Source organism: Salmo salar, chromosome ssa12, assembly GCF_905237065.1.
Source record: "Salmo salar chromosome ssa12, Ssal_v3.1, whole genome shotgun sequence".
NCBI lineage: Eukaryota > Metazoa > Chordata > Actinopteri > Salmoniformes > Salmonidae > Salmo > Salmo salar.
The window spans coordinates 62,378,448-62,522,626 of record NC_059453.1 but is presented as its reverse complement, the minus strand read 5'-3'; the positions used below and the strand labels follow the sequence as shown (position 1 = coordinate 62,522,626).

Sequence of the window (144,179 nt, the reverse complement as noted above, 5' to 3'; positions counted from 1 at the left end):
ACACAATCTAAAACAGTTCATATTCACACGAGAGAGAAAGAGCTTAGCGCTCAGATACATCCTGCCAAATGGACTTTATGGTCATTCAAAACTGAAAAGACATAAGAGACCAAGAATGAAAACAGCTTCAGAAGGATACGATTTCCCAACAACATGGCCTCAAATCAACTGGACTACCCTTGACCTGGAAACACAGAGCTAAAAGGCCCTGACATGATGGTTTCTTTCAACTATTTGCAGAATGTACTTGGAAGTCCATTAAAACAAATAGAGGAAAAACAATGTGTTTGTCCCTATGGAGAGCAGAGTTCTCTGGAGATGGCCCCATTGAATTCCAAACCTTGGGGATTTCACCGGCTGCAAGCCCAAGTGTGAGCAATAATGGGAAAGCAAACAGCCCCAATGAAAGGCTGAGTCAGGCAGAGGGAGCGAGGTCAGGGAGTGAAGAGAAAGGGGGGGGAGTGTTGAGGGGATGTGTCCCCTTGGAAGCTCTGTCATGCCTTTGGAAGTCCTCTCTCCTGACCTCTGGCCTGACCTGAAGATGTTACACTGTGGATCTAACTGCCAAAACAAGAACAGCGTTAACTCCATGTGGCTACAGTGGCCTCCTTCCAGCCTCCTCACCCTCCATCCAGCAGACTCAATGTTTAGTCATGGAAGAGCGTGAAAAGGACCTTCCAGCCTCCTCACCCTCCATCCAGCAGACTCAATGTTTAGTCATGGAAGAGCGTGAAAAGGGGGAAAAGGTTGCAAAATAAGCCCTGGGGCTCCAGCTGTGCATCTTAAATATGGAGCTCTGAGTTTTGAAGGCCTGGAAAAATGCAAAACGTGCCCAAATCCACAAGAGAACAAACAGGAGGAAAACAGAAATTTCAGACAGACTCGGGGCTGTGGTAAAATGTTCATGAAATGCAGGCAGTTTCTGATTGATCTTTTAAAAGGACGGGGTGACTCTCTTTCTTGAAAGCAGGACATTTTGGATCTTTTAATGAGCTGAGCCTGCTTGATATCCCTGTAAATAAAGACCTTCATTAACATCACATCAAAGAGGATAGGGCACTGGTGTGTGTGTGCGCGTGCAGGAGTGGTTGGTTTCCGTGTTTTTATATTATGGTGTGTGTGTGTGTGTGTGTGTGTGTGTGTATGTATGTATGTATGTATGTATGTGTCCATAAGTGTACACAGTATAGTGCGCCGATGATGATGATGAAGCATAGGTTACTCACCGGTGATGGCTGATCGTTTGTGCCAATATCTCATAATAAGCTACTTTGAAAAAGTGTTGTTTGCTCAGAATCACTCAAAAAGTTGAGTCTTTTTATAAGCTTTACTGACAGATTAGTCTTCTCTTTTCAGCAGTAGGCATTTGCTTTCCAAAACGGTAGGTCTACATTTTTCTCGCCATTGTATTTTGACATTTGTGAAAGGCAAACTGACAGCTGCAACCAAGCATAAAAATATAATCCATAGATGGCAGTTCCCATTTGGGGTGGCAGGTAGCCTAGTTGTTAGAGCGTTGGGCCAGTAACTGAAATGTTGCTGGATCGAATCCCTGAGATGACAAGGTAAAAATCTGTCGTTCTGCCCCTGAACAAGAAAGTTAACCTACTGTTCCCCAGTAGACAGTCATTGTAAATAATAATTTGTTCTTAACGGACTTGACTACTTAAAAAAACAAAAAACAATTCAAGTCAGGACTGGCAGCCATTGCTAGTGTACGCATGAATTTAACAGTCAAAATGCCAGGGCTAGAGGTTCCAAAATCCTTCAATGGATTATATCTATGGCCACAACGCAACAAGCTGTTCTATATTTGGGGCGTGTGCTGCCCAAATTGTAGCCTTCCTGACAGTAAAAACTTTTTTTAGAAGCGATTGACCTGTGGCTAAATTATGCTCTCTGGTGTAGTGTTTTGAATTATTTTACTTATGTATGTTCAGAGAGGAGTAATTTCACTTTAGAGGATTTTTTTTATATAGCCTAATTTTGGCACCAAAAAAATATTTACAATCAGGGGGTGCTGCCCCAGCACCCTTACTTCCCGCAGCTATGGACCACCTCCCGCAGCTATGGACCCAGTACTGCTAAAAACGGAAGTCATTTTTGTTCAGTGTTATGCATTTTCAGTATCCCTACCCTAGACTGTTCTGTATGCCCTAAAAGCCCTCCTTCATAATTTAATGTTTGTCAGGCAAACAATTAGGAATTATCATCTGGAACTCATAACTGGAATTTAAGATAAGTATGTACAATGTGACAAACTTTATTTGTGATGGATTATAAGCCGTCTAAAAAGAAAAAAAAAAAACATGAGCTGGCGCACAACCTGAAAAATGGTTTGTGTGGAGGTGCTGACTAACGGCGATTAAACTATAAACTATCAAAATAAAGAAAGTCGCGCACTCCATGTATAAACTCCCAGCAATTGAATGGGTATTTACCAACGTTTCGGCATCACTGTGCCTTCCTCAGGGTGTGGTTAAGCCATCAATACCGAGGGACAACTAGGCCTGCGTGCCATTTCTCTTCATGAAGACTTTGCCCCATCCTTGTTCAGTTACTATATGGAAGACAAAGGTTCTGAGCCACCAACAGACCAGACGTTTAAATCGGACCCAAAATGCTTTTATTCCCGAAGGGAAACCTCCTATTATAGTCTGAAATTGTCTATTGAGGGCTGTTAAAATGGGGGCCCACTGGAAGAAAAGGCCTATATGAAAGAATTCCCCATCATTCTATGCTTTGTAAGCAGTGTCTGTGCAAAAAGAGTTCAATAATCTCTACAAACCTTAGGAAAGGAGTTTCTCATTGGCGAGTGAAAGATGAACAGTTTCTATAAAATAATTGTTTGAAAATCAATAAAAAAAGATTCCATCCAAAGCTCTTCCAAGAGTAGCCAAGACACACATTTTATTTGTCTTAAGTTGCTGGCTCTCTGACATACACAATATCTCATAGCGTTGCCTTCTACATTTGTATCCAGTCATAGCTGACAGACATTGAATATCTCAGGTCTTTGTCTCCTTTACTCCCTGTTCACTCTCCTGAAACTCTATGACGGTCAGGTTAGGTTGTTATCAATAAAACGTCACAATAAAGGTGCAGAGTTGCAAAGAAAAAGCCATCTCAGACTGGCCAATAAAAATAAAAAGATGGGCAAAAGAACAGATACTGGACAGAGGAACTCTGCCTAGAAGTCCAGCATCCCGGAGTCGCCTCTTCACTGTTAACGTTGAGACTGGTGTTTTGCGGATACTATTTAATGAAGCATCTGTTTCTCAAACTAGACATTCTAATGTACTTGTCCTCTTGCTCAGTTGTGCACCGGGGCATCCCACTCTTTCTATTCTGGTTAGAGCCAGTTTGCGCTGTTCTGTGAAGGGAGTAGGACACAGCGTTGTACGAGATCTTCAGTTTCTTGCCAATTTCCCGCATGGAATAACCTTCATTTCTCAGAACAAGAATAGACTGATGAATTTCAGAAGACAGTTTTGTTTCTGGCCATTTTTAGCCTGTCATCGAACCCACAAATGCTGATGCTCCAGATACTCAACTAGCCTAAAGGCCCGTTTTATTGCTTCTTTAAAATCAGAACAAGAGTTTTCAGCTGTGCTAACATAATTGCAAAAGGGTTTTCTAATGATCAATTAGCCTTTTAAAACGATACACTTGGATTTGCTAACACAATGTGCAATTGGAACACAGGAGTGATGGTTGCTGATAATGGGCCTCTGTATGCCTATGTAGATATTCCATTATTTGCTGTTTCCAGCTACAATAGTAATTTACAACATTAACAATGTATGTCTGATCAATTTGATGCTATTTTAAAATGGACCAAAAAAAGTGCTTTATTTAAAAAACAAGGACATTTAAGTGGCCCCAAACTTTTGAACGGTAGTATAGATCTGAAAATGTAGCTAGCTAAACTCTTTGCATATTTGCAATCAAAATCGGCAGAATTCTCTCCATATCATTAGCTATCACACTCTGCTTCCACCGGGCATTCCACTGATTTCAAAACTCGGTCCTACAGAAAATGGAGAGCATTAGCAACACTTTTGCAGTTCTTTGTGATATCTTTCAAAGAAAGCTGAGCTAGAAAAGGATTACCTACACATACGGAGTAGCTCATGTTAGACAGAAGCGTGCTACATGGCAGACCAATCCAAATTCATCTCTCGGCTAGCAGGAAGGTTCCTGACTTTTTCTGTGGCTAAACCAACTTGGCTCGTAATTTAACAATTTTATTCATATTTAAATATGAAATACAAGTTTGAGGCACATGAAAAGTCACGTCCTAGAAGGCATTTCTGCCCCCCAAAAAACACGAATTTTGATTAAAAGAAATATACATATTTATGTTCAAATGCCTCTCCTGTGAAGTAGTGACGCGTAACATATGCCTAGTTTCCTGAAACGAGTCATATTTTGAGTCTAACTTTGTCCTGTAGGGCCTCCCGAGTGGTGCAGTGGTCTATGGCACTGCAGTGCTAGCTGTACCACAAGAGAATCTGGGTTCGCAGACAATTGGCCCAGCATCGTCCGGGTTAGGGGAGGGTTTGGCCAGCAGGGATGTCCTTGTCCCATCGCGCACTAGCGACTCCTGTGGCAGGCCGGGCGCAGTGCACGCTGACACGGTCGCCAGGTTCTTTCCTCTGACGCATTGGTGCGGCTGGCTTCCGGGTTAAGTGGGCATTGTGTCATGAAGCATTATGGCTTGTTTGGGTTGTGTTTCGGAGGACGCACGGCTCTCAACCGTCGCCTCTTCCGAGTCTGTACGGGAGTTGCAGCGATGAGACAATTGGATACCATGAAATTGGGGAGCAAAAAAGGGGTAACATTTTTTAAATAAAAAAAATAGAAATCGTCTTGGTAAAGCTGTCTCTGACTACTGTCGGCAAAGCTGGCAAGCAAATAAAACAATATTCAGAGATGGCCAAATAGCTAAGCTAGACGTTAGCCAAATTAACGTGATCCGTCATTAGCTAGCTAGCCCATTTGATGTGGTCCATCAATCAATGTCTGTTTAAGTTGCTTTCCAGCAGCAATCGTGCTTAAACAATCTTAAAAATCAATGTTGAAGGGTGTATAATATTAGCTAGCTAAGGTATGTTGGTTGGGGGAAGAAAAGGAAAAAAAAACCTAACAACTTACCACAATGTTGAGGCAACTTTTAAGAAAATTCCACAATGGATGGAAAATGTACCTAAACCACACCAACACTACATGGCCAAAAGTATGTAGACCCTACAAATTAGTGGATTCGGCTATTTCAGTCACCCCCATTGCTGACCGGTGTATAAAATCGAGCACAGCCATGCAATCTCCATAGACAAACATTGGCAGTAGAATGGCCGTCCTGAAGAGCTCAGTGACTTTCAACATGGCACTGTCATAGGATGCCACCTTTCCAACAAGTCAGTTCGTCAAATTTCGGCCCTGCTAGAGCTGCCCCAGTGAACTGTAAGTGCTGTTATTGTGAAGTGAAAACATCTAGGAGCAACAACGGCTCAGCCGCGAAGTGGTAGGCCACACAAGCTCACAGAACGGGACCGCTGATGCGTGTAAAATTTGTCCTCGGTTGCAACACTCAATACCGAATTCCAAACTGCCTTTGGAAGCAACGTCAGCACTAGAACTGTTCATCTGGAGCTTCATGAAATGGGTGTCCATGGCCGAGCAGCCGCACACAAGCCTAAGATCACCATGCGCAATGCCACGCATCGGCCGGAGTGGTGTAAAACTTGCCGCCATTGGACTCTGGAGCAGTGGAAAGGAGTTCTCTGGAGTGATGAATCACGCTTTCTCCATCCGGCAGTCCGACGGACAAATCTGGGTTTGGCGGATGCCAGGAGAATGCTACCTGCCCCAATGCATAGTGCCAACTGTAAAGTTTGGTGGTCTGGGGCTGTTTTTCCATGGTTCTGGCTAGGCCCCTTAGTTCCAGTGAAGGAAAATCGTAACATTACAGCATACAATGACATTCTAGACGATTCTGTGCTTCCAACTTTGTGAAAACAGTTTGGGGAAGGCCCTTTCCTGTTTCAGCAGGACAATGCCCCCGTGCACAAAGCGAGGTCCATATAGAAATGTTTTGTCAAGATCCGTGTGGAAGAACTTCACTGGCCTGCACAGTGCCCTGACCTCAACCCCATCAAACACCGTTGGGATGAATTGGAATGCTGACTGCGAGCCAGGGCTAAATCGCCCAACATCAGTGCCGACCTCACTAATGCTCGTGGCTGAAGGGAAGCAAGTCCCCGCAGCAATGTTCCAACATCTAGTGGAAAGCGTTCCCAGAAAAGTGGAGGCTGTTATAGCAGCAAAGAGGGGGACCAACTCCATATTAATACCCATGATTTTGGAATGAGATGTTCAACGAGCAAGTGTCCACATACTTATCAGGTAAAGTATAGTTTTACATCACTCAAATATCCAATTAAATGGTGGCTAATATTGAGTGATAGAGGTGTACTCCAGCTGTGTTTTGTGCTGTAATGCATGGGAGTGGGCTGTGAGCTTGCCCCCCAGGTGGGAATGGAATGTTAGGAACATACAGTTGTATCATTGGGTACAACCTGACGATACTTCTCTTTCACAATCTCTTAAGGCTGCAATTGACCTTGACACAAATTAAAAATGTCATGCTGTTTTGTTCACTGTTTGTAATACAGCCCAAGTGCTGTCTCCTATGTCACTGATGTACTGTAGTGTACTGCCCTGGCCAATGGACTGTTAGAGTCCTGTCGACATCTCAAAGGGTGAAAAAAAAGTCCAGATTCATGGACATTTTCGGGGGATTTGTTCACTGCAGGTGTTGAATGGGGGAGTGATTGACATCACAAGCTTGTTGACATCTCTTGAGACAAAAGGTGTTTCCAAAGGGAAGGAGGGGAGATGAAAAGGTACAGTAGAGCTCCAAGAAAAGACAAATGTGTGTGGGTCATCTCCCCCCCCCCCCCCAAAACCTCTGCTCTGGATAGAGAAAGGTAATTCATCTGGGAAGTATATTGAGTGGTGGGGATGTGTGGGGTGGGGGGGAGAGGAATGGTACCCCTCACTCCAGATGGAATTCTCAGACCTTTTTTTGATGTTGTTCTGAACTGAAGTTCAAGATGAGGCAGCATGAAAGATTGACATAGACACATGAGGAGCCAAGGATGAACGGGTGAATGTCTTGTTGCGTAACGTCAAGAGACTTAACGTCAACTGCACTGGGTAAAAGGAGAGAGTTCAGCATCCACTCCCTAGTCCTGTCTCTCTGCTCCAATGCCCTCACAATGCACATGCTTCTGTCCACGGTGACCCTCAGCTTACATGGTGCTCCATTTATACAGCTGGCTGCTATTTACCTCAACCAGCCAGGTTAGGCAGTGTAGCTCAGGGCTTATACTGTAGTATGCCACCACCACCCGCTGTGGTGGACTGGAGTGAAATGGGCCTGAGGCTCAGGATATGTGGGACATTCACTTTATTGAATTCAATTGCATACATGTGGCACCACTTACAAGGGCTGGGCAATCTGAACAAGACAATATCGCCCCATAATGGATACAACGATCACGATAATGGTATAAAGCATATGAGCGCTCCTAGGGGCCGATTCAGACATAGGAAATGTATGCCTTTCCTACACACTTCTCAGTAGTTGGTATTAAGACTTACCTTATGCAGGTGTGTAAGGGGCTTTGCAGGCGTGCTTCCCTTGCGCAGGCTGAAGACATTTACTTCAACCGCTAAGTTTTCATTCAATAGTGTTTATAATACATTTCTCTTAAAAAGGGTAGGTAGCATAAACATAACCACATGTAACATGGATTTGCATTAGTACATGCATAAAAAGTCCCAACGCAAAGTTACATCTCACTTTTCTATTTATTACATAAAACCGATCAGAATGTTTTTCCTGGGGTGTGATGTAATAAGGAGGACCCGGCAAGCCATCTTATGCCCAATAATGTAAACTTCAACAGAAATAAATTAAATTTGCAAATACTTTGAATGTACATGATACAAATGGTAAAATAAAAAAAGCACGGGTATATTTAAAAAAAAATAAAACTAAAAAAAAAAACATTCTAAAGCGCATTCATCAACTCGGCAGGTTCGGCCCTACAGAAGAATATAGCTTGGGTGTCCAAATTTCTTCCACACAAATTACGAGGTCATACAATTAATAATAGCACAGCTATTTATAGCCTACTCCACTGCTGAAAAAGGGGCCACAATACATGTCATGTTTTCATTTCACCTTTATTTAACCAGGTAGGCCAGTTGAGAACAAGTTCTCATTTACAACTGCGACATGGCCAAGATATGCAACTTTTCAGTTTGCTTCCATATGACTGGTTTCACATGTCTCCAGGGATCATAAGGAAAAATCTAAAAACAAATGTGTGTATTTACAATCCCCTTCTCCAAACGAATGACTAATTTACCAAGCTCTTATCATCAATAGCTCTTATACATTTTTAATGCTGCCGGTCAAATGTCCGGTGCCACATTTTCCTAACAGAAACCCTGGCATGTGGGTTCACCTTCCAACAGGACAACGACCCTAAGTAAAGCCAAGACAACACAGGAGTGGCTTCGGGACAAGTCTCCGAATGTCCTTGAGTGGCCCAGCCAGAGCCCGGACTTGAACCCTATCAAACATCTCTGGAGAGACCTGAAAAATAGCTGTGCAGCAACACTCCCCATCCAACCTGACAGAGCGTGAGAGGCTCTGCAGAGAATAATGGAAGAAACTCCCCAAATACAGGTGTGCCAAGCTTGTAGCGTCATATCCAAGAAGACTCGAGGCTGTAATCGCTGCCAAAGGTGCTTCTACAAAGTACTGAGTAAAGGGTCTGAATACTTATGTAAAAGTGATACCTCCATTTTTATATACATTTGCAAACATTTCTAAAAAAACTGTTTTTGACTTGTCATTATGGGGTATTGTGTGTAGATTGTTGAGGCAAAACAACAATTTAAATCCTTTTAGGAATGTTGTAGTCCTCTCGATTGCTCCTTCAACCTCATGACTTGGTTTTTGCTCTGACCATGCACTAACACCTTTTATATATAGACAGGTGTGTGCGCCCCTTTCCAAATCATGTCCAATCAATTGAATTTACCACAGGTGGACTCCAATCAAGTTGTAGAAACTTCATGGATGATCAAAGGAAACAGGATGCTCAATTTTGAGTCTCATAATGGTTTGTTACATGCAGTATAGGCTTTGTGGAATTGAATGAACAGATGTTGCTCTCCGGTTTCGTGATGAAACGTGTGTGTAGTTGAATTTATTCCGCCAATGTGTGACAGTTGTCTTTTTGTTGTCACGGCCTTATTGTATATCACAGTGGCATATGAACAAACGGGTTCTAGAGCAAACAGGTTGTAATATGGCTGGGTTTTTTTACTGGCTTCACTTCCTCAGTGATATTACCCACGCACCGCTACACCTTCATTTCTTAGATCTCCACCTCAAACAAATAGCATGTGCTATTCTCATGCTGAAGTTCAAGGTCAGAATATGCGCACTTAACTCTGGTCTGAATTCCCCCATTGAATAGGTTGAGGGCAACTGACCTCTGGAGAATTCCAACAGTATACATACTACACACATCCATAGCACAAAGCCAATTCATGCACCGCATACTGGTCAGACCTACTACTCTTAATGTTGCAACTTAGGCCCTACATCACTACAACACTAATTCCAGGACAGGTCTTGAAGAGCCATCTCTCATTGAAAGCCAAGGCAATAGAGAGCTTGTGCAATTCAGGAGTGAAGGAGCCCATATGTTCAGTTCTGTTGCTTATCTGTCTGGGAGTGAGAGTAAGGGAGGAATAGATGGAGCAAGCCAAGGAGAAAGGGAGGGAGAATGTCAATGACTGAATTAAGATGAGTCAAATTAAGGATGAGTTGGGGAGAGAGCCCTACGCAAACAATATATATATTTTTTTTTTAACTCACATTGTAACTTGGCGGTTCCGAATTTGAGTTGTCTTGAAAGCACCATTGACTGGCCTAAATGGGTTTCTTCACTATAAATGTGGGGTTTCAACTACTGGTGAAGACGGACTTGGCCTATGAGGTATTCGTCACATATCATTGTCGGAGGCCTAAAATCAGTCTCATGGTTTAAGGCATTTCCCAGGTGCCACTGAGTCAGTGTGGTCTTGGGAAATGTCCCATTTAAGAGATTAGGTTCACCCTATCTTTAAAAGACGCCAGATTAGGTTGTGTGTTTGAGTTGGGGAGAGAGAGAGAGAGAGAGAGAGTGTGAGAAAGTGTATGACAGAAAGGAAGCTCCTTTAGGTAGAGGCTGTTATCACTGGGGCTGTGAAAGTTCACACGAGGGAAAGATGCAGAGAAAGAAAAATAGAGGGGTTGGAATGAATTGTAGAATTAAATTGGGGCATGTGTACAGTATATAAATTCAGCAAAAAAAGAAACGTCCCTTTTTCAGGACCCTGTCTTTCAAAGATAATTTGTAAAAATCAAAATAACTTCACAGAACTTCATTGTAAAGGGTTTAAACACCATTTACCAAGCTAGTTCAGTGAACCACAAAACAATTAATGAACATGCACCTGTGGAACGGTCATTAAGACATTAACAGCTTACAGACGGTAGGCAATTAAGGTCACAATTATGAAAATGTAGGACACCGAAGAGGCCTTTCTACTGACTCTGAAAAACACCAAAAGAAAGATGCCCAGGGTCCCTGCTCATCTGTGTGAACGTGCCTTAGGCATCTGCAAGGAGGCATGAGGACTGCAGATGTGGCCAGGGCAAAAAAATTGCAATGTCTGGTTTGTGAGATGGCGCTACAGTGAGACAGGATGGACAGCTGATCGTCCTCGCAGTGGCAGACCACGTGTAACAACACCTGCACAGGATCGGTACATTCGGACATCACACCTGTGGGACAGGATGGCAACAACTGCCCGAGTTACACCAGGAACGCACAATCTCTCCATCAGTGCTCAGGCTGTCTGCAATAGGCTGAGGGAGGCTGGACTGAGGGCTTGTAGGCCTGTTGTAAGGCAGGATCTCACCAGATATCACCGGCAACAACGTCGCCTAACCCACTGTCACTGGACCAGACTAGCTAAAAGTGCTCTTCATTGACGAGTCGCGGTTTTGTTTCACCAGGGGTGATGGTCGGATTGGCGTTTATCGTCGAAGGAATGAGCATTACACTGAGGCCTGTACTCTGGAGTGGGATTGATTTGGAGGTGGAGGGTCCGTCATGGTCTGGGGCGGTGTGTCACAGCATCATCGGACTGAGCTTGTTGTCATTGCAGGCAATCTCAACGCTGTGTGTTACAGGGAAGACATCCTCCTCCCTCATGTGGTACCCTTCCTGCAGGCTCATCCTGACATGACCCTCCAGCATGACAATGCCACCAGCCGTACTGCTCGTTATGTGCATGATTTCCTGCAAGACAGTCAGTGTTCTGCCATGGCCAGCGAAGAGCCCGGGTCTGAGTCCCATTGAGCACGTCTGGGACCTGTTGGATCGGAGGGTGAGGGCCATTCCCCCCAGAAATGTCCAGGAACTTGCAGGTGCCTTGGTGGAAGAGTGGGGTAACATCTCACAGCAAGAACTGGCAAATCTGGTGTAGTCCATGAGGAGGAGATGCACTGCAGTACTTAATGCAGCTGGTGGCCACACCAGATACTGACTGCTACTTTTGATTTTGACCCTCCCTTTGTTCAGGGACACATGAATCCATTTCTGTAAGTCATATGTCTGTGGAACTTGTTCAGTTTATGTCTCAGTTGTTGAATCTTATGTTCATACAAATATTTACACGTGTTAAGTTTGCTGAAAATAAAATGCAGTTGACAGTGAGAGGACGTTACTTTTTTTTTGCTGAGTTTACATTATGTAGCTTATCACATGTACAGCTTACAGATACAGAGCCTTGAGTGGAAAATCTGTCAGACAGAGTGAGAGCTGCTGCTACAGCATCCCAAACAGCAAAAGCATAGGCAACGGAAGGCAATCTATCAGCACACCACTTTGTAATGAGCTGGAGGCAGTATGCATTTTGAAAACATATACTTAATAGTTTCGAACCTGAACGTTTTACTACATATTGTCAGGATTGTCTTACATTGCGTCAAAGTATCCTAGTCATAAATCTGACCATATCCATGGAGGCAATTATTTTATATAAACATTTTCTGTTCATTATTCATTTGTTGGCTGAGGAAAAGTAAATGTGGCCAGCTAACATCTTCAAAGTGCACATCAGAATTCCATAAGGATCGCACATCGTTGCATCCTCCACTTGCATGTTGTTAATATGAACGACCATAATCTAAATGTGATTTCTGTCATTCTGAACACGCCCCAATTAGGTTACGCACCCAATGCATATGGGTCCGGTAAATTCAAAATGCTGCCGGTCAAATGTCCGGTGCCACATTTTCTTAAAGAAAACCCTGGTGTGTGTGACTCGTTGGCTGGGTGTCATGCAGGCATGATATCTCTCATTTCACATTCCCACCCCTCATGTCCTCCTAGAAGTTTCGATTTTAGCCCTGTAATTATGAGTCATTCACAGTCTCAAATATCTGTCTTGTACACAGCCAAGGGTTCAAAATGTTACCTTTGTGTATTAGCCTATGGGCAGTCATGGTTTTATTACTTTTTATTAAATTCCACTTAGGAGTAGGTCTTTAACTGTCCACCCCATAATCATTCTTAATACACTTACCTGCTTTGCGCTCCCTTCTCAAATCTCCAGAGTTATTCATTTAACTAGGCAAGTAAGTTAAGAACAAATTCACAATGATGGCCTACTACGACCAAACCCGGACGACGCTGGGCCAATTGTGTGTCGCCCAATCCCGGCCGGTTGTGATACAGCCTGGATTCAAACCAGGGTGTCTGTAGTGATGCCTCAAGCACTAAGATGCAGTGCCTTAGACCGATGCGCCACTCGGGAGCCCAGAGTAACATATTGTATCACAAAAGACACTGAGGATTTTTGCCATTTGGAAGCAATTTAGTCTTGAGAGGCTAATATTATTCTTTGTAATGTTGCAATTTTTCCATTTGTATTCCTAGGTTTACTGGCAGAATGATTTGGTATGAAGTAGTTGACAGAAATACTGGGTCAATTGTTGTTTGAAGACATGACTAAGTATTTATGTTCTAGTTCAAGTATGGGTGTCATCGTGTTTTCGTATAGCGATGTGGTGGTGCTAATCAAGCCTTCCCAGCACCGCCAACGCACAGAGGTTTTGGGAATACTGTTAAGGAAGTTTCCAGAGTTACTGGAAGAAGACCCTGGTTCTTTTTTCACTCCCGCGCTCAGCTGCCTCTCCTCCTCGTTATTCTCAACTTGAGATGGTTATCCTTGGCAACACCCTTTAATTGGTGCAATACAGATGTACCAGCGTGCCCAAGGCCATGCGTATAGCCTGGCACTTGAACTGTCTCTTGTCTACGCCCAAATGGCAGACTATTCCCTATGTAGTGCACTGGGCTCTGGTCAAAAGTAGTGCCCTATGTAGGGAGTAGGGTGCCATTTGGGATGCAACCTGTCTATCTCCAGTTTGATGCCTGAGGCTATCAAGTACAGACTCTTGAATCTTATCAGGTTTTACTATTGACTGACTACGTTCTGACAGGCCAATGCTTGCTGAACATAGGCCTTATACACTGCACTAGCACATTATTCTCCTGAAAACACATTTACATCTTCACCATCTTCAGGAATGTGGTTTTCCTTTTGAACTTCAGAGTCACAGACCACTGTTAGGGTGTCCATTAAAGCCCTTGGTGGCCTGACCCTTGCCCTGGGTGAGGTGGGTACATGTTTTGTTCTGGATATTTTATTGCCTCCGATTGTTGGTATGTGGAGGTCAATCAAACAGCCTGGGGCTTCCCGCCTGTTAGGCCCCATACCTGACCATTGACCATCCTCACAGGGCTGTGGACAAAGCCTGTGAAGCATTTAGAATCCTGCCTATGTTAACCACGGAATGATGTTAGCGTGCCATTAGTGCCTCTAAATCACCACTGTGTGTGAATGTAGCCTGGGGTAAGCATATTAAAACACCTTTAAGTGAGATTAGTGATGATGTTTTTTAAACCCCACTCCTCCAGTCAGTACATTCTGTGTGCCTCTAGTACACCATAGACAAGTCAATGCTGGGCATTTCCATCAAAAATGAACCATGAGCACCAACGTGAAGTTCATAGGAGCATATCAAACTGGGTGTCAAATGAAAGCTAAGAATCTATTTTTATGGAAATGAAGGCATATACATTTTTAAACCACTTTCCATTTTAAAAAAACATAAGCAAATGCTTTGATTTCTGGATAAACAAATGGAAAAGGGATTGTAGAAAACATCGACCAGGAAAAAAAAAAAAAAAAAAACTCTTAAAAGCAGTGGCAATTTTAGCATGTAAATTTTTTGGGGGTAAACTCAAACGAAAAAAATAAAATTGGGGATGCATGCCAGCAAAGCCACTACACAATAATTGCACTATATCGGTGGCAAACGAAGCCCACAAACTGTTAGTGCCTACATAAAGCTGTCCCAACAGCAGAGCTTTCTTTTCAGCACCATGGATTGAATCCTTTCCACCGCTACACCTGGCTATCAGCGGAGCATTGTCTGGAAGTGAAACAGTTCATTCAGCCTCATTTACTGCCTTTTTTAAAACATAAGGGAGCAATAAGCAGATAAGAGGCAATCTGTAATTTCGATAAAGACTAATGAGCGAGCTAGGACGAAAGCACTTAATAATTTTTTCAGCACTTTTGAAATGTACAGGACAGAATTCAGAAAATGGGCCGTTCTTACAGTGTTCTCCCTGTACACCAAGTCAGAACCGTAGAATAAATAAAGGGGGGCATTTAAGCAGACCATGAAAGCTCTTACAATATTCAATGATTACATTTCTCTAAAACAGGTTATAGGCTACATGTGCACCACCAAGTCAGAACAGTAGTTGAAATTAAGAGGGGAAAAATATACCAAATTATTAGGGTGAGGCACATGGGCTACTAAAAGATTACTACACAATATACACTCAGTATAACTTTCTTATCTACAGTATACATATCTCCCTGGCATCTTACATCATTTATGCAGCAGCATACAAAACATTTTTGGACTCACCTTGTTGTGCTGTACGCACTTGAACAGGAAGGTGACGTGGCAGTCTTTCGTGGGCAAATTTTGTCATCAAACTTTGTCAAAGTCTGGCATTCTCTGCATGTATGGTACGTTCAAGACAACACAGGAAGAAAAAAAACAAGGTCGAATCATGATGACGTCAGTGATCTGAAGGTTGTAGCTCTAGAAAGAGGCCCGAGGTTGGATGACTGTTCAAAGCATATTTTCTTAGTCAGAGCTTGTCTCCCCCCCAAGAGTTCCCAGTTGTCTTGAACTCACTGAAGTCAGATTTCCCAGTTCCGAGTTAACAGTTGTTTTGAGCGAGGCAAAAATCATGCTGGATTGACAGCATGGCCAATATTGAATGTTTAACATTTTAAACTTGGAAAAGAGACCCTTAAACCCAGACTTGGGAACACAAACCCACTTAACTGAATAGCAGGCTAGTGATTGCTTTGCAATGCTTGCAGTTAGCCACTGATTCTTTCCAAACCACTCATTGTTGAGTTTGCGATTTCCAACTTGTTGTGTAATGTTTATGTCCAATAGTTTCTATAATTTATGTTTATTATTTCTCTTCATATGACAAGGATTAAAAAGGATTTGCCAGTAGATTGTCGACTTGATTCATGATGACTGTTAGCTAAGATTTTGAAAGTATTTTACCTTTATTTAACTAGGCAAGTCAGTTAAGAACAAATTCTTATTTTCAATGACGGCCTAGGAACAGCTACTGTAGATATAACGTGATTTGACGTAATTTTATCTGTGGCCAATGATCTTGAGCCTTCTTGGATGGGCACTTTCACTCTGCCTCTCACTCTCCAGTTGATGTCACCTCTCCTGGATCTTACCGACACCTACCCATGAGCCCCCTCGCTTTCCATTTACTGTAACCAGCATCCTCACCCACTGAGCACCGGACACCCATGGACGTTGACATTTGGTAGTTGACATTAAGTCAGCCCACCCTGGCGTTGATGTTAACGTCCACAGACGGACCGGACCCAATCTGAACCAATTATAGACGTACTGTATGTTTCACAAGTTTGAATAGTACAGTGAGTAGGGCACAGTGCAATACAATAGTAAAGAAAAGTAGAGTACAGTATATTGCACTGCACTCTGCTGTACTCTATAAGGCACTGTACTCTACTGTGATGTCCAAACTTGTGAAACATGAGGAGAATGACATTCATATCCATAATGATGCAGTACAGCTCAGGGACCCATGATGTAATTCCGTTACCCTGTGTAAATCCACTTCACTTACTGTAGTTCAATAATCAAAAGAGATTTTTTTTTCAACCTCAAGGTGCCATGTCATTCTTTCTGCAGACATCTTTTAAACCGGAGCAGATATTTAACAGAGTTTTTGGAAAACGTTGTCGCATAAAAACCTGAGGGAGGTTTCACCGTTATTCCGTTGCCAAAGTTGGCATAGTCACAGTTCTCCAATAAATTCATTTTTGTAAATTTCAGTGGAAAGTAAAAATAGTTATTGTGCATAGTCTTGTATAGTTTGTTAAACTTTGAAATCAATTATTTTTGTTTGGTATACATTTTAAAGTGAAAAACAAAACCTGCAGTCAAAGTGTAATTCCGTTACCATGGAATTGTGCTGATTCCATTGTGAGGGGGAAAAAAATTGCTAGTGGTCAAAGGCTTTCATCACATCTGACTGGGCAGAAACAGAGACTGTCTTTACTATGATGTAACATCCTGGACAGGGACACACTGTCACATTGATGTCCTCCATCTTCACACCTCATTGACCAGGGACAGAGGGAGTGAAGTGTACTGAACTGGTGATGTTTGTGAACCAAAGGAGATCGACCCAGACACACTGGTTGATGATGTAACATCACTAAAAGCAGGCAAAATGTCACGTTTTTCATAGCAGATGGACTCGATAAACTACGGTTGTAATGTGTTTTCAATGAGCGAAGGCTGGTGCGTGCCAGGGGAGATGCAATAAACACATATTTCGTAAACTCTCAACTCTTTCTCACTGCAAATGATAACATACTGAAATGATCAAATGTTTTGCCCTTACTTCATCTCTAATGCTGTTACGTAGCCTAGCAGTTAAGAACATTGGACCAATAACTGAAAGGTCGCTGGTTCAAATCCCCAAACTGACAAGGTGGAAAAATCTGCTGTCCTGCCCTTGAGCAAGGCAGTTAACTGCCAAAAACTGTTCCCTGGGTGCTGATGATGTCATTGATTAAGGCAGCCCCCTGCACCTCCCTGATTCAGAGGGGTTGGGTAAATGCAGAATGCATTCAGGTTGTGCGACTGAATGCATGGTACATCAGACTTTATTAGACCTCCAGCCTACCAATTACATTTAGGGTAAATGACTTATCTTGTGGTGAGACAGTGGCTCCGATCCATGTCATTATGCTTTCGGTTGAGTTGTATTGTGCAACAGTTGCATGACCAGATTAGCTGGGACCACAGGTAAAAGTGATGGTTTTGGTTACGATGCCACAACTGCTATTGAATCATCATCCCTCAGGGTCTCTTACACACTACATTCATGGGTGTCTACAGTGGATGATGGACGAAAAGGGGAGAAAACGGTCTAAGGGATGGTAGGTAAGTCTAAGTGAGAACAAGGTTGTGCATCACACACTGCCTGCATGCTTGTGTTGGTCCCGTGAGAAGACACTAAAGGATTTCATTATAATCCCCTCTAAAATGTTTCCCTCGGCAGCAGCAATCTAAGTAGCTTTAACTGTCATGCCTGGCCTACTGCACTGTAGGTACAGACTGTACAGAACCACAGTCATGCGGTAAATGGAGGGCTCTTATTTGGGACATAATTATTACAGATTCCCTTATTGTTAACAGGGGATTGTGGTCACATCAAAGAAGCAATGGTCTGATGGTTCTTCCTCTTCCCACTTCTCTGTTGATGTTTAATGTGTAATCCTCATTTCAAAGTGATGAGGGGTTAAGTCTCCACCCACTGTGCACCACCACACCATCCAAACTGCACTTTAGGGGAATGAGACCAATCAAATGTGATCTTACCTCTCCATACCAGAGACATACACCGAGTATTCCAAACATTAGGAACACAGTCCTAATATTGACTTGCGCACCCCTCAGAACAGCCTCATTTAATTTGGGTAAAGACTCTACAATGTATCGAAGGCATTCCACAGGGATGCTGGCTCATGTTGACTCCAATGCTTCCCCGCAGTTGTGTCAAGTTGGCTGGATGTCCTTTGGGTGGTGGACCATTAATACACATGGGGAAACTGTTGAGCGTGAAAGACACAGCAGCATTGCAGTTCTGGCGGGTAGGAACGTTGGGCCAGTAACCAAAAGGTTGGTGGATGGAATCCCTGAGCTGACAAGGTAAAAATCTGTCATTCCTGAGCAAGGCGCCTGGCTCCTACTACCCAGGCTCCCGAGTGGTGCAGCGGCCTAAGGCACTGCGTCTCAGTGCTAGAGGCGTCACTGCAGACATCCTGGTTAGAATCCAGGCTGTATCACAACCGGCCGTGATTGGGAGTCCCATAGGGCGGCGCACAATAGGCCCAGCGTCGTCTGGGTTTGGCCGGTGTAGGCAGTCACTGTAAATAAGAATTTGTTCTTAAGTGACTTGCCTAGTTAAATAAATAAAGAAATACCATACCCGTTCAAAAGCACTGACGTGTTGAGTCTTGTCCATTCACCCTCTGAATTGCCCACATAAACAACCCATGTCTCAAGGCTTAAAAATCCTTCTTTAACCTGTCTCCTACCCCTTATCTACACTGATTGAAGTGGATTTAACAAGTGACATCAGTAAGGGATCATAGCTTTCACCTGGATTCACCTGGTCAGTCTGTCATGGAAAGAGAAGGTGTTCTTAATGTTTTGTACACAGTGTCTCTACTACTTACATTTGACCTGCAAATCTAAACGGTCTCAGGTCCGTTGTGCCCCACACACAGACACACACACACACTCCTCAAAAAAATAAAGGGAACACTTAAACAACACATCCTAGATCTGAATGAAAGAAATAATCTTATTAAATACTTTTTTCTTTACATAGTTGAATGTGCTAACAACAAAATCACACAAAAATAATCAATGGAAATCCAATTTATCAACCCATGGAGGTCTGGATTTGGAGTCACACTCAAAATTAAAGTGGAAAACCACACTACAGGCTGATCCAACTTTGATGTAATGTCCTTAAAACAAGTCAAAATGAGGCTCAGTAGTGTGTGTGGCCTCCACGTGCCTGTATGATCTCCCTACAACGCCTGGGCATGCTCCTGATGAGGTGGCGGATGGTCTCCTGAGGGATCTCCTCCCAGACCTGGACTAAAGCATCCTCCAACTCCTGGACAGTCTGTGGTGCAACGTGGCGTTGGTGGATGGAGCGAGACATGATGTCCCAGATGTACTCAATTGGATTCAGGTCTGGGGAACGGGCGGGCCAGTCCATAGCATCAATGCCTTCCTCTTGCAGGAACTGCTGACACACTCCAGCCACATGAGGTCTAGCATTGTCTTGCATTAGGAGGAACCCAGGGCCAACCGCACAAGCATATGGTCTCACAAGGGGTCTGAGGATCTCATCTCGGTACCTAATGGCAGTCAGGCTACCTCTGGCGAGCACATAGAGGGCTGTGCGGCCCCCCAAAGAAATGCCACCCCACACCATGACTGACCCACCACCAAACCGGTCATGCTGGAGGATGTTGCAGGCAGCAGAACGTTCTCCACGGCGTCTCCACGGCGTCTCCAGACTGTCACATCTGTCACGTGCTCAGTGTGAACCTGCTTTCATCTGTGAAGAGCACAGGGCGCCAGTGGCGAATTTGCCAATCTTGGTGTTCTCTGGCAAATGCCAAACGTCCTGCACGGTGTTGGGCTGTAAGCACAACCCCCACCTGTGGACGTCGGGCCCTCATACCACCCTCATGGAGTCTGTTTCTGACCGTTTGAGCAGACACATGCACATTTGTGGCCTGCTGGAGGTCATTTTGCAGGGCTCTGGCAGTGCTCCTCCTGCTCCTCCTTGCACAAAGGCGGAGGTAGCGGTCCTGCTGCTGGGTTGTTGCCCTCCTACGGCCTCCTCCACGTCTCCTGATGTACTGGCCAGTCTCCTGGTAGCGCCTCCATGCTCTGGACACTACGCTGACAGACACAGCAAACCTTCTTGCCACAGCTCGCATTGATGTGCCATCCTGGATGAGCTGCACTACCTGAGCCACTTGTGTGGGTTGTAGACTCCGTCTCATGCTACCACTAGAGTGAAAGCACCACCAGCATTCAAAAGTGACCAAAACATCAGCCAGGAAGCATAGGAACTGAGAAGTGGTCTGTGGTCCCCACCTGCAGAACCACTCCTTTATTGGGGGTGTCTTGCTAATTGCCTATAATTTCCACCTGTGAAAATTTGTCACCGGACAAGTGACTGGAAAGATTTTTATTGCTGACATTTGAGAAATGTACCGTTTATCATTGGGTACGTAACCCATTAGGGTGTCCACCCGCACAGCCAGCGCCATCAAACTATGGATATCGGCCAAATGAGACACATTTACATGTCCTTAAAAACAGCCTATAACAAATTACAAAAACACTATTCCTTGTTTTACAATGTGCATGTGTGCAAAAATGTATAGCGTATTTGTTTACTTTCCTAAATCAATAATTGTCCTCCTCACGGTTCAACTGTTAGGGATTTGAGCAATAAATGCATGATATTAATATGTTAAATCTTTTTTTTTTTTTTAAGAATAGAAGCTTAGGCCTAGCCCCAGGAGAGATCAAGATATGCCGGCGGCATTCTACGACACCAACATGCATTTATTTATCTTTGTCAGATAGGCTACTGAGCAGGGTTTCCCAAACTCTGTCCTCAGGACCCCAAGGGGTGCATGTTTTTGTCCTAGCACTACACAGATGATTCAAATTCTGAACTAATCATCAAGCTTTGATCATTTAAATCAGCTGTGTAGTGTTAGTGCAACAAACTAAAAAAAGTACGCCCCTTGGGGTCCAGAGGACAGAGTTTGGGAAAAGCTGGGCTACAGTGTCTGCTATACAGATATAAGCATACAGAAGGAGGCTAATTCGTAATTCTATCCAAATATTTTTTTTAATAAAAGATAAGCATTATATTGTCAGATTATAGGAGTAACTCTGGTAGGCCTAAAACATTGTTCCTCACCTCAAGTTCAACTGTAGGAGTTAATTGGAGCACTGGTGTGCACTACCTTCATATCATAAGCCTGCAGTAAAATAGGTTAATAGCTACACCTTTACAAAAGTTTTTCAACTTTTAGGGTAATATCAATAGTCAGTCAAGCCATTGATAAGGAAAATACAAGCAGGACATTATACATCGCTTCAAACACAACGTTACAATTGGAACTTAAATTTGGCCCCCCCAAAAAATGTCTCAAGAAAGGTTAGTGCCTACCGTACCCAAAGAATGGCAGCAATAGGCTAATTATATGCATTTAACAAAAGGCCCATGTATAACCTAACTAAATACAGAGAACACAATTGAAAAGACAGATTGAACTTCATTTAGCCAATGAAAATGTCTCAACAGAATGAAACAAAACACATTTTGCATATTTAAAGAACTGATTTAGATTAATACATAGGCCTACAATAATAAGGATATACAACAATAATAAAACAAATTAAATACAAAAAAACATACAAAATTGCATCCTACCTGAATAGCGAGTTGCACAGTAGCCTGCATATGGCCATTTTTGTGTTATTAGAAAATATTCTGCTTATGTCCTCTATTATGTAAATAATGTAGAATTGCATTAAATGCTTTTATAAAAGGCTATCCCCCCACCCCATGCAAAAATGTAGTCCCTGTGTGTGGAAATCCCAAACATGTGTCTGCTCAACTGCCTGCCAGTATGCAAAAACAAAAGCACCCCCGCCCCACAAACTCAAAACATATTTTAGCAGCTATGACTGGGACAAAAACTGCAACTGGCCAACTGAAGAATGTTTCTGAAAGTCTGACACCTTTTTTAAAAACGCCCTTTTCCTTTTCTACCAAAACGCTCAGAGGCGCGCACAGGTAATTGTTTCCAGATTTAGATTTCCAGAAGTTCCAGATTTAGTAATTTGGGGAATCTGGTTGAGGTTAGGAGCACCGAGCACGGTTGTGTAGCACCTTCCACATTCTGACTAGATGACATGTGAGAGCTAACACAAACCCACTAGAACTTAATAGCTATTAATTGATATGACATAAAAGTTATGTGCAGCACACAAGGCATGCGCAACACTTGAGCAGCCTAGATGGGCAGTTGCACAAACTCCTTCAGTTGACAGATCACTATTTTTTTTTATTCGTCTAGAAGGCCTAATCTTCCAGAAGGTCTCATGCTCAACCAAATGCATTGAGAGAGATTGAGATGCTTAAATTGTGCAAACACCAATTGCATGACATCTCACTCATCTTATTTAGTTAACATTACACCTTCATCAGCATGTTGCATTGAATAAAAAAAAGACAGGATGAGGAGTAGCTTGGAAGACAGAGGCTTTTAAACTGAACACTTTCTTTAGGAAAGCAGCGGCGTTGGTGGTTCTGGTGAAAAGAAACTGAGCAGGCTCATGAAATAATCAGGCCTTGCAGTTTGCAGAATTACACAAAATACATGGGCTACAAAGTACACTACAGTAGCCTTCATGAAATTGGGGAAAGTATTAGGCTACATGTCTTTCGTGCAATATAGCCGTTTTAATGACAATTAATGCAATACGTATTTGATTCAGTAATGTGCTGAAAGTAGATGCTTGAAGGGTCATTCCATTTGATTTCAAATCACTTTTTGACCACACACACACACCTTTTGACTTGAGTGCAACTTTCCATACATACATGCCCATGGTAGAGTTGGTCAGAAAGTGACATTTTGGGCCTGAATGCCAAAACAATCCGGAGTTAGAGGTGCTCAAAGTTGACCCATTTTGCACACCCCACTATAACATGAGACATTCATGGAAGTCTTCATCACTGGAAAATATGAATAGTTGAGTTTGATATGACTTAAAAGCTTATCAACAGTGTTGTCAAACTATTTTATAATTTCCTTTAAAAAATAAAGTTGAATAGCATTTTTTTAACCATTAAAAGGGCTACTGCGAGATTAAGATTTTGTATTTTTTTCTACTTACCCAGAGTCAGACAAACTCATGGGTACAATTTTTATGTCTCTGCGTGGAGTTTGGAGATTATTAAAGTTAACATATTAGCACAATTGCTGGAAGCTATGTGGTTGGTCATTTAGTCTTACAAAGCTATACATAGTAGTCAATATTTTATACATCTGTTAATGTTACTGAGTGACAATCATAAGAAACAAGATTCTAGCCACTTCCTCATTCTTTCCCAGAATTTGCATAGAGATCACAACATTGTATCTGTCCCATTATGGCGTCTGAGTTCACGGGCAGCGCCATTGAGTATCATGAAACGTTGCGATCTCTATGCGACAACAAGGAAAGAATGAAGAAGTGGATAGAATCTCGTTTCATATGATTATCAGTAACATTAACCAATGTATAAAATAGCGATTACTTTGTATTTATTTTTTTACATACAAGTCTAAATGCATGTGTTAATGAAATGATAAGTATTAGTATTTTTGTCTGTAAGGTATTTTCCGTTACGTGTCGGACCCCAGGAAGACTAGCTGTCGCCATTGGCGTCGGCTAATGGAGATCCTAATAATAATACAAATTATCATATGTATAGCTTTGTAAGACTATAAATGACCAAATAAAATAATGTTAATTCGTCACATACGCCAAATACAACAGGTGTAGACCTGAAATGCTTACTTACAAGCCCTTAACCAACAATGCAGTTCAAGAAATAGAGTTTAGAAAATATTTACTAAATAAACTAAAGTACAAATAAAATAAAAATAACACAATAACGAGGCTATATACAGGGGGTACCGGTACCGAGTCAATGTGTGGGGGTACAGGTTACTCGAGGTAATTTGCATATGTATGTAGGGGTAAATAGACTATGCATAGATAAACAGCGAGTAGCAGCAGTGTAAAAACAATGTAAATAGTCCAGGTGGCCATTTGATTAATTGATCAGCAGACTTATGGCTTGGGGTAGAGGCTGTTAAGGAGCCTTTTGGTCCTAGACTTTGCCTTCTGGTACCGCTTGTCGTGCGGTAGCAGAAAGAACAGTCTGACTTGGGTGACTGGAATCTTTGACAATTTTTGGGGCAAACCACCTAGCTTTAGTGTTGTTAGAAAGTCAATTTCTCTGCTTTTAAGAGGCGCTGGCTACTGTACCGGCAGACTTCCAGCAATTGCACTAACGATATGCTAACTTCAATCATCACTAAACTGCAAGCAGAGACATAAAAATGGTCTCCATGAGTTCGTCTGACTCTGGGTAAGTAGAAAAACTAAATCTCGAAATCTCGCAGTATCACTTTAACATCAATTATCTGAAAACGCATAAACGCCGATTTCTTTCTTTCTTCAATTTCCACTTATATTGTAGCTTAGATCCTAATTTATATCATCTGAGCTGTTTGTGTTGTGCCCAACATTGGTTGAGACAAAGCATACTCTTGAATACAGGGTGGATTTCATTTCAATTATAGAAATATAATTCATAGAATGGACCTATCCCTTCAAACCATTGCAATTTAACTGGCACACAATTTAAAATGTACATTTTTACTTCCAATTTACTTTCACAAAGATGGCCGCTGGTCCACCTACCTTCGAATGTCAACTTAATATGTGAATGTCTATCATCTATATTTCTATGATTTCAACAGGATTCTATCAAATATTGACAGTATAATTTCAAACAACTGATATTCCCATTCAAGTCAACCTGATGTGTGGACCTCCAACCATATTTGTGATACCATCTGAAAGTTGACATTTCAATTGTATTCCCATTTTAGTAAATGTATTAGTCAAAACATGACACCCACCCTGTATTCAGGAGTATGCCGTGTCAACTGATGGCGGGCACAACCCAAACATCTCAGATTATGTCAAAGAGTCTAAACTACAACATGTGATTTTTTTATTTTACAAATGTAAGTATACTAGTTTAGACAGGCTATTTTAAGTTAAAGAAAACAAAATAGTTTGACAACCCAGTTAGCTTTTAAATGATCAAACTCAACCGTTTGTTTTCCAATGATGAAGACTTGAATTTTCTCATGGTATGGTGGGGTATGCAAAATGGATAAAGTTTGAGCATCTCTATCTCCTGAATGTCTTGGCATTCAGGTCCAAAATGTCACTTTCTGGCCATTTCTTCCATCGGCAAATATGTATGGAAAGTTTCGTTCAAACCAAAAGGGGTGGGGTCAAAAAGTGATTGAAATCAAATGGAACGACCCTGAAGCCAGTTGCAACATTGTAGCCTAAACACTCATATTCCTATCGTATGTAAAAATGAATGGCTACATACTGACTGGTTACATTTTGTTGCCAAAGACCTCGCTACATGAATGTAGATGTGACAATGTATTGCATCGTTTTCTGTGAATTGCCTACCTATTCACCGAATATAACAGTCGCAACCTAATAACAAGACTAGCCTATTCAACGTAGATATGGCAATTGACAACAGATGTGAATTCCAATGGCTGGTACACAAATAAGCGACTGTTTTACTTGCTGCTCTGTGCTAAATCAAATAGCCTCATAGCCTAACAATCACTTGAGAGCTAATGTGTATTCCATGCAGCAGCGCACCGGGCAAACATAGGCAGAAATTATTCTTGCAAATAGCCCTAAACCGGGTCAACGGTATTTTTTCTGAATGGTTCAAGAAAAGGACAGTAAGGACGGCGCATAAAAGAGAATTAGCGAAGGTTATCAGTGCCGCTTACCGTCAATGGCTCTGGCTGGAACGATTACCTCCAAACTGTGCAAAAATCCCAAGAAAAACAACCCAACCGCCAGCGTGTTCGCTGTGGCGCGAAACATTGTTTCATAAAAGAGATAAAAACAAGATAAACGAAATCAAACTCATCCACCACCGCTTTTTGGTCCTGTCAAGCTTGAGTTCGCAGTCAGCCTGCGAAATGTTTCCGTTCCCGAGCGATGCTCTTCTGTCGATGCGCAACGGAGCTGCAAGGGCTTTGTGCTCGCAACGAGAATAAAAACGGTGTACTCTATCAGAGCTAAAGCCAAGGCTTCTCCAGCCCCGGGAATGCTACGGGTTCCTTTGATGCATGGATACCATGTAGCTGGAATTATCTGTTAGCTAGCCTTTCTGGGTTGCTGCACACGTATGCAGAGATGAAGAAACCGGAGAGACGGCGCCTATGATGTACCCAAACCATACAGGGGTGTCCTTTTCTTTGTTCTCCGTGACAGCCGGCGACACAGTTCTGACAACCACGGCAGAAAATAAAAAAAGTAATAGCAATTTCTCTCCCCAACCCCACCACCTCTGTTGCTGGTGGTAACGCAGATTGAGTCGGTATTGAGCCTCATCCCCTTAAATCAGCGGGCTGATGTGTGTGACGTCACCAACACCAATGGCTGGCCACATTTCTGTCCACCGAGCATCCAGCGCCAGGCGACGATTGGGCAAATTCTTTTCGGTGACAAGCTCCACGAATCAAACCAGAGCGCGAAGAGTGTATGTTGATAATAGTGCTACCCATTTTCAGTTGTCTCAGATGGACATGATTCTTTTTCTTTCAAATGCTAGTGGCGTAGTCATCTCCTCATCCAAAACCTGTTTCGAATGCCAAATTTGTCCACAGAATCTGCTGAAATATTGATATTTGCCCATGTGTCATACAGCTTGGGCTACCTAGAAAGGCCTACAGTGGCAGCCTAGATGTGTGAAACCAGACAAATAAATGTATGAAAAAACATTTAATAATTTTGTTATATTTATGTCTGGGTAAAGGTGCATACTTCAGAATTGTTAGCATAATCCTATATCTAGAGTGAGAATTTATTTGCAAAGTTTCAGGACAATTGTTTCCTGGGATGGGGGTGAAACATCCATAGTAAGTCAAAATGATGAGTAAAGGAAACGAAGTGTGGAAGGTGTTGAGCAGCTCACATGCTCATAACTGCATACCCTATCACTATGTTTATGTAGGGGAGACTGGGTTGATTGTATTTCTCAGCAGTATATTTTACAAGACCATTTTCATTATTAGGAGAAAGACCAAGGTCTTGGGTAGAAATGGGGACTCTTTTTATCCTAATATCTTATTCCAACGTGAAGATTAAACACACTCTGTCGACTTGTGACAACCAGCCCCATCACGGAGTTGGTTGTCACACAGTATGGGGTTGGTTGTCACAGTGTTTGCCATTTGTTTTTCAGCAAAAATTTAACCAATTTACAAAGTTTTTGAAAAAGTAAAGCCTTTATTTGGGGAAAAATAAATTCAACATAGATGATTCGACATTGTAGTTCTTACTCCACTCAAATCATCATGTTAATGCTTAATAAAACAAACAGTAACCATCTGATATTTGGATGAAAATAAAATATTTTGATAAAGTAAAAAAAGTAAAGTCAACACTTTTTTGTTGAAAACAAAGAGCGCTCTTTCAAATAGGAACAGGTATGTTTGTGTGTGCGTATGTCTGTCTGTGTGCGTGCATCTGTGTGTGTGTATGCGTGTGTGTCCGTTTTGACAAGCAGGTCGGACCGGACCAAATCTGAACGAATAGAAGTCCAAGTTTCACAAGTTTGTAAAACACAGCATACAGTACAGAAAAGAAAAGTATAGTATAGTTCAGTACAGTAGAGCAAAGTAGGATACAGTATAGTAAATTAGAGTATAGTTCAGTATAGTAGAGTAGAGTACAGCACAGTAGGGTAGAGTACAGTATAATGTACTGTATTGTATCCTACTATACTCTACTGAATTAAACTCAACTGTAGTCTATTGTACTCTAATGTGCTGTACACAACTGAATAAAACTGTACTCTGTTGAATTAAACTCTGTACTGTACTGTCCAAACTTGTGTTACATAGACGGGTCATTCCATCAGTTTGGTACCTTTCGAGAAGTCTAACTTGGTCATACATTTTTTTTGATTTAACCTCATTTTAACCCCCAAAAAATTACTAAGTGTCTATTAAGTGCCAAATAAAGTAACAGAGTTGACCATAACAGGGTTGACAATTTAACCTTAAATCAGCTATAAATAACCTTGTTGTGTGCAACAGTGAGTGGCAATTGAATGCAAGCTTCACAAAAATGTTTAAATTGTTTAAACATTTTTATCTATGTGTAACAGGGTTGACGTGTTATGGTCGACCGGCTCAGTTTTACACCCCAAAAAACCAAGGAAATGGCATAAAAGAATACAGCCAGCTCACCTGCTTTTACACCATGTTTTAATTAATTAGATGTTAAATGTTTTAGATTTTTTTTAATGGAATATTTTCACCATATTAAGACAAGAGTTCAGTTCACGTTACAGGGTTGACCTTAAAGTGAGGGACAGACGTAAATATATCACTAATCACATAAAATAAATACGAATCTTCCGAAATGACTTTTTCAAAGCAAAAAAAGAACTAAGGTTTTACAGTGATGGTGAAAACTTGAAGAAATATAGGGCTTAAGTGGGTTAAAATCTTCATAGAAGTCACAGAGGGTGCCGGAGGGACATATCAAGATTCCTATTAAAAATCAGATTGACTGAATTCTCCATGTGGTCTATATTAAATGGCACTTTAATATAGCAGGCTTTTAAAATACAATATTGGGGCACAATTTCAATTTGAAATATGAAAGGGATGCAAAAGGCACTCATTTCGTGTAATGACCTAGATGTCTTTTGAATACATTTATGTTATGACTGTACTGTGTTTTGTTTTTGTCTGACATTAGTGAATAATCACAAACATCCCACCTAGCATTTGACTTCAGGTGACTTCTTTTGGTATTTTATTGGTGCAGTCCGGACCGACCTGGATTTAGCCCAAAAATAGACGTCTCTAATTGGTTCAGATTTGGTCCGGACCAGCCTTGAGCACAGCAGAGTACAGCACACAGTACAGAAGTGTATAGTACAGTAAAATACAGTAGAGCACACTAGAGTACAGTAAAGTAAAGTGTTCTGTATTGTACCCTACTGTACTGAATTAAACTACTGTACTCTACTGTACTTAGCTTTAAGCACCAGCTGTCAGAGCAGCTCACAGATCACTGCACCTGTACATAGCCCATCTATCGTTTAGCCAAAACAACTACCTCTTCCCCTACTGTATTTATTTAGCTCCTTTGCACCCCATTATTTCTATTTCTACTTTGCACTTTCTTCCACTACAAATCTACCATTCCACTGTTTTACTTGCTATATTGTATTTACTTTGCCACCATGGCCTTTTTTGCCTTTACCTCCCTTATCTCACCTCATTTGCTCACATTGTATATAGACTTATTTTTCTACTGTATTATTGACTGTATGTGTGTTTTACTCCATGTGTAACTCTGTTGTTGTATGTGTCGAACTGCTTTGCTTTATCTTGGCCAGGTCGTAATTGTAAATGAGAACTTGTTCTCAACTTGCCTACCTGGTTAAATAAAGGTGAAATAAATATAATTTAAAAAAAATACTGAATAAATCACTACTGTCCTGTACCGTACTGTACTCTTGTGTTGTACTGTGATGTTCAAACTTGTGAAACATAGCCTAAACGTCTATGACTCGTTCAGATTTGGATCTGGTCCGCACCGGCCAAATTTGGACTTGTTTGGGGGCAGAGCTTATTAGAGTAATACCCAGCATGCTTTGAAAGTGTTTTGTTTTTACATTTAGGTCATTCAGCAGAAGCTCTTCTCCAGAGTGACTTACAGTCTGTGCATTCAACTAAGGTAGATAAACAACATATCACGGTCATAGCAAGAAAAAAAATCTGTAATCGTTACTCAGAATGTTATTGTAGTTTAAGTGTTGTGTCGGTTTATTCCATGTGTTTGACTGCTATGAACACCATAACTGCCAGTTGTAAAACTCTTGGAAAAGCGAACATAAATGCATGTGATAGATGGGAGTAACAATAAATATTTTGTTGCAATCTTCAGTCGGCTCCTCTTTCTAATTAAGAGGTGTGATTTCACGCCTGCTCGTCAAACATATGACTTGGCAGTTGGTACCTCTTTGCTGCTATAACATCCTCCACTCTTCTGGGAAGGCTTTCCCCTAGATGTTGGAACATTGCTGCGGGGACTTGCTTCCATTCAGCCACAAGAGCATTAATGAAGTCGGGTAGAGATAGGCGATTAGGCCTGGCTGTCCCTCTGCCCTAGTGGACTTCGGCTTGGGACGCACCAGACACCACTGGAGCCCCTCCTGCCCGCAAAAGGGACACACAATGTCTCCAGCGATGTCATGGAGAGGTGTTTGACCCCCCCAGAGAACAGAGACATGAACCACTCATAGGAACCCAACTCCTCTTCTCCCCTCTCTCAAACTGCCACAGCCCACTCCAACGCTCACCCAGTCAGCAGGGAAATGACCGGGGAAACCAAGGACCTCTCGGTGGTGGGGCCTCAAGTCTGATGAGCGACAGAGCGAGCACTGGAGTAGGAAGCCACGACATTTGGATGGAGTCCCGTCATATGTCTGTGAGATAGTTGGGCATCACTGACCTGGGCGGACTGCTGGGTAGGCTGGGGGACTGGTTCGCTGGGACGACTCCTGGTAGAAGGCCCTCCGCTATTTGCAAGTGAATCCTCTCGGGTGGTGGAAGACCTCATCCATAGTCGCACTCAGTTGCGCCAGCTGATCATGGTGTTGGCAGAGTAGGTGTCCCTGTTCACCAACCGTCTGGTACACAGCTTTCTCTACTGCTGCTTCCATATTTTGTGAGGTAGTATTCTGTAACATAGACGCAGGGAGTCAGGAAACAAGTGCAGTGTGAGTTTAATGCCCATGGACCAAATGCAAACCAAGAGTAGCATCAAAAAGGCAACCATAAACAATACTACCTAATGACTGACAGAACAGAGTGCTAGATAAATGGTAAGTAATCAAGGTAGTAATGAAGTCCAGGTGTAACTGATGATGGGTTGCAGGTGTGTGTAATGATTGTTGCCAGGTGTGCATAATGATGGGTTGCCAGGACCAGTGGTTTGTAAACCGGTGACATCACGTGCCGGAGCAGACGTGACATAGATAAAGCGCTTCATTGCCAAAATCACAAACTATCCCTTTAAGATGACTACACTAACTGTAAGTTACTCTGGATAAGTGTCTGCTAAATGACTAAAATGGAGAAGAAGAAAAAAAAATATATATTTAATCATGGTCTTTTGGCTCACTTTCCTACTGTGCAACCCCCTCTCTCTAGTCTCTACATATCTATTTTATCTCTGTCTCTTTGTGTGTATATGTCTTTCTCTCCCCTTCCTTCTGTCTCGCTTCCCCTCCTCTATCCACCAGGCTGTAACTATCTCTCTATCGCAGTAGATGCATAAAACCTGATAAGCATGCAAAGGCATCAATGCTGCAGTGAGAGAGAGGCCAATGTCTCTCTCAAGCTTTTAGTCTTCTGACACACACACAATATTAAATTGCCAGGGCAGCATGTCACTCTAATAGGTTAATTAAATGGACGTCTTGCTTGGCTCCTCTCGTCCTCCTCCGTCTGTCTGTTCTTCTCTCGCTCTTTTCCCTGGAGTGACAGTTCATTTTCTATGGGTAGAAGCAGCAAGCTTTTGCATAGGGTTTATGGGATTCTATGAAAGATGTCAGCTTTGCTCTTGAAAAATCTGCCAGTGCGGTTAAACTGTGGTTAACAGTGGTCTCCTTTGTCTAATCCCCAAGGCAAAAGTTGAGGTAATTAAATATATTTTTTGTTTATTTTATTGCAATTGTATAATGTACATTTTAACTTCCGAAACCGAGAGAGGTGATGTCAGAGAAATCTGTAGAACCCAAAGCTTAAACGCTTGCATTCCCAGTGACATATGGCACAAGTCTGACCCTTAGTGGATGTGATAAAACATGGCATATACCAACCAGCTGTAAAACATTGAGAGGATTCTATTTATGCCCTCGGCCTTCCCCAAGTGAATTGGGTTAGCATTGATTGCTTTCGTTTTGGAACTGTTTTGGAACCTGTATCTGAAAGGGGAAGGTCAGAGGGTAAAATAACATGGTCAATTAAAACCTACCTAAACACCTAGTCATGATTCCTGCATAACAGAGTACAAGTATTGGGTCTGTGTGGCTGGTTCTCCACCTTTTTTTTTTGTTGCTTCCATTTAGTACCTCCCCTAATTTGAAATTCAAACAGCCCATGGTTTAAACGCCATGGATATGCTATAGCACGTACCTCTTTCTGATCCTATCATAGTAAAACATCCCTGCTTAAATCCTGTCATATCATAATTTGAAGTTTAAAAAAATGATCTGTTTCAATAAAGGATCATAAAGCTACCCTCTCCTTGTGTTATTGCAGACATGTCCATTTCGTTACATCTTACCCAGACTTTAAGCTATTTTGCAGGTCCTTTGTGTTGAGAAATAGTCTTACAACAGGTTGGCTATTTACTGGAAATCTATCGGCACAGTAAATTATTCGTATTCATGAATATTGATGTATAAAGTATCCAATATTCTTGGTCAACACTCACACAACAGGGTTTTTTCCACAAAAAAAAAAGCACCTCAATATATGGCTGGCTGTTTTTTTTTTGTTTTCAAATGAGCAACAGAGCCAATCGGATGTCACAGTTCAATGAATGATTTACCTGCGTGACATGCCAGGATTCAGGAATGGGCGAGGGTAGGCTTTGCAGCGCTGTCATTCAGAGATGCAGATAGCCTAATACACTATTGTAACCCATAGATACAGGATTTTTATTCTGGGGTTGTTTCTCATTCTCCCAAAACGTTTTCAGACCCCAAATGAGTAATATGGACAAATCAAATGAACTACACTTCCTTGGTGAGGCCTTGGCTCTGTTCAAAACAGAAAAAGGGAGCTTATGGAAACTGCAATCAAACTGACCGGAGACAAACATCCTTGTCATCAATGGCTACCAGTGTTTTCTTCTCCTATGAGGAATTCGCTGGAGGAACACAAGGTCAACACCACGTCAATAGAATGTCATCTGTCCTCCCTTTCCTCACCACATATCGATCTGGCTCAGTTTCCTTGCGGCTCTGAGGCAAAAAGCGATGTTAATGAATCACCTCAGAAGACGTTTGGTGGTTCTGTTGTCCATACATGTGCAGCACAATGGGCCCAGGACCTGGAGACTCTAACTCTGGGGCAGTACCTGTGTTTATCATTGTGGTTGTTTATGTTAGGATACGGTTGCTATCTTACTGTAATGTAGCTGTCTGTTCCTGGCCTTAACCTGTTCCATTTGTGTTCTTGGCTCTTTCTCAATTCCTTTCCTTTGTTGCTAGCATCCTTTCTCCTCAAAATGCATTAGAGAAAAATATCTGAGAGGAGGGACCTTCTCCAATATGGTTGCGGAGGAGGCAAGGAGATGGGATGTGAGGAATTGCAGAAATACAGATTGCGATCAAGCCCCATGCAGACTAAGATCACCCTGACCTTCCCTTTACGGTCCGTGCTATAAGAGATCCTTGGGATGTCCCAACACATTTAAGTTGTAATTTTTTATATGGTTAACGGGGAAATATACATTTCTCAACTTCATATTCATCATCACCACTGCCCCAATATCAACATATGTGAAAATGGTGCATTTCTATGTTTTGTAGTCAAAAAGATAGAGGAAGGTAAGTGTTTTCAATGACATAATCAACCAATCGGTAGAAAACTACTCATAATTGGTTAAAATCACACATGATGCGCACCGACGTCATTGGAAACACTTATCATCTCCTCCTTTTTTCCCCACATATGCTGGGGTGGTGCTAGAGATCATGACTACTATAAAGTTAAACAATTGTCAAATTTCCCTTTAAGTTCAGGGCAGGAACATCCCAAGGATCCTGGAAAGCACTGACCTTCCCTTTACCCCTCAGGAGGATCACTTCTTCCCTCCGGCCTTTGATAGGCATCCTTGAGGCTCCGGTAGGCTCTTCCTGTCTCCCTCTGTGAAGGCTTCCTAGATTAAACCACTTCAAACACAGTCTTTGTTCAGAGTCCTTTCCACCCAGAATATCAAACTGTTTTCCTGCTGCCTCTGATACTTTGGTAGACGTAGCGAGTTGCTACATTAGACTGAGTGCTTTGTAAGGAACTGGTGGGCGTAATCTGGTGTTATTACTTGGTTTCCAAGAGTTGAGTGTCTCATAGCCCACATAGCAACAGCAACTGACTACATGCACTACTTAATCTATCAAATGTAGCAGTTTGGTCCAAGCAGTCTCCTTTATACTAAGAGACCAAGCTTCTAAAACTAAACCAAAACAAAGAGAAACAAATAGAGAGAGAATGAGAAAAATAAGGACTTACAATCAAAGATACTATGCATGCGCGCACACATACAAACGCACACACTTGCCCACACACCCCATATAAGGCTTCTTCCTGAACTCCTCTATCCAACAGTATAGTATTTTTAACTCAAGATGGCGCCATCTTCCTGGCATTTTTGCACACTCACTCCACAAACCAACAGAAAGTAATTGAAACAGGCCGTTCTCACCATTAAGAGAAACAATCAACAAATCAAGGGACAACATTTATTGCATAAATGTTTCAAATGTCCCCTTTTCTTCTCTTACAAGGCATCTTATAGATGCTTTTCCCCTCGTCTCCAGTTCTTTAAGTGCAGAGGACTCATTCCATTCCCTCATTCTCATGGGGGCTGTGAGCAACAACAAAAAGTCTGTCAGGTGTAGGGTGTATGGAACACACACACGCACACACTGGGGACAAGCGAGCATCTGGGGATGTTGCAGCTGGCAATTCTGTCATGTGAGGTGGTGCTGGTAACGGGTGAACGCACCCCCAACATTACCCTTGAAGACACAGGTGGTTTTATGGGAAGTCCAGGTGTCTGTTGGTCTGATTTTAAGTTTCAGAAGGGACCTTTATGGTAAGTGTTGAATGGATACAATGTATTACAGGGCAACGGGCCCCTATTATTAACATCAAAGGAAACGTTAGTTACAACTCCCAGACGATACAGGAAATGGAAAATCCCATCTCATCCTTCTGCCTGCGTAACACCTAATGCTAATGTCAGACAGTTGGAATGTTGGAGGCGAAGTTTGTTTAAACACATCCTGTAGAACTGCATCCCAGACCAGCACTTTGGCCTGCACTGAATATACTGCTAGTATTCACATGACAATGGGATCCTCGTGTTGTTACTGCAGCCATACTTTAGCCAACTACACTTTAGCCTTAACAAAGGACAAAGTAGTAGAAACACTCTGCCATGTTGTAGGTAATTAGGCTGTTTTCCGGTGTTGTATGGTTGTATCAGTGCTGTGTTTGTTGACACCGTATCCATGGGGACAAGGTTCAGCTGGTAATCTGGCGAGTGTCAGTGTGAATGGCGGAGACGCAGTCCTGGGACGTAGGGGCGTGTGGGTGGGGCCTGTATAGGACAGGCAGGGCCTGCTCTACTCTACAACACCACCCCTTATTCTCTATCCCACATTGTGTTTGACATGGCTAGTCCCATGGCATCAGTTGACGCAGCAGCCAATGAGTGATGGTGTCCCATGATGATGACATAGTTAAAGAGGCCATGTCCATTGGAGGTTAAAATGTCACTGCATTAAGATTCCCTCTAGAAGAATTCCATGTAAAAACAAAATGACATTAAAACATTTATGAGCAAACATCAACGAACACAATGGAAGAGTGTGTGTCGCTGTTTAGTATTGTAATGTTCCCGAGCTGTTGCAGTCAGTGACAGGTGCAGAGGCAGATGGGAGGCACATTTGGGATTTGTGTTAGGTCAGAGAGGCTGGGCACCCTCCAGACTGAGACCGGCACATCTGTAGACAATCCCACTGCAGACCAGGCTTAGCAGGACCAGCTGTGGCGTGCAGGGAGGTAAGGATGGGACTGGGGAGAGGAGCTGGACAGGGTTGAACACAACTTTTTAAGGACAAACCAGAATTGGATGATAGTTTGAGAATTAATTTGAATCAAATGCTCTTGTAAGAGGAAACATTACTTTAGGTGCTCTTGTTTGCCAGGCTGATTTATAACACTGGGATGATAAAAGTTAAATTCAATTACAGACTTTTCTGGGACTACAACACCAGACAAGTACGTCATCACACATTCACTCCAAAACTGTAGTAATTTCCTCTTCCACCTCTACAGAGCTGTAGCAGAGTTGCCTTCGACATAACAATTCTCTCATGCTTTCGCTCTCACTCGCTCTTTGATCAATTCAAAGGGGCCTTATTGGCATGGGAAACATGGGTTTACATTACCAAAGCAAGTGAAATACTCAAACAATGCCAAAAACCAACAAAGGGTATTAACAAAAAACAGAAATTAACAGGTATTAACAGTAAACATTACACAGAAAGTTTCAAGAGAATAACAATGTTTAAATGATTATATTAGGGATAAAAATATGTACTGTATAACATTTAACTTTTATATAAGTGTTGTGACAATGTGCAAATTCTAAAATGGTCCTTTTGTAGCTCATTTGGTAGAGCATGGCACTTGTAATGCCAGGGTAGTGGATTCAATTCCCAGGACCACCCATAATTAAAATGTATGCAGGCATGATTGTAAGTTGCTTTGGATAAAAGCATCTGCTAAATGGCTATTAATATAATAATGTACGAATGACGGGGGAAATAAATATAGGTTATATTTACATTAGTGTTTTTGACCCACTGGTTGACCTTTTCTTGTGGCAGCAGGTCACAGATTGTACTACCGTGATTGCACACTGCGGTATTTCACCTCAGAGCTTGTCAAAATGTTGATTTGTGTTCAAATTCTTTGTGGGTTTGTGTAATTTGAGGGAAATGCATGTCTCTTGTATGGTCGTATATTTGACCGAAGGTTAGCAACTGCAGCTCGGTTTCCACTTCATTTTGTGAGCAGTGGCCATATATATCCTGTCATCTCTTAAGAGCCATGTCTGTGTATGGTGACCTCTCTCAATAGCAAGGCTATGCTCACTGAGTCTGTACATTGTCGTGGAAATTCTACACAGGGACAGTCGAAGTCAATCTTAAATGAATCATTCTTTATTAACAGCAAGCTGGAGAGGTCATAGTCAAACTTAGATGCATAAAGTATCGGTCTGAAGTGAGCTCTGTCGGGGCAGTCCAGGTCTCTTATACTGCTTACACAAACAAGTTTTATTTGCATGATTTAGCTTATTCATAATTAATTCATCATTAATGTTTGGTTCATGCATGTGACCGACCAATACCTCACGAGGCTTCTCTCCAAGCTGAGACCTTGAAACGGAGATATCCCTTTCCTTCTCAAAATAAGGTTCTGGCCATACTGCCAAATTACAGATACTGATAGTGAGGATTCCTCCCAGGCACGATCAATCAGTCACTTGCATGAACACACAAATTGGTTATTAGAAAAGCACAAACATAAAATGTTCCATCACATTCCCTCCTCTTATCACTCACTCTGATTGTCATCACATTTTATTCATTTGGCTATTACTTAAACTATCAAAGGAGTAAGTGAACAAAATCAACGCATATAACCAGACACTCCTTTCAATCCCTTCATTATGGGTTTACAATCCAACTTGTAAAACCATGGCGTAAGACCTTTGCTTCATACAGTTACACATGCTTCATTGCCAGAATCCATAAATTAAATTGTGCAATGACATTTTCAGCTGGAGCTTGTGTAGTGAGTGGCATGTTAATGACAGATCGGTATCTCAATACATTTTGCCTTAATTACTATACATTTCACGGTGTGCAGACCTCCACAATCAACCTGATACCCCAAATAAACAATTTTGGACAAGCCTAAATCAATTACAGGCACGGTTGACCATTCCCTCCCTCTCGGCATTCCATTCTTCTGGTGTTTCTTCATTTCCTTCTTCAGATAGTGTTTCAGTTCGTCCTCCCAATGGCACATGTTCAAAGTGGATGGCCCTTGATAATGTCCCGATTTCATTATCAGAGGAATAATCTGATTCCCTCCAGCAGACGAAACTCTCACCTGAGCCGCCACCATCGTTTACGGTCCATTATGTCTTGTCTATTTTCCTACCAGTACACCAGCAGCATGAGAGAAGTTTGGACAGGATCTTTCTCCATGCTCTCTCCACGTGGGCACATGTCGCACTCATGAGAGAAGGCAGTTGATAGCTTCGACTGGATGCTGTGTACAGGTTGCTGGTATGGACTCAGGTTTCAGGTAGAAGTGGTGAAGGACCATCTTGAATGCCACTATCGCCATTACTTAAGCCTGTTAGAGGGGGTGAGGCTCACACTGTTCTTGGCCAAATTATCCCCTCTGTGCATCTAGATGCCATCTGTGGTCACCTTCAACATAACCTCAAGAGAGGACAGACCAGAACAACAGTTTAATTTAGGGATTTTCTGATTCAGGAAATCTAGACAAATGATTCACTGTATGACAAATTATAACTACTACCAATATTCTTAATACAAACGTCTAACACAAATTTCAAAGGGATTAACAAGACACTGGTGAATATTTCAAATTGGCTTATCATATCGGCGATCTCGCCGCAGAGTTACAGGGTCAGGGAGTTAGAGGGCTAATCCCGACCATCCAGCAGACCAAATCTGGTGAGATTTGTATTGAAGCAAGACAAAAACAAAACAACAACAATACACTTCTTCCCTTTAGACACATGACTCACAATGTGATTCATATGTAAAAAAAAAAAAAATACAAAATTTAAACTACAGGAGAGGGTTACATCAAAATAACAAATAAAATTTGAATTACAACTGTTGATAACTCCATAAGGAAAAAAATTGTATCCCATAAAATTGTCTAGAGACAGCTTTCCCTCATTCAGGGGCATCTCTCTTTCTCTCTCTCTCATGGTTCGAATCACACAGGACTGTTGATAAATTATAAATGTATTCCTAATTATCAGTGTTTACATATTGCAATTAAAAGTCATCCAATGTCTCTAGCCTTTCTAGTGAGGGTGATCAGGCTTCAACAGAAAGTCAGAACAGAGGTCATTCAACACATTAAGTAAGTGTTTCTTTCCCTCATAATTGAAAGATATTTTAAATATTTCAAACATTTTGTATACCATGTTTACATTGGGTTTTTCAGTATATTTCTTATCAGGAGAACTGACGTGTGTGCAACAAACTCTGTCATTTGTGTGCCCTTTTAAGGTGCATTCTTTCTAACCTGTGAAAAACCCAGTAAAACCAAAAATAAAAAGACCCCACACAATAAATCAGTATTAACACCACTAACAAATATTCAATAACAGGTGGGTTGTGTGTGGGTACTGGCGTGTGTGGTAAAATGTAGGGTAAAAACAAACATAATGGCCAGGCCTTACTTAATTTGGGAGCTCCCTTAACAGATGGATTCGGGTACCTTTTTATACGAACTTCTCCCAAGGCACCTTCCTCAGAAGGCATTTCAAAGGGAGGGTTACAGAATCATCGGTAAACTCATCAGAAAACTTGGTAGTGAACATTCCATAAGTCCTGGAAGAAAGAAAATGAACATGTACTTAGTTTGCATATCTTAATCAGTCCTAAAAATTCTTAATCGAGTTTACTGCATCTTGGGCGAGAAGTCTTGATAAATCCATGCGTATACAGAACTTCAGACACATCAGATGATACGGTGTCCTGTTAAGCTGAATGGGCACCTTCTAAAGTAAACAATCCCAAAGCTCCTCTCTTGTAATCCTATCATTTTGACCTGTTGCATTGACATATGATCTGAACTGACGATGACATCATCTAGTCAAAATATGAAACCTGTTATCTAACAAATCTGCTAGGACCTTCAAAAAGTTGGTGTTGGCTTATCAGCTCAATATTTGGTACTTGGATCAAATCAAATGTATTTATTAAGCCCTTCTTACATCGGCTGATATCTCAAAATGCTGTACAGAAACCCAGCCTAAAACCCCAAACAGCAAGCAATGCAGGTGTAGAAGCACGGTGGCTAGGAAAAACTCCCTAGAAAGGCCAGAACCTAGGAAGAAACCGAGAGGAACCAGGCTATGAGGGGTGGCCAGTCCTCTTCTGGCTGTGCTGGGTGGAGATTATAACAGAACATGGCCAAGATGTTCAAATGTTCATAGATGACCAGCAGGGTCAAATAAGGCTCAATCCCTCTGTTCGTCATGTGACCTTGAATTGAAACATTTACTTCTTCAAATTACTAAGACATTGCATTATTAGAGTGCTATGTGAAAGCCACTAATGTTACCATTCACTTTGTTACCTTCACTAGTCTGCATATGTTTCCTTCAACTAGGACTCCCTTCTTCCCAATAGGAAGACCTCCTCAATCACTATTGCTAATACACTTGGATCACTCTCAAACAATGTTCTGCTTTTTCCCCTATTTCAAGGTTTAAAAACAAAACAAACATAATAACTTTCTCGTTATTGGAAGGCATTGTTTTCATTTTAGTCTACCCTAACAATGTCACACTTAATATTTATTACCAATTTCTGTTGGATATTCACTTTCTGCTTCACACTTATTAAATGTATATTATTTAAAGATGAACATGTAATGCGCCTAATTTTATAGAATACATCGGGCAATTCAGAAGGGAAGAGAAACTTTCTGGGACTAAAACATGTATTAAAACTGGGCTAGCACTGTCTATCAGTCCCCTGTAGATGGCGTGCTCTGTCCAGTCTCCACCTAGCAAGTGAAACTCTAACTCATTATACATTCATACATTGTTACTTCATCAAATCTAATAACCCATTATACTATTAATTTCTCAAAATACTTTTTACACCACTTACATACGTCTACGTGTGGGTATGGAAGTTGTTTGTGTGCGTGTATATAATGACAGCAAAAAAAAATATCCTCACTGTCAACTGAATTTATTTTCAGCAAACTTAACATGTGTAAATATTTGATTGAACATAACAAGATTCAACATCTGAGACAAACTTCCACAGACATGTGGCTAACAGAAATTGAATAATCTGTCCCTGAACAAATGGGGGGTCAAAATCAAAAGTAACAGTCAGTATCTGGTGTGGCCACCAGCTGCATTAAGTACTGCAGTGGATCTCCTCCTCATGGACTGCACCAGATTTGTCAGTTCTTGCTGTGAGATGTTACCCCACTCTTCCACCAAGGCACCTGCAAGTTCCCGGACATTTCTGTGGGGAATGGTCCTAGCCCTCAGCCTCCAACAGGTCCCAGACATGTTCAATGGGCTTGAGATCTGTGCTCTTTGCTGGCCATGACAGAACACTGACATTCCTGTCTTGCAGGAAATCACTCACAGAACGAGCAGTACGGCTGGTGGCATTGTCATGCTGGAGGGTCATGTCCGGATGAGCCTGCAGGAAGGGTACCACATGAGGAAGGAGGATGTCTTCCCTGTAACACACAGCATTGAGATTGCCTGCAATGACAACAAGATCAGTCCGATGATGCTGTGACACACCATGACGGACCCTCCACCTCCAAATCAATCCCGCTCCAGAGTACAGGCCTCGGTGTAACGCTCATTCCTTCGACAGTAAACGTGAATCCGACCATCACCCCTGGTGAGACAAAACTGCGACTTGACAGTGAAGAGCACTTTTTGCCAGTCCTGTCTGGTCCAGTGACGGTGGGTTTGTGCCCATAGGCGACATTGTTGCTGGTGATGTCTGGTGAGGACCTGCCTTACAACAGGCCTACAAGCTCGCAGTCCAGCCTCTCTCAGCCTATTGCGGACAGTCTGAGCACTGATGGAGGTGCATTCCTGGTGTAACTCGGGCAGTTGTTGTTGCCATCCTGTACCTGTCCCGCAGGTGTGATCTTCAGATGTACCGATCCTGTGCAGGTGTTGTTACACGTGGTCTGCAACTGCGAGGATGATCAGCTGTCCGTCTTGTCTCCCTGTAGCAATGTCTTAGGCGTCTCACAGTTCAGACATTGCAATTTATTGCCCTGGTCACATCTGCATTCCTCATGCCTCCTTGCAGCATGCCTAAGGCATGTTCACGCAGATGAGCAGGGACTCTGGGCATCTTTCTTTTGGTGTATTTCAGAGTCAGTGGAAAGGCCTCTTTAGTGTCCTAAGTTTTCATAACTGTGATAAAATTGCCTACCGTCTATAAGATTTTAGTGTCTTAATGACCGTTCCACAGGTGCATGTTCATTCATTGTTTACGGTTCATTGAACAAGCATGGGAAACAGTGTTTAAACCCTTTACAATAAAGATTTGTGAAGTTATTTGGATTTATACAAATTATCTTTGAAAGACAGGGTCCTGAAAAAGGGACTTTTCTTTTTTTGGTTGTGTGTGTATAATCAAATCTCTAGTAACCGATTTATACAGGCATACAATTTAATTTCATATCTTCCCACACACACACACCCTAGTGTTCCATTCACACATATAATTTCCCTATATAACGTTATAAATCAACTTATGTATTCATATCCACACCACCAGCAACGATCACAACACAGCCAGCCCGAGAAGTACACATGTTCTCATGGAAATCTCAGTGTCTGGGGGTATCAATGAACAGCCCTTATCCATCTTGCCTGTTACCCTGTCAAACTTTTCAATGGCTTCTCCTGTCAGTACCTGTAGATCAACAGGTGGACTTGGACAGAAGCCCTTGATAACATTATAGATCACGCAGAACTGGTTGGGGTATTCATTCAGACACGCACCTCTTTCACATTCACAGTACTAATCCTTAGGCTTTCCATGATACCGTTACTTGCCCTCTCTCTATTCTTCTCACCAAAAGACCAGTGAATAGCCTTCTCACCATAAGACTATGTGTACCTTTTTATTGTTAAATAAAAAAAACCATTTTTTTCAGATTCATTTAAATTGACTTAGTGAAATGTAGTTGCCGTGTCCCTCAATTGTTCATGGATGATGCGTCTCCTCCTGGGCAGCTCACAGTAAGGGTCTGGGCGGGTCCTCGTTGTCTTTTGGTCAGATGGGAACTTCCCTCACGCTTCATAAAATGCACCACCGGTTTTCCTAGCAGACCCTCACTGGAAAGCTCCGCAGGCAGAATCAGTCATCCAGTTCGTGATGCTAAATTGTCATGGAAGTCAATCTTAAATGAATCATTGTTTATTAACAGCAAGCTGGAGAGGTCACAGTCAAACTTAGATGCATAAAGTATCAGTCTGAAGTGAGCTCCCTCAGAGCAGTCCCGTTAGATCTCTTATATATTGGTTACACAGACAAGTTATATTTGCATGATTTAGCTTATAGCCTCGTTATAGTGTTACTGTTCATTTTATTTTCTACTTTAGTTTATTTAGTAAATATTTTCTTAACTCTATTTCTTGAACTGCATTGTTGGTTAGGGGCTTGTAGGTAAGCATTTCACTGTAAGGTCTACACCTATTGTATTCGTTGCATGTGACTAATAAAATTTTATTTGATTTGAAACAGACGTTTGATTTCAGAGTCTAGTAGGGTGAGCCGGGTGCTGCGGACTGTTCTAGTGCCCTCACCAATTAATTTATATAAATGTTGAAGAGGGTGGGGCTCAAGCTGCATCCCTGTCTCACCCCGGCCCTGAGGGAGGAAATCTGTGTTTATTTGACCGCACATTTATTGTTTGTACATTGATTTTATAATATTATAGGTTTTCCTCCTTACACCGCTTTCGGTCAGTGTATACAGCAGGCCCTCATGCCAAATTCAGTCAAAAGCTTTTTTGAAGTCAACAAAGCATGTTGTATGGTAATTTGGTAAAAACCACCAGAGGAGCGGCAGGGAGACCAGAAAAGCCAATGATGAAACACAATAGTGACAAGTGGGCATTAGCCGGCCAATTGACTTGCGCAAAAATAAAGAGTTTCTCTCTGGCTTTTACTTACTTTTAATTTCTCCTCCACTCACTAAAAACCTCTGCATTCTAAAAGAGAAGTGATTGGGCCTGGTGTTCAATGAATGGTTTATTTCAGAATAACTGATCTCTATAGCTTTAGTCACACTGTTTTGTGTCACAATCGGGGTGTGGATCGTTTCCCCGTGTAACACTGTACGTACATGCATAATTGAGGCCAGCGACGACAGGAGCCTCCACCCAAGCATCTCATTCCTCTGGTGATGAAGCCCCACAGCAGATACTGCACATACAGACAAGGGGGAACATATCAGCATCTGCATGCTGTTTCACTGGGGACCTATCTCAGTGTAATGCTTCAAATGATATGCTGGTTTACTAATAATGGTTTCAGGCCAAAAGCGATTTCTGGTATTTCTGGCTGTTTAGTGTAGTTCTATGTCTGAGTTTATTCTCAGAATGAACTAATAGAAATACCTATTGGTTGTGGGTGCCAATTTGTAGTCAGCCTTAAATGACAAACTTGACTTTATGCTGATTTTGTTTCACCTTAACCATAAAGACTTGATAAAGCTGTAACACTTTTTGTAGTGCTCATCATTAACTCCGACATAAGGTAATGTCACCACTGAAACTTTATTGCTTCAAGATGAGGAGCGCTCACACAGGGCTCTCTTGTATATTGCCCTCTCCTGACGAGGCCCACAAAGGGGACGGACACACACACACACACACACACACACACACACACACCCGCCTATGGGTTGCATCATTATTTGAAACTATGATCATCCCCTCCGTAGTCTGTGCTCCCCCCTCCCATTCTTCCCTCTTTCCCTCCCTGCCTCCACTAGCCTCAGAGCCAGATGGATTATCTCATCAATCATGTCTCCCAGAGTGCTCTGCCTCCTTTGTGTATCCCACCAATACTGTACTATCCCCAGCCAGTCAAAAAACAGTCCAAAAAATTAAATGACCTCATCAGCCCCACTCTATTTATCTACACTTTGTGAAGCACTCAAACAGGAAACAGCTAATCTAGTCCAGGCACGAAAACCTCTTAAACAGTGCTTCACAGAAATGTATTGTATGAGGGTTTGGCAGAGGTTCGGGAAGCCTGATACATTGGAACTCTCTGTAATCCATCACATAGAGATAGCTAGAGCCCTCTTCTCACACACACACACACACACACACATACATATACATACACACACAGAGAGAGCATGCAGGGGCACTAGGCAGAGAAGTGTGTGTGTGTGGGGGGGGTACAGAAGAGAGGCAGAGATGGAGAGAGAATCCAGCGACAAGAAATAGGTCTTATCAGTGAGGGGCTGTCACAGAACTCAGGGATTCCTGGCAATCAGACAGCAGCTCCCAACACAACACTGTCATCTAGAGAGAAAGAAGAGCTTCCTCTACAAACCCAGCCAGAGATCTCTCTCATTACCAATACACTATTCATCTCTTATTACCAATACACTATTGATCTTTATCTCAGAGGGTTGCATGGTTAATACCCCAAAGGCCATGTTCCTCCTGTGTGTTCCTGCATGTAACTTATGGTGGCAATCTATATGATGCAATAACTATTGTAAAAATGTTAGAAGACGATCTGTGTTCGAATACTCATACTAACCATACTATCTGTGACGTAAATTGAGTATGTAGTATGCTTATTGGTCATAGTATGGCTATAGTTAGTATGCCAAAAGTTCCCAGATGTCGTAGCTAAATTCAGAGAGTTCCAAAATACGAACGATACAAGCAGTGGACACTATTTCTGTGCTTTTAGGGCCTGTCATGCCAAATAGTGTCCTCTTCTCGTCACAATGGGATTCAATGAGTTCTAGCTGCTGTTGCGAGGGTTCTTGCAGCAAATCGTCCGTTGCTATACTGGTTGCTTGGCTCTATTTTACCTCGCAGCGGTCGTGAAGTAAGGAGGACGCCGGCAATTCTAGTTCTATTTCACCGCAGAAGCCCTCGCTCAGTCTTAACTAGCTGTCTTTGCTGGACAGAGAGAGGCCCATACAGAAAGAGGGAGAGAAAGAAAGTGGCAGAGGGAGACAGAAGTGGGAAGAGCGTGAAAGACGGAGAGATGAAAACTGAGGTAAACAATGCAATTGTATATACAAGTATATCAAATGATTGCACATACTCCAGTCATTCAAATTTGAGATGACTTAATGTGTTATTGTTTGTCTATTGCTACTTTTGAATAACATACTTTCAGATCACTGAAATTCCACGTGATGTGGAAGTTGGTCGAACCAGATCAGAATGCCTTTGAGGACCACGTTCAGTCACGGGCTGAAAAGGATGTGTAGGTTTTTGAACAGGTAAAAATGATTGCTGTTAATTTATTTCTGGCCCCCCAAGAGATGTATTTGTAATAATATGCAATATATTTGCATTGATTTCTGTCATCAATCAAGGTGAGACGGAACATCAACAAGGCGCAGGATAAGCAGAAGGAGAGCTACCGGAGGAGAATCAAGAAGGGGACCAAGTGCTTCAACATCCGGGCGAATGACTTGGTTTGGAAGAAGGACGAAAGGAAGGCGAGACCCGGGAAAACTCGTTGCTCTTTCGCGCCTAGCTGGGGTCATCATCTGTTAAGATGAATGTGCGTGAATTTGTCTGTCCATCGTGACTGTCATTTGTTTTGTCTGATGTTTTCCCCACCCTTGTTTTCACTGCTTGGCTGGCTCCCCACCTCAAGACGGTAGATATTTTGCTACATTGTATCTTGTTGTAAATTGTATGTTATTGTAAATAAATAAACTTAATAACCTGGTGTAGTATATTGTTTTAAATTTGTATAAAAATTTGTTTTCTTGCAGACATTGGCTGTGAAGTTGGTTGGTAAGTATATAGGTAGTATATGTATTCCAAGTAACGTTTACAAGCATGTAAATATTTTTACATTTGTTTGCTGGTAAATATTTGAAACTTGTTAGAATTGATTGTAAATGTTATATTTGCATATTAAATGTATTCATTGCAAGTAACATTTTCAATTGACTGAAATTGACTGTTCAGTTGCACAGTTCCTTATTGGTCCTCAACCCCTTCTTCCTAGCCATTCATCTTTTGTGCCCATTTCCAAATCAAATTTGAGGCCAGGGTTGGTATGGAATTGGACATTGGTTTTCTACTTAGTGTTTGCATATCTGGAGGTTCTAGATTAGTTTCCATAATATGGCAGAAGTGTCCCGGAGTCCATTACACAGCAGGGTTGAGTCATCACCATATTGCTACAACTATCCACGCTCCATCAGGTCAAACACTACAAAGATAGAGTAGGGGTGTTAAAGGCCTTAATTCAACTGGGTAAAAAATAAATAAATAAAATATCTCGGCCTGTACCTTGATGTGGTGAGAGGGCTTCCAACTAAACCAGGCCCGTGTTATTGAACCCCTAACTGAGACTGGCTGCCTGTCGAGGACAAGTGGCAGGTGATGCAGCTAGTTTTTCCTGTCTCTTGATTCTGCCTCTCTCCTCATCCTTGGACTCTTTCTTTTCTCTCCCTCAGATCAAATTCTGCATCTATTGATGTCTGATTGCCCACTCATCCCATCCATCTCATTACATAATCTAAAGATACTGTTATTGTCATGTTGCCATTAACTGCTAGTAATGTTTGCTAGCCGTATCATACTGGGCACATAATATGTGAGATACACAGATGAACTAAAAACACTAGCACTGCAAACACTCAGAACAAGCGGAGCAGCAGTGCCTGGACTTCGCAGTCTCCCCCTTCTGAGACTGAACAAGTGACAGGCAGAACCTCCCAACCACACAGCACCCAACTCTCTATTCCACATACCAGAATTAAGTGTTTCAGTCTGATTGCCCAATGAGTGCACAAAAAAATGATCTGTGAAAATAAATGAAGGACACGCCTGTATCACAAAAATATTAAAGTTGATGTATCAAAATCTTAAATTGCTAGGTTGGTCTTCACAGCTGTTTCACAAGGTGTAAAGTTGTAAGGTATCCTTTGTTATTTATTTGTTCCACATTATTAATTGTTGTATCCTAGGACCTGCAATAGATACATATATTGAACCACAAGGGTGTACTAATGAGCTATGCAAGAGATATATATTTTTAAATCAAAGTAGAGAACTACTGAAATTATATTATTTCAGTGTAGATAAGGGAAGGGCAGGTTAAAATAACATGACAGCCAGACAAACCAGTGTATGATTAAAAAGGATTTGCATATGAATGGAGTGGAAATTAGCTGACTTCATAATCTGGAAGAAAGTAACTTTAACGTGTCATGCAGATTACACGTTTTCTTTGACATTTCCGAAATGTAGCAACGTTTAAGATATGGTTTTCATGTTGCAATGTTAACAACGTACCCAAAGTAGTTAGAATGAATGTTTTCATTTTATTATCTAAACAAAACTTGTTTAAACAGTGAAATTGTTGTGGAAATCAGCCTTGTTTGCATAACGACAATGAAAAGTAAGTCATTTAGGCTGTAATGATCTCCAAAATTCGAATTATTAGGTAATCACACCGTTGATATAGCAACGAACGCTAATAGTTTATCGAATCCCATTGTAACGTAGAGGGGGACGTTATTTGGCCCAGAATGTAATTCTTCAGAAAATGGGTGTGGCTTGACCACATTTTCAGATTTGAAGGAAATGGCGGAAAATATGCAGCTGAAATCTGACGAGCAAATACAAATTCCTTGCTTTAACTAATTGTGACAAATGTTAAGAAAATGTTGAGCAAAGTAATGACTTTTCAAATATGTTACATTACATGTTATGTTGGCTGACAATTTGTTAGCTATGCTATCCCTACGAACCGCATAGCATTACAGCAGTATGTACCGGTATGTTAGCTAGTTACCTAACGTTAGTTGGCTACTAAAACCTCAAACTTGCCAGCTAGTATATTAACTATAATCTAACTAACTACCCAACGTTTATTGACTTGATTAACTTGATTATTCCCAAGTGGTATAGTCGTTGTGCATTCTCAATGGACATTTCAGAGCACTCTCGTCTGAGTGTGCCAGAGCGCAGAATAACTAATGAATTTACGAACACTTAACACCTGTTGAATATATGGGCTCCCGAGTGACGCAGGTGTCTAAGGCACTGCATCTCAGTGCTAGAGGCGTCACTACAGACCATGGTTAGATTCCAGGCTGTATCACGGCGCACAATTGGGTTAGGGTTTGGCTGGGGTAGGCCTTCATTGTAAATATGAATTTGTTTTTTAACTGACTTGCCTAGTTAAATAAAGGTTCAATACAAAATACGTCGGCAACAAAAAAGTGTCATTAAATTGTTGCCAGCAGAACAGTTACAGTCACCAACACTCTGGATAACATGAAAACAGCCTAACCAGCTCTGCTAGGACGAGTAAAAGGTCAGAGTGAGGTGTTCTCTCATTTGTGTCTAGAAATAGCAAGATAGCCAACGTTAGCCAGTTAGCTTGGGTGATTGACTGCCGTTGTGAGGTCAGAATGCTCGGATCAACCCTACTCCTCGGCCAGAGCGTCCAGTGACGCGCTCTGAGAGCGAAATGCTCTGAATGTACGAACGGAAAATCTGACAATGCTCTGGATTTACAAGCACACACTAGCACTCCAGATTGAATTCACGAACACACCCAAAATTGTAAAATGTCTAGCTAGTCATTTGTTATGCTAACAAGCTAGCAAGAGTTTGCATATCAACAGCATCAACTTCCGGTAGATAGGCGAAGCACTAGTATGCTCCACTGAAATGATGCTGTTCGTTTACAGTATACAAATATGAACTATTAGTATATAGTATGTTGTATATATTCATTAAGTATGTACTATACAGTATGTTAGTATGGGTATTCAAACACAGCTTCGGTGTAAGGATTCCATTTGTTGAAGGCAACCATGTTGCAGAAGTGCTAATTAATACATGATGCAGAGAGAAATATAGCATTAAGGAAGATGCAATACTGTAAAGGGTAAGTGCCACACCCTCGTCTATACCGGTTCGTGTTATAAATGATGGCGAGACAGCTCTTTGAGATGATGACCCTATTGGCCTTCAGAGTGTTAGGGTTCGTTTCTTTCGTATCATCATTGGCTCATGGGTGAAATTAGCATTATGACAATATATTTAATTAAATCATTCAAAACCCTTTATTAATGCAATTGCAGATAGAAGTTGACAATCAGGAACATAGCACACATGTTTCCGAGTAAGTTCTGCATCAAACAAAAGGTCTCAAGTTGTTTTATTAAACTGAAGTCCCGCCTTAGTGATGTCACTGACTACGTCATTACCTTTTTACTCCCGAGACCAAAACCCTGCATCCATAGCTATACAAACATAGAGTGTCAGTGTTTATCTAAAAGCTAGGCAATAAATGTCCCCTCCCCAAAGTTGATTTATTGTGGAATGTCTAACTAGTCTCTTATCTCCCACACTCCCCTGCAGAGTTCTGTCTCAGTCACACATTATGAGAGAGAGAGAGCGAGAGAGAGAGAACAACTGTGGAACAATTCTAAAACTATATAATGAATATATATATATTGTTAATCTATAGTCTAGGACCCTATACATGTAAGGAGTCTTATAACCCTTCCCCTTCTATTAATATAACATAAGCATAATCAATTATTCTAATACATCAAACATCTGTACAGCCCCAAATCATGACCGCTAGGTGAATCCTGACAAGAGCCTAATGAGTTATGGGTCACGATGGGTCACGATAAATAGTATCACCAACCTCGATTTGCATACTTTTATCTGACCGTTTGACTTTGACCTTGGCGGGTCAGGGCTTCCCTGTCAGGGGTTGGCAATGATATGGACAGCATAATCAGCCTAGAATACCAAGGGAACAGCGTTTACAAGACACTGTGGGATTGCCGTGGATACCGTCACAAACCTTAGATGGATTGTTTTTTGCCCTTTTTCTCCCCAATTTCGTGATATCCAATTGGTAGTTACAGTCTTGTCCCATCGTTGTGACTCCCGTACGGACTCGGGAGAGGCGAAGGTCGAGAGCCATGCGTCCTCCAAAACACGACCCTGCCGCCTTAACCCGGAAGCCAGCCTCACCAATGTGTCGGAGGAAACACCGTCCAACTAGCGACCGTGTCAGCGTGCATGCACCTGGCCCGCCACAGAAGTTGCTAGAGCGCGATGGGACAAGGACATCCCGGCCGGCCGAACCCTCCCCTAACCCGGACGACGCTGGGCCAATTGTGCGCCGAACCATGGGTCTCCTGGTCACGGCCGGCTGCGACAGAGCCCGGGATCGAACCCGGATGCAGTGCCTTAGACTGCAGTACCACTTGGGAGGCGAGATGGATTAATTGACAGGAAGACAGAGTAAAGAGAGGTTTTTACTTTCAATCTGGTCAACATTCACATTTTAATAAGGCAAAGTGACAGTCTTTTTTTACAAATCTGTGCCCATTGTTTGTTGTAATCAACTTAATTCCGAGTTCCAATTTAAAAGTGTTGTTATTGTGTGTTAACATGCAATGGAAGGAGCTAGCTACAGCATTACAATTATTTACTAAAGTTTGTCTTTGTTTTCTCCCTCCTAAACCTAACAAACAACAAAAAGTAGCCATTTTATGTAAAATATCTGTGGCTTTTAACCAACAAACTCTCACTCTGCCAAAGTAGAGTTAGTGATAGCATTAGCATGTAGCAGAGTTTGTTTGTATTCCTCTCTTCTTCAGGGACAGATTGAGAGCTGGCTATGCTGATAACACCTAAGGAATGCCAGGAATGCACAAACAGCCCTTCCTCCATCCGCTCTACTGCATATCCATCCATCCCTCCCGCCCTCCTCTATCCTCCCTTCCCTCAGCCCTCATCCCCATGCCCCCCTCTCCCTTTCCCTCACTTTCTCCCTCTCTCTCTCCATCTCCTCAGTCTCAGAAATCTGTTCCACAAATTACTTCCATCTGGAGAGTAGAGTAAATACTCAGCTCTGGTGATTCTGGGGTCTAGTAAAGAAAAAAGAGAAAGAAAACAGAAAGTCGTAAAAGTCTACAACACTGCTTACAGTGAAGCGCACCCAAATGCTGGCAGATTTTATCCCTTGGACCCGTTAGGAAAAACCCTCTGCTGTCTGGAAGTTGTTTGGCGAGTAGGAGTGTAGACAATCTGAGTTAGATACTGGAACCCTAGAATCACTAGGCTCGACTCTTATCGACAAACACACAGTTTCACTGTGAGAAACCGAAACTAACACCAAGTCCTCAAATACGACTGTCCTTCGAATGCAGAGAGTGAATGTTTAACCAGGCACAAACAATGTAGTGCGCCAGGCCAGTCAATACCCTGACTGTCTTAATCAAATGAGTACAGTGTGTGTCCAGAATTTTCACACAATGACATATCTAACTACTTAGTTGAAGGATGAACAAACAAATTAACTCTGGAATAGCTGGAGCACGGAGCACTAGTTGGGTAACACTTACTTGACGTGGCTTTTTATGAAGTGTTGTAGTGCCTTAACAACTATGTTTGACACATTACAGATACAGTCATAATGCATCAACAAATTGTATAACAATTCACTAAGGCATTATCAGCTGTAATGTTATACATTCACAACATATAATGGCCCCTCTCGCCTCTCTCACTTTATAAGAAGCTTCTTTGTTATGAAGTGAGTCTGTTTGTTAAATAGTAACTGTTATGAAAAAAATATGTTTTCATCAAAAAACATGTTTTAGGCTTAGTTATAGTGAAACACATCAATTCCGGTCTTCATTTTGACCGTATGTTGCAAAAGTGATATTTTGGCAGTGGAGTATATTCATGGATGCCAAGGGAAGCCAGGCTTCCCCAAAAAATGTACCAAGAAAGAACAACAACATATAAAGTAATGTATCTTTCGTCTCTCTGTATTTTCATAATATTCCTTCAATTCGCAAGAGGCTGAATGTATCTCAACGGAGAAAGCATTCTAGCAAGCAAAACAGCGCCCCTCTATCTTTGCATGTGTAGGTCATCTATCTGATGCTGTATGGTCATAAAGAGTATGACATTGTTGCTTCCAATAGCATTAAATGCAAGGGAAGCCAGTGAGCATTTGGTCTCCCTTGATTAAAAAAAGTGTAAAATAATAGCCAATCAGTGTTGAGCTAAACTGGGGCTGGTCCTGGCACACCAAAAAAAAAGTGTCAATGGAAGCCAGTTTGGATTTGGCTTCATTCCTATCACAACACATCAAGACAAATAGCCTATGTTATTGACAGAAACAACTTGAAATGTTGCATCTCATTGTGTTGTTGTCCTCAGGTGGCTAGTTTGCTAGCTAAAATTGTCCCTTTCCTAAATTAGCAATGGATGGAGATAGGGATTTGGACTTGTGGTTTTACTTAATTCTCCTTAGCCTACTGGCCAATGATTATAACAGCGACTGATCCAACCATAAATTCAAACATTGTGCCCCTGGACTGAGAGGATGGAAGAAAAAAAAAAATGTAAGAGTATACTGTATGACCGAATCATAGACCGTTTCGTCAACATGAAAGAGAGGAGGATGGTATTGTCGTTTACACAAGTAGGGTGAGTCAACACGCTTTTTCTACTTGCACGAATGCGCACACACATAAGAACCATGGACTGCCACATCATATTTAGCTTACATTGATTGGACTAAATCGTTTTTGGTATCTTTTAGGTGTCACTGTATTATACTAAGCATAGCTGTTTTTGATCATTTTGAAATTGAAATGCTGCTGGAATACTGGAGGCAGCTCCTGTTTTCTTTACAACTTGCTGTAACTCTGTGGTTCTAAATCAATAGTTGTTTAGTAGTCTGAAAATGTTGGAAACATATTGCATGTAACTGTTACATGCAACATGCTTCGTGGACTTCACCAGACAGATGTTGCTCTCCGGTACTGTGATGAAACAAACGTGTGGTTGAATTTATTCTGCCATAGTGTCTTTTTATTGTCTCGGCCTTAGACCTATATATCTTGGATGCAAGGCATATGAACAATCAGGTTTTAATGCAAACAACGCAATTGTCACAACACATAGTTTGTAGTATGGCTTTTTTATGGCTTCCCCAGTGATTTTACCCACGAACCGCTACTGTATTTTGGTCTTTTATGAGTAAATCTAGCTCATCGTTCCTGTAGCGATTGAAGTCTTCCATTGAAATTGTGATGTAGATGCCCCCTTGATAAGGTGCCCTTAAGTCATCTCAAGGAAGGGGTTCGGTATGAAATATACTCCCTTCTACACTGAAAAACATATAAACACAACATGCAACAATTTAAAATATTTTATTGAGTTACAGTTCATATAAGGAAATCTTTCAATTGAAATAAATTCATTTGGTGCTAATCTATGTATTTCACATGACTGGGGTGATGGCGACGGATGACTGCCACGACAGTGGGACTCAGGATCTCTTCACGGTATCTCTGTCCATTCAAATTGCCATTGATAAAATGTAATTATGTTCGTTGTCCATAGCTTATGCCTGCCAATACCATAACTCCACCGCCACCATGGGGCAGTCTCTTCACAATGTTGACATCAGCAAACCGCTTGCCCACAGGACTCCATACGGCTGGTCTGCCATCTGCCCGGTACAGTTGATATCAGGATTCATTCATGAAGAGCACACTTCTCTAGCTTGCCAGTGACCATTGAAGGTGGGCATTTGCCCACTAAAGTTGGTTACGACACCGAACTGCAGTTAGGTCAAGACCCTGGTGAGGACGACAAGCATGCAGATGTGCTTCCCTGAGGCGGTTTCTGATAGTTTGTGCAGACATTCTTTGGTTGTGCAAACTCAGTTTCATCAGCTGTCCGGTGCCTGGTCTCAGATGATCCTGCAGGTGAAGAAGCCGGATGTGGAGGTCCTGGGCTGGCGTGGTCACACGTGGTCTGCGGTTGTGAGGCCGGTGGGACGTACTGCAAAATTCTGTAAAACAACATTGGAGGCGGCTTATAGTAGAGAAATTAACATTCCATTCTCTGGCAATAGCTCTGGTGGACATTCCTGCCGTCAGCATGCCAATTGCATATTCCCTCAAAAGTTGAGACATCTGTGGCATTGTGTTGTGTGACAAAACTGCCCATTTAAGAGTGGCCTTTTATTGTCCCCAGCACAAGGTGCACCTGTGTAATGATCATGCGGTTTAATCAGCTTCTAGATATGCCACACCTGTCAGGTGGATGGATTATCTTGGCAAAGTAGAAATGCTCACTAAAAGGGATGTAAAAAAAAATTGTACAAAATTTGAGAGAAATAAGCTTTTTGTGCATATTGGCAAATTTTGGGAATCTTTTATTTCAGCTCATGAAACATGGGACCAACCCTTTACATGTTGTGTTTATATTTTTACTATAAAAGCCGCTGACCGCGCACTTTATTTAGCAATGGTCTTGTTAAGTGGAGTGTGCCAATATATTTAGCATGATGCTTCCTTGACTAGACTACTGGCATTACAGAAAATTCAAAAGCAAGTAAGGCACATTTCCGCAAATGATCAAATTCAACATTTTTGCATACCACTTCATACACAAGTGTTTTTACAAAGAAAAAAACCATGTAGGCTATGAGAATTATACGTTTTATATTCATAGCTACATCCATCGTAACAAAAAAATTGATGATAATGGTGGTCAGGTCAACTCATTCATTTTTTCCTAACTGCAAAGATTGATTCGTGGCTCAGTCTGCTAAGAGTGTGGGTTCATAGTTCAATGGTTGTATGTTTTAATCTCACATGGGGCAGATAAGTTTTTTTGTTGATTTACAATATTGTCACGTCCTGACCAGCAGAGGGAGCAATTGTATTAGTTTTGGTCAGGACGTGGCAGGGTTTTTGTGTGTTAAGTGTTGTGTCGGTGATTGGACTCCCAATTGAAGGCAGGTGTGTTTAGTTGCCTTTGTTTGGGAGTCCTATATAGTAGTGTGTGTTTTTCTTTGGGGTTGTGGGTAGTTGTTTTTGCACTGCGTTTGTTAGCCTGCAAAACTGTTCCTGTTGTCGTGAGTACTGTTTATTGTTTTCCCTGTGGATGCTTTGTGTGTTTTCATTAAAAGAATATGAGTATCCACATACCCGCTGCGCCTTGGTCTTCTCTCCACTACGACACGTGACAAATATTCATCCCGTGTCCACACACTTCTAATTCTGAAAAGTGAAAGCCTCCCTATGAGAGGGGTCACCCTGGTAGTAGTTGTAGGTTTTTATGCAGTACCCAAGACCAATCTGAGTTAATTTGACCATTGTAATAAAGCTACTCCTTAAATACTGTAATGCGGGTTTGAATTGAACATCTAATCTTCATTTTCAAGGTGATGATTGGACTTTTCATCCCAACACAATACCGCAAAAAATGCGAGTCCTCATTTCAAATATATTTTTTTGCATCCCAAGAACTCGACACCTTACTGTAAGCTAACTGTCCTGAGCCTTATTTGCTTGTGATGCACATCATTTTATTATCCGAGCGTGCCAGTTGACTTCTGGTAAGTATGCTTTCGTGAGAAAGTGTTGGGATCAGGCACAACTATGTTTCCCCACCGCCAAAATTGATATTTATGTGCAATTCCCCCCACCCAGAACTTCTCACCTGAATGCATTTTTTAAAAGGGTTTGGCAAAGGCTGATATTGGGGTTGAGAGTTACCCTTTAATAACAGTTGGTGGGTAATCTCTAATATGAAGGGAGTCTCGAGGATCTGCTCGCCTGAGTTGGAATACCTCATGATGATCTGTAGATTATACTATTTACCAAAAGTTTTCATCTATATTCTTTGAAGCTGTCTATTAACCACCACAAACCGATGCTGGAACTAAGAACATACTCAACAAGCTGTATAGGGCTACAAACAAACAAGAAAATACTCATCCAGAGGCGGTGCTCCTAGTAGCCAGTGATTTTAATGCAGGAAAACTGAAATCCATTTTACCTAATTTCTACCAGCATGTCACCTGTGCAACTAGAGGCAAAAATACTCTAGATCACCTTTACTCCACAAACAAAAAAGCATACGAAGCTCTCCCTTGCCCTCCATTTGGCAAATCTATCCATAACTCTATCCGCCTGATTCCTGCTTACAAGCAAAAACTCAAACAAGAAGTACCAGTGATGCGCTCAAATACTGCATTTGTAAATGATGTCGGAGTGCTGGAGTGTGCCCCTGGCTGATCCTACTACACCGGCTCTGACGCTCGTTGTGGCAGGGCTTGCAAACTATCATGTATTACAAGGGGAAACCCAGCTGCGTGCTTCCCAGTGGTGCGAGCCTACCAGAAGAGCTAAATGTCTTCTATGCTTGCTTTGAGGCAAGCAACACTGAACCATGCATGAGAGCACCAGCTGGACGACAGTGTGATCACGCTCTCCGTAGCAAATGTGAGTAAGACGTTAAACAGGTTAACCTCTTACATCTATACGTTCCGCTAGCGGAACACCTGCTCCAATATCCAATGATAGGCGTGGCGCGAATTACAAAAACTTCAATTTTGCAAACATATGACTATTTCACAGCATTTTAAAGACAAGACTCTCCTTTATCTAACCACACTGTCCGATTTCAAAAAGGCTTTACAGCGAAAGCAAAACATTAGATTATGTCAGCAGAGTACCAAGCCAGAAATAATCAGACACCCATTTTTCAAGCTAGCATATAATGTCACAAAAACCCAGAAGACAGCTAAATGCAGCACTAACCTTTGATGATCTTCATCAGATGACACACCTAGGACATTATGTTATACAATACATGCATGTTTTGTTCAATCAAGTTCATATTTATATCAAAAAACAGCTTTTTACATTAGCATGTGACGTTCAGAACTAGCATACCCCCCGCAAACTTCCGGGGAATTTGCTAACAATTTACTAAATTACTCACGATAAACGTTCACAAAAAGCATAACAATTATTTTAAGAATTATAGATACAGAACTCCTCTATGCACTCGATATGCCCGATTTTAAAATAGCTTTTCGGTGAAAGCACATTTTGCAATATTCTAAGTACATAGCCCAGCCATCACGGGCTAGCTATTTAGACACCCGGCAAGTTTAGCCTTCACCAAAATCAGATTTACTATTATAAAAGTTTGATTACCTTTTGTTGTCTTCGTCAGAATGCACTCCCAAGACTGCTACTTCAATAACAAATGTTGGTTTGGTCCAAAATAATCCATCGTTATATCCGAATAGCAGCGTTTTGTTCGTGCGTCCCAGACACTATCCGAAATGGTAAATCAGGGTCGTGCGCATGGCGCAATTTGTGACAAAAAAATTCTAAATATTCCATTACCGTACTTCGAAGCATGTCAACCGCTGTTTAAAATCAATTTTTATGCAATTTATCTCGTAAAAAAGCGATAATATTCCGACCGGGAATCTCCTTTTCGGCAAACAAAGGAAAAATCACAAAGACGGGGGCGGCCAGGGCACGCGCCTAAGCCCACAGTCCCTTGATCGGCCACTTGAGAAAGGCGATAACGTGTTTCAGCCTGGGGCTGGAATGACGACATTCAGGTTTTTCCCGGGCTCTGAGAGCCTATTGGAGCCGTGGGAAGTGTCACGCTACAGCAGAGATCCTTTGTAATTGAATGAGATGTCAAAGAAAGACAATAAATGGTCAGACAGGCCACTTCCTGTAAAGGAATCTCTCAGGTTTTGACCTGCCATTTGAGTTTTGTTATACTCACAGACACCATTCAAACAGTTTTAGAAACTTTGGAGTGTTTTCTATCCAAAGCCAATAATTATATGCATATTCTAGTAACTGGGCAGGAGTAGTAACCAGATTAAATCGGTACGTTTTTTATCCAGCCGTGAAAATACTGCCCCCTAGCCATAACAGGTTAACATTCCGACAGATTATCAAATCAAATCAAATGTATTTGTCACATACACATGGTTAGCAGGTGTTAATGCAAGTGTAGCAAAATGCTTGTGCTTCTAGTTCCGACCATGCAGTAATATCTAACAAGTAATCTACCAATTCCACAACAACTACCTTGTACACACAAGTGTAAAGGAATGAATACGAATATGTACATAAAAATATATAAATGAGTGATGGCCGAACGGCATAGGCAAGATGTAATAGATGGTATGGAGTACAGTATATACATATGAGATGAGTATTGTAGGGTATGAAAACATATAAAGCAGCATTGTTTAAGGTGGCGAGTGATACGTTACATCAGGATGGCAAGATGCAGTAGATGGGATAGAGTACAGTATATACATATGAGATGAGTAATGTAGGTTATGAAAACATTATCTAATAAAAATAATATAAAGTGGCTTTGTTTAAAGTGGCAAGTGATACATCTAATTACATCAAGATGGCAAGATGCAGTAGATGGTATGGCGTACAGTATATACATATGAGATGAATAATGTAGGTTATGTAAACATTATCTAATATAAATAATATAAAGTGGCAAGTGATAAATTGATTACATCAATTTTCCCATTATTAAAGTGGCTTGAGTTGAGTCAGTATGTTGGTAGCTGCCACTCAATGTTAGTGATGGCTGTTTAACAGTCTGATGGCCTTGAGATAGAAGCTGTTTTTCAGTCTCTCGGTTCCAGCTTTGATGCACCTGTACTGACCTCGCCTTCTGGATGTTAGCGGGGTGGACAGGCAGTGGCTCAGGTGGTTGCTGTCCTTGATGATCTTTTTGGCCTTCCTGTGACATCGAGTGGTGTAGGTGTCCTGGAGGGCAGGTAGTTTGCACCCGGTGATGCGTTGTGCAGACCTCACTACCCTCTGGAGAGCCTTCCGGTTATGGGCGGAGCAGCTGCCGTACCAGGCGGTGATACAGCCTGACAGGATGCTCTCGATTGTGCATCTGTAAAAGTTTGTGAGTGTTTTTGGTGACAAGCCAAATTTCTTCAGCCTCCTGAGGTTGACGAGGCGCTGCTGCGTCTTCTTCACCACTCTGTCTGTGTGGGTGGACCATTTCAGTTTGTCCGTGATGTGTACGCCGTGGAACTTAAAACTCTCCACCCTCTCCACTACTGTCCCGTCAATGTAGATAGGGGGCTGCTCCCTCTGCTGTTTCCTGAAGTCCACAATCATCTCTTTTGTTTTGTTGACATTGAGTGTGAGGTTATTTTCCTGACACCACACTCTGAGGGCCCTCACCTCCTCCCTGTAGGCCGTCTCGTCGTTGTTGGTAATCAAGCCTACCACTGTAGTGTCATCTGCAAACTTGATGATTGAGTTGGATGCGCGCATGGCCACGCAGTTGTGGGTGAACAGGGAGTACAGAAGAGGGCTGAGAACGCACCCTTGTGGGGACCCAGTGTTGAGGATCAGCGGGGTGGAGATGTTGTTACCTACCCTCACCACCTGGGGGCGGCCCGTCAGGAAGTCCAGGACCCAGTTGCACAGGGCGAGGTCGAGACCCAGGGTCTCGAGCTTAATGACGAGTTTGGAGGGTACTATGGTGTTAAATGCTGAGCTGTAATCGATGAACTGCATTCTTACATAGGTATTCCTCTTGTCCAGATGGGTTAGGGCAGTGTGCAGTGTGATGGCGATTGCGTCGTCTGTGGACCTATTGGGTCGGTAAGCAAATTGGAGTGGGTCTAGGGTGTCAGGTAGGGTGGAGGTGATATGGTCCTTGACTAGTCTCTCAAAGCACTTCATGATGACGGAAGTGAGTGCTACAGGGCGGTAGTCATTTAGCTCAGTTACCTTAGCTTTCTTGGGAACAGGAACAATGGTGGCCCTCTTGAAGCATGTGGGGACAGCAGACTGGGATAAGGATTGATTGAATATGTCCGTAAACACAAAAGCCAGCTGGTCTGTGCATGCTCTGAGGACGCGGCCGGGGATGCCATCTGGGCCTGCAGCCTTGTGAGGGTTAACACGTTTAAATGTTTTACTCACATTTAAGTCATTTAGCAGACGCTCTTATCCAGAGCGACTTACAAATTGGTGCATTCACCTTATAATATCCAGTGGAACAACCACTTTACAATAGTGCATCTAAATCTTTTAAGGGGGGGGGTTAGAAGGATTACTTTATCCTATCCCAGGTATTCCTTAAAGAGGTGGGGTTTCAGGTGTCTCCGGAAGGTGGTGATTGACTCCGCTGTCCTGGCGTTCTACGGAGAGCGTGATCACACTGTCGTCCAGCTGGTGCTCTCATGCATGGTTCAGTGTTGCTTGCCTCAAAGCGAGCATAGAAGACATTTAGCTCTTCTGGTAGGCTCGCACCACTGGGAAGCACGCAGCTGGGTTTCCCCTTGTAATACATGATAGTTTGCAAGCCCTGCCACAACGAGCGTCAGAGCCGGTGTAGTAGGATCAGCCAGGGGCACACTCCAGCACTCCGACATCATTTACAAATGCAGTATTTGAGCGCATCACTGGTACTTCCTGTTTGAGTTTTTGCTTGTAAGCAGGAATCAGGCGGATAGAGTTATGGATAGATTTGCCAAATGGAGGGCAAGGGAGAGCTTCGTATGCTTTTTTGTTTGTGGAGTAAAGGTGATCTAGAGTATTTTTGCCTCTGAGGGAGCTGCAGTGAGGGAGCTGCGGGAGGGAGCGTCGTGAGGGAGCTGCAGTGAAAGAGAGCCCGCAGGTTTTGGTAGCGGGCTGTGTTAGCGGCACTGTATTGTCCTCAAAGCGAGCAAAAAACTTGTTTAGTCTGTCTGGGAGCAAGGCATCGTGATCTGCGACGGGGCTGGTTTTTCTTTTGTAGTCCGTGATTGACTGTAGACCCTGCCACATACCTCTCGTGTCTGAGCCGTTGAATTGCGACTCCACTTTGTCTCTGTACTGACGCTTAGCTTGTTTGATTGCCTTGCGGAGGGAATAGCTACACTGTTTATATTCGATCATGTTTCCAGTCACTTTGCCCTGATTAAAAGCAGTGGTTCGCGTGTTCAGTTTTGTGCGAATGCTTCCATCAATCCACGGTTTCTGGTTGGGGAATGTTTTAATAGACGCTGTTGGTACGACATCACCGATGCACTTGTTAATGAACTCGCACACCGAGTCAGCGTATTCGTCAATGTTGTTGTTTGCAGCAATGCGGAACATATCCCAGTCCACGTGATCGAAGCAATCTTGAAGCGTGGAATACGATTGGTCGGACCAGCGTTGAACAGACCTGAGGGCGGGAGCTTCCTGTTTTAGTTTCTGTCTATAGGCTTGTCTATAGCTTTTCCAAAGCTGACCAGCTGGCAAGTGTCTTCACTGATATTTTCAACCTCTCCCTGACCCAGTCTGTAATACCTATATGTTTCAAGCAGACCACCATAGTCCCTGTGCCCAAGAACGCCAAGGTAACCTGTCTAAATGACTATCGCCCCATATCATTCATATCAGTAGCATTGAAATGCTTCGAAAGCCTGGTCATGGCTCACATTAACACCATCATCCCAAACACCCTTGACCCACTCCAATTCGCATACTGCCCCAAGAGCTCCACAGATGACACAATCTCTACACTTCCTTTTCCCACTTGGACAAAAGGAACACATATGTGAGAATGCTGTTCATTGATTACAGATCAGCTTTCAACACCATAGTGCCATTCAAGCTCATCACTAAGCTAAGGACCCTGGGACTGAACACCTCCCTCTGCAACTGGATCCTGGACTTCCTGATGGGACTCCCCCAGGTGGAGAGGGTAGGCAACAACACATCTGCAAGGCTGACCCTCAACACGGGGCCCCTCAGGGGTGCCTGCATAGTCCCTTCCAGTACTCCCTGTTCACTCAGAACTGCTTGGCTGCGCATGACTTCAACACCATCATTAAGTTTGCAGACGACACGATGGTGGTAGGCCTGATCACTGACGATGATTAGACAGCCTATAGGGAGGAGGTCAGAGACCTGGCAGTGTGGTGCCAGGACAACAACCTCTCACTCAACCTCAGCAAGAAAAAGGAGCTGATCGTGGACTATAGGACACAGAGGGCCGAGCACACCCCCATTCACATTGATGATGCCGTGGTGGAGCAGGTTGAGAGCTTCAAGTTTCTTGGTGTCCACATCACTAAGGGTCTATCATGGTCCACACATACCAACATAGTCGTGAAGTGGGCAAGACAACGCCTCTTCCCCCTCAGGAGGCTAAAAAGATTTGGCATGGGCCCTCATATCCTCAAAGTTCTACAGCTGCACCATTGAGAGCATATTGACTGGCTGCATTACTGCTTGATATGGCAACTGCTTGGAATCCAACTGCAAGGTGCTACAGAGGGTAGTGCGTACGGCCCAGTACATCACTGGCATCCAAGACCTCTATACCAGACAGTGTCAGAGGAAGGCCCTAAAAACGGTCAAAGGCTCCAGCCATCTAAGTCATAGACTGTTCTCTCTGCTACCGCATGGCAAGCGGTACCAATCCACCAAGTCTGAAACCAACAGCAGCCTCTAGGTACTAGCGATGGCTATTTAACAGTCTGACGGCCTTGAGATAGAAGCTGTTTTTCAGTCTCTCGGTCTCAACTTTGATGCACCTGTACCGACCTCGCCTTCTGGATGATAGCGGGGTAAACAGGCAGTGGCTCGGGTGGTTGTTGTCCTTGATGATCTTTTTGGCCTTCCTGTGACATCGGGTGCTGTAGGTGTCCTGGAGGGCAGGTAGTTTGCCCTCGGTGATACGTTTGGCAGACTGCACCACCCTCTGGAGAGCCCTGCGGTTGCGGTCGGTGCAGTTGCAGTACCAAGTGGTGATTCAGCCCGAAAGGATGCTTTCAATTGTGCATATGTAAAGGTTTGTGAGGGTTTTAGCTACCAAGCAAAATTTCTTCAGCCTCCTGAGGTTGAAGAGGCGTTGTTGACTATGAACCCTTTATAAATGATATGTTAATGTAAAGTGGTACTGAAATATATTATCTGAATGCTATTGTGTCTGGCCGTTTCAAAAACAAATACACCTGCTCAGATGAAAACAACAACATTCCCACTGAGCACAAAAGAGGAGGGTTGGTTAGCTGTATTCACAAAATGTCAGAACAGGCTGCTAGGGGGAATCCAGAGAAGAGAAAGTTACCATTGTGCAGACTGCGACTTTTTGCTATCACACCCTCACTCTTTGCTTACACGTTCCCTTCTTTCATTTTCATTAGCATTTGCAAGACATGAAGAGTGCATTTAGAACACATGAATAGTACATTATTAATCCATGAAGATGAACCATATATAACTGAACAGCTACAGGAACAGTTAATGTCCACAAAGCATTTTAAAAGCTGTAAAACACTACTTGTGTAACGTCCGCTTCCAACTCACCCTCTCAAACACGTAGATCCCCTGAACGCAGCTAACACTACAGATCCCAATCACCTGAATTCTGATCACCTGTTCACACACCTGTATGTCATTATCACACACTATTTAGTTCAGTTCTTTGCACCCCATCTTTGTGAGGTATTGTTTTGTGACACACTTCTATTCGGAGCTCTGTTTTTCCCGTAATCTAATCCTCCTGCCTCACTTAACGACGCCTTTTGCCTATTCCCTGCCTATACGGATTTCCTGTTATCAACCTATTGCGTGATCTCCCGGACAAAGTTACTAGCCTTTTCCCTGCCTGTACTGTTGCCTTTTTGGACCCCCTGTGTATGACCTTCTGCTTGCCCCTGGACCCAGCTACCTGCCTCCTCCTGTGGTCCTTTACCAATAAACACCTGCTGCACCCTTGTAACGGCTGTCTTCGTCGTCAGACGAAACAGAGAAGTCATCGTCTGAGAAAGTGGACCAATGTGCAGCGGAGTTAGTGTTCATCATGATTTTAATTTAATAAAGAACATTACACAAAACAAAACAAGAAAACCGACAGCCAAACAGTCCTGTCAGGTGCAAAACACTAAACAGAAACAATTACCCACAAAACCCAAAGGAAAAACATGCTCCTTATGTGTGACTCCCAATCAGCAACAACGAACTTCAGCTGTGCCTGATTGGGAGCCACACACGGCCCAAAACAAAGAAATACAAAAACATAGAAAAAGGAACATAGAACGCCCACCCAATGTAACACCCTGGCCTAACCAAAATAAAGAACAAAAAACCCCTCTCTATGGCCAGGGCGTTACAACCCTGCGCTTGAAACCAGCTCTCTGTCTCCTATTGTGTTCATTACAACTTCTGGAAGACTATGGTGTAGATATGTCATCTCTGTTTTCATTCGTCATATAAATCACTATCATGTATTCTGAGAACAACCAGTCCTTTATGTTGCTCTAAAACATACCATTGGTGCATTAGCCTAAACAAGCAACAAATTACTGTTCTGTTATTCAGACACTACACACAAACTCAAGTCCCACACACATACACACACAAACACATGCAAACATGCATATAATCAACAATGTCCATATGCACCCACACACACAATGGACATGTTGTTTTTCTTCTGTTGACGACAGATGGGGGCTTGTGCACCAACTACACACCTCCCCTTTAAACCTCTACAAAGCCCTAGACCTCCCCTTTCACACACTATGAAACCCATTCCAGCTCTCAGGAACAGCACTGACTCACTGATGCTGTCTGTGTGTGGTCTCTTTTGGAGACGTTCACTTTGATCTGGAGGATGGAGTCACCAATACACACATTGTCTCAGTCTATGGAATTCTTTCTATGCATCTGCTCGTCTGTGTACAGTATGTGTGTGGTCTAACTTTACTATGCTTTTGGGTTCCAAAAGTCCTCCCAAGGAGAGTAAAACAAGGAAAATTTGACAAGTGGAGACATTTTGCCAGTCCCCAAAAGGAAAAATGCTATTTTGGCTTAGGGTTTACATTTTTAGGTTTAGAATTAAGGTTAGGACTTGGGGTTAGGTTTAAGGTTAGAGTATCCTCATTTTAAATGATAATTCATTTTTGGGTCATCACTTGCACAGTAAAACCAACGTATGTCTGTTTATCTAGATGCCATTGTTGCTTAATTAAAATGTGCTCTCTCTCTCCCCCTCTCCAAGGCACCTGTGTTCTGACTGCTTCTCTGCTCTTTCTCCTCCTGCTCTGTGCACATTCTGACCTTGAACCCTACACTGACAGTCTTCAATGACTCAACCCCCTCACTAATTTCCTCACACAGACACGAATGAACCCCCTGAACTATTTACTACTGCCATTCACATCAATGGGACACACACCATCCCTCCCCTTCGTCCCACTTCCACCCCACTTTGATGTTGGTGCACTGTTTATTCCCACAAAAGTGTTGCTTTGAGCTGGGTGTGTAGATGTATGGGGGATAGGGGGTTCTCCCCATGCAAGGAGGTGGAGAATTGATCAAGTGTCTTCAGAATGAATAAATAACTACCTATTGTAAGTAGGCTGTTGTTGGAGCATCAGATATGGTATTGATTGGATATGTTACTGGTTTGACCCTGTTCAAGACTTAGAAACAACTTCAATGTCCCTGTCCTGACTGGTGAGACCCAGAAGAGTGCTGAGGCTAAACAGTGTTTAGGGGGAGTCACAAAACAGAAAGGATTACTGCTACATACACACACACAAATGACACACGTTTCTCTCTCATGTGTGCACACACTTTCATACGCATATACTATACAAACACACACATGCAATACTTGGGCACCATAGAGGTAATCAGTGGGGATTTAAAAGTCAGAACACACAGGATGGAAGGGGCTTGGGTTGCTTAGCGACGGGCCTGTTGATGTCCAAACAATGTTAGCGTCATCAGAGCGGGGTTCTGCTGAGTGCAACAATGTCACTTGTGTTATCTGTCCCCCGTCTGCAGCTAGTCAGTGGAATGCTCCAACTCAACAGCCGTCGGGCAGACAGACATGACTTAGCCTACATCTCTGAGACACATTAACAGTGACACACTCTCTCTACAACACACACTATAGGCTAGGTGTGCACTCAAACAAACACATGCAAGCTCATGCACATCCAGTTGCAGCACACAAGCAATCTCACAGATGATTGTAAAGTATTCAACTAGTTGACAATGTTGTATATACACACAGACAGACACACAGACAGACAGATATCCACCACACACACACACCACTTAATTCTGGAATAGTTTGAGGATGATCTCTCATAACTGTCTCTCACCTAACACATTTGTGCAAAACTTCATGAAGAGAAACAACATTTCCATGAAGGAAAATGAGGAATCGGATCATGTCCACAAAGCACTGTGCTGCTCCATCGGGGCAAGATGCATTCTCCAGGGGAAGGGGATTGGGTTGATGCTGGAGGATTATGAAAACTCTTGAAGGAATAATTGCTTTTCAGATTAATGAAAAACAAGGTGAAATGTATATTTTGTTTTCTAATGGTAGCTTCTTTGAATATCAATTCCATAATAGGTTACATATCAAAGAGAGATTTAGTGAGACTTAAAAAAAATAATATTGTAATTGCAACACATTGATATTTTAAGTGGATTTCTGCCAGATTTAGGCCTTAATAAACAAGGACATAATTTGGATCAAATCTCACAAGTATCCATATTTCTGTGGTGCACAATTTCAGTGAAGGATCAAATACTTTGCGCCCTGGGACATTGTTGATTCGTTCCAGGTTTAGATACGATTTTACATAGCAGAACTTTGACAACCTATTGCCAATACAGTCTTTATGTTTGGCCATCAGAAACCGTTCCATCGGCACGGTTGGTTTTGGCGCGCTAGGACCCAGACGCGTGAAAGCGCAGCGCTTGGCCGCGGGCAGCAGCACTGGCGGCAGCGGGACTCGGATCGCTTCCCCTGATTCCAAGCTTAACTTCCCGAGCTGCTGACGTCACTTGGCAGCCTGGGCTGTACTCGCCGCTCCATACATAGCGCCGAGAAAAATGCTGCTCTCCGTACCGCCAAGGACAGGAATCAATCCATACAACGGCTATAACAGCAGAAACGGCAAAAAGGTAAAACCTTTTCTGTTTTTTTGTGCGCTCCCGGTCGACCAGTGGGGCAACACGCTCGTGTCAGTGGCGACAGAAATCTGTGTAGTGCGTGACAGCAATCTGCAGTGTCCTTGAAAAGCGAATCGTATAAAACCAACTTCGTTCTCTGTGGAGAAAATTGCTGCTCACTATTCTGCACCCCCACTGTGGTATGTGTAAAAACTGCTATTCGATGGTCCGGGCATCTATGCAGCCTACATATTTCGTTTTTTTCTCTCCCCGATTTGGGAATTCAACCGTAGAGAGCAATACACGAACCATATACTTCTGTTCAGTCATTAGAAAAAGTCAGTAATGGATACAAACTTTTATGGGCAGCTGTACGGTATTGGGTCAGTGTACGTCTGTGCGTAAATGTGAATCCGAATAGGTGGGGGTGGGGTGCAGGAGAGGGAGACAGGGAATGTGTTATTCAATGTAGCCTTAATTGATTTCAGTCTCCTTTTCGGGATGGTGAACAATGAACAGTGATATCAAGTGTCAAATCAAGTATCCATTGTCTACGCAGCCGCGTAAGTTTGGCAAAGTTTTTTTTTTTTTTAAGGCAAAGATGCCCCACCCCTTGAAAGAGCCCACCATTGTGACGATACCTACTTTCACCAAATTATGAATAACAAAATAACAGTTACATTCATAATACTGTAATGTTGTAGCCAGCAACAATCAATCTGCAACTGAAACGTTACATTTAACGTCGGGGATTGGACATTATGAAACATTGTAATATAACACATCTACAATGTAGCCTACCACTTATGTAACAGTGACAATACATGTTTTTGTGGTTTAAATTGTTTTTATGGCCTTACTATTAACGAGATATTACAATGTTATTACAACATATATTTTGTTATTATATTGATTAAGAGTATTCGATTTTCTATTGCATAAATGTTGAGTTCAAAAGAAACTCAATACAAGATCAAAGCCAAAGCTATTGGTATCTATTAATGCAACACCTGATATATTTGACCTGTTATGCTGTAGCCATAATAGTTTTGCCACAAAGAGAAATGCAATCGTGTTTTAATAGTTGTTCTGATGAAGTGAGGTTACCATAATTAACAGCGTTTCAGTCTCTCTCTGGAATATGAACGTTGCCTAGAACTTGATATTTTAATTAAGGTGTTTTACTTAACTGTGATCAACTAAATGACTATATACTAAATGAAGATATATCTCATCAGCCTTTCAAATTTGGCACATTTCAGGGTTGGTTAGGTGGCTCTTGGATGCATTTACACAACAGGAAAAACTCACATTGTTGAAATAATGCTTTTATATGAACATATTTGCAATGTGAAATGTGACCTGTCTTTTATTATTATGTTGCTTGCTTGCCAAAGAGGCCTTTGAATAGTGTTTGGTATCCCTTCAAAGCCTCTGTCCTGTAGTGCAGGCCTGCCCGTGGCTGCTTGTGTTTACTTTTCCTCTACAAGAGCCTGATGCCATTTGTATTGCTTGAAGGAGGAGGAGGGTGTGGTCCTTTTCTCTGTTGCATCAGAGAGGGAGAGATAGACAGAGAGGGAGAGATAGACAGAGGGGGAGAAAGAGAGAGCGAGAAAGAGAGCGAGAGATGCAGGATAAAAGGAATACCACAGACCTACACCAATCTGTGATGATGCTAATTTTAGAAGTGCATTGTCTTGTTGTGACATATTACTATATCTATCACGTCGAGACAATCATGTCTGCTACATCACTGAATTGCAACTGAAACAACTGACATCTTCAGTTATCATACAATTGGCCTAATGTTATTACTGTATTACTGGGGTAAGATTATTGTGATTTAGGGATTGGGGGAAACTAGGGCAATCAGGTTCCAGGAGTAAAATCATTAGCCGGTTAGAGTTGTAGGATTTTTTTCTATAGGTGATTTCCCAAAGTGACTTTTCTTTCTCAAATTCCTCTTCTTCCAATGGGTGATATCAGTGTACTCTATTTCCTCTGTTTTTCCTTGATGAGATATGTTACAAAATGTATAATGTGACTGGTTGAATCAAAGTAAGAGGATGTGTTCCTGTTTCACAAGCTTTGGCCTGATTTCCCCTGTATTCTTGACTTTACTGCCATCATTCTGGCATGGTGCCACTCCATGAAACTCAACTGAATCCTTAGGGATAAACATTGAGAATGCTCCATAGAAATGTGCACTTATCCTGAAATGCTCCTAAGAAGAGGACCATTAACCTACACTGAGTGTGCAAAAAATTAAGAACACCTTCCTAATACTATCATACCCTGTTCAAAGGCATTTTAATATTTTATCTTGCCCGTTCACCCTCTGAATGGCACGCGCATTCCATGTCTCAATTGTGTCAACGCTTGAAATTCATTCTTTAAAACGGTCTCCTCCCCTTCATCTGCACTGATTTTGAAGTGGATTTAACAAGTGACATCAATAAGGGATCATAGCTTTCACCTTTATCCACCTGATCAGTCTATGTCATGGAAAGACCAGGTGTTCTTAATGTTTTATACACTCAGTGTATATGCTATAGTGTTCTAAGTAGCCTGTGCTATACTGTAGGGCTTATGAAGGACATAACAGTCACAGTCCATATGAAACAGTGTATATCAAATATATTATGATTCATTTATTGAGAGCTGAAATGCAATGACGACAACAAGCATAATATTTCTTCAGTGACAGTTTGAGTTCTGGTTCATAAGGTTAAGGTTTGATGATTGAGTAGCTTAAGCTACCGCTGTGAACTAATGTTTATTGATGTCGAGAGAGAGAGAGGACGAAAAGGTTTCTTTCCTAAGGATAGACTTTTTGAGTTATCATTTTACATATTCTCAGCACAGACAGATTTAAACAAGTTGCTGTTCCCTCTGTATTTCATTAATACAAAGATTTCTACATTAAAGGGAAGGGAGATAGCCAGCATGTTGGTGCATTGCAGGCAACGGTCAAATATCTACGCTAATCCTGTTTTTGATTATGTTTAGAAATTGGTCTGTGTGGTGGACCTGGAGTCCACTAAGATGTCATATGCACTAAGATGTGTGGAGAGATTCCTCGAATATCTCTCTCCCCCTCTCTGTTTCTCTGTCTTTCCCCATCAACTTGTCTCTCTCTCCCACCCTCTCTCTCCCACCCTCCCTCTCCCACCCTCTCTGTCTCTCTTGCTCGCTCCCTCTTTCTCCCACCCTCTCTGTCTCTCTCCCTCCCTCTCCCTCTCTCTCTCCCTCCCTCTCCCTCTCCCTCTCTCTCTCCGTCTCCTCCTGTCTAGCGTTCCCGTATACCTGAGCGGCTGGCAGGAGTAAATAAGACAGAACACAGAATGTACAGCGTGCTGAGCTGAGGGCTGAAAAAAGAGCCCTTTGTGTGTGGGAGGTGATTAGCAACCAGATGGCACCAGGGGTTTGGTTACTGTGGTGCCTCCAGAGTCACCTGCTCCTCCTCCTCTGCCTGCCCCACTATCTCAGTTTCTCTCCTTTCCTGAATTTCCTGCTAGAAAATATAAAACGAGGGGGCAGGTTAATCCAAACCAAAGACTGAATGTCTCTATACAGTATTGTGCTCTTTTGTATGCGCGCATTTGTGTTTTTTGCACTCAAATTTAGTAATCAATGAATGTGAATGAATGATGATTGAATGGCAGATGTCATTTGCAAGGTTTATCATAGTTTTATTGAGTGTTAATATATGCTGGTGTTTAGTGCTAAAACCCATGATAACATAAATGATACAAAAGGCATGGTGCCTTGTCTTTGTAAGAGGATACCCTTCAATTTATAAAGATGGAAAAAATCTTAATGTTATTGAATAGCAGCCTTTCGTTACGGTCTCTCTCTTTAATACTTATGACCAAGTATTAAAATAAACTTAAGCGACCACAACAAGTACCTGTTTATGAGGGAAAGATCTGTGAGTGTTCCACAAAACGGCCATTCACTGTAAGATCCCCTGAGGAGGCCTGGTGGAAGTGAGGCCCTGCATGCCTTTCCTTTGAGTGAAACCATTTCATACTTTCACTTTCAACCCCCAAAAACCTTTGAAATATCACCAACATTATAGGATGCTAGCCATAATGCAAACCAGGGCGCTTACTTTCAGCACTCTTTTGGCTTTCATGTTCCTTTCTTTGGTGCTGAGAGATCTGAGTTGGGTAGATGACAGCTATGGCATTTTTGGAATCGAAAAAAATATGCTCCACACAACAATGGGTGTTTGTTTGTATGTCTGAAATGCTCAGAAGATGTTTGAAATGCTCACCGCGTTGTGTATCTTGTCATGACCAGGCTTGTCTTCATCCATACATTTATTTTGTTTTACTGCATGCACATAGGATTTTATCAAATGTAGCCGCCTAACCAACTTAAGAAAATATATTTAAGCTTAGTAAATTCAATTTCTCATGAATAGCAGTATGCAGTATGTCGTTTTTAGAAAACGTATGAAATTCACATCGAGAAATAACATAACATTTAATGTCTTCTCCATGAAATCGGTCGTCACTTGTTAATACAGCCACAAAGTCATAATTATGTTTTAACCTCGACCATTTCTAAAATGTATCTTAAAATCAGATTTTAAACCTAACCCTAACATTTACCCTAACCTTAACCACAATTCTAACCTAATGCCTAATTCTAACCTTAAATGAATGCCAAAAAAACATTTATTTTTGTCAATTTTGACTTTGTGGCTGTGTTATCTACTGGAAACCCACCTAGAGTCGATTGACGCGCCGGTGCGTCAATCTAAGTAACATAATAACATAATCTACATCAAAATCTGTCAGTCTAAGATAGAGATACCTGTGTTTCTGCTTTGGATGCATCTCAATCCACCATATCTGCCAATGTCGCACTTCCGCATCTGCGGTGAAAGGTGACAGAGCTAGAGTGGTATTTGTCAGACCATGAGACATCCCGAACATTGGTCTTCTAACGAAATGTCTGTAGTGTCCGAATGGTTTAACCTATTATGACCACTCTATGGAATGGGGAGATTCTCACGAACACGATGCTGTTCTCTGTTTTGCTCTACGACGCCCAGAAGTGTCACGGGACTCGTCTGAAGATAATCAGTACCGGTTAAAAAAATAAAATAATTATGAAGGTAGTTTTATGCCCCCCAAAATGTGTTGAATATGTGTAAAAAAAACCCTGAGCTTTCATATCCTAGATATAGGACAGACACTTCAAAACCTTGTTTCTTATTATGTACTTTTTAAAATGTTTTTGCCATTTCTGAATGTGTTATTCAATGCATTTCTCTGGGCTATAGTAGTAAAGGCCAAATTCAATATTTTATAAATATATAGAGATTTTTTTTATACCTAAAGGGGTCCTAAAATTCAAAATCAAATAGCTAAAAGATCCATAGTATGACCATCTTAAAACAATTCCATATTTCAGCGTAGATCCCCCCCCCCCCAAAACGGCTTAGACTGACAGGGGTTTAATCAAATACTTTTTATTTAAACATGCAGAGATTTAACTTAGGCGGTATTATACTTTTCTGACACATTATCCTTAAGAAAGAAACATTTTCATTCTGTTTTATCATCTCTCTTTCTCTCTCTCATTTACAGTTGAAGTCAGAAGTTCACATACACCTTAGCCAAATACATTTAATCTCAGTTTTTCACAATTCCTGACCTTTAATCCTAGTAAAAATTACCTGTTTTAGGTCAGTTAGGACCTCCCTTTATTTTAAGAAAGTGAAATGTCAGAATAATAGTAGAGAGAATGATTTATTTCAGCTTTTATTTCTTTCATCACATTCCCAGTGGGTCAGAAGTTTACATACACTCAATTAGTATTTGGTAACATTGCCTTTAAATTGTTTAACTTGGGTCAAATGTTTCGGGTAGCCTTTCACAAGCTTCCCACAATAAGTTGTGTGAATTTTGGCCCATTCCTCCTGACAGAGCTGGTGTAAGCGAGTCAGGTTTGAAGGCCTCCTTGATCACACACGCTTTTTAAGTTCTGTCCACAAATTGTCTATAGAATTGACGACAGGGCTTTGTGATGGCCACTCCCATACCTTGACTTTGCTGTCATTAGGCCATTTTGCCATAACTTTGGAAGTATGCATGGGGTCATTGTCCATTTGGAAGACCCATTTGCTACCAAGCTTTAACTTCCTGACTGATGTCTTGAGATGTTGCTTCAATATATCCACATAATTTTCTTCCCTCATGATGCCATCTATTTTGTGAAGTGCACCAGTCCCTCCTGCAGCAAAGCACCCCCACAACATGATGCTGCCTCCCCCGTGTGTCACGGTTGGGATGGTGTTCTTCGGCTTGCAAGCCTCCCCCTTTTCCCTCCAAACATAACGATGGTCATTATGGCCAAACAGTTCTATTTTTGTTTCATCAGACCAGAGGACATTTCTCCTAAAAGTACGATCTTTGTCCCCATGTGCAGTTGCAAACTGGAGTCTGGCTTTTTTTATGGCGGTTTTTGAGCAGTGGCTTCTTCCTTGCTGAGCTGCATTTCAGGTTATGTCAATATAGGACTTGTTTTACTGTGGATATAGATACATTTGTACCTGTTTCCTCCAGCATCTTCACAAGGTACTTTGCTGTTCTTCGAGGATTGATTTTCACTTTTCGCACCAAAGTACGTTCATCTCTAGGAGACAGAATGCGTCTCCTTCTTGAGCGGTATGACGGCTGCGTGGTCCCATGGTGTTTATACTTGCGTACTATTGTTTGTACAGATGAAAATGGTACCTTCTGGCGTTTGGAAATTGCTCCCAAGGATGAACCAGACATGTGGAGGTCTACATACATCCACCGGTACACCTCCAATTGACTCAAAAGATGTCAGTTAGCCTATCAGAAGCTGCTAAAGACATTACATACTTTTCTGGAGTTTTCCAAGCTGTTTAAAGACACAGTCAACTTAGTGTATGTACACTTCTGACCCACTGGAATTGTGATACAGTGAATTATAAGTGAAATAATCTGTCTGTAAACAATTGTTGGAAAAATTACTTGTGTCATGCACAAATAGATGTCCTAACCGACTTGCCAAAACTATAGTTTGTTAACAAGAAATTTGCGGAGTGGTTGAAAAACGAGTTTTAATTACTCCAACCTAAGTGTATGTAAACTTCCGACTTCAACTGTATATTTAGTATCTCTACCAGTAAGAATTCTGTTGGGTGTCTGTGCTTTGTTACAGACTTGGTATATCTGGCCGTTGTTGTATTGTCTCCTTTGTAGACTATGTCATGGATAATACTCTGTATAAGAGCCAGTTAAAATAAGTCTGGGTATTTTAAGATGCCATATAGAAACATGCACAAACCTTTTGTCCCCCGGGGGAATATCAAAGAGGCCTTCTCAAACATGAACACATTGTTGTTTTCAGCAACATCAACTACCAGGGTGATGTATTATCAAACACTACACATTTATGCATTTTAAACTGGGCTGGTGTAGTGGCTTCATTCCAGACTGACTGCATTGCAGACGCCTGCCCGATGTAACAATGCCTGGATAGGTGTTTATCATATCAGCTAACCGTATCATATGACATACCAATCTGATGCCCAACTGGGCAGTCGATGGGAAGGTACATGTGTTAGTTGATGCAAAGCAACAACTGCAATGTAGTTGGCCTGGAACGCGACCTCTGGTGTGGTGGATGGGTGGGATAGGTTCAGTATGTTCTACTGGTGTAGTGGAGGGTTGGGATTGGTGCAGTCAGTGAGTAAGGTTTACTGATGTAGTGGCTTGACACTGGATCAACTTGGCCAGTGAAGTCACCTTTGTCCCGCTGGCCCCGCTCCAGCTGTATGTTTATCTAACTATCTGTCATTGTTTAATGCGTCAGACGTTTGAAAGTGGTCTCTCCCTCCATTGCCAACCACATGAGTAGTACAAGGTGAGCAGGTATACAGAGCGAGAAACAGGGGGAGAGAGAGAAACAGAGGGAGGGAGAGTCCTTGGAAAAAGCACAGCTGTCTGAAATATGATGCCAAGCACTGCAGTGATGCCAGGTACTGACATGAACATTACGCCTGAATGTGAGCAAGAAAGACAAAGAAAAGGATGAAAGAGTTAGAGAGAGAAAAGGGCATGGAAGAGGGATGCAAGAGAGAGAGAAAGAGGAAGGCAAGAACAGTAGCAGAGAGTGAGATAGCGAGAGAGGGTACTAGGGGGAGAAGCAGGGGGGGGGGGCAGAAGAGAGAACGACTGGAGCCTGTTGTCCTTTGTCACCTAGTAGGAATGCAGAGCGGCTGTCTTGCTGGCTGATGAAAATGACTGATCAGGAGCAAAAATAAAGGGATGTCCTGTCTGCCTTTGTGTGCTCTATCAACCTGCCAACTATAACCCACAGCACCGGAACGTTCAGCCTATGTTCAGAGTAACGTTTGCCAGTCACCTGAGGCTAAAATAGGGCCAGGCCAACAATAATGACTTCCTTTTACTGTAAGCAACCAAGCCTGTTGCTTTGTGGTTGTACCGTGTTGGCTGGAGAACAGGATAAGGAAAAGTAAGTCTTTGGTGGATCTGAGAGCACAGTAGTGGAATAGATGGATTTCGTTATCAGATACGTTATACATAGATTCAAATGTAGTTTTAATATCAAATTGACTCATTGGGTTTAACATTGCAAAAACTTTAAGCATTTTACGACAAGTCTTTAGTCTAAATGTACTCAAATGTGTGCTATTTTATTGGCTCTGAAAGAGTATTTCTAGTTTATCAAATATTTTCTCAGCTAACAGAATTACGTATCATAAAGACCATGTAATATGGACCAACTGGAGGCTGCTTCTCAGACAGTTCCCAAATGTGTGTCACCATCCTCTCCTTTTGGAGGTGGGAACAAATGTTCCAGCTATAGGATACAGGAAACCAGCTATAAACAGACATGCCCAACAGGAAGAAAGAGATAGAAACAGAGAGCAAGACCGACAGAGTTATATCTAAGGGAGAATGGGTTTGTGCGCTCAGATTTCCTGAAACTATTAAACAACAGAGTGGCCTATAAAATGGTCAGTGAACAGCAGTGTCTTCTATCCCAGGCCATACGTCTGCCCATCATGGAGGAAGTGGGGAATATATTCAAGTTTGTCTGATATATGGACAGTGAAACTGGAAGCATTTCAGTTTAATGCAGATTGGGTAGCCTAGTCTGAGTGGAAATTGTCAGGTTGGTAGCAGAGGGACTGCTGAAGGAAATCGAGTTGAGGTTTTAGTGTTGTCGTGTGTGTGTGTGCGAGCGTGCGTACGTGCATGCGTGTGTGTGTGCGTGTGCCCTGGAAACGAGAGTGGTCACAGGATAAGGTAACTATTATGAGTTAGTCTGAGGTGGCTGCATGGTCAGAGAGACAGGTTGGAAACTCAGACCCACTTCCCTAAAGACAAAGATAGCCAAGCTAGACTGTGTGAATGTAACAAGTACCTTTGTGAATTAGTTCATTACAAGCAGAAAGCTACAGGCTATTTAGCCACTAGGTTTGGTATGATGGAATTACAGACTCTGTAGCCACTAGGTTTGGTATGATGGAATTACAGACTCTGTAGCCACTAGGGTTGGTGTGACGGAAGCAGCTCCAGTCTACTCAACATCCCACATACTTCGTGTGGTCATAATCCCTCATTTTGGGAAATGGAGAGCAATTAGATTGCTTTGATCTTCCACAGCAACTGTGTGTGTAGCCCTAGTTAAAGGTTACTGTAGAAATCATGTTCCTATAAAGATGTGGGCACACCATTCCTGCAGTTTTTCTATTCTACATAGGACACACACAAATGCACCAACATTCATTTCTAGAGTTACGAATATATAATGATCAGTATTCATGTGTTCATTACAAAAAAAGAGTGATAAAAGTATTTGCTGGAAAATGATTGCACACCGTTAACACCAAGTGGGTGCACTGGTGTGTGTGGTGTAGTGTACAATGTTCCCTCTAAGCTGCATGCGTGCTGGGGTGCGCAGCTACCCGGGACTGCTGCACAGAAGAAATATCAGCTTGCGTAGAGAGGCACGAGATTGAACTTCACTCAACTTTCTAGTTTTCCCCTTTCGTTTTCCCCTTTAGTTTCCCTCAACGGTGAGAATTGTGATCGAATCAACGCAATATACTGATTGCAACATATCGAAACAAAACAAACTATGCAAGAGATTTTCTGGTAGGCAGTGTGCATTGGAGTAGGATTCTATTACATTGACAGGCAGGACACATACTCTACCAGACTGGTGTGCCATAACCAATCAGAGCTGCAGTATCCCTATATGCAAATAGACCATTGCCATATATGGATCTGTGCCATTCACTTTGAACTGGACTGTGTTTACAGTATGAGTGGTCGTGAGCAGTGCCTGTTTTGAGATCAAAGCGAGAGCTGCATGTAGCCAGTGTGCACATTTGTTCATATTCTTTGCTATTAAGTGAGTTATTAGCCCAGTTATAGCTAATTTCTAGTCAGCAATGGGGGAGTGGTTTCTACCTCCAAGAGCACAAAACATATGCATTTCTAGCCATCTTTGAAAAACGAGTCAGGTAATGAGCTTTTTTAAGTCTTAAAGGTAAGCTAAGTAGCCATTAGGCAGAGGTTAGCACAATTTGTCTGATTCTCGGTAATAATGTTATGGGAATAATAATGAATTTTATTTTGTAAAGTGGTTTCTTGCATCAAACAACACAACATTTTCGGTCACCTCCTTATCTGAAGGACAAGTGGATAAACAGGTTAATGTCAAGCCATGCATGTTTTTTATTTTCAAAAGTCTCATGAAATGTAGGCCTATGTTGAACACTGCACATTGGCTGCTACTGTAGGCTGAATGATAGAATCGCTATTTCCATGTTAAAATGTTATGGGATGTATTTTCTCACATTGTTTTTGATGTTAGTCCACTCTGATAGGTTTACATTATGATCAAATAGCCACAGTAGCCTACTTGGCCACTGTTATAACTGTAATTTAAAGTGGGTACAGCCTCAATGATCACAGTAAACGCGCACCAAAAGTTGCACAGAATTTTCAAATTTGCTCTGTGGTTGTATAGTATGTGTGTGTTTATATATGTGTGTGTGTGTGTGTGTGTGTGTGTGTGTGTGTGTGTGTGTGTGTGTGTGTGTGTGTGTGTGTGTGTGTGTGTGTGTGAGAGGGAAAGAGAGAGGGAAAGAGAAAGAGAGAGGGGGAGAGAGGAAGAAAGGGAGAGAGTGAAGGGGAGATTAAAACTCCCTCGTCATTTTGTGTTTTAATTTGACCAGGGCATGCCCTCATGTCATCTAACATGAGCAAATACAGAGAATCTTTTCAGGCTGAATCAGCATTGGAGGCCCTGGAGGAATGAGCCTGAGCCTGGGCTTCAGGAGGGCCCATATGGGGGGGATATCTCCTTTTTATTGTTCAGGGGACACAAAGGGGGACACTGTGTCCCTGTGGATGGGGTGTAATTAGCGAGATTCGGCCCCTGCTCTTGACTCGCCCCTCTGTGTCTCGACCCCCCCCACTGAGGTATTCCTAAACACGGGGAGTCTGATCTGTAAACAAATTGACCCATTGTCCCCCTGGTGCAGTTCGTCCACTGAGCCTGGCCTAATTAGAACCCCTTCAGGCGACAAGCAGGGAACAGGAGAGGACCTCTATAGGAGAGCTATACTATAGGCAGAATTCTACAAAACACCTTGGAATAGGCTACTGGAGAAGGGCTGGCAGGGATGAAGAATATTTTTCATTTTTCATTAGTCAAACGACACGTGGCTGTTCGATTGGGAAGGTGAATGGAATGCTTCAGTTGTCATAAGAAATGGCATTAAACACCGCAACAGAACTCAAGGAACTACACTGGACTTTGTGCAAACTGGAAACCGCATATCCTGACTCCACATTTATTGTAGCTGGGGACTTTAACAAAGCAAATCTGAGAAAAACGCTATTGAAGTTTTATCAACACATCGCCTGTGCTACTCGCTCATCAAGAATTCTTGACCATTGCTACTCCCCCTTCCGGGATGGCTACAATGCCCTCCCCCGCCCTCCCTTCAGCAAATCAGATCATTCCTCCATTCTGGTCCTCCCTTCCTATAGGCAGAAACTTAAACAGGAAGTACCTGTGGTAAATACTGTTCAACTTTGGTCTGACCAATCGGAATCTATGCTTCAAGATTGTTTTGATCATGCGTCTTGGGATATGTTGCAGGTTGCCCCTGAGAATAACATTGACGTATACACTGGCTCTGTGATTGAGTTCATCAGGAAGTGCATAATGGACGTTGTTCCCACTGTGACGATTAGAACTTATCCGAGGAAAACACAGTGACCACCGCCGCTCACGAGGACTGTGAGCTCCCGTTCTCCGTGGCCGTGGCCAACGTGAGTAAGACATTTAAGCGTGTTAACCTTTGCAAGGCTGCCAGCCCAAACGGAATCCCTAGCCACGTCCTCAGAGTATGTGCCAACCAGCTGGCTGGAGTGTTTACGTACATATTTAATCTCTCTCTATCCAGTCTATTTTCCCCACTTGCTTCAAGATGTCCACCATTGTTCCTGTTCCCAAGAAAGCAAGTTAACTGAACTAAATGACTATCGCCCTATAGCACTCACTTCTGTCATCATGAAGTGCTTTGAGTGGCTAGTTAAGGATCATCACCTCCACCTTACCCGACACCCTAGACCCACTATAGTTTGCATATCGCCCCAACAGATCCACGGATGACACAATCACATTCGCCATTGCACTGCACACAGCCCTATCCCATCTGGACAAGAGGAATACATATGTAAGAATGCTGTTCATTGACTACAGCTCAGCCTTCAACACCATAGTGCCCTCCAAGCTCATCACTAAGCTCGGGATCCTGGGTCTGAACTAGAGGTCGACCGATTAATCGGCATGGCCGATTAATTAAGGCCGATTTCAAGTTTTCATAACAATTGGTAATCTGCATTTTTGGACGACGATTATGGCCGATTACATTGCACTCCACGAGGAAACTGCGTGGCAGGCAGACCACCTGTTACGCGAGTGCAGCAAGAAGCCAAGGTAAGTTGCTAGCTAGCATTAAACTTATCTTATAAAAAACAATCAATCTTCACATAATCACTAGTTAACCTGTTGGGGGTAGGGGGCAGTATTTGCACGGCCGGATAAAAAACGTACCCGATTTAATCTGGTTATTACTACTGCCCAGAAACTAGAAAATGCATATAATTATTGGCTTTGGATAGAAAACACCCTAAAGTTTCTAAAACTGTTTGAATGGTGTCTGTGAGTATAACAGAACTCATATGGCAGGCAAAAACCTGAGAAGATTCCTTACAGGAAGTGACCTGTCTGACAAGTTCTTGTTCTTCTTGGCTCTGTTTATTGAAAACTGAGGATCTTTGCTGTAACGTGACACTTCCTACGGCTCCCATAGGCTCTCAGAAGGTGGGAAAAAGCTGAATGATGTAATTCCAGCCACTGGCTGAAAAACGCGCGCTTTTGTGCTAATTAGTGCTCTATCAGAGGACAATGGGACGGAGGCGCGTGCACGAGTCGACCCCATGTTTTTATTTTCTCTCTCTTTGAACGTAAACACGCTTTCCCGGTCGGAATATTATCGCTTTTTTACGAGAAAAATGGCATAAAAATTGATTTTAAACAGCGGTTGACATGCTTCGAAGTACGGTAATGGAATATTTAGAATTTTTTTGTCACGAAATGCGTCGTGCGCGTCACCCTTCTTTACCATTCGGATAGTGTCTTGAACGCACGAACAAAACAGAGGATATTTGAACATAACTATGGATTATTTTGAACCAAACCAACATTTGTTATTGAAGTAGAAGTCCTGGGAGTGCATTCTGACGAAGGACAGCAAAGGTAATAACATTTTTCTTATAGTAAATCTGACTTTGGTCAGGGCTAAACTTGGTGGGTGTCTAAATAGCTAGCCCTGTGATGCCGGGCTATCTACTTAGAATATTGCAAAATGTGCTTTCACCGAAAAGCTATTTTAAAATCGGACATAGCGAGTGCATAGAGGAGTTCTGTATCTATAATTCTTAAAATAATTGTTATGTTTTTTGTGAACGTTTATCGTGAGTAATTTAGTAAATTCACCGGAAGTTTGCTAGTATGCTAGTTCTGAACGTCACATGCTAATGTAAAAAGCTGTTTTTTGATATAAATATGAACTTGATTGAACAAAACATGCATGTATTTGTATAACATAATGTCCTAGGGTTGTCATCTGATGAAGATCATCAAAGGTTAGTGCTGCATTTAGCTGTGGTTTGGGTTTATGTGACATTATATGCTAGCTTGAAAAATGGGTGTCTGATTATTTCTGGCTGGGTACTCTGCTGACATAATCTAATGTTTTGCTTTCGTTGTAAAGCCTTTTTGAAATCGGACAGTGTGGTTAGATTAACGAGAGTCTTGTCTTTAAAATGGTGTAAAATAGTCATATGTTTGAGAAATTGAAGTAATAGCATTTCTAAGGTATTTGAATAACGCGCCACGGGATTCAACTGGCTGTTGAGTAGGTGGGACGATTTCGTCCCGCCGACCCTAGAGAGGTTAACTACACATGGTTGATGATATTACTAGGTTAACTAGCTTGTCCTGCATTGCATATAATCAATGCGGTGCCTGTTAATTTATCATCGAATCACAGCCTACTTCATCAAACGGGGGATGATTTAGCAAATGCGCATTCGCGAAAAAAGCGCAATCGTTGCACGAATGTACCTAACCATAAACATCAATGCCTTTCTTAAAATCAACACACAGATGTATATTTTTTTAAACCTGCATATTTAGTTAAAATAAATTCATGTTAGCAGGCAATATTAACAAGGGAAATTGTGTCACTTCTCTTGCGTTCATTGCACGCAGTCAGGGTATATACAACAGTTTGGGCCGCCTGGCTCATTGTGAGCTAATTTGCCAGAATTGTACATAATTATGACATAACATTGAAGGTTGTGCAATGTAACAGCAATATTTAGACTTAGGGTTGCCACCCGATCGATAAAATACGGAATGGTTCCATATTTCACTGAAAGAATAAACGTTTTGTTTTCGAAATGATCGTTTCCGGATTTGACCATATTAATGACCAAAGGCTCGTATTTCTGTGTTTATTATATTATAATTAAGTCTATGATTTGATATTTGATAGAGCAGTCTGACTGAGCGATGGTAGGCGGCAGCAGGCTCGTAAGCATTCATTCAAACTTTACTGCGTTTGCCAGCAGCTCTTAGCAATGCTTGATTCACAGGTCTGTTTATGACTTCAAGACTATCAACTCCTGAGATTAGGCTGGCAATACTAAAGTGCCTATTAGAACATCCAATAGTCAAAGGTATATTAAATACAAATGGTATAGAGAGAAATAGTCAACGTGTCATAATTCCTATAATAACTACCACCTAAAACTTCTTAACTGGGAATATAACTGGGAATATTGAACCACTAGCTTTCATATGTTCTCATGTTCTGAGCAAGGAACTTAAACGTTAGCTTTTTTACATGGCACATATTGCACTTTTACTTTCTACTCCAACACTGTGTTTTTGCATTATTTAAACCAAATTGAGCATGTTTCATTTTATTTATGTATTATATTAAGTTAAAATAAAAGTGGTCATTCAGTATTGTTGTAATTGTCATTATTACAAAAATATATATAAAAATTGGCCAATTAAATCGGTATCCGGGTTTTTGGGCCTCCAATAATCGGTATCCGTATCGGCATTGAAAAAAATCATAATCGGTCGACCTCTAGTCTGAACCCTGTCCTGTGCAACTGGGTCCTGGACTTCCTGATGGGCCTACCCCAGGTGGTGAAGGTAGGCAAAAACACCTCCACTGTTCACCCATGACTGCATGGCCACACCTCTCCAACTCAATCATCAAGTTAGCAGACGACACAACAGTGGTAGCCCTGATTACCAACAACGACGACACGGCCTACAGGGTGGAGGTGAGGACCCTGGCGGAGTGGTGCCAGGAAAATAACCTTTCCCTCAACGTCAACAAAATGAAGGAGCTGATCATGGACTTCAGGAAATAGCAGAGGGAGCACTCCTCCATCCGCATCAATAGGGTCGCTGTGGACAGGGTAAAAAGCTTCAAGTTCCTCGGCGTGCACATCACTAACAACCTGAATTGGTCCATCTACACAGACAGTGTGGTGACGTAGGCACAACAGCGCCTCTTCAACCTCAGGAGGCTGAAGGAATTTGGCTTGGCCCCTAAGACCCTCATGAACTTCTACAAATGCCGGAAGGCTCTCCAGCGAGTAGTGAGGTCTGCACAACGCATCACCGGGTGCAAACTACCTGCCCTCCAGGACACCCACACCACCCGATGTCACAGGAAGGCCAAAAAGATCATCAAGGACAGCAACCACCCGAGCCACTGCCTGTTCACCCCGCTAACATCCAGAAGGCGAGGTCAGTACAGGTGCATCAAAGCTGGAACCGAGAGACTGAAAAACAGCTTCTATCTCAAGGCCATCAGACTGTTAAACAGCCATCACTAACATTGAGTGGCTGCTGCCAACATACTGACTCAACTCAAGCCACTTTAATAATGGGAAAATTGATGTAATCAATTTATCACTTGCCACTTTATATTATTTATATTAGATAATGTTTACATAACCTACATTATTCACCTCATATGTATATACTGTACGCCATACCATCTACTGCATCTTGCCATCTTGATGTAATTAGATGTATGACTAGCCACTTTAAACAATGGCACTTTATATAATGTTTTCATAACCTACATTATTCATCTCATATGTATATACTGTACTCTATACCATCTACTGCATCTTGCCATCCTGATGTAATGTATCACTAGCCACTTTAAACAATGCTGCTTTATGTTTTCATACCCTACAATACTCATCTCATATGTATATACTGCACTCCATACCATCTATTACATCTTGCTTATGCCGTTCGGCCATCACTCATTTATATATTTTTATGTACATATTCGTATTCATTCCTTTACACTTGTGTGTACAAGGTAGTTGTTGTGGAATTGGTAGATTACTTGTTAGATATTACTGCATGGTCAGAACTAGAAGCACAAGCATTTCGCTACACTTGCATTAACACCTGCTAACCATGTGTATGTGACAAATACATTTGATTTGATTTGATTTGAAATGCACCATTGAGAGCATCCTGTCAGACTGTATCACCACCTGGTATGGCAACTGTACAGTCCACAACTGCAGGGCTCTCCAGAGGAAGGTGCGGTGAGCCCAACGCATCCCTGGGGACACGCTGCCTGCCCCCCAGGACATCTACTGCAAAAGGTGTCACAGGAACGCCAAGAAGATGTTTAAGGACCTCGGGCACCGGAGCCACATCCTGTTCAACCTGATACCATGTAGAAGGCAGAGACAGTACAGGTGCACCAAAGCTAGGACCGAGAGTCTGAAAAACAGCTTCTATCTCCAGGCCATCAGAGTTAAATTGTCACCACTAGCCAGCCTCCGCCCAGTACCCTGCCTTGAACTTTAGTCTCTGGTAGTCTATCCTGCACCTTAGAGTCTGCTTCCCTATGTACATAGTCATTGAACACTGGTCACTTTAATAGTGTTTACATACTGTTTTACCCACTTCATACAGTTCCTTCAGGTGGGGAAAAGGCTGCCTAAGTATGATTCCCAATCAGAGACAACGAATGACAGCTGCCTCTGATTGGAAACCATACTCGGCTAATAAAGAAAAAACAACATAGACATACAACACATAGAATGCCCACCCCATGTCACACCCTGACCTAACCAAACAGAGAAAAACAACTCTCCCAGGTCAGAGCGTGACAGTACCCCCCCCCCCCAAAGGTGCGGACTCCCGGCCGCAAACCTGAACCTATAGGGGAGGGTCCGGGTGGGCATCTACTCATGGTGTTGGCTCTGGTTCGGGACGTAGCCCCCACACCGCCCGCTGATCCCCCCGCTTCTGTGTCGCCGGAGGAACCAGACCTTGGATCAGTGCCGGAGGCTCTGAACTGCCGACCGGCGCTGAAGACTCTGGGCTGCGGGCCGTCACTGAAGACTCTGGGCTGCGGGCCGTCGCTGAAGACTCCGGGCTGCGGGGCGTCGCTGAAGGCTCCGGGCTGGGGAGCGTCGCTGGAGGCTCCGGGCTGGGGAGCGTCGCTGGAGGCTCCGGGCTGGGGAGCGTCGCTGGAGGCTCCGGGCTGGGGAGCTTCGCTGGAGGCTCCGGGCTGGAAAGCGTCGCTGGAGGCTCCGGACTGGAGAGCGTCACTGGAGGCTCCGGACTGGAGAGCGTCGCTGGAGGCTTTGTGCCATGGATCATCACTGCAGGCTCCGTGCCATGGATCATCACTGGAGGCTTTGTGCCATGGATCATCACTGCAGGCTCCGTGCCATGGATCATCACTGGAGGCTTTGTGCCATGGATCATCACTGGAGGCTTCGTGCCATGGATTATCACTGGAGGCTTCGTGCCATGGATCATCCCTACAGGCTCCGGGCCATGGATCATCACTGGAGGCTTCGTGCCATGGATCATCCCTACAGGCTCCGGGCCATGGATCATCACTGGAGGCTTCGTGCCATAGATTATCACTGGAGGCTTCGGACCATTGATCATCACTGGAGGCTTCCTACGGGGAGCTGGAACCGGTCTCACCAGACTGGGGAGACGCACAGGAGACTGGGTGCGCAGAGCAGGCACAGGGCACACTGGGCCGTGGAGGCGCACCGGAGGTCTGGAGCTCAGGGCTGGCACACCCTGTCCTGGCTGGATGGTCACTGTAGCCCAGCAAGGGCGGGGCGTTGGTACAGGATGAACAGGTTTGTGCTGATGAATGGGGGGTACCGTGCGTAGAGCTGACGCAGGATAACCTGGGCCGAAGAGACGCACTGGAGACCAGGAATGCTGAGCCAGCACACTTCTTCCTGGCTCACGGCCAACTCTAGCACGGCAACTGTGAGGAGCTTGCACAGAGCGCACCGGGCTGTGAGTGCGCACTGGCGACACAGTGCGCATCACCCCATAATACGGTGCTTGCTCGGTCACTTGCTCCCCACTGTAAGCACGGGGAGTTGGCTCAGGTCTCAACCCCGACTTTGCCAATCTCCCCGTGTGCCCCCCCCAAAATGTTTTTGCTGCTGCCTCTTGGGCTTCTGTTGTTGATTCTCCCTGCTCCAGCTCGTCTTCCCAGTCAGCGCACGCTGCTTGGCCTACTTGTGGTGGGTTATTCTGTCACGCTCTCTATCTTCAAATTCCCTGTCATATATGAGCCAAGGCGCAGCGTGCCGGTAATTCCACATCTTTATTGAAGAAAACCGAACCAAAACAATAAACAGATAAACAGCAAGAAACGTAACGCAACTGTGGCGTACACACACAGAAATAATAATAACCCAAAAACACAGGTGGAGAAAAGGCTGCCAAGGTATGATTACCAATCAGAGACAACGATTGACAGCTGCCTCTGATTGGAAACCATACTTGTCCAATAAAGAAAAAAACAACATAGACATACAACTCATAGAATGCCCACCCCATGTCACACCCTGACCTAACCAAACAGAGAAAAACGACTCTCCCATCAGGGCGTGACAAAGCTCTGTCAAATTGGTTGTTGATCATTGCTAAACAACGATTTTTAGGTCTTGCCATATATTTTCTAGTAGATTTAAGTCAAAACTGTAACTCAGGCTCTCAGGAACATTCACTATCTTCTTGGTAAGCAACTCCAGTGTAGATTTGGCCATGTATTTTAGGTTATTTATCTGCTGAAAGGTGAATTAATCTCCCAGTGTCTGGTAAAAAGCATATTGAATCAGGTTTTCCTCTAGGATTTTGCCTGTGCATAGCTCCATTCCATAAATTTTTTATCCTGAAAAACTCCCCAGTCCTTGACGATTACAAACATACCCATAACAAGATGCAGCCACCACTATGCTTGAAAATATGGAGAGTGGTACGCAGTAATGTGTTTTATTGGCTTTGCCTTAAACATAACACTTTGTATTCAGGACAAAAAGTGAATTACTTTGCCACATTTTTTGCATAATTACTTTAGTGCCTTGTTGCAAACAGGATGCATGTTTTAGAATATTTGTATTCTGTACAAGCTTCCTTCTTTTCTCTCTGTCAGTTAGGTTAGTATTGTGGAGTAACTACAATGTTGTTGATCCATCCTTAGTTTTCTCCTATCACAGCCATTACTGTTTTAAAGTCACCATTGGCCTCATGATGAAATCCCTGAGTGGTTTCCTTCCTTTCCGGCAACTGGAAGGATGCCTGTATCTTTGTATTGATACACCACCCAAAGTGTAATTAATAACTTAACCATGCTAAAAGAGATATTCTATATCTGCAAATTCAAATTCACTGCACGACTGAGGGACCTTAAAGATGCTGTGGGGGTACAGAGATGAAGAAGTTCATCAAAAATCATGTTAAACACTAGTATTATTAAGTCCATGCAACTTATTATGTGACTTGTAAAGCAACATTTTACTCCTGAACTTATTAGGCTTGCCATAAAAAAAAAGGGTTGAATACTTATTGACTCAAAATATTTCAGATTTTCATTTTTTATGAATTAGCAAAAATTTCTAAAAACATAATTCCACTTTGACATTATGGGGTCTTTTGTGTAGGCCAGTGACAGAAAAAAAATCTAAATTTGATCAATTTTAAATGCAGGCTGAATACTTTCTGAAAGCACTGTATGTACAGTATATACTGTATTCTAGTCAAGTCTCATCCTATATAACTACTGCTGTACCCACATTTTGTATTCATATACTGTGATTATACACTACCGGTCAAAAGTTTTAAAACACCTACTCATTCAAGGGTTTGTCTTTATTTTTACTATTTTCTACATTGTAGAATAATAGTGAAGACATCAAAACTATGAAATAACACATATGGAATCATGTAGTAACTAAAAAAGTGTTAAACAAATAAAAGTATATTTTACATTTGAGATTCTTCAAATAGCCACAATTTGCCTTGATGACAGCTTTGCACCCTCTTGGCATTCTCTCAACCAGCTTCATGAGGGAGTCACTTGGAATGCATTTCAAATAACAGGTGTGCCTTCTTAAAAGCTGATTTGTGGAATTTCTTTCCTTCTTAACACGTTTGAGCCAATCAGTTGTATCGTGACAAGGTAGCGGGGGTAGACAGAAGATAGCCCTATTTGGTGAAAGACCAAGTCCATATTATGGCAAGAACAGCTCAAATGTGCTAAGAGAAACGACAGTCCATCATTACTTTAAGACATGAAGGTCAGTCAATACAGAACATTTTAAGAACTTTGAATGTTTCTTCAAGTGTAGTCGCAAAAACCATCAGGCACTATAATGAAACTGGCTCTCATGAGGACCGCCACAGGAAAGGAAGACTCAGAGTTACCTCTGCTGCAGAGGATAAGTTCATTAGAGTTACCAGCCTTAGAAATTGCAGCCCCATTACATGCTTCACAGAGTTCAAGTAACAGACACATCTCAACATCAACTGTTCAGAGGAGACTTTGTGAATCAGGCCTTCATGGTCGAATTGCTGCAAAGAAACCACTACTAAAGGACACCAATAATAAGAAGAGACTTGCTTAGGCCAAGAAATACAAGCAATGGACATTAGACCGGCGGAATTTTGTCCTTTGACCTGGAGTCCAAATTGGAGATTCTTGGTTCCAACTGCATGGAGGAGGAGGTGTTATGGTGTGGGGGTGCTTTGCTGTGACACTGTCTGTGATTTATTTATAATTCAAGGCACACTTAACCAGCATGACTACCACAGCATTCAACTGCGATACACCATCCCATCTTGTTTGGGCTTTGTTTTTCAACAGGACAATGACCCAACACTCCTACAGGCTGGGCTATTTTACTAAGAAGGAGAGTGATGGAGTGCTGCATCAGATGACCTGGCCTCCACAATCCCCCAACCTCAACCCAATTGAGATGGTTTGGGATGAGTCGGACCGCAGAGTGAAGGAAAAGCAGCCAACAAGTGCTCAGCATATGTGGGAACTCCTTCAAGACTGTTGGAAAAGCATTCCAGGTGAAGCTGGTTGAGAGAATGCCAAGAGTGTGCAAAGCTGTCATCAAGGCAAAGGGTGGCTTTTTGAAGTATCTTGTTTAACACTTTTTTGGTTACTTCATGATTCCCTATGTGTTATTTCATAGTTTTGATGTCTTCACTATTATTCTACAATGTAGAAAATAGTAAAAATAAAGAAAAACCCTTGAATGAGTAGGTGTTCTAAGACTTTTGACCGGTAGTGTATAGGAGACTAATGTCTATAGACACACCATCATGTACATACATATTTACTGACATTGCTCGTTGTAATATTTCAATAATTCTTAATTATTTTATTATTTGGAATTTGTGTGAATTGTTTTGTATTTTTAGGTAGTTGGAGCTAGGGACATATGCATTTTGCTACACCCATGATAATAACATCTGCAAAATATGTGTATGTGACCAATAAAATTAGATTTTTAAAACATGAGTTGATACATACACATACACAAATGTACACACACACACACACACACACACACCACTCATTCATTAAATCTTTCACAATAACAAACGGTCACAGCCTCTAGCCACTGGTGTTTATGTACTGTTGAAGGAATGTTTATTTGAAATTGTTAAAAGCATCGTGTAACGTTGTTGTGCTAAAATGGTGTTATTGCGTCAATATACTTGTTTTGGAAACGGCTCTCTTTCCTAGGAAGCAACTTCAATAAATCTCCAACTTATTGAAAGAACACAACGGTACTCAAACCATTATTACTGCCATAAGAAAACGATTTCACTTAACCGTTGTGAAATAAAAAAATAGTGGATTCAAGTGAAGCTAAAACGTTTACTCTTGAAGCCAACTATTCCAGACTCATTCATGGGGAACAGTGATGTTTTGCCCATTGGACAAGCGCTCTTCAAATCAAATCAAATTGTATTTGTCACATACACATGTTTAGCAGATGTTATTGTGGGTGTAGCTCCAACATTTGTGTGTAGTGACTCAGTGTGTTAAATAACTGATCCTCCACATAGGCTATTTTAGCAGCACTCTGTATGCTGCTAAAGTGCTGTAGGGAGAGTTGTTAATAGGCTGAAATAGAGCCGCTATGAATGCATTAAGCAGCTTGTTATAAACAGTTATAGCAGGTCAGAGCGCCAGGCTCAGCTGACGGAGAACTCTTCCCAAAAGAGTGTTTTGTTAATCATTGCTGGGAGCTCTCCTGTCTCCTCGTTTCCCCTCTGCTGTGACATATGTAACCACAGTGCTCATGAATGTACGGACCTTGGACCTATTTTGGACTGAGCTGACCTCACAGTTTTAATTGTTTACTATTTTGGCACCTTTTTAGGGAGTCGAGCAAAGGTTAGCTATGCTGTATTGTTGAGGACACAATTGACTTAGGGGGAGAGGGAAATGTCTAAACAACTGAGTTGAACCTGTGGGTGTTGTGGAGTTGTGGAATAGGCCCGACCGGATGTTTGTGTTGTGTTTTGAAGCATTCCCTTTATACACAGAGTGTGGTATGGGAGAAAAGACAGCTCATGTCTTCTCACAAAGAACAAAAGGGGAAAAAGTGTTTACACACGCCAGAGAATTCAGCGCCATCAAACTAACCAAATATTGGTGTATGTTGTTCTTTGAATCATTGGGTTTCGCTATGCAAAGCCGAGGAATTTTCCGCGGTTTAGAAATTGATAGAGAAAAAAGGAGCAGTTGCCCAATATGGAGTAAGCAGAAAGAGGCCTGTTTTTCCCAATATGCCCTAGGCAGCGAAGAGGCCCCACGTTCACTTCAGAATGCAGTATTGGTGAATTTTGACATGAAGGCTGTGTGCTATCGTTTTACGCTGCTCTCACACAATTGCCTTTCACTTGACCCACCATTTGTCTTTGCTAAAAATCGGGGTTTGAGTTTTAGTTCTTTTGAACGGTAACAGCTATAACAATTAAAAGCATGCTATGAATAATTTATGAAAATGTAAAGTAGCTGAACTGGTCTCCCGTGTGGCGCGGTGGTCTAAGGCACTGCATCGCAGTGCTAGCTGTGCCACTAGAGATTCTGGGTTCGAATCCAGGCTCTGTCACAGCCGTCCGCAACCCGGGAGACCCATGGGGCGGCGTACAATTGGCCCAGCTTCGTCCGGTTTAGTGGAGGGTTTGGCCAGCGGGGATGTCCTTGTCCCATCGTGCACTAGCGTCTCCTGTGGTGGGCCGGACGCAGTGCACGCTGACACGGTCGCCATGGTGCACTGTGCTTCCTCCAACCTTTGGTGCTGCTGGCTTCCGGGTTAAGTGGGTGTTGTGACAAGAAGCAGTGCGGCTTGGTTGGGTTGTGTTTCGAAGGACGCACGGCTCTCGAAGTTCCCCTCTCCCGAGTCAGTACGGGAGTTGCAGCGATGAGACAAGACTGTAACTACCAATTGGATACCATGAAATTGGGGAGGAAAAGGGGTAAAAGTAACCTAAAATTAAATAAAAAGGTACCTGAACTGAATACACACCCACACATATTCCTAACCACCTAGAAAGAGGGGAACCTTCAACTCCCGCTCCGACCCTTTTATTAGATTCTCCAATTCCAAAATCATAACTTTAAATCGTTTATCATCTTTGTGGTCCAGCAGAAGACCTGAGGAGCGTTAGTGCCTTCATGAAATAGATATATGATATATAACAAGCATATTCAAATCAGGACCTCAAAGCCAGTTCCATTGGTGATTTTCATTCTTCCCCTCTAATTAAGGAATGATTTAGACCTGGGACACCAGGTGGGTGCAAGTATCAGGTAGAACAGAAAACCAGTAGTACGTCTGACCTCCAGGCTCGGATTTGAATACCCCTGACTTGTAACTGTCTCTCTCTCCCTCTCCCTCTCTCTTATGTTTTCAGCATACGTATGTGTCCTATATAACCGTCTCTCTCTCCCTCTCTCTCTCTCCATCTCTCTCTCTCTCCGTGTTCTCAGCATGCGTATGTGTCCTATGTAATTGTCTCTCTGTTTCCAGCAGGCCTATGTGTCCTCCGGCCACCAGATGGCACCCCCCAGTCCTAACACCAACAGCAACAACAGTGGCGGGGGAGGGGAACAACTGAGTAAAACTAACCTGTACATCCGCGGTCTTCACCCCGGGACCACAGACCAGGACCTGGTCAAGCTATGCCAGCCGTAAGTCTTCTTCTCCTCCTCATTGTCTGCCTTCGTTTACACGGGTAGGGTGAAGTTTCCCCTAGACCACATTTGTCAGACCCATTCCACAGAGGGCTGAGTGTCTGCGGGGTTTCACGCCTTCCTTGCACGTGATGGATGAATTAAGGTCACTTATTAGTAAGGAACTCCTCTCACCTGGTTGTCTAGGTCTTAATTGAAAGGAAAAACCAAAAACCAGCAGGCACCAGGCCCTCCATATAATTAGTTTGACACCCCTGCCCTAGACGCTGATGTAGAAGAAGAGTACTTTATTAATCCTTACAAAATGGAAAAAGTGTCTTCTGCTGTACCTAACCCCCTGATATACACACACACAAACACACATTTAGGTTAGGAGTATGGTGAAATAGCCCCTTAGACACATTATCTAAGATAATTTTTGTATTTTCATCCTGGTGGTTAGGGTTAGGATGGGAGCAGGAAGCTGATCCTAGATCTGTGTCCACGGGTGACTTCTACCTGGAGCTTTTCAACAGGTGCTGCTTTGCCACAAAGTGGCTACAGTTATTACCATATTCAGTAAGCCTACCCTCAGCTCAGAACTCGTTGACTTTGCTGCATTATGGTTGGCAATACAACCTACACGTGGTGCGACAAGGATTGTGGCTGGATATTGCTTACTCTCAGGGCTGCCATGTCACATTTGGTGAAAGTTGCCCCTGACACATGCACTGACCAAGGCCGTCAATTGTTTCAGGTACAATGCACATTACAGACTCACAATATAAGTGCTGAAAGTAAAAGGCTAGTGTCAGCAGCAGTGCTACAGTTTGGGTGGTGCTGTTCAGCCTTGGGCAGAGTTGGAAGGGCATGGATGTTAACTTCATAACAAGCTATTCTTTATAATCACGTCATTTACATGTATACACTATGAACGTCGAACGTAATCAAGTGGGAGTTTCATAGAATTGATACCTAGGTTACTTTCTAAATGTAATCAGTTACTAGTTACCTATGAAATTGTAATCAGTAACGTAACTTTTGGATTACCCAAACTCAGTAACGTAGTCTGATTACAGTTACTTTGGGATTACTTTCCCCTTAAGCGGCATTAAAAGAAGACAAAAAGGATCCATCAAATGCATTTTTGTGTAATCGTAGTAGTCTCTGACTTGTGGTCAGACTCACCTAGGTGGAACAAACTTAAACTTGTGCCTTTTTTCAATGATTTGTTGAATGTCATTGAGAAAACAGAAAGGTGTCAATGTACATCCTTTCTGAATTTAAAAGTAATTCAAGAAGTAATTATATAGTTTTTTCAAAAGTATCAAATCTGATTACAATATATTTGCTGGTAACGTAACTGATTAGTTAGTTTTTTTGTAATCAGATTACTTCATTGATTACATGTAATCAGTTTCTCCCCAACCCTGCCCCCGGGAAACAACTGTATTCACTCCAGTCCAAATGAAGAATTTGAATCAGTTTTTAGCAAGTATGTATCTGTCCATTTGAAATGTGTGTGAAGAAAAAAACAGGGGATTAAACACAGATAGAAACAGAGAAGAAAATAAATAGAGGTTGGAGGGAGGGAGGGAAGAGGAAAATCAAAACCCACACCCAACAAGTCAACGCCTACAAACAACACACACTTATAATTCTCTCTCTCTCTCTCTCTCTCACTCAAACATATACTTAAGCTCCTGTGGAGTGGGAGCGAGGTTAGAGGAGGACTCTATGATCATCTTGGCCATCAAAATACCTAGGATGTGTCCCAAATGACATCATATTTGCTATATCAGGCCTTTAATTTCCCAGCAGCATGTACTACCTTGACCGTCACTGCCCCCTGGCCGTAATGCCCCCTAAAAAGATCCATGCCTTGCGGCCAAAGTGTCCGTTGTGCCCTTCGGCTGATTATAATAATTAAAATTCTCTCTCACTCACATGGCTCTCTCAGATACCTCAATTCTTATTAGCCAATGCCCGTTACGTAATTGGGTCATTCTCACGGGCATCGCAGCCCTGAAGTAGGCTACTAGTGAAAACAGACCCATCGGGGATGCAATGGCGTGCGTCCTTCTTATCGAATTCCAAGGCGCATTTTGAAGATGTTAGAATAACTGTCCACGTTTACTTTTCGTCAGCCAACAAGACGAGTAACAAACAGCAAAGGGAGCTAGCTTTAGTCAATCTACTATCCCCCATAGTACAAATGTTGACCTAATCTATTGGTCAGCTTGTCATTCTGTCCGAGGAATAAATATTCCAAACAGACTCTGGGACAATAGATCCCAAATTAATACATCCACAGTACATAAAAAAAACCGTTTAAAATCAATGAGACTGATGTAACAGATCAGAACGTTTAGCTTAAAATGTTGATAAAGTATTAGGCTATTTCTTCACTTTATACGTGCAGCAATACGCACATGGCAGTATGCCGTAAATTTGTCTAGCTTTGTCCAGTCCAGGTGGTGCTTGTACAGGCAGACCATCTATGGGAGGAAGGATGTCAGCGTTGCGCAGCAGCTGAAACCTGGTCCCAACTGAGTCCGAAGGCTACTTGGCGACAACAATACCAGGCTCCAGAGAATCGAAGCTGTAAAACAGGAAATAACACAAAAAAATTACAACCTTGCATAACATCAATTATCCTCCCAAGTTTATATAAGAAGAATAACCTCATACAATGCAATGAAAATTATGTTCACCTGAAGTGCTGATACTGCTTGATCTGTGGCAGTGGCCTGAAGTACGTAGTCAGGTATTGTTGGCAGCCATAGCTTTCCACCAGCACCGTACCATCCTCCAGTCCAACCAGCTGTGGGATGTTGACCCCTGTCACAGTGCTGTCCTTCACAACATCAGAAATCTCAGACAAAGTGTTCACTCTGGTCTTTCTGAAGTGCTGCTTGATGAGGCCGAAGCACCAGTCGGGGGCAAACTTGATGTGGCCTGTGATCAGGAAGTGAAGGTCCAGACTGTGGTGGAGCAGCACAATCTTGTTCTGGTCACTGCAGTTATCACAATTCAGGTCAACACGTGTTTCCCAAACTCCGTAGTTGGTGAAGAAATGGTGCATGTAGTTGATGACTGCGCTGCTGCCTTTGCTGGATGACATGCCTTCATCAATCAAGCAGTTGATTTGTTGTGGTATTCCTTCACAGCAGACACCAAACAAGCTACACCTGCAATGAGTTAAAAACTAGATGGGACCTGGCTGCATAGGGTCAGAAGGGTAGTGCATCTGCAAACAACAAAAGAACATTAAGATAAATTAACATTTGTGCTTGAGATGTGGAGCAGCAATTTTCTCCACAGATTCCTGAAGGAAGACAGCACAACTACACGTACCTTCGAAAAATAAATAAATAATGTGAGATCAATAAAAGTAGTGCCAATCATGTTGGAGGTCAATTGAATAATCAAAACGTGTTGTTTATGCTTTACATACCAAGTGGTGTCATCGATTCCTTGTAGAGATTCCACATTGCTGCTTTTGTCACATGAGATGGCAGCAGCTTTCCACCAAAGTTTTTGTGTCCTTCGTGGCGTCCTGGTAATACTATTGCAATATCCTCTGCGTAGTTTTGATGAAGTTCACAACTCGCTGCAAGTCCTCATGCTTCAGGTGTAACCTGTGCTTGCTTGGGCCAGCTCTCTTTTTGATGGGAGGCATTAGACCATTCTCCATGTATGACTGGTGGAGAAGAGTCAGGCGTGTCCTACTGATGCTGAAAGACAAATTCCAGATACAAATATTTTTGCATTTTTATACAATAGATAGCTGTAATCACCGTCAGACGCACCTGGCTAACTTGATGTGTCATGTAATAATCTAGCGAAGTGGAGTCTTTGTTGAGCTATATAACTAAAGATTAACCATAATCCTAATCCATAGAGTTCTAGCAATACAAACCGATTGTTATAGCTAGCTAAAGTTAACCAAAATTGGTTCAATGTTAGCTAGCTTTAGCTTGTAATGAAAACAACTTTCTGCTAAAATTAGTAAAGTATTATATCTGAAACTCTAGCTAGACTCTTATCCGTATACATGGATGAACGCTTCACGGCCTATTGCAACCCCTTTCATTAAATAAGACGTCCTGTGTCTTTTCCATTTTGTTTGTACAGCTTGCTTGGCCTGTTGTGTCAAGTCACTCTGGTTCATACTGATCGTGTGCAATGCCATAAGAATCCGATCTTTCTACCCTCTCGTCACAGATGCCACCGTTGCCCGAAAAAAAAAATGCAGTAGAAAGGATTATCTACACATAACGAGCAGCTCATTTTATAGACAGAAGATGCTACACGGCAGACCAATCTGAAACTCATCTCTCGGCATGTCCAATCTATTCATTATCTCAGCCAATCATGGCTAGTAGGAAGGTTCCTGTCTTTTTTTGTGGCTAAACCAACTAGGCTTGTAATTTAACAACTTTATTGGTATTTACAGTTGGCGTACAAGTTTCTTATTAAGGCACATGAAAGTTCAAATGTTCCAAAAGGCATTTCTGCCAAACAAACGTTTTTTTTTTAAATAAAAAAATGCCTCTCCTGTGAAGTTGTGACTTGCGACATATGCCTAGTTTCCTGAAACTAGTCACATATATGTATGTGTGTGTAATTAAAAGTCGCATTAAAGTTTGGCTACATTTTCTGGTGCCTCCCTCCCGTCAGCATTGGTCTGGATAAGACAGATTGTAGCCAATCATAGACTTTGACATGTAGGCTAATTATTTATCCACATTTACATAGACTTGTGTTTTTCTTAACAGAATAGCTAGTGTTTTTCATTTTTTCAAATCAATTTAATTGGCTGTTTTGGTTAATGGCCTTGGTGCCCTAGCAGGTGGCCTTGGCAGATTGGGCACCTCTTGAAGGCCAAATGGCCTTGCCCCTAAAATCACGTAATGCCAGGCCTGCCCTATATAGTGCTATAAGGGCACAAGGCGAGACCCAAATGCAGACACAGGAGGCAGATGGTTGAGCTCCGATATTTATTACACCAAAAGGGGTCGGCAAAAGGCAGGTCGGGGACAGGCGAGAGTTCATAAACCAGGTCAGAGTCCAAACAGTACCAGGCGATAGGCAGGCTTGAGGTCAGGACAGGCAGGGGTTCAGTGATCAGTTCCGAGTCCAAACAGTACAAGTGGATAGGCAGGCTCGAGGTCAGATCAGGCAGAGTGGTCAGGCAGGCGGATTCGGCATCAGGACAGGCAAGGGTCAAAACCAGAAGGGCTAGGAAAAAACAGAGACTGGGAAAAAATAGCACACTAGCGACTCCTGTGGCGGGCCAGGTGCAGTGCACGCTGACACGGTCACCAGGTGCATGGTGTTTCCTCCGACGCATTGGTGCTGCTGGCTTCCGGGTTATAAGTGGGTATTGTGACAAGAAGCAGTGCGGCTTGGTTGGGTTGTGTTTTGGAGGACGCGCGGCTCTCGATCTTCTCCTCTCCCGAGTCTGTACGGGAGTTGCAGCGATGAAACAAGACTGTAACTACCAATTGGGGGGGAAAAATTATCGTTTTTTTTTTAAAGATTGTTACCATTCAGCAAGCCTGGAGATGAATGTGTTGTAGTGTTGAATGAACAATCAGGAAAGATGGATACATTAGGAACCATGGCCAGAAGCATCAAGGGCATGCATAATGGGCACACACACCATAACATCCAGCCCAGGCACCAGCAAACCACTCCATTCTACTATTACCCCATACCTTCTGAGGAAGTAGTGGGGGCTAATGGACTGGGGTTTACAGGAGGTAGGGGGTCAGGCACGGGAGACTGGGACACAGAATCAACAATGTGGACACACACTGGGTGCATCCCAATTATTTATATTTCATCTTAAAAGCGTTGTATTGGTGGAGGCATGGGCTAGTGAGAGTTTCCACCATATTTCCTTTCAAATTATTGAAGGGAAGTATACAAGTGCACACTTTGGAAAGAAGAGATCATTTGGACGCAGACACATCCTCTGTTAGTAGGGACCAGTGTGGATGCATCCTGATCTCGTTGTTTGGATGAGTGACCTAGAAATGATGAATACTTTTTTACGGCTATTTAAAACAGAACCAGGGACTTAACAGGGAAAAGACTGGAGTTTGACATCAAGTTGGAGAGGGATGGGTGAATTTGTGTAATATGGGTTGGAGAAGGGGATGTTGGTGGGGGGGGGGGGATTGACTGAGAAGAAGGCCAACCAGTGAGGGGAAACTTAATTGACTTGGAAAAGAATATCATGGCATGCTGGGAAAAGAATGCCACAGGCTTGTAAGTGGGTCAGAGTTGACGGCTAAGACTTTCTTCCCCCCTATCGTCCCCTCCCTACCAACTACTCACACCCTTTACAACAACTGTTGATGAAGTAGAGGTAGGAGGAAGGTCAGAGAGTTACCACCTCACAACCTTTCAACTGTTCGACAGAATGCCTGACTTTGTCAACAACAACACAAGCCATTTCTCTCTCTCTCTCTCACACACACACAGTCTCTTTATGTAACACTCTTGTAATGCTCTAATTCAAATGACAGTTATGTTTGTTTTACAGTTTGATACGTGGTTATTGCAGCAGTGTATGGGATGAGGCACTCCAAGTCCATTCATGTAATATGAGGATATCAAAGGAGGAATGGAAATCTGGCTTTATGTGGATTAATGTATCCCAAAAATCAGAGCCTTTAACCATGCAATATAATTAATAGTAATATGATTTTCTTTACTTGCAGTATTGGCTATGTGTGAGTGTGCATCATTTACTATCTGTTTGATTAACATATAGCTTTCCTATCAACAGCTGAGCCATGCTGCCTGTCACGTACAGTATACAGTAGGGTTTAAAAAGATAAATATATATAATATTTATTTAACCTTTATTTAACTAGGCAAGTCTTATTTTACAATGACGGCCTACCCCGGCCAAATTCTCCCCTAACCCAGAAGACGCTGGGCCAATTGAGTGCCGCCCTATGGGAATAGGATCTGGAAATAATAGCATATTGCACACCTTGAACAGTCTTCCACTGGCTTATCCACACTCATATGGCGAAGAGCATACAGATGTAGGATCTTAATTTAATCACCCTGTTGCAGGTTAACTTTCCTGCAATGCAGGACATTTAAAACTTGTAGTGTACTTGATTTTTCCTTACAAAAAATATATCAACCCCTACAAACATGTCCATTGCTGCTGCAGGATTGCTGTAACAAACTGGCTCAAATTAAGATCCTACAGCTGTCTGTTCACCAATAAGTCGGTATTGAGTGTTTTTGTATGGTTGTGGACATATGGCTAAAGGTAAAAATGTCTCCCTATTCACAGATCTAGGATCAGATTACCCCAACTCCTAATCCTTACCATAATTTTATCCTGTTAGGGCTAGGGGGCAGTATTGACACGGCTGGATAAAAAACGTACCCGATTTAATCTGGTTACTACTCCTGCCCAGTAACTAGAATATGCATATCATTATTGGCTTTGGATAGAAAACACCCTAAAGTTTCTAAAACTGTTTGAATGGTGTCTGTGAGTATAACAGAACTCATATGGCAGTCAAAACGCTGAGACAAATCCTGACAGGAAACTGAAATCTGATGTGTGGATATCACTTCAAACATTTGCCATTGAAACACACAGTGGCTTGCGATTCATTTAGCACTTCCTAAAGCTTCCACTAGATGTCCCCAGTCTTTACAAAGTGTTTTGAGTCTCCCACCATCAAAATTGACTGAAAGAGAGGATGTTTACCTTGGTCACAGGAAATGGGCCATTACCATTGTGACGTCGGCGCCCATGGGTACTCTCCCTTTTCGAAACGTTTTGAAAGACAATGCAACCATCCCAATGGAATATTATTGAAGCCCTGGTTGAAAAAGCCCCTAAAGATTTATGTTATACAACGTTTGACATGTTTGAACGAACTTAAATATATTTCTTTTGCTCATTCCTGACGACAAGTCAGACGCAGACAGTACATTTTCACTAGCCTTCGGAGCGCGCTAACGCTATTGGGACATAAATTATTAACTTTTTTGAACAAAACTACATTTGTTATGCCTTCTGATAAAGATAATCAAAGGTAAGGGATTATTTACAATAGTATTTTTGATGGTTGATCGTTCCAAGATGGCTCAAAACATGTATAGCCTAGACTATTTTTCTGGGCATACCACGTCGTTTATTGCAAAGTGTGATTTCCCAGTAAAGTTATTTTTAAATCTGGCAAAGAGATGGCATTCAAGACATGATAATCTATAAGTCTTTGAATGACAATATTACATTTTGACAATGTTTTCGAATAGTAATTTTGTAAATTGGAGCGCTAATAAACCGGAAGCATTTGAGGCAAAAGATTTTCTGAACGATATGCGCCGATGTAAAATGCTGTTTTTATATATAAATATGAACTTTATCGAACAAAAAATGCATGTGTTGTGTAACATGATGTCCTAGGAGTGTCATCTGATGAAGGTTGTCAAAGGTTAGTGCTGCATTTAGCTGTGTTTTGGGTATTTGTGATGCATGCTAGTTGCTTTGAAAATGGCTGTGTGATTATTTCTGGCTGGGTACTCTGCTGACATAATCTAATGTTTTGCTTTTGCTGTAAAGCCTTTTTGAAATCGGACAACGTGGTTCGATTCAAGAGAGGTGTATCTATAAAACGGTGTAAAATAGTCATATGTTTGAGAAATTGAAGTTATAGCATTCATGAGATTTTGCATTTAGCGTGACGCGATTCCACTGGCTGTTGATTAGGGTGGGACGCAAGCGTCCCACTGGCCCAGAGAGGTTAACCAACAGAGGAATGAAAGCAAATCTGCCTCTGTGTCAGTGCTTAGGGCTAACAATCTTACTCCATGTGGGGATGTTAATGCTAACAGCCAGGCTTTAGTGGAGCAGGGGAGAGTGAGAAGAGAGAAGCGAGAGAGAGAGAGAGAGAGAGAGAGAGAGAGAGAGAGAGAGAGAGAGAGAGAGAGAGAGAGAGAGAGAGAGAGAGAGAGAGAGAGAGAGATCAGGTTACAGTGTACACTCAGCCCCGGTGCTCTGTCAGGGTCAGCCAATAGAACACCAGCCCCCCTTGTTGACTGCATTACACAGAGACAGTGGCGGGCAGGACCTCTCTCTCTCCCTAGCAGAAGTCAGGATGGCCGAGCAGTCTAAGGCACTGCGTTCAGGTCGCAGTCTCCCCTGGAGGCGTGGGTTCCAATCCCACTTCTGACATTCATTTTATTTCTTATACCGTGTATACCATTGTGCTTTAAAGTTACTCCGCATACTACAACTCTACTAAGCAGTACTTTAACTTTCCTATTCTAGACTAGATTGCTCAACACTGTTTTGTATGTTATTATGTGAGCTTTATTAATATTATTTTGTTCCAGTAGACATTTATGTTCTAATTTAAACTGTTTTACTAAACATCAAATGTTGGCTTTAATTTTGGCTGCATGGTACATATATATCATGTTAATTTTCTCATGAAACCACACAAATTATTAGTTTTAGACAACAATATACTTTTGCTCATTGGTGTGGGAAAGTGTGCCCCTTTCTCGACAATATTTCTGTCCATTTCGGGGACCCTTCCTGGCACAAGAGCACCACCAGAAACAAAGGTTTTGTTATAGCCTATTTAACAGTTGTAAGAATCTATACTATCAGATGGCTATACAGGACAGATGGTGTGTAATTATATATATATATTTTTCCATTTTGCAGACACTTTCATCCAAAGTGACTTACAGTCATGCATGCATGCATTTTTACATATAGGTGGTCCTGGGAATCGAACCCACTATCCTGGCATTACAAGCCCCATATGCTACCTACTGTGCTAAGGAGAACCATGCATTCAGGCCTCTAAATTGCTAAAATGTAAGTTGCGTAAGCCTATGCTTGTTAATATTTAGTAGCCCCAGTGCACTTAGAAAAATATTCACCCAGATAATACATTGAATGGTCAAATTCTAGTTGTTCCTATGGGTTTGGTAGCAAAGTTGCTACATTTGTATCTTTGTTTCGTGTCCGTGGCAAAGTCTTTGTGTCATTTCACCTCACTTGTGAAATTGAAGAGAAAATTCAGCAACTCTTGGAGAACAGTGGAAGTTGATAAATGTTGGGGATCTTATCCCGGTATTGGGATTTATTGTCAAGAGACCATGGCGGGAAATTCAAAACTGCAAGAATCTAATAATTTCAATTTCTCAAACAATCAACTATTTTTCACCATTTGAAAGATAAACATCTCCTAAATCCAACCACATTGTACGATTTCAAAGAGGCTTTACAGCCGAAAGCATAAAGTTAGGTTATGTTAGGAGAGTACATTGAAAATAGCTGTGTGTAATGTTTTGTCAATTCAAAGACCGGCGTCACCAAAAGCAGATAACCAGCTAAAGCTAAAATTATGCACTAACCTTTGACAATCTTCCTCAGATGACACTCCTAGGACATTATGTTATACAATACATGCATTTTTTGTTCCATCAAGTTCATATTTATATCCAAAAATAGCATTTTACAGTAGCGGTGAAATTCAGAATTTTTTTCCCCTCAAATGCTTCCGATGAATCAACGTTACAATTTACAAAATTACTATTCGAAAACATTGGTAAATTATAATATTGTCATTCAAAGAATTATAGTTTAACATTTCGTAAATGCTACTGCATTGCCAGATTTCAAAATAACTTTACTGGGAAATCACACTTTGCAATAAACGGGGTGCTGTGCTAAGAACAATAGGCTAGGATATACAGGTTAGCACCATCTTGTAACCATCTAATATCAATAATACTATTGTCAATAATCCCTTACCTTTGATTATCTTCATCCATTGGCACTTCCAGGAATCCCAGGTCCACAACAAATGTGGTTTCTTTCGACAAAGTTCATAATTTATGTCCAAATAACTAAATAACTCCAAGTTGTTCCATGTTAGCGCTTCGGTAGGCTACTCAAAAGTAGGGCGGGGGGGGGAGTCACGACGAAAAGTAAAAAAAAAATCTATTTACGTTCGTTCAAACATGTCAAACGTTGTTTAGCATCAATCTTTAGTGCCATTTTTAACGTGAAACATCAGTAATGTTTCAACCCGACCTCTCCTGTGTCTTGAAAAACTTTTTGGAAAAATGTCTCGCCTCACATGAACTCACATGAACGCGCAGGTGCGTGCAATAATGAAGTGACGACATCCCAGGGACGTCAACTTCTCTTCCTTGTCATCCGGTCTCTGTTCATCATAGACGCTTCAAACAACTTTATAAAGATCGTTGACATCTAGTGGAACCCGTAGGAAGTGCGAAATGAATCCTTTGTCACTGTGTGATCTATTAGCAATGACTCAAAAATAGTACAGCCACAAAATTCTAATTTCCTGGTTGTATTTTTCTCAGGTTTTTGCCTGCCATATGAGTTTTGTTATACTTACAGACACCATTCAAACAGTTTTAGAAAATTCAGAGTGTTTTCTATCTGTTAATAATATGCATATCCTAGCTTCTGAGTTGGTGTAGGAGGCAGTTAAAAATGGGCACATATTTCTTTCAAAATTCTCAATACTGCCCCCTAGCCCCAACAGGTTAAAGGTAAAACCAATTTGTTAATCTTCATCTGGATTTTACAAATGAAAAATGACCGAAGCTTTTATACATTTTAAAATGACATACAGCTTGGCTATTAGTCAGATTTTTTGCAAGTCATTTACCAATTAAACCATGTTTTGACTTGTATTTCCATTCTGATTGGTTCCTGAACAAATCAAATCAAATTTTATTTGTCACATTCTCCTCCGAAAACACGAGGTGTAGACCTTACCGTGAAATGCTTACTTGCAAACCCTTAACCAACAATGCAGTTTTAAGAAAATAGTGTTAAGAAAATATTTACTAAATAAACAAAGGTAAAAAAAAAAGAACAAAAAGTAACATCATAAAATAACAATAATGAGGCTACCGGTACCAAGTCAATGTGCGGGGGTACAGGTTAGTTGAGGTAATTTGTACATGTAGGTAGGGATAAAGTGACTATGCATAGATAATAAACAGCGAATAGCAGCAGTGTAAAAACAAAGAGTCCGAGTGGCCATTTGATGAATTGTTCAGCAGTCTTATGGCTTCAGGGTAGAAGCTGTTAAGGATGGGGGCATTTTGAAATATATAAAAGCCTTTTTCATTTTGCTGTCTGCAATTTTAAAACCAGATGAAGCATGGGCTAGTTTTTATTTTTTAACAATAGGCTAAAGAACCCCATTTATCAGCTTCCACTACCCTCCAAGAGTTTCTGAATTTCCTCTTCACTTCAGTTTGCTCCTCAATTCATGCACCTTATTGCTCATAGCAGAGCGAGGTAGCGCCAGTGTCCACTTCCCTTTGCACCTCACATGTGAGAACCATGAACACACCGTCTGATAAGGCTGGTTAACTACTCAAAATAAAAGTCCTGCACATGCTCCATATGTGAACAAAAAAATGTAGAACTTCTAGGGTTCATTTATTTTGACATGAGGTAAGCAGAAAGGAAGTGTGTCTGTTTAATTAATAATACGATCCTTTAGATATTCTGTCTCGAATTCCCCGTCACTCCTTGACAAGAGTCACTAGAGACTCAAAGACAGAAGAGGGTAGAACACATGTCATACTTTGCTTGTTAGGCGGTGTAATAAAGGTTAAAAAAGAAATTCAATATATATAAGGACCAACCGTCCTGCCCAGCTCCACAGTAAATTGAAATGGAATTGTACTTAACTTCTGGCTTCCCACTGACTGTTTTTGTGCAACCCAATACACTTGAAAGCAACTGCTTTGCTAAAAGCACCTGTGTGTGTGTATTTTGAGGAATCAGAGCGAACAGGCAGGGATAAAGACAAGCCCAGAACAAATTGTTTTTGGCCCTGGGGCTCTTTCTCCTGCCAGCTGAAAACAACACCAGGGAACACAGTTACTGTACACCCCCTCCATCACCACTCCACCTCTCAACCCCACAGACAAAGAGGAGGAGGGGTGAGAGAACAGACAAGTGTGTTTCTGCACCAGTAGAGATCACACTAAAAAAGCACAATTGAGTCGAAGAGCGTGTATGGTTCATGTTTACACCTTAACCACAGCCTTGGGAATAGGTGTGTGCATGGGTGCGTGTGTGTGTGTGTGTGTGTGTGTGTGTGTGTGTGTGTGTGTGTGTGTGTGTGTGTGTGTGTGTGTGTGTGTGTGTGTGTGTGTGTGTGTGTGTGTGTGTGTGTGTGTAATTACTCAGCTGAAGGAAGTGTTTGTGTCTAAATGTAAGAGAGCTTCCAGGTAATGTCCGATAGTCACCTCCTCCGCACATGGTCTGATGTCATGTTTTTGTGTTTTGGTTTTGAAGATATGGGAAGATTGTGTCCACGAAGGCAATCCTGGACAAAACCACCAACAAGTGCAAAGGTGAGAGTTCAGAGTTCAACAAGTTGTTTGGTTCGTGACACAGATGCCACTGACATTTAACCTGGAAAGATCATAGTGTTGTGTTGTCTCCTTAAACAAGATCATGGACCTATGGACTTCAAAACTTGATCACAGCTGCATTGTACAATATTAGACTGTATTAGTCTATATGAAATCATTTTTATAGTGTTAGTCTGGTTACAGGTCTATTGCTACACTGTATTCATGAAGTTCATGAAGCCACATCCACAGAGTGGCATTGGTTAAACATGCTGTGGAAGCACACGGTCGGTAGGACAAAAAACAACAGCCGTAGAAGGCCATAAATATGTCGTACCGGGACTGGTGGGCTTTTGTGGCATGCACTAAGCTCTTGTAATTTCACGGAATGTCTTTAGACTTCAAGCACCTGTAATTTCTCTAACAACCGTTTTGAATGCCAAATTCACTCATCAATCATGAAAACGATGTACACATTCATGACTGTAAGGAAATGTGTGTGTATATGTGTTGTGTAGGCTATGGCTTCGTGGACTTCGACAGTCCGGCAGCGGCCCAGAAAGCGGTGAGCGCCCTGAAGTCCAGTGGGGTCCAGGCTCAGATGGCCAAGGTAAGACACTCCTTTAAATCAACTCCACACACTCTTCATATTCACAGTAACACATTATCTATTATTATATTATTTTGTATTATGAGTTCAATCACATCTACTTGAATGTGACTCTTTACAATTCTGCTAGACTCCTTCCTGCCTCACTTTCTTTATTTTATTGCCAAGATTGGATGATGGATCTCCTTCGATTTGATGGTGAATTGACAGCTAGTCCTGCCAAGTTGGTGTCTATATTGAACCACAAATAGCATAGACATTCCTATAACGCAGTGTACGTGCAAACACACTCCCTCCCACATTCTCAGTGGTATCAAATGTGAGCTATTTTACTGTATGTTGTTATGGCCTGATTGGCAGTAAGTGCCCTCTTGGCACTGTCTCAAGACAAACTGCCATAGGCTATGGAGAGGTGTGTTTACCTTCGTTAGCTGGCAGCTGACTGGCAGGCAGAGAGGGAGGGTGAAGAGGTCACAGGATTAGACCGGCAGTCAGTCAGATGACATGGGACTGGTCGTCTCTCCTCCTCTTCCCTCTCTTCCTCTTCTCTCCAATTCACCTCTATTCTCCCATCTCCCTCTGCCCCTTTTCATCTCCCATACCCTTCCTCTCCCCTCCCTCTCTCTCACCTATCCTTCCCCTCCTTCTCTCTCCCCTTCCTTCTTTTAGTATCTCAACCTCCTTTTCCTCAACCTCTTCACTACCCCGCCCATCTATCCCTCCCTCCCTACTCCTCTCTCTTCCTCCTTTACCTGCCCCACCCACCCATCCCTTTCTCTCCCTCCTCCTCTGTCTGGCTGGCTGTATGTGTGTCCTGCTAAGCGGCCCCTGCTGTGGGCCTTGTTATGAGCTCTTTGTGTGGGTGTCTGCAGTCAAAGGGGCTGTTGTGGGCCCATTAAGCTGATCCCTCTGTGCCTCTCAGGCCCCCCATTGAGAGGGCCCTGGGGAGTGTGCCACCGCACCCGCCGTCAATGGGCCGGGGACAATGAGCTGCCCTGTGCCTGCATGGGTTAGTGTCTGGGCACGGGGCATTCGCTATATGGCTTCATTCACTCTGCTCCAGCCCTGCTCTCAGTCCACACCCAAACAACAGGGCCCAAGTCACCTCACTACTACAGATGGAATGAATTCACTCACTTCAGAATTAAGACAGACGAGCCATTGCAACTGAACATCAGGGTCCACCAAATCACTCCTGCTACCCAGATATTGTATCCAAATACTCATTGTATTAGAACACAAGGGCCTAACTTACCCAAACAGTATAACTGAGGAGTTGGTAGTGGACAAAACAGAGGAGAGTGCCCTGTTAAAAGACAATTTGGACCTGTGAGCTATGGTGAGCTTTTCTGCATCATGGCCAGGCCTTCTGATCTGGGCTTAGGTCATCAGGTTATCCAGGTATAACTCTCTGGCACTGGCGACAACAGGATTTGTGCATTCCTGATTTAAAACTGTGTTTTTTAAATCAGAAACTGAAATCAAATACTATGGCATTAGGTTAGGTTATTTCCTTCTCCTTCCACTGAATGTGGGTCATGTTGTCATGTTTCCATTGTGTTGGTTCTTTAAAAGTGTGGGCCATGCTGAGCGTTATCATAACTCCCAGCCAGTCAGTCGTCTCTACAGAGGAGTGTCTATGGCTATAGGCTGGCTGGCTACGGACAGGGAAACAATGGAAAGTGATAGAAATAGACTGCTCTTTACTTCCGTCAGCCTCACGCACCACCTGCCTGGTACATAGACACACTCGCGCACACACACGCACACACAAGAACAACAGCTCGGCAGACTGGCTTGACCAGGACATGCACTGTAAAACATTTATTGTAAAATGTACAGTAACTTACTGGTAGTAATTTGCCAGTAAGTTACTGTAATTTATTTTACAGTACAGATACTCTAATCCTTTTTGCAGTTCCAAAAATGTTACCGTAATCTAAATACCAGTATCAAGTCAGTTAGTGTAATCTAACGTACAGTACCAATTACAATTACAGCATATTACTGTAATTACCCAGTGACATATTACCCAGTGTTCTTTGCAAGTTTTTATTTTTACATTTTACATTTTGGTCATTTAGCTGGCTCTCTTGTCCTTAGCAACTTACAGTCAGTGCATTCAACCAAGGTTGATAAAAAAAAACACATCACAGTCATAGCAGGTTAAAAGCTTCTGTAACCGTTGCTGAAAATGTTGTTGTAGTTATGGTCTTACATTTTTTTTTATTAGAACAAAATATCTTATGATATATCTCTGACTATCTCTGGGTAGTGCCAATACATTACTGAGATATTCAAGGGTTGTGGGTTACCAGGGGAGAGAGCGAAAGAGAGAGCATGAGGGGGAAAGGGGGAGAAATAGAGAGAGAGCAATGAAGAGATTCAATTTAATTTGTGGTTGGGTGTGGTCCCAACATCATTTGAGTATCTGCGTCAGAGGAGCCTTTTAAGAAATGTTGGCCCCGCATGCAGAACAGGATTAGATGGACAAATTGAGTTATAAACAAAGGGTCAAACGAAGCCTTGTTCTGTTCTGATCCTTTATCACAGAAGGTTGCCTCAATCAGTCATATCTATATGACTGCTCACAGTGCCACTAAGTTGCATAACAAGGAAGTATCTCCTTAACCACCCATGTGGTTTAAATCCCAGAAATGGGCCTTTCCCTCTTGACACGTTGAATCCTGGTTAAGGAGCTAAATCACGTGGGAGGCCAGGCTAATCAGAGTGGCAATGAGACATGTTTCAGGCTGCTGTGTGTTCCCAGACGAAGGGAAAAAAACTACATTCCAATATGTTTAACATCACGTAAAAAGTTTTTAAAATACATGTACATACATTTACATCTTTCCTCAAAAGCATGTAATGCCTTAAAATGTGTACGGACTGTCAAAATTCTGAATTTTGCCACTTTAGCAAGCCTATGTGTAAAAACAGATTTATTGAAAATTAGATTTATTGAATTATCCATGTGTTCTATATTAAAGGATACATCATTTAAAATGTTTTATTTAACCTTTATTTAACCAGGTAAGCTAGTTGAGAACAAGTTCTCATTTACAACCGCGACCTGGCCAAGATAAAGCAAAGCAGTGCGACACAAACAACAACACGGAGTTACACATGGAATAAACAAGCGTACAGTCAATAACACAATAGAAAAAAAGAAAGTCTATATACAGTGTGTGCAAATGGTGTGAGGAGGTAGACAATAAATAGGCCATAGTAGCGAAGTAATTACAATTTAGCAGATTAACACTGGAGTGATAAATGAGCAGATGATGATGTGGAAGTAGAGATACTGGTGTGCAAAAGAGCAGAAAAATAAATAAAAACAATATGGGGATGAGGTAGGTAGATTGGGTGGGCAATTTACAGATGGACTATGTACAGCTGCAGCGATCGGTTAGCTGCTCTTGAGTTTCTTCAAAGTAGCCAACCTTTGCCTTGATGACAGCTTTGCACTCGCTTGGCATTCTCTCAACCAGCTTCATGAGGTAGTCATCTGGAATGCATTTCAATTAACAGGCGTTCCTTGTTTTCTTTCCTTAATGCGTCTGAGCCAATCAGTTGTGTTGTGACAAGGTAGGGGTGGTATACAGAAGACAGCCCTATTTGGTAAATGACCAATTCCATATTATGTCAAGAACAGCTCAAATAAGCAAAGAGAAACGACAGTCCATCATTACTTTAAGACATGAAGGCCAGTCAATATTGAACATTTCAAGAACTTTGAAAGTTTCTTCAAGTGCAGTCGCAAAAACCATCAAGCGCTATGATGAAACTGGCTCTCATGAGGACCGCCACAGGAAAGGAAGACTCAGAGTTACCTCTGCTGCAGAGGATAAGTTCATTAGAGTTACCAGCCTTAGAAATTGCAGCCCAAACAAATGCTTCACAGAGTTCAAGTAACAGACACGTCTCAACATCAACTGTTCAGAGGAGACTTTGTGAATCAGGCCTTCATGGTCGAATTGCTGCAAAGAAACCACTACTAAAGGACACCAATAATAAGAAGAGACTTGGTTAGGCCAAGAAACACAAGCAATGGACATTAGACCGGCGGAATTTTGTCCTTTGACCTGGAGTCCAAATTGGAGATTCTTGGTTCCAACTGCATAGAGGAGGAAATAAATGCTTCACAGAGTTCAAGAAACAGACACATCTCAACATCAACTGTTCAGAGGAGACAGCGTGAATCAAGCTTTCATGGTCAAATTGCTGCAACAACAAAAAACACTACTAAAGGACGCCAATAATAAGAAGAGACTTGCTTGGGCAAGAAATACAAGCAATGGACATTAGACCGGTCGAAATCTGTCTTTTGGTCTGGATCTCTTTTGCCTTTTGGTAGGCCAATTTCTTTTGCCTTTTTCCTTTTGGTAGGCCGTCATTGTAAATAAGAATTTGTTCTTAACTGACTTGCCTAGTTAAATAAAGGTTCATTTATTTTTTTTTTTAATATATCAAAAATATTTTGATTTGTTTAACACTTTTGGCTACTACATGATTCCATATGTGTTCTTTCATAATTTTGATGTCTTCACTATTATTCTACAATGAAGAAAATAGTACAAATAAGGGAAATCCCTTGAATGAGTAGGTGTGTCCAAACTTTTGACTGGTACTGTATTTAAAATGTACATTTTCCCCGTATGGCTTGACACGGTTCAGTGCCATAAATCCACCCAGGAATTCCTTATTGTCAGATCAACAGTGTGACATCGTCACCTAGCTCAACTCCTGCTCAACCCCCTGTGCAAACTGAGTGTTCGTCCCAAATAGCACCCTATTCCCTATATAGTGCCAGGGCCCTGGTCAAAAGTAGTGCACTATATTGGGAATAGGGTACCATTTGGGACGCAAATTGAAGCTCCAGTAGGCAGCTACCTGTGTCCTACCACTCTCTGTCTGACTTGGTATCAAGCTGACTCGTTGCTTATGGTTCAACAGAGATAAGTGTGGAATTACAGGTCTGTTGCTTGAACCTGTATATTTGGAATGAGATGGAGTGAACAGTGGGATGTAGTGTAGTCATATAGTTAGGTGTCACTGGTGTGGGTGGTGTTTTTGACTGGTGATGACGATGTGTGCGTGAAACTGGAATTTAGACTTGACTTGACTGAAATGCTAGCTTTGAACACTATATCTAAAAATAAGCCCATATCCTTTCTATTACTCCCTGCCTGGGGCATGGACCTGGTAACTTGTTGTTCTTCCCTTGTGGTCTCTCAAACGTTGCATCAAAACGATTTGTGATAGAGAAAGAGACTGTGGGATAGACTGTATCAGGAGAGAGAGAGACTAGTGAATGAGATGGAGAAAAAAGGGAGGACTCCCATGGGAGGGAGTTCAACCCGTGATGGAAGCACAAGTCCTATGAACAAACACACTTCTCTTCCCCATCATCCACTCCTCCCCCTTCGTCTTTCCTTCCTCCTGAGTGCTCCTTCCCTTTCTCCTCTCCCCTATGTTTGTTGAAGCTCCCTCTTCCACCCCCTCCTCCCTCTGTTTGGCCCAGCCCGTACTTGCCTGGTTGCCAAGCTCCTGTTGCTGTGCGAACTCTTAACTTCACGCCTGGTTTCCTGCCTGTTTCTACACAGTCACACAAGGTTTCACTTTTGAGCCCTGGAATCAGAATTGTCTCGCATTCCTCTTCCTTTTATTCATTCTTCTGCTTTGGGCTGTTTTTCAGTCATTCCACATTTCCACATACTTTTCCTCCATTATAACGCATACATTTTCCAGCAGTTGGATGTGTTTTTAAGAGGTGAAAAGCACTCACAACCCACATTCAGTCAAAAAACCATTGGCAATGCATACTGTATGAACTTGTTATATCTTTCATAACCATTACATCACAAAAATGTCAACTGGATTATAAACAGTGAACGTAAACCCTCTTTGTTTGTGATTACACGAGTCTGATTTCTGTGTGTTTCTCTTATGCAGCAACAGGAGCAGGACCCCACCAACCTGTACATCTCCAACCTGCCTGTGTCCATGGATGAGCAGGAGCTGGAGAGCATGCTCAAGTCCTTTGGCCAAGTCATCTCCACACGCATCCTCCGCGACGCCATGGGGACCAGCCGTGGCGTGGGTTTCGCCAGGTACTTTATAGCAATAGCATGCTACACACTACTGGCCCTATTCCCATTTAGGAAATGATGCTTTTTTTTTTTACTCACGCCTTTCCTATGCACTTCTCAGTAGTTGGTATTCAGACTTCCCTTATGAAGGTGCGTAACGGGCTTTGCAGGCGTGGTTCTCTTGCGCACGCTGAATAAATGTAATTCAACTGCTGAAAACTCTACAACTTGATGGCCAACACATTTTCTTGTGAAGTTTTCATTGAGTAGGGTTTTCAGTACATTTATCTTATATTCTATCAACCTTTTCTCTTGATAGAATATATCAAGAGAAAAGGGTCATAATATTAGGGATTAATGAAAGAAAGCCTTATAAATATATGCATATTCGACTTCGTTTCAGATCCCTTTGGTAGATAATAAAATCTTGTAGATTATGTAGGGTTAGGAAAGTATTTATGAATCATGAAAAACCAGTTGGAGAGCCTTTACGCACGAAAGAACATTGGTTTGATTCATTCTGAAAATTACCACATTCAGTTCTTTAACCCCATGGTAATGTTGGAAGATCAGTGTATATAGAATTATAATAGGGAGAAAAGTGTACAATAGCACAATAGTAGGCTATTCCCTAATCTATTTCCTGCACTAACCATTGAACTGTGTGACACAGTCAAGTATTGCGCCATGCGTCGGGTTCAAACTGTTATGGCTTGGTCTGCGCTCTGCTCCATAACGATTGAATTAGCCTACATGTCTTTTTTTATATTATCAACTGTTACTAATGATCATCCGCAACTAGGGCTTTGGCGGTCACGAAATATCGTCATCTGGTGATTGTCAAGCAAATAACTGTCGATCTCACTGTAATTCACCGTTAATTAACATAAACAGATTTAGCATCTCCTTGCTTCCACCCATGCAGACCTTTGGAACATCTACGTTTTAAAAGTCTAATAAATCCATGTAATATAGCCTACACCATCACAATAAATCCATGATTTACTTTAGACAGGTCTAAAGAAACATGATATGAAGAAAACTTTGTTTATTTCAGAAGAACAGAATAGCATACTCTGAGTTGTCCTTATGTTAGGTCCTATTTTATATTATTTTATAGTATGAAGAATACAATTGAACTAACTTGCTGACCAGACCTCATGCGTCCGCGTGCGCCATCGTGCACATGTTGATTTTGTCCCCTCACACCAGACACGATCAGGACACACAGGTTGAAATATCAAAACAAACTCTTAACCAACTATATTAATTTGGGACAGGTTGAAAAGCATTAAACATTTATGGCAATTTAGCTAGCTGTTGCTAGCTAATTTGTCCTGGGATATAAACATTGGGTTGTTATTTTACCTGAAATGCACAAGATCCTCTACTCTGACAATTAATCCACAGATAAAAGGGTAAAAGTTTGTTTTCTAGTAATCTCTCCTCCTTCAGGCTTCTTCTTCTTCTTTGGACTTTATATGGGGGTTGGCAACCAACTTTAAGGTGCATTACCACTACCAACTGGACTGGAGTGTGGACCTCAGTTAATCTTTCAATCACCCACGTGGGTATATGCTCCTAAAAACAAATGAGGAGATGAACCAAGTTCTATTTTAGCGCCTGACTACGCAGATGCTCGTTGATGTGCTCGATTTTGCAACGCTCGCGCACACGACCCGAGCGGTATAGTCAGCATGTAAGCTGAGTAAAATAGAAAGGATATTTTCTCCAAAAGAATTTGAGGGAGTGTGCACATGCGGTTATTCTATGTTGAGCAGTTAACAAAGAAATAGGTATTCCTATATGCTTAATTTAGTTATTAATGTAACTTTAGTTATTCTACAAACGTTGAGCTGTATGTTTTGATTTTTAATATATTGTAAGGCTGCATGATGTGACTCTAATGATGATTTGAAAAAAGTCACTTGAAAGGCACGAGCTCCGCTTAGTTTTTTTTCACAGGCTGTACACACTACATCAGTCACTCATTCACAATTTGACAAGCACTTGATAATTTCACGGCAGCATTCCCTTTTTTGTGGCCGTAATGCACCCTAAAAATAATCCATGCCTTTTGCGGCCAGTGGCCGTTGCTCGCTTCTCCCTGTGTGCTGCGTGCTCCATCACGTGATCAGGTCTTTTACACAGGATACAAGTAAAGACAGACACATCTGGTACGCAACTGTGCGCGTCCTTATCCAATTCCAAGGTGCATATTGAAGATATTGGAAGTACTTTTCGTCAGCCAACAATATGAGTAGGCTTAACGAACAGCAAAAGCACTAGCCTATGTCAGTCTACTATCCCCCATAGTACAAAGGTCAACCTACTCTATTCTGTGTGAGAAATAAATATTCCAAACACAGTCTGGGACAGTTGTGGGATGCGATAGATCCCAAATGAATACAACCACTAGCATCAAAAAAACTTTTTTGCGCAATGAGCCTGATGCAACAGATCAGAACATTTAGCTTAAAATGTTGATCAACTAGTAGGCTATTTCTTCACATTATAAGCGCAGCAATGTACACATGGTAGTAGGCTATAAGTGCAAATGTTCTATCAGCGGAAAACACCATTATCAAAAGTGACCGCAAATGCAATTATGCATGTAATGTTTTTATTATAAAGGTGCATTGTTATGGTAAAAATGATCTTCCTCAAACTTGAAACTCAAGAGCTGCTTTTATATGCCAGTTAGGCTCCACAACCCTTGTAAAGCAGATTCATGTGCTTCATTTTAAGAAGTTATTTGGCCACTTAAGTTGTGATACAAACCGTATTAAAACATATAGGCCTATGGGCTATGCTACATGAGGTGTGAGACTATAATTTGAAAAAGTCGTAAAAAAAGGCATTGTTTCTTATGGTGGGCATCATTCACAAGTGATAATATATAACTCACAAGTTATAGGCTAATATTGTCACCCATCAGACTATTCTTGATTTAATCTTGTCTTTACGTATACTATTTAATATATGTATGAAATTTGTTTTGATTTAGAATTGACCATTATCATGCACCTGTCTCGAAACAGGGGCTGGGGAAAAAATACATGTCATCTATGCACTTTAATAGCGAATGGAGGACGTATTGTCCTGTGGTTCATTTACATGCCAGCCAGGTAGGCTATACTCCCGTTGTAAAGAGAAGCAATGTGCTTACTATCAGGAAAGTTGTGAAATAAATATAGTATGCCTAGCCTATAGAAAGCTGATGGGATCCTCTTTTTAATAGAGGCCATCACCCTCTTTTCTCCACAATTCCATAGCCTATTGAAATGTTGCGCAACATGAGCTCATGGGCTCTCATTAAGTGTTTGATTAGATTTTCGATTACATTTGCATTGATGTCAGAAGTGATTAGAGGGACAATAGAGAGCTGAGTACCAGGCAGTTAGCAAGTTTGGTAGACTACTGACAGCAGCATCAGAGCTTGGAGAAGCCTAATTACCGTGACTAAACGGTAACGTGGAATTTGACTGCCTTCATGACGCATGACCGCCAGTACTGCAACAGCCCTATCCGCAACAACCACATGGCCGTGACTGCGTTTACAGAGCAAGCAAAGGAAGGTAAACCAAACAATGGAATTCAATTGAATGATAATCTAGGCTATACCAACTGAAGGGAACTAGCAGTAAATTGGCAGTTGAATATGTGTTGTTATTAGGCCTACTGACGGTACTGATAGTGGCTAATATTTAACATGATAGAAATAGGAAACAGAGGGACGCGGGGAGCCTTTAATAATAAGACCTTTGAGACTGCCCATCCCTGCAATTAAAACGCTATACAATTTCAATTCTGCATAATCACAAAGCATTTCATATAGTTTACCTTGCGAAAGTTGATCTGTTTATATGCTTCAGTTTAGAGGGCTGCGGGTCATGACATATCATTGCGGAGCGTTCTTCATTTTTCATGCTGCAGGTGGGAGCGGGTGGTTGACAGATGACTTTGGGATGCTTTGCTGTCCCCCAGATTATTTGAAAACGGTAGTCTTTCTGTTTTGTATGCGTTAGCCTAGGCCTACCTATTGTATTAAAAGCACAACTTTGTCGCATTATTCACATTCCGAATTCGCTGCTTCAACTTCAGTAGCTTTCCTCTCCTGGTTGGGGCGTGTGAGATCAAGTGCGCCTAGTATACAGTATTTGTGGTCTCATTGAAATAGAGTAAGTTGCCTATGCATGGGCGGAGAATCACTGGCAGTTATCTTTCCAAGAAAATGTACATCCTAAATATAATTAGGCTAGAGTTTACTACATTGCCCAGAAATAAATATTGATCATCGTTATTTGTCTCTGTCTGAAAAGCATCCCACTCCTTAAAGGTAGGTTATAAAAATATCTCAAGAGAAAGTGCAAGTTTCCAACTCTGCTCTCTTCAAACTACACCTAGCATATTGGTTGATATAGTCCAGTAATACCGATAGCTTAATATAATGAGCCATGTGAGAATCTCTGGTAATTTACCCTAAGCTATTTGGGCGGGTGTGGTATGAAAAGCAGCTGGAGCGGGGTGAAGAAATCTGTCCCGTGCAGACATATCCATGGTTTCCTGGCACGTAAAGTTGATGGAATTATTAGGGAATTAAGAATTAAGGTCAGAATACGACGTATTTGTAGACACACCTCCGTCACACCTTCATTTATTCAATCGCCACCCAAAACGAATAGCAAGTGAATAGCACGCAACCCCATTTGCTATGGAAAGCCTAAATAAGTTCAGTAGTAATAATTTGATTAACAAGTCCCATAATAAGTTGCATGGACTCACTGTGTGTGGGATAATAGTGTTTAACATTATTTCTGAATGACTACCTCATCTCTGTACTCCACACATACAATTATCTGTAAAGACCCTCAGTCGGGCAGTGAATTCCAAACACAGATTCAACCACAAAGACCAGGGAGGTTTTCCAATGCCTCGCAAAGAAGGGCACATATTGGTAGATGGGTAAAAAAAACAACAGACATTGAATATCCCTTTGAGCATGGTGAAGTCATTAATTACACTTTGGATGATATAGCAATACACCAGGTCACTACAAAGATACAGGTTCCCTTCCTAACTCAGTTGCCGGAGAGGAAGGAAACCGCTTGGGGAATTCAACATGAGGCCAATGATGACTTTAAACAGCTACAGACAGTGATAGGAGAAAACTGAGGATGGATCAACAACATTGTAGTTACTCCACAATACCAACCTAAATGAGAGAAAAGAAGGAAGCCTGTAAAGAATAAAAATATTCCAAAACATGCATCCTGTTTGCAATAAGGCACTATGGTAAAACTGCAACAACAAAAAAACATTTGCAAGAAATTAACTTTATGTCCTGAATCCAAAGCGCTATGTTTGAGGTAAATCCAACACAACACATCACTGAGTACCACTCTTCATATTTTTAAGCGTGGTGGTAGCTGCATCACTTTATGGGTATGCTTGTCATCGGCAAGGACTAGTGAGGTTTTTTTTAGGATAAAAAGAAAGGGAATAGAGCTAAGCACAGGCAAAATTCCAGAAGAAAAACTGGTTCAGTCTACTTTCCAACAGACACTGGGAGACAAATTCATCTTTCAGCAGGAAAATAATCTAAAACCCAAGGTCAAATATACACTGGATTTTAATGTTCCTGAGTGGCCTAATTACAGTTTTGACTTAAATCGTCTTGAAAATCTATGGCAAGACTTGAAAATGTCTGTCTGGTAATGATCAATAACCAACTTGACAGAGATAATAAAAAAAAGAAAACATTGGAATAATGTGCAAATATTGTACAATCCAGGTGTGCAAAGCTCTTAAAGACTTACCCAGAAAAACTTACAGCTGTAATTGCTGCCAAAGGTGATTTTAACATATATTGACTCAGGGGGTTGAATACTCTAATCAAGAGATATTAGTGTTTTTTTGTAGTTCGTTGACAATTAAATCCCTTTGAATCCCTCTTTGTAACACAACAAAATGTGGAAAAAGTTGAGGGGTGCGCATACTTTCTGAAGGCACTGTACGCGTAGCGAGAAAAGTGCATAAAAAGGAAATTACGTTTGATTTATGCATGCTTAACTCGTGTCGGAAATGGGCCCTACATGCTACACCAGCAGCAGCTTTAGCAACATGCTACATGCTACACCAATAGCTACATGCTACACCAGCATCTATAATAAAGCTACATGCTACAGCTACATGCTACATTAGGGTCGTTCAATGAAATGAGTACACAAATATAGCGTTTTAAAAACCTGTTAAATGAAGTGCCCTTTCGTATAGACAACATGGAAAATTCTATAAATACGATTTTTTTTATATAAAAAAAAGACTTGCTAGTGCTAATGACCCTCGGTGACTTCTAGGAAGATTTAAGCCCATTTAACCCCAACATTCCTCCAAGTTCACCACAGTTGTAAAGCCCTAGTTATGTTGTTGCTTTTACAAAGTCATTTCTGAAGATTATTATTTATTTAATGTTATTAGTGATTCATTTTATGGTAAAAAAAAAAAAACGGTCCCTCAATTTATCAACCCTGTTTTGTGAACTTAACTCTCGTTTTAATATGGTGAAACTGTTCCTTTTTAAATCATTTCTTCAAAAGAAACATTGAACATGTAATAGTCAAATTATAGTGTAAAAGCAGGTTAGCTGGTTCTTCTCTTTTCGGCCATATTGTGGTGGAAAACTACCCTTTTACTTTATTTGGCACTTCCTAGAGCATTTTTCTTTTCATTTAACCTCTTGATATGGCAGAATGTTAAAATTAGGTGAAATAAAATACAAAATGATCCAAGTTACACTACTCAAAAGGCACCTAATTGGTGGAATGATCCATTAGCGGCCATAGGTACATGCTATATCAGCAGCAACAGGGGTCACACCAGGGTCTCTCTGATTAATGGGCTTGAATGTTTCACTGTGTTTCAGGATGGAGTCCACAGAAAAGTGCGAAGCCATTATTCAACATTTTAATGGGAAATTTATTAAGACTCCACCAGGAGTTCCAGGTGAGCAGATCTCTCTATGTGTTCTCCATCATGCCCAGATGTTATGACACCACATGATCCTCAGTTATTTACTTCAGACGGCAGATCGAGAGCTGTATCCAGAAACAATCGCTATCCCCTACCCCCTAAAAACTTTCAGAGATCTGAGCGGATTGGTCAGGTATAAGCAATATGGAAAAAACTTCCATCTGTCAGAGGGCAATGTGGAGATAACACCATATTGCTTAAACCTATTGAATCCCCTCAGGTCTCCACAAGTATCTAGAGGTTAGGGGCTAGGGGTTTTGTCTGAACAGGGCCTTAGTCTCTGCTCCCAGGCTCCTGGTTTCCCCCCTCAACTCTTCCAGTGGATTGTTATTCCTTGCCTCCTACAGAATTCACCCTCTGATTCCATCAGTTTCTCTCTCCCACAGTGCCCCCGGAACCATTATTGTGCAAGTTTGCAGACGGGGGACAGAAAAAGAGGCAGAATCAGGGGAAGTACCTTCAGAATGGCAGGCCCTGGGCAAGGGATGGAGAGACGGTGAGAGGCTTGATTTCACGGGTGGAGGCATTCATTAATTGCCTTTTTGGAATTAGAGACTGCATGTTCTAAATAAGGTCATTGTCAAAGCAAGAGAGAGCTGGAATCGGATCTCACAGAGATATGATTGTGTGTCTAACCCTAAACATTCTTAACCTAACTAAACATTCTATTTGTACATATCTGTGATTATGTGACCTTCATGGCTTTTTATTCTGAGTTCTTTGTGTTGTTGTCCCAGGGAGGGATGACGTTAGCATATGACCCTACAGCCTTACAGAATGGGTGAGTACAGAGACAAAAACAGAAAGTCAGCCCACCCCAAAAAAACGTCAGTCAGGAGTTCTGTTCCTGTTAAACAGAGACACCTGGTGGATGCAGGAGGCATTACACCACTGGTTTATTTTATCTGAAAGTTCAATCATTTTATAATAACCTTCATGCACAAGCCATTATACATTCTTATTATTTATGCTTGTTCATTTTAGAGTAAATCCTTTGTAAGGATTTTTCTGACATGCATGTCTTGATGTGTGTATGTTATGCAGGTTCTATTCGTCACCCTACAGTCTGACCCCAAACCGGATGATCGCCCAAACGTCCCTCTCTCCCTACATGCATTCACCAGTCTCATCTTACCAGGTCAGACACAGAACACACACACACACCACCATCACCAAACTGCCATTCACAAACACATAAAGGAGGAAATCTCTGTAGCCATAGGAGCTACAGTGAGGGAAAAAAGTATTTGATCCCCTGCTGATTTTGTACGTTTGCCCACTGACACAGAAATGATCAGTCTATAATTTTAATGGTAGGTTTATTTGAACAGTGAGAGAAGAATAACAACAAAAAAATCCAGAAAAAAATGCATGTCAAAAATGTTATAAAATGATTTGCATTTTAATGATGGAAATAAGTATTTGACCCCTCTGCAAAACATGACTTAGTACTTGGTGGCAAAACCCTTGTTGGCAATCACAGAGGTCAGACATTTCTTGTAGTTGGCCACCAGGTTTGCACACATCTCAGGAGGGATTTTGTCCCACTCCTCTTTGCAGATCTTCTTAAGGTTTCGAGGCTGACGTTTGGCAACTCAAACCTTCAGCTCCCTCCACAGATTTTCTTTGGGATTAAGGTCTGGAGACTGGCTAGGCCACTCCAGGACCTTAATGTGCTTCTTCTTGAGACACTCCTTTGTTGCCTTGGCCGTGTGTTTTGGGTCATTGTCATGCTGGAATACCCATCCACGACCCATTTTCAATGCCCTGGCTGAGGGAAGGAGGTTCTCTCCCCAGATTTGACGGTACATGGCCCCGTCCATCTTCCCTTTGATGTGGTGAAGTTGTCCTGTCCCCTTGCAGAAAAACACTCCCAAAGCATAATGTTTCCACCTCCATGTTTGACGGTGGGGATGGTATTCTTGGGGTCATAGGCAGCATTCCTCCTCCTCCAAACACGGCGAGTTGAGTTGATGCCAAAGAGCTCCATTTTGGTCTCATCTGACCACAACACTTTCACCCAGTTGTCCTCTGAATCATTCAGATGTTCATTGGCAATCTTCAGACGGGCATGTATATGTGCTTTCTTGAGCAGGGGGACCTTGCGGGCGCTGCAGGATTTCAGTCCTTCACGGCGTAGTGTGTTACCAATTGTTTTCTTGGTGACTATGGTCCCAGCTGCCTTGAGATCATTGACAAGATCCTCCCGTGTAGTTCTGGGCTGATTCCTCACCGTTCTCATGATCATTGCAACTCCACGAGGTGAGATCTTGCATGGAGCCCCAGGCCGAGGGAGATTGACAGTTCTTTTGTGTTTCTTCCATTTGCGAATAATCGCACAAACTGTTGTCACCTTCTCACCAAGCTGCTTGGCGATGGTCTTGTAGCCCATTCCAGCCTTGTGTAGGTCTACAATCTTGTCCCTGACATCCTTGGAGAGCTCTTTGGTCTTGGCCATTGTGGAGAGTTTGGAATCTGATTGATTGATTGCTTCTGTGGACAGGTGTCTTTTATACAGGTAACAAACTGAGATTAGGAGCACTCCCTTTAAGAGTGTGCTCCTAATCTCAGCTCGTTACCTGTATAAAAGACACCTGGGAGCCAGAAATCTTTCTGATTGAGAGGGGGTCAAATACTTATTTCCCTCATTAAAATGCAAATCAATTTATAACATTTTTGACATGCGTTTTTCTGGATTTTTTGTTGTTGTTATTCTGTCTCTCACTGTTCAAATAAACCTACCATTAAAATTATAGACTGATCATTTCTTTGTCAGTGGGAAAACGTTCAAAATCAGCAGGGGATCAAATACTTTTTGATCCCCTGCTGTTATTTGTAATTCCTGTCCGGATTCAGATTGCATCTCTACTCATTCCCCTGTGTGTTTCTGTGTAAAGATCCTGTGTTTTCCTCTTCTCTCGCTACAGCTACATAGCCCCTCCTGGATGCACCACCAGTCGTACCTCATGCAGCCTGCAGTGAGTAGTAAATAGTATTCTCTGCCTCTGCTGCTATAGTTTCCTCCTTACTATTCCCTCCACATCTGGTTAGCTTCAAGTTCTGCTCATCTATCTCTCTCGCTCTTATTCTCTTTGTCATTCTGTCTCTATTTATATTCCTCTCTATCTTCTCTTCCCCTCTCTCCCTCTATCTCTCTGTCACTCTCTATAATCATGTCTCTGATTTATTGGCTTACTGTCCTTCTCTTTTCTCTCTTCCTCTCTCCACTTATCTCTGTCTCCACTCACCCTCTTTCTGTCCCTCCCTTTCACTCTCTCCCAGGGCACAGTCCTGACTCCAACCATGGACCATGCCATGTCTATCCAGCCCACCTCCATGATGGGCCCCATGACCCAGCAGCTCAGCCACCTATCCCTGGGCAGCACAGGCACGGTTAGTACCCTACAGATACCCACTCCATCTCCCCCTCCACTCCCTTCAACACCCCACAGATACCCACTCTACCCCCTCTCCTTTGGTCCCTTAGTCTCATCTCAAGACTAAAACACATTGAACAAACCTGAATGGAGCTAAGGTGAATGGAGTTGTACTGAATTGCAGTTGAAAGTGAAAATAAATGCAGCTGCCTATGTCTCAGTTGCATGATGTTGTGAGGCCTGTTGACGTTGGATCGCTACACAGTAATAATGACTGATGGTTTCTTCTCTTCTCGTCCTGTCACAGTATATGCCTGCCAACACTATGCAGGGGACATACATCCCCCAGTACCAACCAGTGCCTCCCTCCAGTGTCCCTGTAGAGGTAAGACCCGAACCAACACCGTAAGCATTAACTATGCAGAACTAATTAAAGGGATACTTCCACATTTTGGCAATCTACTTTATCTACTTCCCCAGAGTCAGATGAACTTGTGGATACCATTTTTATGTCTCTGCGTGCAGTTAGCATTAGAGAAATTGCCAACTAGAGTTAGCACAATGACTGGAAGTCTATGGTAACTGATAGCATGCTAGTTGATATCATAGACTTCCATTCATTGCGCTAATGCTAGTTAGCATTGGCTCGCGAAACTAAACTACCTCTAACTTCCTTCATTCAGAAATCCTGAAGTATTCCTTTAAGGGGATGACAATAGGGTGTTTCTTTTACAAAAAGTTTTCAACTCAGGGACCTATTAATACTGTTCCACTCCATTTCCTTCCTTTTCTTGAAGGAGAACGGAGGACAACAGCAACAGGTTGCTATGGAGACACCTGCAGAACACACAAACTACTCCTACCAGCACACCAAGTGAAGCTAAGGTAGGATTATGTCAAACATCAACTCTATAAATAAAGTAGTCAAAAGTTTACTATTTGTTCCCATTTTTTTGGCATACAATATAGCTCAGTATTTGAATTATTTACTTTATACAGTCGTTATTGATCATCTTTATCAAGGGTGTTAATATTTTCGTACCACACTGTATTTGCTAACTTAGTATCGGGGTACATTACTACTTATTTCTTGTTCCTACTAGCTCCATGTCAGAACATTGTATGTAGGAGCCAATTTGTTAGTTCACAAAAAAAACTAAAGCGTGTCAGATATTGACCACCTTAAAGAAAATAAAAACAATTCTGAGTGAATTTATTGATCATCATTCTGGAAATGTACTGATTTACACAGATAAATAATGATATGGAAAGTATGTAGACTTATGAAATATTGTATGTTACATCTATTATGTAAAAGGTGTCGTGTGACAGAGGTAAGTGTGTGTGTTGCAGCTCGGGGTCAGGAGGCCATCTTGCTGACTGAACCACAGAGGGTTGGTTCTCTACAAGAAGATAACAGAGCTCAGTTAGCACCAGACTTGAACACCGTTGACAAAAGGAATACGTGTGTGCTTTGAAAAAGAAGTTGACATGCTTATTTTGTCTGGACTTTTCCTCTCTCTTCTTCAAGAGTCAATCAGCCAAAGGTGGGAGCCTTCTGCAATGGAAGCTTTGATCTCTTTTGATAATTGAAAAAATAAACAAAGTTGAACAAAGAAACAAATTTGGAAAGGGGGAAATGACACAGAACGTTATTTTTGTGCACGTAAATTAACAAATTCTTATTTTTAAAAAGCATTCTGGAGTTTCAGAGTGGTAAAAGGAAAATAATTACAACACAATGTGTCTTTTATTTTTTGGTAAAATATGCAAACTTTAATTTTATTTTTTTTATGTTATTTTTGGACATTCTATTCACAGCAGTTTGACAATATTTTGTACATAAAAAAATATACTAATACACATTTAGTTGGTTTAATGTTTTAGTGTAGGATACTTTTAAGTACGGAAAATGCTAAATAAACCGTTTAAAGCTACTTCTCCCTAAAACTAATCCAGTAAGGCAAAGTTCAGTTAACTCACTGGCAGATGGTAACAATTATTTATAGATGATTTAAAATGAAGTCAAACTTAAACCTTATAAAGCATTCACTCATAAACACTCAGAATTTGTTATGAGCAGAGGACAATCATGATCATTCTTATTTATATGTACATCATAGTTCTATTTTTAGATATTTAGTAATATTCAAACATGTCACTTGCTTTTGTGTAAATTTTATTTAATAAAATTCTTTATTTAACAAATCTGGTAAATGCCAAACACTGGCAATAAACATGATACCACTTAGAAAATAATTAATACATGTTAAATAGGAGCTAAATTATTTTAAAAAGTAAGCACATTTGATATTGCTGTAAAACTTTCTTATGAGAAGAAAATTAACAATTGCTTTTTTTTAGGGTATCATGTAATATGATGCATCCAAATGTCACCTTCTGTCTCAAAAAACTTGAGACAAAATGAATTGTTATAATATTATTCAACATTTAATAAATGAATTACTATACTATACAATCTTATAAGGTAAAGTAATACCGTGCATAAAATGCAAACTCTTTTGACATTATTACTTACATTTATTCACTGACATTTTTATTGGATTCATAGATCGTATAATAAATATTGTACAAAATAATTATTATACAAAATACTTGACTTGGTTTGTGCTTGAGTCCATGTCACACCAGTGTCCATAAGAAGTGGTTTTAAGCGGTTTTGTTCTGGTAGTTGTTCAGATGTCTATAGGGAATTTCACCTTCTGTACAAAGTAGACAGACAAATAAGTGGACATGCCTTAGTTTTGAGCAGTTGGGTTACTATGAAATATGTGTGCAAAATAGCTCAAACAAATCAATTAAAAAGCAAAGCAATGAGGGGAGAAGTAGGACTAAGAGTCCTTAAGAGTCCTTTGTTGTTGAGAAAGGGAGCTGCAAGTCTTTCTCAATGCTGCTGTTGTCTCCTGAGTTTTAATTCCTGACTGTCAATGAATTTGATAAAACAATTTGTAGAAAGAAGTAAAGTATGTTCTCTCTTTTTGGGCGTTCACGTGAACCCTTCTGAGCTGTCATGCCTTTTGGTTTCTTTCTTGTTGATTTTGTTGTTTATAAAACGTGTTTTTGATGTATTTTATTTTCAAAAGAATTTAGATTTTAGCCGTAGGGAAAAAGTTTAGATTTTAGATTTTTTTTTATTTTATAAGAGATTCATAGGATTTTTTTTATCGTGTTGAGTTTGTGCGTTTGCACATGGTCCATGCAAACTAAGAGATGATTTTATGTTTTTTATGTTTCTTCACGTTCATTTCCGTTCCAGAGCACTGTGTTGTTCAGTATGATATTGTTTCTCAGGCCTGCGTGAAATAGGCTTTAACTGAAACACGTCCATGTCTATCCTAGAGACACTCAATGAAACTCAATGGCAACCTGGCCCTCCAGCTCAGATCAGTCCAGTGGAGATGTACATCTAGTCTAGTGGAAACACATTCTATTGTATCTGTCACAGAAAATGAGGCTGTGTTCCAGAAAACACCTAACATAATATGAAAGTGCTGGTAAAAAAGTGTCCCATAACAAACTGTTCCACAGAAGTTAACTAAACCTTGGATGAATTGTTTCTTGTTTCAACAAAGACAAAAATGCGTAAACTTGGCGGATTTGGTTAGAAATTCCGACCAAAGTATGTCTAAGCCTAAACCGTAACCAGGCAGATTAGCCCTATTTAAGAAGGGGAAGCCTCTCTCCTCATTGAAGGCTATTCAGTTTCAGTTACAGTTGAGGGTATGGCAAAGAAAATATCATACAGATGCAATCAATATCAGATGTTATATTGACGTAATATTAAAAAGGGCTGAGTTTAACCATGCCTTGTTAAAATGTAGTGTTACCCTAGTAAACATTCTCCCATCTTGGGTTTTTGCCATTTTTCAGTATTAATGACATCATATATACTGTTTCTTCTTCCTTGTCTATCTCTATACCTCGGTCCTCGCCCTACAAAACATTGTTCATTATTATTTATGTCTGCAACACCAAAGATGATGAAGCCATCCACCTGTCAGCAAAGCTGTCTGTCAGAGTATCTGTCTTGGAGAACATGCCTCTCTCATCCATATTGGCATACAAAGCTAAAGTCATGCTATAGTAACATCTTGGCAAAGTGGCAGTTCCCTGGTAAGTGGTGAACAAGCAATATGTTTCCTTTAGGTTCTGAATGAATGTATTGCTGAATAGAGATCCATAGATGTGTGCTTCATTTATCGACATATGCTTGTTTCGGTTTGGTACATCCAGCTGAAGACCAGTATATGGTACTGTATCTTTAACACAGAGAACAGGGCAATGGGTCTACTTAGCTTTTTTAGTGTTGATGATGAGAGCTCAGCATTTATCTATCTTTCTGTAAATATTAGGACTATTTTCTGCTCTTTTTTTTGGTTGAACTCAAGTCAAGACCATTGTTTGTTCCTGTTTCCACCTTTTGTTGATGTGAGTGTTTTGTTGATGTCTTGTGATCTGTCCAGATAATACAAAAGTGAATACTTACACGTTTTCAGATCCAGTGCACCTCATGAAGGAAAATGTCATGGTTTTATTTTCTATTGTAATAAACTGATAGTCCATGTATCAGCCATCACTTTAAATACAAAAAAATGTGGTTTTGAAACTATGAAATGACCAGTTGTTACACTGCAGTCTTGTTCATTGAATCAGATTTTCAGATTTGACAACTTGCTTATTGCTGTTTTTTGGGGGGAGCAAATCATTATATGACACTCAATTCCTTGTGAGAATGTAGTATTAGTCAGGTAATCCATTGTGTTATGATGAATGGTGTTAAAGGGATCCAAAATCTATTGTTTGTCAGTCGTCTTCAGACCTCAAAAGCTGTATAATGTCCGTCTGTTCTGTAGATCTCAATTTCAATTTTGGAGTGAACTGTCACTTTAAGTTACAACTAACTACAATTACCTGTAAATCATTGTCTGAGGGAGCACATTTGAGGCTATTGTATGTTTCCCTGATGTGTACCTTTGACAGGTATCTTATAATACCAAGGAAAATGAGCAAAAACAAGATGTGAAGCAGAGGTTTCACTTGCACTTATTTTCAAACCATGCTTATGTAAAGGAAAACCCTAATACCTAGCATTATCCTGTCCTCGCTTGTTGTCCAGATCATGTAGCTTCAATGGCTTATTTCATAGTTTCAAAATGTTTTGCTGCTAAAACGGGATGTCCGAGCAGTGGATAGATGGGAGCCACACTGGTTGTTTAAAAATGTCTTACTTTAACCTAGAATATCAATAGTAGATCAGATTAAAGTATAGTTAACATTCACAAATTATAAAATTACATTTGAGACACATTTTGTGAAAGTAGTTCTCTTTCAGTCATTTTGTAATCTCTTGGGTAATTCGGCAAAAATCGGACATTTTGAACATACAACTGTCTCATCTCTCTCACTGCTTGTAAATCTTTTCCTTATTTATACAAGAACTCATTTTGTACAGTTTATTAGAGGAGAGAGGTTTTGATATTTGGTTAGTTTGTTAGTTAGCTGGCTAGCCACTCGGTTACTTTCGTCTTCCTGTGCCAGAGTTGCTCAAGTCTCTGTAACCCTTGTTTTTTATTCCTAAAAAAATATAAAATTATTTCTTTGTTTTACTCTTAGAATTTTAATATGTCAATGTTCTTTTTTAATTAAAAAAAATGTTTTTTAATGGGTGTATCTGTGTTCCAAAAAGTTATTACCTAAATTCTTAGAATACAACTGAAAGACAAGTCAATTACATAAATTCCAAGTTTATTTTAGTGTTGAGCGAATCGTATTATGTTTGTTCAATATACATTTTTCAATGTGGTAACCAAAGTGATTGATATCCATCGAAAAGGTGTAAGCTCCTTTCTCTTTGGCTGATCATAGTAACTTCCAAACACAACTTTATTGACCAAGCCTTGACATTGTAATAATGATACTGCATTCAAAAGGCATTAACCTTACAGAGGAATCACAATAGAACTTGCAACTGATTAACCAATTGTAGGATCTAACATGATCGTTCATTAAACTCCTTCCCTTTTGATTTGAAGTAATTCTGTATGTGTCTGAGTATCTAAATAGCTAAATGTGCATAAAAGCAATCCGTACAAGATACAGAGCCTTCATGCCCATATAGAAACTTCTCTAATCACATTGTAGTTTGGAAAATATTATCTTTCCATACCTGGAAGTTCCAGTATGTAGTTACAAGCTGTAACCTTAGCAATGTATTTGATCCAGATCAGAATCTGTACAAATTTACAAAATAACTGACAATAAAATGAAATCTAGGAAACACATCTGAAGATACTCTATTATATCAAAACTATAGTTAAGACAATTAAACTCAACCCTGCTGAGTTCCAAAGATTTCCTGAATCAATATGATAGTTTAAGAAAACAGGAAAGAGGTATATTTACAGAAAGATAACATGCTTTAAAGATACAGTATCAATGGTTACTTGTTTTTTTCTTCTTTGAGCTGAGTTGATGACAGACAAGAGCCAGAAATCAGTTTCCCTGAAGACTAGAAAGAACAATAAGTTCAAGTATTATACTGTTTTAGTATTAGATCAGTGTCACCAACATTCTGGGACTCAAAATGTTAATGCTATTTATCGTTATGTGCTTTTGTAACCATCATTTCCTAACACAGAGCAGAAGACAAACACACTACTTACTTACTGTAAGTGCCCTTTTAAGTAATGGCCAGGTTTGTTGTTTCCCAAAGCTGACCTACTCTCCAGCTGTTCTCCATAAATAAGGTGAGGTATGCAATCTCGGCACCCAGAACCAAATCTTGTGTGTTCGCTGGCCAGCTGCTCAATTTAAAGGTAAACAGCCTGTCAGGACAAGAGACTATGGTACTTGAGAAATATCCTATTTTTTTATCACAGAAGAGCCAGGGTTGTTTGAGAGGAAGACAGAAATGAAAGAAGCTCTTAAAGACGTCCTCCAGTTATTTTTTTACTTTAACTGTTGAAAAGCGATATCCCAAGTATAAATACAGTAAAGTACACACAATAAAGGGTAAAAAATATGTTTTTTAGACATAACTACACATTAAGGAGTAGGACATAACTGGACAACCTATTGAGATGTGCCTTTTGTTCAGTAAATCGGGTGTTAAATGAGGTGAAAAGGAGACTGGAGTGCCACTTTAAGTTCTAAGGTTGAGGGAGATTGGGCTGAGGGAGTGTAGCGAGCCAAAACACCCATGTGGTCCAAATGAGAAATAGACATCTAGTTTGATAGATGTTTTTGTTTCCCAACAGATTGAGAGACAGACGGGTAGACAGATTTATCAGTCGCGGCCCCCTCCAAAACACGACAGTAGGAAGCTGAACAGGTTTACTATGTCCAGGTAGAGGTTCAGGGTGGCAAAGACGTACTCCTCTGGACTCATAGTGTAGCACTTGTTGCCTATCAGCAGCTGGGTGTCAAACGCCAGGAACTAAGAGAGAAAGAGAGAGTGGAGGGGGGTTGAGTTCAAACCATTTCGCTACAGACTGTGACCCAATGATTAGGGCCAGGAATTTGTCTTGACCATGTGACCTTGACCAGGAAAAAGTCTGGGCCTTCCCAATGATGAATGCGTGTTGAATATCTGCCACTCACCAGAGTGAAGAGGATGGCTCCTATCACAGCGTAGATGGCTTGTAACCAGGGCACCTGTGTCGGACAGTAAGAATTTTATCAAACAGTCCTAAGGAGGATAGGCCACCAATTTAGGAAAGACACTGGCTTATAATCATCTCACAAGATTAAAGGGATACTTTGGGATTTTCGTAATGAAGCCCTTTATCTACTTCCCCAGAGTCAGATGAACTCATGAATACCATTTTATGTCTCTGTGTCCAGTATGCAGGAAGCTCACGAAATTACCTCTAACTTCCTGCATAATGGACGCAGAGACGTAAATATTATATCCATGAGTTTACCTGACTCTGGGAAATAACATTAAGGGATTATTTGTCAAAATCTCGAACTATCCCTTTAAAGGAATACCCAGGACTAATCATTATTGTACATGTTAGTCTCTACCCACCCAAATAGGGCAAGTGAGGGCCAAAAGCCTTACCGTCACTCTATATATAAACGCACTATCAGTCCCTCACAACTATTCTTATCGCCTTCTGGAAAGGTATACATGCTCATTACACCATCATGTGACCTAATTGTCCTTATTTACAGTGTCAGTGGTTAATGGAAGCTAAGCAGGCAGACGGGCTACTTACATATCCGAAGGGGATGACGATGGAGAGTATGATGCAACAGAACAGCATGACCATGGTCAGGACAAACAGGACTCCCTGGTAGGAGGTGAAGTCAATCTATAGCAGGAAACAAGGGAGAGAGAATAGGGGTGTGCTGTTAAAATGCACACATGATCTATCTGATTGCAGCATATTCATTTTATCAAAAGAAAACAATTTAACATAAGTTTGCACTGATACATAGGGTCAGGAGTTTTTCCTGGTCAGGTCATGTGGTAAAGTAAAACTCCTGGCCCTAGTGATACATACTCATTTCATTCATGACTATTTACGTTATCGGTATGTTTTTGTTTCAATGAGTAGGAAGCTTGTGTGGTGATTGGGGTCACTTTTCTCACCTTGGTCTGGAAGCTGAAGATGGTGACAGACATACACACCAGAGCAGTGATGCCTAGACACAGGACCACTGACTTGGTGTTGTAGAAGCTGGAGAAACAGAGTTGGTTAATCCATCAACCATTCATCCTACCCATCCTTTGTAGATGTTGAGAGATGTGTTAATTCATTCTTATCTTCATAAATAATTGATGTCAACATTTGAGCCCCCAACTAACTCGGTTGAATGCATTCAGTTGTGCAACTGACTGGGTATCCCCCCCCCCACACAATTAACACAAGTAATTTACCTGGACACAAAGCCCATCATGCAGGCCAGGCTGAGAGTCTGAGAGCAGACAGAACAGAGACAAACACAGAGCAGAGTCAATCCGGTGCACAGACAGGTAGGGAGAGTATTGAGCACATGCTATTCTCTCTATTTGTTGAATATTTGTTACTCATCATACTCACAAAGAGAGCCAGCAGAACAAGGTTCCAGGGAAACTGTCTCCTATTATAGACATACAGACAATTCAGGTTGGTGAATTCACTCTATAATATTGCAAGTTATCATTTACAATGGATGATCACAACCATTATCTAGGAATAATGTTATAAATACCTTACTGTGTCATACACCTGCTTAATGTGTAATAAGTGTTGGTGTTCATGTGTATTAAAACTACATTCACTATTTGATTTAGTGAATATTACATCTGTTTTTTGATATGACTGTCAAGATTTGATGTAAGTGCTGTGTACTACCCAGATTGTAATTTTCATAGGAGGGAAACTCTTACCTGATTTGTTCACCACAGCAGTTCAATGCGATGTAGGTGGCCAAGAACATCATGCTGTTGAAAAGCAAAAAGAAACCAGTTCATTATTAACACAATTACATAGCTAATCACCCCCTTCCCCTTGCCCATCGGCCCACCATTTGCGTGTTCATGCGCGCAGCCGGCATATGCACAAGTCTCCTAAACCTGAGAGGGTGTAAAAATGATGGAGGGTGTAGGGGATAATTAGTAGTCTGGCCAACACCTAATTCGAAGTCCTCCTGACTTCAGAGGCTGGAAAGGCTGTTTTGATGTTGTTGGCGTGATGCGTCGATAACGAAGGGTGCTGTGCTTTTACTGGTTGGTGCTCCTCTGTGTCTGTCTCACTACAATACCCACAGGCACTAGTGATGCTCGGGTTGACTCATAACAGGCAAGAAGCAGAGATGAAAGAGGAAAGACAAAGCGAACTTTACCAGTGTCAACTAGACTGGAGAATTCAATCTATCGATTCATTACATTATTCTGGTGAGCAAGGGTTTCTTTAGTCTTCTAGGGCAACAAGTAATGCCAGAAGAGAAGCTGCATCTATCTAATTATAGACACGTGGACTAACAAATAGCCTACCGTATGTCAGAAATGATAAGCAGAAACATAGGCCTATCTAAAAAAGGCCTGTCAAAAAATAGTTCCGCATCTGACTGTACCGCGCATTTTTCTATATTTGCGGGTTAGGGTCAGGCCTCAGATTTTCACTTCATCACATATAGTCAGGCGGTTGCGGATGGGTTATTAGCAGTTGCCGGCAGGTGTGGGTGAACAAACAGCTGACCTGCACATCACTAACATGCACAGCCACATAGCCCCAGCGCACTGCCCTCTTCCATTACAATGGCTGGATTTTCAAATCCAAACAACCAGAGGTCTCAACACCCGAGGAAAAATGTATATATATTATATATTTGAGAGAACAAATCAATGTGTCGGCTCAATTTCTGAGCGAATACTGCATTTACGTAGGCCTCCTGTCCAGACCAGTGTGTGAGCTCTCCGGGTGCTATGAGTCACGTCAGCCAGGCTAATAGACCCTCAGACAGCACTTCAACCGATTTAGCTACACTAAAGATTGTCTATTATACACTGCTCAAAAAAATAAAGGGAACACTTAAACAACACATCCTAGATCTGAATGAAAGAAATAATCTTATGAAATACTTTTTTCCTTACATAGTTGAATGTGCTGACAACAAAATCACACAAAAATAATCAATGGAAATCCAATTTATCAACCCATGGAGGTCTGGATTTGGAGTCACACTCAAAATTAAAGTGGAAAACCACACTACAGGCTGATCCAACTTTGATGTAATGTCCTTAAAACAAGTCAAAATGAGGCTCAGTAGTGTGTGTGGCCTCCACGTGCCTGTATGACCTCCCTACAACGCCTGGGCATGCTCCTGATGAGGTGGCGGATGGTCTCCTGAGGAATCTCCTCCCAGACCTGGACTAAAGCATCCGCCAACTCCTGGACAGTCTGTGGTGCAACGTGGCGTTGGGGGATGGAGCGAGACATGATGTCCCAGATGTGCTCAATTGGATTCAGGTCTGGGGAACGGGCGGGCCAGTCCATAGCATCAATGCCTTCCTCTTGCAGGAACTGCTGACACACTCCAGCCACATGAGGTCTAGCATTGTCTTGCATTAGGAGGAACCCAGGGCCAACCGCACCAGCATATGGTCTCACAAGGGGTCTGAGGATCTCATCTCGGTACCTAATGGAAGTCAGGCTACCTCTGGCGAGCACATGGAGGGCTGTTCGGCCCCCCAAAGAAATGCCACCCCACACCATGACTGACCCACCGCCAAACCGGTCATGCTGGAGGATGTTGCAGGCAGCAGAACGTTCTCCATGGCGTCTCCAGACTCTGTCACGTCTGTCACGTGCTCAGTGTGAACCTGCTTTCATCTGTGAAGAGCACAGGGCACCAGTGGCGAATTTGCAATCTTGGTGTTCTCTGGCAAATGCCAAACGTCCTGCACGGTGTTGGGCTGTAAGCACAACCCCCACCTGTGGACGTTGGGCCCTCATACCACCCTCATGGAGTCTGTTTCTGACCGTTTGAGCAGACACATGCACATTTGTGGCCTGCTGGAGGTCATTTTGCAGGGCTCTGGCAGTGCTCCTCCTGCTCCTCCTTGCACAAAGGCATAGGTAGCGGTCCTGCTGCTGGGTTGTTGCCCTCCTACGGCCTCCTCCACGTCTCCTGATGTACTGGCCTGTCTCCTGGTAGCGCCTCCATGCTCTGGACACTACGCTGACAGACACAGCAAACCTTCTTGCCACAGCTCGCATTGATGTGCCATCCTGGATGAGCTGCACTACCTGAGCCACTTGTAGACTCCGTCTCATGCTACCACTAGAGTGAAAGCACCGCCAGCATTCAAAAGTGACCAAAACATCAGCCAGGAAGCATAGGAACTGAGAACTGGTCTGTGGTCACCACCTGCCAAACCACTCCTTTATTGGGGGTGTCTTGCTAATTGCCTATAATTTCCACCTGTTGTCTATTCCATTTGCACAACAGCATGTGAAATTTATTGTCAATCAGTGTTGCTTCCTAAGTGGACAGTTTGATTTCACAGAAGTGTGATTGACTTGGAGTTACATTGTGTTGTTTAAGTGTTCCCTTTATTTTTTTGAGCAGTATATTAACAAGATATTTGAGTGACCGCGCTAACAATGGAAATACATGTCCTCAAAGAAGGAATGCAGGCGGGACTCCAATATAAAGTAATTTTTGGGTAAGATGCGGAAATACCACGTGCGTCCACTTATACCAGTGCATTCTTAATAACCTAACCATTATGAAACTTATATTAGATCAAATAAGCCTCACGTAGCAAATTAGCAATTACATGTTTTGTTGACCAAATTCGGCACTCTCATTGATCTCCATAGAAAAACTCGTCACTTCGTGGGCTTATTTTCGTGAATGGATTTTGGGTCGAGTAAAATGTCTCGCTTTGCCTCTTCCTATCTGGCTACGCTGAGCGAAGTGGTATCCCATAACGCAGCAATTTGTTTTTGAGTTTGCACAATTTCACGCAAAATAATGGAGGCTTGTGTTTCTTTGTGTCTGATTTAGAATAATATGAAATACATCCTTAATTAAATACTGTTACTGAGGTTTATATCTTGTAACAGGGGGAATTTTCTCATTTGAAAGTCCTGCTATTTTTATTATTGATATGTCAAACATCAATTCCATCATTCAAGTCACGAGTGTGTCCCAAAGTTGATGGGTTTATTTGATCCCCTCACCAATCTTGAAGTCACCCTCAGAGTTTCGTCAGCAACACGTGACAACAGAGGGCCCTGCAAGCAAGTTGGTAAGGGTGAGGGGCTGGTCTGGGATTCACTGTCTAGGTGAGGAAAAGTCAGGACAATCAAGATGTTAGTTGTCACTTACTATGAACACATGTACAGGTGGGGGTGTGTCTGAATGTAGAACCTCACTGGTGCACTGTGGAGAAATGAAAGAGTGTTACACTATGTAGAGTGCACACACACTCATGTTCATCAAATGTATTGCATATTTATGTTTTGGATATATTTGCAATGTATTGGATATGATACATACCAGAATGTGAAGAGCGCAACAATGGCCACAGTCACAAAGAGTTGGATCATCAGGATGGCATAGACCTATAAGGATACAGAGAGGTGGAATTAGAGGGGACGGCCCAGATACACCCTCAAAATACTATACTACATGCTAGATCATGCATGTAGCTCAGTTACATTAATATCATTATCTGGATCATATTCATTTGGCTTCACCGTGGCAAAACATTTTGCAACGGAAGACGAAAACAAGTGTTTCTTATTGGACGAGTGGTTCTTGTAAGTTCAGGTTGTCCCGCGCTGTTTTAGTACCTTTCTGATGAAGATCCTCCTGATGGCCTGGTCATCCCAAGAGAACTGGGTTTGCATCTCCTCATAATCTGACAGGGAGAGAAGACAGAGAGTTAAACATCTTGTTAAAACAGCAGATGTGTAAAGATTCAACACTGACATTTACATGTTACGTCATTTAGCAGACGCTCTTATCCAGAACGACTTACAGGAGCAATTACGCTAAAGTCCTTGCTCAAGGGCACATTGACAGATTTTTCAACTAGTCAGCTCGAGGGTTCAAGCCAGCAATCTTTCGGTTACTGTCCCAATGCTCTTAACCGGTTGGCTACCTGCCACCCTGGTTACATCAAACGCTAAATGTTGGCGGCAGGTAGCCTGGCGGGTAGGAGCATTTGGCCAGTAAACGAAAGGTTGCTGGATCGAATCCCCAAGCTGACAAGTAAAAAAATCTGTAGTTTTTCCCCTGAGCAAGGCAGTTAACCCACTGTTCCCCGGGCGCCAATGACATGGATGTTGATGAAGGCAGCCCCCCGCACCTCTCTGATTCAGAGGGGTTGGGTTAAATGCAGAAGACACATTTCAGTTGAATGCATTCAGTTGTACAACTGACTAGGTATCCCCCTTTCCTGCCCATTTGTATTTGTTCTATAGTAAGGTGGTTGGTGTGCGTCGGCTGAAGAAGACCACTGCATACTGTAGCCAGAAAGGTGTCCATTGATAGAAGGGGATGAGATATCCGGTGTAACTGACTAGTTGAGATACAAATACGTTTTGTTATTACCTGCAGTAGCCTCTTCATAGCTGGGTGGGTGTTCTTTGCCTGTCCTTAGAGCCAGCTGTGGATATGGTGAGATACACAAATGGTCAGAGATACCAGTCTTTATACAGTGAGCCCAAAAGTATTGTGACAAGGACAATGTTGCTGTTGTTTTGGCTCTGTACTCCAGCACTTTGGATTTGAAATGATATGCACAAATATAATACCTCACAAAAAATGCTAACCTCCCCGTTATTGCAAGGGTGAGAGGTCAGCATGTCTTGGGGGTATGATATTTGTGCATCTGTAACTTTGTCACTCATCATTATTCAAGATTCATTCAGGATTATCTGTAATCATGTTGGCATCCACATTCATGTAGAAGTGTTTAGAAATATATTATATTATTATTTACAATAAAAGTGACTCCACAAGCCTGATGTAGTCATTGCGTACTATGAATATGGAACCAAATACTTAACTTTTTACTACTTTAATACACATATAAGTGAATTTGTCCCAATACTTGTGGTCCCCTAAAATGGGGGACTATGTACAAGAAGTGCTGTAATTTCTAAATGGTTCATCTGGTATGGATGAAAATACCCCAAAATTAAAGCTCATAGTCATTGTATCATTTAAAGTACAGAGCCAAAAGAACAACAACATTTTCCCTGTCCCAATACTTTTGGAGCTCACTGTATGTGAAATACACTTTTAATAAACACTTCACTCGTACAGGGCCGGCTCGCCCTGTTCACGGATCACGCGTCACGTGTAGGGCCCCTGACTTAATAAAATAATATATAATAATTATGGAAGACACTCTTAGGCTATGGATGGATGAAAGTCTGAATAGTAGAATACACAAATCAAAAATTCTATAATTGGTAGTGCATATGCAGTTTTCCTCTTGTTATGTCAGTCACTGCGTGACAACAGTCAGGTTTTCATTGACCCAGGTTTACTTGACAAAAGCAATGTTGCAAAAGAAAATCTAATATAAGACACATTTTCTAAAGATCGACAACATTTTTATCTATTCACAGGAGTGGATTTTTATTTTGTCTGACTTTCTTTATTGCGACAAATGATGATGGAAACTGTTTTTTGAATAAATGATGGTTGCTGAATAATTTTGAAGGTACGTAGGGCATGTGATGTCATCGCGTCACAATAAAGCTCCGCTCCATAATTCATTCTAATTGCCTACTGCTCACATAATATTTTTTTTCAACTACAACAATTAAGTTTCTTTGCAGGACAAGTATTGTCCAGACTTTCAAGAACGCCTGAATTGCTTTGCCTTGCTTTTCTGATTGCTTTCTCAACATACCTGAGACATGAAATAGATAGGTGGGAGGGCATACAAGCTGTCACCAATTTATTTATGCACAATTTACTTAATGGAAACACTGTAGGTTTTTGCAAAAACTTTTTTTTTTAATGTGTGACATCATTACAGTCGTGGCCAAAAGTTTTGAGAATGACACAAATATTAATTTCCAAAAAGTTTGCTGCTTCAGTGTCTTTAGATATTTTTGCCAGATGTTACTGTGGAATACTGAAGTATAATTACAAGCATTTCATAAGTGTCAAAGGCTTTTATTGACAATTACATGAAGTTGATGCAAAGAGTCAATATTTGCAGTGTTGACCCTTCTTTTTCAAAACCTCTGCAATCCACCCTGGCATGCTGTCAATTAACTTCTGGGCCACATCCTGACTGATGGCAGCCCATTCTTGCATAATCAATGCTTGGAGTTTGTCAGAATTTGTGGGTTTTTGTTTGTCCACCCGCCTCTTGAGGATTGACCACAAGTTCTCAATGGGATTAAGGTCTGGGGAGTTTTCTGGCCATGGACCCAAAATATCGATGTTTTGTTCCCCGAGCCACTTAGTTATCACTTTTGCCTTATGGCAAGGTGCTCCATCATGCTGGAAAAGGCCTTGTTTGTCACCAAACTGTTCCTGGATGGTTGGGAGAAGTTGCTCTCGGATGATGTGTTGGTACCATTCTTTATTCATGGCTGTGTTCTTAGGCAAAATTGTGTGTGAGCCAACTCCCTTGGCTGAGAAGCAACCCCACAAATGAATGGTCTCAGGATGCTTTACTATTGGCATGACACAGGACTGATGGTAGTGCTCACCTTGTCTTCTCCGGACAACCTTTTTTCTGGATGCCCCAAACAATCGGAAAAGGAGAGAAAATGACTTTACCCCAGTCCTCAGCAGTCCAATCCCTGTACCTTTTGCAGAATATCAGTCTGTCCCTGATGTTTTTCCTGGAGAGAAGTGGCTTCTTTGCTGCCCTTCTTGACACCAGGCCATCCTCCAAAAGTCTTCGACTCACTGTGCGTGCAGATGCACTCACACCTGCCTGCTGCCATTCCTGAGCGAGCTCTGTACTGGTGGTGCCCTGATACCGCAGCTGAATCAACTTTAGGAGAGGGTCCTGGCGCTTGCTGGACTTTCTTGGGCGCCCTGAAGCCTTCTTCACAACAACTGAACCGCTCTCCTTGAAGTTCTTGATGATCCGATAAATGGTTGATTTAGGTGCAATCTTACTGGCAGCAATATCCTTGCCTGTGAAGCCTTTTTTTGTGCAAAGCAATGATGACGGCACGTGTTTCCTTGCAGGTAACCATGCTTGACAGAGGAAAAACAATGATTCCAAGCACCACCCTCCTTTTGAAGGTTATTCGAACTCAATCGGCATGACAGAGTGATCTCCAGCCTTGTCCTCGTCAACACTCACACCTGTGTTAACGAGAGAATCACTGACATGGTGACAGCTGGTCCTTTTGTGGCAGGGCTGAAATGCAGTGGAAATGTTTTTTGGTGATTCAGTTCATTTGCATGGCAAAAAGGGACTTTGCAATTAATTGCAATTCATCTGATCACTCTTCACAACATTCTGGAGTATATGCAAATTGCCATCATACAAACTGAGGCAGCAGACTTTGTGAAAATTTATATTTGTGTCATTCTCAAAACTTTTGGCCACGACTGAACATCCAGCCGTTTTTATTGACACGAGATAGTTAAATGGAAACGCACCGTAGCAGGCAATTGTTACATACATTTTCTATGCAAACTTTCTAAACATTGACAAAAAATCTCGGGACAAGTTAATGGAAACATACGTAGCTATAGCCATGAAGCATGGCTTGAAACGAACTAATGTTCTATCGAGTCATGTTTTAGGTCGTGAGGTGAGAGGGGCCCCCAACCAAATCTCGCTAGGGGCCCCCAAAAGGCTAGAGCCGGCTCTGCTCTCTTATAACATAAAACTTACTTCATCCAACTCAACTTCTTTCAACTCAACTTCCTTTTGCTGCTATAAGACAAAATGGGCAAGTGAAGGATAACATGTGAAGGATAAACAATTTATAAACTTGCTATAATGTATTCTATACATGATTCTATTCATGCATTCAACTCCTTGCAATCCACTGATAATCCAGATAGGCTACATGTAGAGGCCTGTATCAGTGTAAACAAGCCTCCATGTTTCATCAGTGTTTAGGATAGGATAAGGATTAGGATACTTTCAGTAGGCAGCCATCTTAGTTTGGCCGACATATAGGGCGCATTCCTCTGCCCAGGCGTTGTTGACGCATGCCAGATCTTACAACGCCTGGATAGGTATTTTACATATCAGCTAACCACATCATAGGTTATAGCAATCTTGTGCCCGACAGCACAGTCGATGACGTGGCACGCAACTATTGGTTAATGCATGCAACGTCTGAGCAGGGGAACACGACCAGAGACTTGTTTACAGTGAATGAGCGTAGCATTTAAGAAATAGAGAAATATTTGTCTGTCTCTCTTTCTCTCGTTTTTAGACTATAGTCTATGATGATATTCTATAGTATATCAGAGAGAAAACCACATATAATGTCTGGAATTGGAAATTCAGAACAACAACCAATTTCTGTTCACATCAGCTTTGAAATAGTAATTTGATAAGAGAGAGAAATCTTTACCTTTCCTTTAGTCATATTTGTGTCTTTTTGGCACCCTGTAGTGTTGAATTTCTGTTGTTTATGGTGTTGTTATCCTTGTTCGTATGATGTTAATGGCTTGTCAACCTCAGTAGTAGATTTCCTTCTATATTATAAAGCTTATTTTCTCTTCTTTTTATTTTTGTATCCCTTATTTCTTTTTTCTGTCCTTTTCTTTCAGCCGTGGTACAGTAGAAGAGAGAGATTGAACTTGTTCTTACAGTGGCTGTGCTGAATCTGTGGTCACTGTGCGGATTACACCATCAAAGCTCTATATAGAGCACCATTAGGAGGTTAATCCCTCTCCAACCCTGATCCCATTTACCCCCCTATCTCTGCTGTAATGAGACCGTTCTCGCAACATCCAGGTAAGGCTTCAGCATTGGGACATGCAGGAATGTACCACTGCCTCAACCAAAGAAGGGGTGGTTGATCTATTTGTAGTAACACTGACATACACGTTTCCCGAAGGGCTTCGGAGCAATTAGGAGGCCCAAACCAACACACTGAATGATCAGCTGATGATCCAGGCAGGGGGAACTGGGTTGCATATCTGAATTACATGTCCTTTACAGTATATAACATACTGACCCCCATAGTAGAATTACAGTAGTAGGAAAGGGAGCTCTGCCAGTCAAAACACATATTCCAAATCTATTTTCATAATACATTTTATAATCCTTTTATAATATAATCAATAATATCCACCTCTCTCTGTCTCTCTCTGTCTGACTCTCCCTCTCCCCATACCTCCCTCCCTCTATCAAGACCAGCAGTCCACCACCAATTTCACGATTCCGTGAATAGAGCTGAACATTCTAAACATAATTTCTTAGAACTTCTTTTACAATCAACCATGTATTTTTTTTTATATACAGTACCTTCGGAAAGTATTCAGACCCCTTGACTTTTTCCACATTTTGTTACGTTACAGCCTTATTCTAAAATGGATTTTAAAAAAAACATTTAAATCCTCAGAAATCTATAAGTATTCAGACCCTAAACTCAAGCGCATCCTGTTTCCATTGATCATCCTTGAGATGTTTCTACAACTTGATTGGAGTCCACTTCTGGTAAATTCAATTGATTGGGCATGATCTGTAAAGGCACACACCTGTCTATATGAGATCCCACAGTTGACAGTGCATGTCAGAGCAAAAACCAAGCCATGATGTAGAAGGAATTGTCTGTAGCGCGCCGAGACAGGATTGTGTTGAGGCACAGATCTGGGGAAGGGTACCAAAATCTTTCTGCAGCATTGAAGGTACCTAAGAACACAGTGGCCTCCATCATTCTTCAATGGAAGAGGTTTGGAACCACCAAGACTTTTCCTAGAGCTGGCCGCTCGGCCAAACGCAATCGGGGGAGAAGGGCCTTGGTCAGGGAGGTGACCAAGAACCCAATGGTCACTCTGACAGAGCTCTGGAGTTCCTCTGTGGTGATGGGAGAATCTTCCAGAAGGAAAACCATCTCTGCAACACTCCACCAATCAGGCCTTTATGGTAGAGTGGCCAGACAGAAGCCACTCCTCAGTAAAAGGCACATGACAGCCCTCTTGGAGTTTGCCAAAAGGCATCTAAAGACTCTCAGACCATGAGAAATAAGATTCTCTGGTCTGACGAAACCAAGATTGAACTCTTTGGCCTGAATGCCAAGCGTCACGTCTGGAGGAAACCTGGCACCATCCCTACGATGAAGCATGGTGGTGGAATCATCATGCTGTAGGGTTGTTTTTCAGCGGCAGGGACTGGGAGACTAGTCAGGATTGAGGCAAAGATAAATGGAGATCCTTGATGAAAACCAGTTTACGTGCGCTCAGGACCTCAGACTGGGGCGAAGGTTCACCTTCCAACAGGACAACAACCCTAAGCACACAGCCAAGACATTGCAAGAGTAGCTTCACGACAAGTCTCTGAATGTCCTTGAGTGACCCAGCCAGAGCCCGGACTTGAACCTGATTGAACATCTCTGGAAAGACCTGAACATAGCTGTGCTGCAACGCTCCCCATGCAACCTGACAGAGCTTGAGAGGATCTGCAGAGAAGAATGGGAGAAACTCCCCAAATACATGTGTGCCATGCTAGTAGGGTCATACCCAAGAAGATTCAAGGCTGTAATTGCTGCCAAAGGTGATTCAACATAGTACTGAGTAGAGGGTCTGAATACTTATGTAAATGTGATATTTCTATTTTTTTAAGTTTTATAAATGAGTAAACATTTCTAAAAACCTGTTTTTGCTTTGTCATTATGGGGTATTGTGTGTAGATTGATGAGGGGGAAAAAATGATTTAATCAATTTTAGAATAAGGCTGTAACCTAAAAAATGTGGGAAAAATCAAGGGGTCTGAATACTTTCCGAAGGCACTGTATATATAACCCTGTTAAATGGATAAGAAAAACACAGCTCGTGAAACAGTGACATCATGCCTTTGTGTAAGACTAGTTTAGTAACAGCCAGGTGGAT

At 41.8% G+C, this 144,179-nt stretch overlaps 3 protein-coding genes and 1 non-coding gene across 10 annotated transcripts in view; 2 read left to right on the top strand and 2 right to left on the bottom strand.

Moving 5' to 3' along the window:
- LOC106565466 (low-density lipoprotein receptor-related protein 1) overlaps positions 1-26,629 on the bottom strand; it is a 181,727-nt gene extending 155,098 nt beyond the window's left edge. For all 6 annotated transcript variants that reach the window (XM_014132678.2, XM_014132680.2, XM_014132681.2 and 3 more), the window contains exon 1: positions 26,032-26,629. In XM_014132678.2, the coding sequence (XP_013988153.2) occupies positions 26,032-26,128 (97 nt within the window). In that variant the 5' untranslated portion in view covers positions 26,129-26,629. The remainder of the gene's footprint in view (positions 1-26,031) is intronic.
- A 41,055-nt stretch (positions 26,630-67,684) lies between these two features.
- LOC106565464 (RNA-binding motif, single-stranded-interacting protein 2) lies at positions 67,685-129,336 on the top strand. The gene is made up of 14 exons (XM_014132673.2): positions 67,685-67,943; positions 92,978-93,138; positions 106,484-106,542; positions 107,061-107,152; positions 113,108-113,265; positions 120,170-120,249; positions 120,663-120,772; positions 121,014-121,057; positions 121,321-121,414; positions 123,204-123,254; positions 123,559-123,669; positions 123,961-124,038; positions 124,451-124,538; positions 125,007-129,336. Exons 1-13 carry the CDS (start codon positions 67,872-67,874, stop codon positions 124,529-124,531), a joined length of 1,191 nt encoding a protein of 396 aa, XP_013988148.1. The 5' UTR covers positions 67,685-67,871; the 3' UTR covers positions 124,532-124,538; positions 125,007-129,336.
- Positions 102,264-102,346, top strand: trnal-cag (transfer RNA leucine (anticodon CAG)). The gene has a single exon. It is a non-coding gene; the product is annotated as a tRNA-Leu (tRNA).
- A 66-nt stretch (positions 129,337-129,402) lies between the features above and the next one.
- LOC106565465 (protein lifeguard 2) lies at positions 129,403-142,041 on the bottom strand. 2 transcript variants are annotated; one of them, XM_014132677.2, is made up of 13 exons: positions 141,698-142,041; positions 141,004-141,042; positions 137,730-137,784; positions 136,967-137,034; positions 136,671-136,735; positions 136,500-136,553; positions 133,051-133,104; positions 132,722-132,761; positions 132,559-132,596; positions 132,271-132,358; positions 131,894-131,989; positions 131,274-131,327; positions 129,403-131,109 (listed from the first exon to the last, which is right to left on the bottom strand). In XM_014132677.2, the coding sequence occupies exons 1-13, from the start codon at positions 141,710-141,712 to the stop codon at positions 130,960-130,962; spliced, it is 816 nt and encodes a 271-aa protein (XP_013988152.1). In that variant the 5' UTR covers positions 141,713-142,041; the 3' UTR covers positions 129,403-130,959. The 2 variants fall into 2 exon arrangements, with proteins under 2 accessions (XP_013988152.1, XP_013988150.1); XM_014132675.2 differs by having other exon boundaries at positions 141,004-141,045; positions 141,698-142,033.
- Between the last annotated feature and the right edge of the window lie 2,138 nt (positions 142,042-144,179).

Bases quoted from the DNA above. Each gene is read 5' to 3' on its own strand.
- LOC106565464 (XM_014132673.2), top strand. From the start codon at position 67,872: ATGCTGCTCTCCGTACCGCCAAGGACAGGAATCAATCCATACAACGGC. The intron at 93,139-106,483 runs GTAAGTCTTCTT...TTGGTTTTGAAG, and splicing joins CTGGTCAAGCTATGCCAGCC to ATATGGGAAGATTGTGTCCA. The intron at 123,670-123,960 runs GTTAGTACCCTA...GTCCTGTCACAG, and splicing joins CCCTGGGCAGCACAGGCACG to TATATGCCTGCCAACACTAT.
- LOC106565465 (XM_014132675.2), bottom strand. The intron at 137,785-141,003 runs GTAAGTTTTATG...CCATATCCACAG, and splicing joins AAGAAGTTGAGTTGGATGAA to CTGGCTCTAAGGACAGGCAA. The intron at 131,110-131,273 runs GTGAGTGGCAGA...TTTCTCTCTTAG, and splicing joins GAGCCATCCTCTTCACTCTG to TTCCTGGCGTTTGACACCCA.